Below are 144,179 nucleotides of genomic sequence, written 5' to 3'. Positions count from 1 at the left end.
TTTTCAAATGGTCCCGCCGCCCAAACTTCTTCCCACAGGTCTGGCATGGATAGGGTCTGACACCAGAATGTATCCGCTTGTGTCTGGTCAACTCCTCATTTCTGGTAAACGTTTTTCCGCAGTCCTTCTCGTCGCATTTGAAAGGTCGCTCGCCTGTGTGGATTCTAACGTGCCCTTTCAATTGACCATTGTTGGAAAAACCTACGTTGCAATGTGGGCATTTGTATTTCTTCGGGCGCTGTTTTCTCGCGTTCAGAAGTTTCGCTTCGCTTTCTTGTTGCAGAATTCTGGCGTATTCTAATTCCATTGCGTAACCTTGAGCGAGGGATTCGAGGAGAAGCGGGTCGGTTGGAGGAATACCGAGCGTTTGCGCGATATCTCCAGGAAGATATTCTGGTATGTATCCCGGATAGTGTGCAGTACTTTGTGGTATAGGAGGAGGATATGTTGTCGCGTAATTTTCATGAGTTTCTTTCTGGTTTGATTTGCTATGTTTGATATCGTCTTTTAGTGCGTTAGTTGGTTCCTCTAGTAATCTATCACAGCATAAGCTTAAGTTGTGCATGGGGGAATCGAATGCGTCTGAACTTTCCGAATTTTCATCAACGTTGATTGGCTTTTTGTCTTCGTCATCTTCTGTTGTCGTTGAAACGGTGCAATCTTGATTAACGTCACTTTTCTTAAATGTACCGCGAATTTTTCGTAAACGATTTTCACGCTTATTTGCATCTAATTTACGTTTCTTCGTCGTTGATTGTTCCATATCTGTTTCACTATTAGCATCCATTTGTTGATTTTCACTAACATCCCAAGGTCTGAACAGCTTGGAAAACTTTTGCTGAGACGACAGCATCGTTGATAGAAGATGTCACACACAAGTCAAGTACGAGACTGGACCCTTTTTCATTTCAACAACTTTTATATACATTCCTTTAACAATAAATTTAATAAAAGCCAAAGAAGAGGGATACTATTGAATGGTCGAAAGAGACAAAATATTCAATTGTTGCATACTTCAACCGCTATTGTGTTTTTTTGTCTATGCGCTGGTAGTTTTGGCGCCACATTGAGTCTTGCGTTCGGATACGCTGAGTGGAGTTTGGTTTAGTATTATCTGTGCAGTTACGTCATTTTCTCCGAGTAGGTTGTCATGGTGTTTGAGATAGGGGTGTGTAATGTTATTTATGTTGATTTTTGTGCGTGGTTCGGAGGCGGGCTTGAGGGCAGAGCGTTCTACTCGAGTGGTTGCGGCCCTTGCAGCTGCAAGCTTGTTTGTTTTAATGGTTTTGCCGATTGTTGCGGTTCCGAAAGATATTTTATGTGACATGCACACGCGATGTACATAGACATAAATTGTAAACGGTTTATGGGAGAGTGTGCAATTATATTCTTTTTTTAATTTATTCATTAGTTAATATTCTAATGACAGAATTTTAATAAAGATATGATACATTCATGTAAATTTAAATTCATATAAATATTGGAAATGGGAAAATGGAAAATAGAATTCACTATGAAGATCCTGAAAAGGTTACTTTTTATCGGGATATTTGCAATCACAATAATTATTGGAAGAAAATGATAGTACCTACCTATTTATAATATGTTTTTTAAGTACGTTTTCTGGTGGATACTTACTTGAATAAACTTTGAGTTTATATAATCTTTATATTGTTTTGCCAAACCGCTCAATAGGAGCGGGTAGAATATCTTCATGTAAGACCGTGCATAATAAAAAATATACTACCTACTTTCAAATAGAACATAAATATTATTATGTAGTTAAAATAGCGCTTTTTTATAGAATATTGTCAATAGTTCATCAAAGAAGAGCTATACCAAAAAATCTTACGAAAAACATCACAAAACATTGATTTCCTGGATTACAACAAAACGGGTCTGACACCAAAATAAAATTGATGGAACGGATCAATCTTTAAATAAACAAATCCTCTATCCATTGATATACAATGCTCTTGATTGCGTGTCTTTGGCCGAACGAAATTGTTCATTTTGGCGCGATCTGTCAAATTCTGTGTCGGCCATGATGGATTGATCGCGCGTTCACAATTCAATAAAATAACTTGTTTTTGAACGTTTTGGAGTAAAAACATTATACTTTTTGTAATGTAGGTGTACTTCAATAAAAAATAGTGTGTGAACGACGCGTTTTGCTGATTTGAAGTCGATTTAATTTTTTTATTAGGTAGGTACAATTAAAAATTACTAACATTGCTTTAGTATTAATTGCACATTTTTCTGCCTAATAAAAATTGATAAAAATTGATTGCAAAGAAAAATAAATTTGGAAAATCCAAAAGTGCACGCCTCATAATTTTTTTTTAATAAATATTTATTAATTATTATTTTTGTTTATTTAATAACAATTAAACCACATCGAATCAGACCCTGAAAAATGAAAGGGTTCTTATTCCTGAGCATACTCAAGCGTAAGAGAAAAAAAAAGACTCGATTAGTAAAGTATTTCGGTCGCTATCGTGTTAACAAGAAAAAGGATCCGCACATACAGACACACGGACGTCCAAGACAGAACTTTTTTAAACTGTTTTTTAACTAGTTTAAATAACAAAAACCGGCCAAGTGCGAGTCGGGCTCGCGCACAAAGGGTTCCGTAGCAGCAAATATAATAAATTACAGTTAAATCAACCTATCTCAAAAACTATAAGAGATACTTTGATCAAACCAAAAATCGTTGAAAGAGTTAATTAGCATGCATCACCTCTATTTTTTTTAGAATTTTATACCCCGTAGTTATAAAAATAGAGGGGGGGGGACATACTTTTTACGACTTTGAGAGCTGATATCTCAAAAACCGTTCACTTTAAGAAAAATGTTTTTTAGAAAACTTTATATCATTTTAAAAGACCTTTCCATTGATACCCCACACGGGTATGTACATCGAAAAAAAAAATTTCATCCCTCAGTTACATGTATGGGGGGCCCCACCCCCAATTCTTTTTTTTACTATTTAGTGTCATATTTTTGTAGCGGTTCATACAACACATATTCCCATCAAATTTCATCACTGTAGTACTTATAGTTTCCGAGTAAATCGGCTGTGACAGACGGACAGACGGACAGACGGACAGACGGACATGACGAAACTATAAGGGTTCCGTTTTTGCCATTTTGGCTACGGAACCCTAAAAATGACATCAAAAATATCATGAACGTTAAAAATAGTGTTTTTTCTTAATATGTGTGTGTATGTATTATCTTACAAGTGCAATGTATGATACATAAAGACATTTTAAGTTTGAAAAATCAGATGTTTTGCGCGAAGTGACAGTAGTACCCACCTCAACGCTTCGCTTATGAGGCGTGCAAAATTATCTTGTTTTATTTTCAATTCCCCAAGTTTATGATATACAGTATACTATTGCTTTGCTTTACTTAAATTTATAGATTTTCAAGAAATTCAATCAAATGTGATTCATCAAACATGACACATTTATAAGAGGCTAGAAATTATTTTCAAGATTATAAAATCCCGCCTTTTTGTGTTGGGTTTGTGTGATCGATAGCACACAATCTTTGGATTCAATGGGCTTCTTCATCATACAATTGATGCAAATATCGTTATAAAATATTTTACCGTTACCTATACGGAATATTTTTATTGTAGTGTTATAAAAAAAGTATTTCATATTCAGACAGAGATACTTTCTTTCGCATAGGTATTTTATAAATTTTAATATTAATTACCTACTTAACACAAGTTTATAGTGTGGATTCTTTTTTCATTCAACACGCGGTTTCGATCGCTTTTATAGAACTTTACAAATTATTAAGTCCACTAGAACAACTATGTGTTAAAAAGGAGCCGTATCAAACTCCGGACAGACTGAAAGACAGACAGGTGTGAATCGACTTTATTTTAAACTATAAAGTGAGTATTAATGAAGACAAATACTTAATACAATAAAAAACTTGAATCTTTCTGCTGAAAAACTAGAGGAATATATATCTTATATATAAAATTCTCGTGTCACAATGTTAGTCTGCATACTCCTCCGAAACGGGTGGACCGATTCTCATGAAATTTTCTGTGCATACCTATCGGGTAAGTCTGAGAATCGGCCAACATCTATTTTTCATATGTACCACGGGCGAAGCCGGGGCGGGCCGCTAGTTATGCCTATAAAAATTGTAATCGAAGAACAAATAGATTTAACTTACAATACACAATAGTATAAATTTACAAAAAAAATGCTACAACGACTTTAAAACTGAATACAAAATAAAGAACATAACAAGACATCTGTAAACAAGTATATCCAGATAGAATCCAAGTTTTCTAGAACTTTCAGTAAACATAGAAAAGTTATGTTAAGTAAATAACTTTACAAAGTAGGTCACTAGCTACTATTCTTATAAATAAATGAATCTATACGTTTTGAAAGAACTCAGAAAGTTTCAAAGTTGTATCTATGAAACTATAACAAAACTTATTGCACGCCTCATAAGCGAAGCGTTGAGGTGGGTACTACTGTCACTTCGCGCAAAACATCTGATTTTTCAAACTTAAAATGTCCTTATGTATCATACATTGCACTTGTAAGATAATACATACACACACATATTAAGAAAAAACACTATTTTTAACGTTCATGATATTTTTGATGTCATTTTTGTTATTTAAACTAGTTAAAAAACAGTTTAAAAAAGTTCTGTCTTGGACGTCCGTGTGTCTGTATGTGCGGATCCTTTTTCTTGTTAACACGATAGCGACCGAAATACTTTACTAATCGAGTCTTTTTTTTTCTCTTACGCTTGAGTATGCTCAGGAATAGAACCCTTTCATTTTTCAGGGTCTGATTCGATGTGGTTTAATTGTTATTAAATAAACAAAAATAATAATTAATAAATATTTATTAAAAAAAAATTATGAGGCGTGCACTTTTGGATTTTCCAAATTATTTGTTTACTTTTGTTGGCTCATTAACAGTTGCTTCAAAGTTATCATAAATATTTTTTTGTACTAGCACTTTTTCACGACTAAGTACATGCTGTTATTTAGTATATTAAAAAAGGTAGGTATTAAATCTGGTATTAAATATTATTATCATCACTCTCGTAACTTACATTTATACATATTTTTGAACATACTATGAGTATTCTTTCATTTTTAAATGGATTTCATTAAAGTAATGAGCAGTTTTTATTTAAAGTAACTTTCAACAAGAATGAACCGAAATTTTAATACAATCTCAAGAACAACATTAACAGTCATCTTTAAGCTATCCCTATACATGTCGCAGGCAAATTGTATATAATCTCGCCGTTTACAAACGTTTTGCATAATGCAAATTGCATTTTGTAATATGTCGAGAATTCGTAATCAGACATTTTTGGTTTGGATAAGCGGGTGGGTTAGGTTAGGTTTGTGTTTTTTAAAACTACACAGAAATAGGAGCCTCACGAAGTGGGGCTCCGTCGGCTCGCGACCGTCTTTTTGTAGAATTTTGGAAAAAGTAAATCTTCAGCATAAATTTACAAAATGCCAAGCATTTGTAAACGGCGAGATTATATAACTTGCCTGCGACATACACACCTCATACACGAATAATTTTAATTGCACAATTGATAGATCATAAATAAATAAAACGACATATTAAATAAAACCATAGCATAACCTTTCCTTAGAATTGAATGAAACTTGGCGTCAAGGAGTCTCGCACCGCATGAATGGTGAAACCAGACAATACGTTGTCAGCCATTTTAAATTTATAGCAGTTTTTGTTCTTAGCTTACTTAACCGCGATTATGCCAAACATAGACCACACTAGTTGCTATTTTAGTATAAAGGATGTTTGTATGTAACTGCTTGTTTATTTTAAATACGTTAGGTTATGAAATAAAGATGTTTATTTTGCAATATTTGGTTTGAATTTTTTATGTATATAGTGGTTGTTGATCAGATTAATGCAATTAGCAGACTTTTGTTATAGATAAATAATAAAATATATATTTCATAGTAACTAGGTACTTAGTTATAAGGATGGCATTGAAAAAAATACAAACTTTTTGTTCTTTTTGCTTAGATCAACAATAACGATAGTTTGTAGGTTAAACTGACGAGTGTTAATTTCTGAATATAGTCTTCACTTAAACATATCTTTTTATTCTGCTTTAGAACTAAAACATTCTTGATTTTTGTTACAAAAATTATTAAAGTAAGATTTAGTGAACACGCTGTATAAACACCTACTACGTTCCATTGACTACAAAATAATGACAGGCGTAGTAAACGTACCACAATGTGATATAAAAAGTGAACCAAATTTCATTTTATGAAGTCGTCACGCAATTCTTAAACGATATCCAAAGCTTTCAATATTGGAGATTTATATGATTTTTATAAAGATATCTGTATTAAATAGTATGGCGAGATTTATTGATTACATGTTTCTAAACGGCTGTGAATTGTATAATAATTTAATACTATAACTATACTAAACTAGCGATTTAATATTAATGTTATCTATGCCTTCATATTGAGACCTCCGTGATAATATAATGTTGGGTTAACACGTGGTTAACACGTGGTTAACACACTTATAACTTTGAATTGTCAAAAAGAAGGTTGCATGCAAAAGAGATTCGCCAGTAGATATTTGCCGAAACAAAACATAATAAAAAACATACGTTTGAATTGTGAATGCAAAATAATTTTTTGTGCTTGTTGAACATCCTACTAATTTATAAACGCGAAAGTTTGTAAGCATGGATTGGATGGATGTTTGTTACTCTTTCACGCAAATACTACTGAACCGATTACCCGAAACCGATTACTTTTTATTTAGGAAATCCCACAGGAACGGGAAATATGGAGATTTTTCTTCGAAATGGCAGAAATCTAGTAGATAATAAGTACATAATACTTGTATTCAGGTGAAACCACAGGATGAAGATTGTGTTTCTTGTAAACATGACGACTCCATAAAGTTTCCTCATGATTTTCCTGTTATAAAAATAGTTTCGGGTATCTAATAGAATAAATACTATATTTACAAGCTTTCTTATGGAATTTTACAAATCGATCAAGTGAATATTTTTGCGTATAATAAATTGCGTAGGCAACAAACAAAAAATCGGATATTTCCTATTATATATTTTTTTTTTATGTTTTTAGCTTTTGTTAGGTTAGGATTGTCACCATAGAAAATTCAGTCATATACAAAACTAGCTGCGCTTCGCGGATTCACCCGCGTGGCTCCGCTCCTGTTGATCTTAGCGTAATGATATATAGTCTATAGTCTTCCTCGATAAATGGGCTATCAAACACCGAAAGAAGTTTTCAAATCGGACCAGTAGTTCCTGAGATTAGCGCGTTTAAAGAAACAAACAAACTTTTCAGCTTTATAATACATATTAGTATAAATTTATCTAAATTTATAGATCCTTGTAGTAAAAATAATAAGATTTAGAGAATATACCATTTCGAATATAAACCTTTAAAATGAATAACTATCTTATACGATGAAATAAAACTCTACAAAATATCGGCAAAAGCATTCCCATATAATTGAATTAAAATGAAATATTACAAGTTATTGCGGTCGGGAATCGAACCCCACTGTAGTTGGGGCCATGTGGGGTCAATGGGGAGGGGCGTAGTCCCCTTACTGGGGTTCAAATATTGGGGTTATGGTATCAGAGTCCCGCCATTTTAAATGTAGCGATGAATATTTTAATGAAATTATTTAAACTGGCTGATTAAAAGTTAAAACTAAATAATTATAAATAAATTAGTCTGCTTTAGTAAGGTGAGAATGAATTAAAGTATTAAAGTAATAAACAATTTCTTTTAGTTTTTTTGTACTTACGACTAATTAATTTCAAATTGAACAACGTTAAGAGTAGAAACAATTTAGTAAATTTCATATTAGTAGTCTACATTTTAATAATATTCATATCAAACCGATTTCAAGTAAAAATTTAAACAGAACTAATTGAGTAGGCATTGCATTGATTTACTAAACATCCACCTATTTCATCAAATCAAAAATTTTAACAATAAAAGCAACAAATATGCTACAATATTATGATTTATGACGTAAATAACATAAAGGGTTCATCCATCTTTATTTGTCTTCTATCTAGTCTGTAAACTTTAAAAAATTATGATTGATCGATCAGAAAGCTCTTACTAGAACTAGTTTGAACTATCTCGTGTTTTCGTATAACTTTTACTATGAAGGCGATTTTTGTTTAGGTATATAGCTTTTAAAGGGATAAAATACTTTTTATGCAAAACTTACCAAAGCTTTATGCTCCTGGTGTAAATTTTTAAAAATTGTTTCATAGTCTTTTTTCGTTAATTTAAAACGAATCATGTTGCAAATCAAGGCTGTAGGTACGTTGATATTTCAGGCAGACTGTAATTCCAAAGATACCCACGGCCCCCGGGGAAGGAGCCGTGGGTATCTTTGGAAGATTCCCCACTAAAAAAAAGTCAGACTGTAATTAATTTTGTTTATTGTCCCCCGGCTGGCTTTTGTGTTAATTCAGATACAAAATATCAATAAAGTTGGGAACACCCGTTTTTAGTGAAAGAGTGACTAACATCCATTCATGCTTTCTCGTTTACAATTATTGTAATGTGATAATTAGTTCTCAATTTTTGATGACACCTTAATACAATAACCCTTACGTATGCCTATGGTTTTTATGTCTGAAGATAGGCTAGCGTACATAGCGTACATCACTATGTACCTAGGCCTTTACTGCGATGAAATATCTCTTTCAGATTTCCCATGGGAATTTCCTTTGACCAAGCGCGGCTACGTGGCACATATTATGTAGAATAATAAAAAACGTTCCAATAGTAAATCTAACTAGTATAACACCTTAGACTTAGAAAAGTACGTATTATGTATTACAAGGTACACTGTACAAAAGCTCTTATAATATTATATACTGTGCCTACGAATATATTGTTTACCATATTGGGATTCGAAACCGATCTGCGAATCTTGATATGGTATACAGTGGCCAGTCGCTATCCAACCAACCAAATGTAATCACGTTTCAAAATAATTATTGTAAAATCATTTATGTATAAAAATATATATTACCTTAAATTGCCTTTCATTCCACCAACAACGAGATAGGCAAAGTACAAGAGAAGCTTTGAAAACGATTGTAGGCTATTTATATCACGACTTTAATAAAGCAGTAAATACGGACGTACGTATGCTACGGAATCGCGTAGCGCGATGAACTAAAGTAAAACCCTGTGGTAAAACCCAATACTACTAGTATTCTAGTACAGAATTATAATATTATTATCTGTGCGAATACAAAAAGCGCGTTATATATTAAAATTGAAAATAATAAAGTGTTTCAATTTTTAAGTATAGAATTTATTTAAGTATGAATTTACGTTACACAGGCAATCAAAGTAAACCTACCTACCTCTATAGAATATTTCAATTTTATGTTATACATATCTGCAAATTTAATCTGTACATAATATTGCACATATTCAATACATAAAGCTCAAAAGTCACATAAATACACAATAGGTCTGTCCGTGTGACACAACCCTCACGCATGAGTGGTTTTCGCAAGTGTCAAGCGAATCAAGGTGTGGCGGCTTGTTAACAAATACTTGACGTGAATGTAACCCTTTATATTCTGAAGTTTTGGGTTCGAAGCGGGTGTAAAAATTATTCTCGTCGATTTAAGTATGTAAGGTAGCGATTATTTGTTTATGTAATTAGCTAAGATATTGATTGTGAAAATTACACTACAAATACCTATAATATACGTAGTAGGTACCTAACTATTTAGTAATCTCTGATACGCATTATTTAATTTTAACATTTAACGTATCTAAAATTTCTGATATCTTTTTAATTATGTATATATGGGTATCAGAATTAAGCATAACTTTCAAACACATTTTACGTGTAAGATACTAAAGAAACTACATATTATGAGGACGAAAATATAACAATGAATAGCAGGATTAGGAAAATTACTGGGAGGATAATATTAAAAGAAAGCGTAGGTTTCATATCAGCCCCACTTGTTTACTTGCTTACAAATAATCTCTCGACTTCATACGCCTGAAAAGCTCTATTAGGTATAAACTTAATAAAAGTTTATAATAGTAACTAAAGAAACAACACTATATTTTGATATAGCTACACTAGCGTATTAAAAGTAGCATTTATACTGTTAGTTATTACAGACTTCTATTTCTTTATCAAAATTCAGTTAAATCCATGTTAAATTCGTATTTATTACACGAAAAAACAAACATCTTAACATTTTATGCAGATATTTCTGTTTATAATGTTAATAGAACAAGATTTCACCCCAAAACCTCTTTGAATGTTCCGAATTTTTTGCACAGCATTCAACATTAATACTAATAAAATATTTACGCGACCGTCATGTAGTTATTTCAATACATTGTCGGCACTTTTCAAAACTTTAACGGCGGCCGCTGTCAAAGGACTGTGACAATTACTTTTATGTATGCTCTCAAAGATGCCGCTGGTGATCGGTCAGTCGATTGATGTGGCGAATCTTTGTTTGCAACACATTGTAAGCAGGTAGGCTGTCGTCGCCTACTTTCTGAATTACTTTTGATGTAGATGTCACTTGCGTTGTTTGTTTTTGCTTTTTAAACCTGTATGCGATGAAATTGTAACACAATTTTGTGAATGTGGAGAGGAAAGAAGTATTTTTGTTGTAGATCGTTATAATATTGTTATTATAACGATCTAAAATTAAAATACTATACTGTCACATTTATATAAATAGCAATTACCTAAATGCTAGAAAATCATAACAATTTCTTTAAATTAGATATAATTATGTATAAATATCTTATAGACAGTCAGAGTTATTTCTCATGATCTGTACCAACTCTTTTTTAAAATCCTAACTTTATTACCTTCCTATGGATAATCTCAAAAAGCACTGAACTGAAAGTCATTTTACTAAAAACTACATCAGTAAAATCCTATTTGCTCGTCTAGAGTTACGTAACCTTATTTAAGTCCTAACCTAGTTTATAAATTTTGTTTAGGTTCTAGATATTATAACGGTATTTTAACGTCTACGTTAAATTTATGTCCTGTATAATTATTATCAAAATGATCGTTTAAGAGCTTTCGGTATAAGTCTTGGTATAAGTGCAAATATGACAGATAAATAATAATAATGGCTAAAAATACAGATGTTATATGAACTGATTATATCTCTGTGCTTTACTTAATTAAGTACTTAGTACTTACCTTGGTAATATTTTTCACAGAGTAAATTACTAACCTAATAGAAAACTTCAAGCATTTGCCTTGTTACTGAAGAGATGGGTACGGATGGGTATTTTATACCTAGGCTCATTTATATCAAAAAGTAAAGATTATAAAATGCTTCCACTAAGAGCTAGCGCGCACGAGCAACTTTGTCTCCGCAACTATTTTGTCTCCGCAACTATTTTGTCTCTCCCACCTATGGGCTAGTATGAAAGTGCGCGCACGTAGCGACGCAACTCCCGACAAAGTTGCTCGTGTGCGCCAGCTCTAAATGTACTTATAGACCTTATATTTTTATAGACAATATTTTGTTTTCATGTTTCGTAACGATTGCGATTTGGTAAAGATTGACACACATGACATTCCCGCCAAAATTCATTTGTTTCTTCTTTTTTTTTATCTTAATTTCTTTTTTTTTATTTAGTTGCCAGCTGCTTATATAATATTCCAGCCAGATGTCACACGTGCTTCGCGGTCAGCCGCCGAATTTCCGCGCGAACACACCTATTGTCATTGAATCATTTGTTATCCTTTTCATTTTAAATCGATAGTAGATTTCCCGCCAATCCCATTGTTGCTTTATGATAACACTTAAGTTATTTATTAAGAGTTGGCGTTGATAATATGAATAATGAAACGCAATGCTCTATAGTCTATCCAGTTCAAAAATGTACAATAAAGGAAGGTAGGTATATCGATTAGACATTTAATTTTAATTTTAACGCGTCTTTTGTATTTCATAATTGCACATTGTATTTTAAATCGACCCCATTACATAACAGTAGAATGTAGATAATTGCCTTCCTACTAGAATTTTAATGGATCACTGTGCCTTTTAACTATTTAGACTTGAACCTTATATTTTTGAATAATCGATAATTCACTTGAAAATTAAGAAAGCTCTCGTGATGCCAGTGACAAGGACAATTTACATTGCACTAGTTAAGTTAGCACTAAGTTTAAATTAAGAATACCTACGTTAAAATGTAATGAACTAATAATTTGTTACAAACTAACTTATTTCACTTTTAATAGCCATATAAGACCTGTCGTTAACAAAAATAAATCCAACTTCATAGACAAAACTATGATTCATTGTAAATTGTACCTAACTGTAAAGAAAGTGCTTTCACTGACACAAACACTTCAAAAACTCAATCATTTGTACAAAATCAACACCTGCCAACAATAGTATTATGAATCAAACAATAACAAACACAAGATAATCGTATTTATGAACAAAACGTATAACATTTAAGCCTCTTAAATTGAAGTGTCAAATTCTTAAGCTGACATAATACTCGGATCCTAACCCAATTTAGCGAGCGCAAATAAAAAAAAGTATAAAAAAAGAATGCACTGTCAAACTAGATCACTACAATTTTCAACCATATCCCTAAGGTATAGAGTATAATTTTGAATGAATCATATTTCCTGCCAAATTTAAAACCGTTGACTTATTGAATGTATTGTATGCAACCACAATGGCTAATGCACTCATGATCTTTTCAACAATATCATCTATACTAAGTACTTATTTTTGTTGAACCGCTACAAACTATTGTGTATTCTATACTGAAGGAATAAGGTTCAGTTTTATATGAGTTTTGATGATATAATTGCAATAATGTTGTAACGATGGATAATTGAATATTTGACTTTTCTAAACCGTGTGACGGGGCGAGAGAGCGAAGCGAATCGACTCAATGTGACACTTTACAAATTTTAAATCATAATATTAATTTTGTTCGCACATACATCTTAGTATTGGCATGGTGAGAGGTATAAAAAGTTGACAAAAGTACAAAGTAAATTGAGAATGACTTTATAGTGCCCATTGCCGTAAAATCTAACTTATTATTGGAAATCTGCTGATCGTAGATATATCAGACTGTGCTTAATATGTATTTTGTTACAGAAAACGCGGGCGAAACCGCGGTCGAAAACGTAGTTGAAACTAAAGCTTTTCATTTTTTCTCGTTCTTTCATTATTTTAAATGCTTTTTCCGAGAAAATCAAGGAGGAAAACGTCTATTACTGTGTTAAGCTAGTTACGTCTATTATTATAGTTAGGTATCTATGCTAACAACAAAATAAAATTCAAACAACTGAGGATATTTTATAAAGCATTTGAATGCCATAAAACAAAAAATATTAATTTCAACGAGAACTCTACAAACTAAGATTTAAAAAGATTTAAATATTTTATGCTTATGAGAAATTTGAAATGTCTTCAATATAACCTATCACAAACTTCCAGAATCCAAAAACCATATCATTAATTACGTGTATCTGTGGTCTATACCAAAAGACCCTAAAATCTAAACATAAAAGAACATTAAAATCGACACATCTGTTACGCCACACCCATACATTTACCGACCAAACCATTTAACACCCTTTTCTAAATTCTCAAATGGTTAAATACTATAAATAAAGTTGATCTCGAGGGGATCTCAAAGGGTCCATGTTAATGAAAAATTATTCTAATTGTTCCATTTTATTCATTCATTTCAAAAAAAACACGACAAAATATTTAAAGCGATTTTCCAATCCTTGGATAAAACTTATTCGTCGAATAATGTATAAAACTACCATTTTAAAAACGTATTATAATTGCCCGTATTTGACAGTTTACGTGAAATTTTAATATTGTCGTGTAATACTTTATTAGACGGATAAGTTTTAACCAAGCATTGAAAAATCGGCCCTAAAAGCATTAGCATTTGACACTATAATCCTAAAAAATAAATACTTACCTATTACCTAAGTAATAACTTACTAACAAAATTAGCGCACCAAGGCGAATTGGCAAAGTAAATTTCTTCAGGTTAACAGAACAATTACTTTCGTTTGATTTTACCATATTTTACTAACAAAGAAGAACTATCGCGGCAACAGTGAAATTTTAACATTTTATTAATCGAAGGGTATTTAGAAAATTTTAAACCACCGACTTAATTAATTTTTAGATCTTAAAAAGTTCAATTAACATCTAATCTCTGTAACATAATATAATAATATTTAATTTCGATTTAATAAAATTCCACTGCATCCACTTCATATCAAAATTTTCCTTTATAGTTTATACCATGGTTTATACCCACAGTTTATACCTATATTGGAGTGCCATCTACATTATTGCAATAGGAACGAACAGCGCTATCTAAAAAAAGCGTGAATGACGACAACAGATGGCGCTGAACTTAATGCTTCAGTTAAATACTTAAGGCGTTTGATACACGAGAAAAATTTCAGCACGCTATGTTGAAAAAAATATGTAATATATAACTAACGGTAACCTAACGGTAATGGGGATGTTAACGTGTATATTAAATTCCTTAAATTTATATATTTATATATATAAAATTGCGACGTCTTATTAATTACAATCCTTATTCGATTCCTGATTAATTCATATAAGAATTAAAATAATACGAAATTATCATAATTCTAGTTTTATATAAGAATATATTATATAGGGCAAAAAACTCAAAACAGATCTTCTAATGAAAATATTTATTTTAATTGTTTGTTATTGTCGAGTATATTTCCTGATATTAACACCGTTAGTATAATATTATACAAAGCTGAAGAATTTGTTTGTCTGTTTGTTTGAACGCGCTAATCTCGGGAATTATTGAACGTTACTTACGTTTTGAAAAATTATTTCGGTATTAAATAGCCCCTTTATCGAGGAAGGCTATAGGCCATATTATCATCACGCTAAGACCAACGGAAGCGGAGCAATGCAGGTTAAACCGCGGGGCACAGCAACCACAAACTTTAATGTTGTGTTGCAAATATTTGACTCATGGTTTCGTCACCAATATATTTCCTAAAAGAAGTATATATTCTAATTAGTTTGCGTTCTTATTCTTTCATAACAGCTTCATATATTTTGTTTTCAAGAGAGTAAAACATATTGCGATATGAACTTCTTAGTTCAAATCCACTTTAAGTTAATTAGTTAAAACGTAGTAAGTCTTTTTTAAATTCGTCCAATCATACCTCAAAAATATACTTTTTACCGATTTTTAACGAATGTAAGTATATGAATGAAAAAAATAATATGTAATTCAAACATTATTTTGCAAGTTATATATTTTTGTTGGTGGAAATTTTTAAAACCAGTAATTACTAAAAAGTAAAAACTAACACCGAATTAACACAGTACTATCTCTATCTATTCTCTTCTCTTGATTTTATTTGTGTAGATTGTCTCAAAAAAAAGGCATTTTCGAAAACCTAAAGTCCTAAACCTCTACTTCAACAAATATATATATAAATCCTTGTAAAATTCAATAAAGTCTGCGGATTCTTCCATACACTGCGTTTCAATCATCCAAATTAAGGTCTACGTGACGTTTGATGCTACATGCTACGCGCTACGTGACGCTACGTCGTAGCACGCGTCTACGATTCGTAACGTTCTTCCATTTCATTGCTTTGTAATTTACATTCTAATGTGTTTTTCTTTATTTTCACATATTCTATTTTTAGCTTATAAATAAATGGTCATTGTTTTTTGTTGTATTCTACGAAATTGATAAATAAGTATTTTGCTTAGAATTCTTTAAATACACATTTAATTGACATTATCTTCTTATATATAAAAATGAATCGCAAAATGTGTTGGTAAGCGCATAACTCGAGAACGGCTGAACCGATTTCGATAATTCTTTTTTTATTATATTTCTGGAAGTACGAGGATGGTTCTTATGTAGAGAAAACGTAAACATGTACTACGGGCGAAGCCGGGGCGGACCGCTAGTATGTATTATAAAATAAGTAACCCTGTTGCATAAAAATAAATATAAAGACCTAAATCCTAGGTAAGAAAAAGTTGAAGCAGTATAAGTACTTAGGTACCTTAAATCTAAAAAGAAACTTACCTAATCTAAATCGAATAGAATAATATTTATGTTCGGGTTTGTTTGTGTTATTATATTCGCAGTTTGCTTTTCTTTACAAGTAAAATAACGAAAACAAGTGCTATGTAGCTGTTGTAATATTTCTAATTTAAATTCCTGTTTTCTCCGTATTTGTTCCTAGTTCTTATTTATTGTATCATGTCTGACATCATCGTTCTACATCTCATGGAATCGTTTATAGGTCAGATATCGAATAATAATAAGTAATATATTACTTAAATATACTTTATAAGTAATATAAATAAAAGGTTAAATTCAATAATAGAGCCATATTAATATTACTTAATTGATCGATGATACAATAATTTTTAGTCGAACGCGGACTATTCGATTATCGACTATCGTTACAAGATCGTTACTTAATAGTTAACATACCTATATAAATATGTATTTCTTTATATTTCAAATCATAGAAGGAAAAATGTACCCTCGAAAATTCGAAATGCACAAGAACTTAAATATTTTTAATCCACCACATTTAAACGCCGGCGATCACCTATTTCTAAAAAATCATAATCGTGTGCTTTAATAACAATAGGTATAGTCATTATAACAAAACATGTAATAAAAGCTCATTATCTTAATTACCTACACCGTAGCGTGCCCATAAAACTATTTTAATTATCGTTACATCTGATTATTTCATATCTATACATTTTGTTCACATAGTACAATTACTACGGATAAGTACTGACGTACGAAGCAGTCGCCAGAATGTCTGCCTCTTCGTCAATGCATGAAAAACTGAAACACAGCTTTACAAATAACACTCAGCCATACAAAATTCAACTTTAACAACAAGCAATAAAGCTTTATTTGACGAATTACGACGCGGTTATAACTTCACGAAACGCGCAATCAAATATTACGGTTATTTCATTGTGATAATGTTGGTTTTTCCTTGATTGAATGGCCGGTGTCGAAGTGTGCGTGGAACGCCGCGCAGTCGCCCCCTTTTCACGTTTAGTAGGCTCGGTGGCGCCACTGAGCACGGACGTCTCTACGAAGAGGCTCGCTCCGTAACGCTAGTCAATTGTCGCAAACCCCACAGTCAATTTCTGCCTTCCATTTACATCGCGATACTCGTCCCGTCGAGATAGGAATTTGGGAATTTTTGACATTTTTAACGTATTTAATAACGTAATGTGCAGGGCTGAATGAATGCCGGTAGCGTCGGGGGTACAAAACATTTTCCGGTGGCGTGTGTTAGTTACGTAAGTTATCCGGGGAAAATCAATATCCTAGTCGTATAAATAGCGGCGGTTGAGAACAGCTGGCCGAAAGCCATGCAGCCTACGGTAAGTGCTAATGTGTTTTATTAAAAAAGTTCGTAGATTTAGACGTCAGCCTTTGTCGCAAGAATCCGTTTATATCAATTTAACTTTTTATTGGATTAACGATGCGGCTCGCTTTATCTCTGTTATTTAAATGTCATAATGTAACGAAGAAAGATCCATCATTTTTTTAATCTCGTAGCAACCTTTTAATTGGTTTTGTCTTAGGTAACTAATGGGTATAGATAGGTATTTTATGTTATTTTTAGTTTTGATATTTTTAACAATAGTCATATTTTATTAGTGGTTGTAAGTACATGATATTCTTTTTTCATCTTCGTAGCATATTATCCTACATTCTCACACGTATTTCTAAATGCCATACACACGAAAATAGACTGCTTATTAATGCAAAAACAATCTAAAAGGTAAAAGCCCCTTTGGGGTGAAATTTTGAAGCGAAATGTCAAGAGTCATCGAAACAGAGGTTAAAAAACCGTTACTTATCTTGTTTTTTTTACGTTATAAAATAACAAATCGCTACAAAAGTACACATACTTATTTATATTATTAGTAAGGAAATACAAACAATCGTTCGCTCCAGTTACGCCCAGACTATGAATTATTATGATAAAACTTACTAATATTCAGGAATTTATTCAGGAACAATGAAGCGATCTTTGGTATTTTCACACTAATAGGTATAGGTACATATTTTTATTATTTCTTAAAACTGAAACATAGCTGGAATAGCACAGAGGACTGCCTTATCACTAAGGAGTGATCTCTTCCAGGCAAGTTTTTAGTCGTAATTATGATTTTATAACAATCATCAAAGCCCTCTTTGTAATATAAATGTAGAGGTACCTAAACTTTACATATTAATCGCATACGTTGTGATTAAAATCGGAATTTCCGCTTTCTTTGTAGGTCAAACTCTTTCTATGATGGCATTGGATTACTTAGTTTACCCTGTATTAGTTTTTAATATAATAAATAGTACGTTGTACATAATATTATAGAGGTCAATAAAATTGATTATTTAATCTATACTAATATTATAAAGCTGAAGAGTTTGTTTGTTTGTTTGTTTGTTTGTTTGTTTGTTTGAACGCGCTAATCTCGGGAACTACTGGTCCGATTTGAAAAATTCTTTCAGTGTTAGATAGCTCATTTATCGAGGAAGGCTATAGGCTATATATCATCACGCTACGACCAACAGGAGAGGAGCCACGGGGGTGAAACCGCGCGGAGCAGCTAGTAAAATATGTAATGGTAAAAACATTGCTTAAATAATTTTAATCTGAAGTCAAGTCTTGTCTGGAAGAACCCAATTGCAAAATAAGTGGGTCTTTTCGTATATTGTCAACATACAACATTTCTAATTAAAAAATAATAACAATATTTACTTAGGTACATCTCGATTGCAGCTATTATTTTGACCTCTAATCTTTGTCTGATATGCTCTGACCCTCTTATCTTTTAAATTGGATTAATATTAAAAATAACGTTGCTTCTCGTTATTTAGTCTTATCTTATCTATGTTTGAATAAAAATTTCTTATACAATTAGAAATTTGAGTTTCTCTATTTTTTAATGAAAATTATTAATTTAATGTGTCTTCTGTCGCATTCTCTTACTTATTTGATTTAGGGCCGATTTTTCAATCCTTGCTTAAAATTTATCCGTCCAATAAAGTATTACACGAACATATTAAAATGTCACCTGTAAACTGTCAAATACGGACAATTAGAATACATTTTTTAAATGGTAGTTTAATACGTTATCCAAGGATTGAAAAATTAGCCCTGAAAAGGAATTTCTTACACAATCTGCCAAATGGATACAAGGCAATTCATGTTATAAAAATAAAAATAAAAGTACTTTATGTACCTAAGTACGTTACTTTTATACATAAACGAAGCTGCAATATTAACATCTAAAACAATTTATAATTAGATGCTTGAGAAATTATCAAACTACGTCGAGATATCTTATACAAATAAGTAATTATTATCTTTGTATAATTGTACCTACAATCTAACTATGTTGCTCGATGTTTTAAATAAAACTACGTAAGATATTATACATTATTTGTTATTTTTCTGCAAATACCAACAACAAGGGTCAAGTGGACTGTAAATAATAAAAAATGCAAAAAAGGAAATTACGTGCCGCATTTATAATATAAAAGATAAACCTGCCCTGCCGTTGTAACAGTCATTAATTATATACTGAAAAGGGAGCTAAAAGAAGACTGCGAAATAACTTTTTTTTTCTCTTTCTAAATAAGGACGAAATACTGAAATAATTAATGAAACGCAGACAATAACATTTTGATTGAAAATATTTCTTCAAAACTCGAAATCGAACAGAATTAATCTAGAATACAAACTGGGGAATTGGTAAAAATATCCTATATTTTCATTTCAAATCGGGTCTGTGGCTTAACCGTAAAATCTTAACAGACAGTCAGTAACTTTTTTTTGATCTACCTATTTATGATATTTTTACGGATTAACCTTTAACAATCACGTTTATTTATCTCGGAAATGAAGGGATTGAAAAAGAGGAGGTAAAGGTCACATTCACATTTATATTAGAACTAGAGGTCCGCCCCGGCTTCGCCCGTGGTACATATTTCGCAATAAAAGGTAGCCTATGTCCTTTCTCAGTTATCAAAATATATCCATACCAAATTTCATGCAAATTGGTTCAGTAGTTTAGGCGTGATTGAGTAACAGACAGACAGACAGAGTTACTTTCGCATTTATAATATTAGTATGGACTATCTTTCCGCCCACGGCTACCCCCGCATAGTCAAAGGAAATCCCCATGGAAATGAGATATTTCACCGCGTTATAATGAAGCCTATGCCATTCTCTAGTCTCCTAACTATCTCAAGACATAAAAATCATAACATAAAATTACTCACACACACGTTGCAGCGTAAAAGACGAACAAACGCACATTTATAATATTAGTAGGGTTGAATTAACCTTGAGACACTAATTTTTTAAGGGTTAAAATAACAGATTTAAAGATATGAAAAACTACTAAAAAATAAATTAAAGCAAGCAATTTATGTTAGGTTTCCAAATAGTTCGTTATACAGGGCACGACCTAAATGCGAGTGCACTGAACAGGCCTGTAGGTCAATAGTTATCTAACTTATATAATATAATGTTGGTAACTCGTTATGGCTTCAAATATTTTTCATTTGAGAAGGCCACAATTGCAAACAGATTAAAAAAAGTCAGATTTTGTTATATTACTCGTTTCCCGGAACTGAATTAAAAAACTTTGCTGTTAAAAAACAACAATATTGAATATACGTGAATAATATAGGCTAGGTATATTTTAAATTATTTATTTATCGAGGACAAACCAGAACGTAGCTAAAGCCAGGACGAATATGCTACAAATATAACAATTATGTATTTTAAACAGTTTTTTTTCGTACCAGGGCTTTAATGATAATATGTTGTACATTAATAAAATAATTATCATCATATTATAATATGCCTTTTTGATGACATGACCTATTTTCCAAACCTTGGGCAGAAAGCATGAAATTGAGCTCAAACATGATTACGTCGAGTCATTAGAAGATCCACTTAACACTTGTTAAACTTGACATAAAAATATTTGCTTAGATTAAGGATTGGTCTCCGCGCGCGCGCTACGACTAGATACCGCCGGCGTACTTGAAAAATGCGGCAACTAATAGTACGCCGAATTCGGCGTACCCGAGCCAGTCGTGTCACAGGCATTGTGTGGGGAGGGCGAACCGATAGTTTATAAAGATTTTGAACAAACTCTGAAGTAAAATGCCTATCTTGTGTCATAAAACTATTTAAAAATAATACAACAAAAAATAAGAAAGACACTGGGATCACGTACCATCACTAAGTATCGTATTATTCGAAATTTCTCCTTTACTTCGAAAATTTTTTCTACGAAAATACGACGCCATTCAGTGTTGCCGTACTGCATATCCAAAAAAATACACGTGGTTGAGGAAATCTTTTAGCAATAATTTGAACTTTTTTTTGCACGCCTCATAAGCGAAGCGTTGAGGTGGGTACTACTGTCACTTCGCGCAAAACATCTGATTTTTCAAACTTAAAATGTCTTTATGTATCATACATTGCACTTGTAAGATAATACATACACACACATATTAAGAAAAAACACTATTTTTAACGTTCATGATATTTTTGATGTCATTTTTGTTATTTAAACTAGTTAAAAAACAGTTTAAAAAAGTTCTGTCTTGGACGTCCGTGTGTCTGTATGTGCGGATCCTTTTTCTTGTTAACACGATAGCGACCGAAATACTTTACTAATCGAGTCTTTTTTTTCTCTTACGCTTGAGTATGCTCAGGAATAGAACCCTTTCATTTTTCAGGGTCTGATTCGATGTGGTTTAATTGTTATTAAATAAACAAAAATAATAATTAATTAATATTTATTAAAAAAAAATTATGAGGCGTGCACTTTTGGATTTTCCAAATTATTTCAACACTATTACGAACACATGTATAAAAAAGTATAATAACAATAATTTATTTCTGTTTAACCATGTTTAACTGACTCATATAATGTTTTTTTTTATTTCCGGTTTTTTACTTTTAAACAACCTATAGTACTACTATGAGTGACTATAGTATAGTAGCGTCGCAAGTGGATTTGAGTCGCATGTTCATGGATTCGATTCCCGGCCAGGTCAGGATGAAAAAAAATATTTTCAAACTTCTTTCCAAGATGCCAGATTTCCCATTTATGAGGTAAAATTTATGTAGCTGGCAGCTCAATTCTTCACACACACTAGCGTCTTTACAAATTGCCTAACACACACTACAGAAATGAGTTGCCGCACTCACAGAGCTATTGTTTTTAGGTGGGGCGGTATCTAGTCGTAGCGCGCGCGCGGAGACCAATTCTTAATCTAAGCTAAGATAATTACCCACTTCAAAGTCACTGAAGATGATATAAGGCTTCTAAGTTCTAAAGATCCCATAGATCGAATAAATTTCCAGCATTTGAAAATAATACTTTCAGAAGTACATAAAAATGCATTAAATCTTTCGTATTTGCTATATTAAAATTCCTACTAATAATAACGGGGGTAAATAAAATTCCAATTCAAAAAAAATGTCATCTAATATAATGAAGATTCTATCTCTTTCACTCATGTCATAGCACTTATGAAAGAAGAGTCCAACTAGTGGTTTCTTCATTGGCAAATATTTTTATGGAGCTCTCCGGTATAATACGGCTAAATTAAAGAGCTCTAGCTGTGGCTCTAGTATTTTAATGAATGTCACATTATGCTATAGAAGCTGATGACGTCACACGGGCGTCTCACTGTCGCCGTGTTACGTCACAGATTTTACTAGAATGGAAGATGAACTTTGTAGTATGGTTTATCGGAAGGGCTTCTTTATATTACTATGTTTATTGTTGTCGTTTAATTTAATGGTGTGACATTTATAGGTATATTTTCTGGGCTTGAATTTATTTATTTCTACCTAGTAAGTATAAAAATTCAGTTTGAATTTTTGTTACGGATTACTCTGAAATTTAGTTTTTAGACCGAAGATATTATAAGTCATTATCTAAATTATGCAATGTTTTTATTTTGAGTACTACTTGAGTACAAGTAGATATAAGACTGAGCTTTATCATTTTAATTTACGCATTTCCTAAAATAGAAATGAGATCTTGATTGTAGACGTCTGGTTTATATTTTTATGGCTTATATGACCTAACAATCTATAAAATTAAAAATTTAATTACCTACCTATTTAACTTGATAGTTAATTCGTTAAAAGATTTTAAGAATAAGTCCGTAAATACTATAAAGTAAGTTTATTGACATTGTAAAAAAAATATGATAAACAAACGCAATAAAATAACAGTCTAGTAGGTATAATTTTTCAAGAATAATAATTTTACACTACGAATATTTAAATTCAAGCGTACGACTCAAAACATAACCTAAAAACCAAAATAACGAGGAGATATGGACTATTTCGGGGCAGATTCATAAAGCAATTTGGGAGATAACGCAATGTTGAGTCGGGGAGGCTTATCCTAATCCGATCGCGACTCCAAATCACGCTTCTGTCATCGAAATCTATAGCCCTTTGAACCTTGACAGATAATAAATGCGCCTTTTTTCTTTTTCGCGGGAACTGACGTGAACAGCTGTCAAATGAGGCGAAAGAAATTTTAAGTCTTTATTGTGTGATGAAAATTGTTTTGCATTGTTTGTAATGATATGACAATAATATTTCAAAATAAAACTCACGCGGATATCTAAATTCCTTTTTTTATTTTAAAAAATTACGACTATAATAATAAAAAAAATGAAGCTAGAAAATTTCATACGTTCTATTTTTAAATCTATTTATGTTCATCATGTTTCGAAATTGATCGTAATTTTAATGTGTTTAATTTAAAAATTAATTTTATATGGTGGAAATGTTATGTGAGTGCGTTTTGAAATCTTATAGCCTAAAATATAATAAATATGTACCTATCATCAAGAAGTAACCTTGCAAAGAATGATCTAGAATATGATTATTAAGTATAATAAATCCAAGTGAGTATTTCTCATTTATTTATTTTTCATTTTTCATTGATTGCTTTAATTACATTTATTAAAGTTCAAATTTTTGATAAATAGCGTGTTTTTTGGCAATAAGAAATTGTACAGTAATAATAATAATTATGATGAATTAAAAAGTAAGTACATATTTATTAGTAGTAATTGACTATAATGTTTAAAAAAAACATCTGATTAGCACATGGTGTAATGAGATACGGTATTATATTTATTTAAATCATTAAAATTAACTATGTTGTATTTGGTAAATATATTACTTTATGTAAAAACGCACGCCGTAATGACTTGTAGCTTTTTAATCTTTAAATCAATTAGTTGATAAGCTTCGTGAGCGTTTTCGTATGAAATGCTTCATCAATGTATCAGTAAATCAATGTAAGCATCATATCATGAAAATAATCGACAAAAATATACGAGAATATTGGAAATTAACTTTTTATTATTATATAAAACTAAGTACCTAGTGTGTTTTAGATACCTACCTACTCTACAAAAATTCTATTACTAGACCTAGGTATTTAAAGACCTATATTTTTAAATAGATTTTACCAAACATTAATTTTAAATTGCAGCAATCTACAATATTACAATTTTTTGTAATATTTCAAAATACTTACTTTAATATGAAATTTCCTTCTCTTTGAGATCAAAGACGTGCCTTTCTGAGAATATTTAAGATTTCCTTTTCTAGATATAATGGGGGCTTGTGTAATGTTGATGGTATGACTTATATAAAGTGCAGTATTAATTTTTACCGTGACTTCGTCTGCTTTTTTCGCTTTACAGTGATTGTGTGTTTAATTAATTATTACAGATTTTTTAAGTGAAACTTCTTTAGGCACGTTTTATAGGTCGCGTCATGGCAATACCGTCATGTCATGGAGTAAGGCGACAATTGTGGTATCTTTGGATTTTGCGAAAAAAGTTTCACTTCTGACATATGCGCTCGGCACATACGCTCTTTTTTTAAAGGTCTGTCAAAAATATAAAAATATTCAGCTTCGCGTTGTTAACTATTAAGTTAATTTATTACCAATGTTTAATCCATCAGTCCTCGGAATCACAGACACAATAGAAAATCTATTGTGTCGCGCCCCGATCGGGCCTTACGGTGGTCAATGGGTTAATTCAACCTGTAACGGAATGAAAAAGCTTTGTTTGTATTGTCCGTTTTGTTTGTCAGATTCGTAAATGTAATTCAAGCAAACGTTTCGAGGGTGGAAAGCTAAAGGTACATTATAAATGAGTGTTATAAGCCACTAAGTAAACATTTGTAATGTAACACCGCATGCACACAGTATACAGAATACGAGCAGTAGCGAAAGTCTATACAAAACGTTCCGAACGTTCCACTCACATAAACTCAAACAAACTCCAACTCAAACATTTATTTATTCAATTAGACTTCTTCTAAAAGCACTTTTGAAACGTCATTACATATTTTTTTACATTTACCTATCTACGGGGAAGAACCGGAAAGAAACTCCATAGTCGCTCTTTTAAATCATGTCAGTATTAACACAAACATACGCATCTACGTGACTCCTGCGGTCTCCCACGTTCAAATTCAAATTCAAATGATTTATTGTGATTGTGATTGCCGTTTCGAACGTTTTGTAGGGAGTTTCTATACTGTTCATAATATATGTTTACTGTGACATTAGCTAAGTGACCGAACAGCCCACATAATGCGTCAGCAAATAAACGGTTGTAAAGGTTATATACCTGATACATGAAACCTTTTATCGAATAAAGCCTTGATTTTCACTATGAAAAGCTGATCATCGCTCTAATCGATCAGAGAGAAATTCTTTTGACACAGAATCTAATATTATAAGATAGTTTGTGACTATACTAGTTGTTGACTATTTTATACCAAAAACATTGTTGTTAATACGAATAAGATATAAATATTGAATACGAAGCATCGAGAAGCAATTCAATAAAAAAAAACATATTTATTCAATTTATCTCGCTCGAATTTATTCAATACTAGCTGTGCCCCGCGGGTTCATCCGCTTTGCTCCGCTCATACTGCTCTTAGCGTGATGATGATGCCCATAGCCTACCTCGATAAATGGGCTATCTAACACCGAAAGAATTTTTAAATCGGACCAGTAGTTCCTGAGATTAGCGCATTCAAACAAACAAACTCTTCAGCTTTATAATATTAAATTATAGATTAAACCCCGTAAAATAAATACGTACGTGTATGATCTACTACTGATATAATGGTCGAGTTCCGAGAAAACGAATAAAATATAAATCAAAAACATTATCCACGAACCTCCCAATCTTTCATAATTCCAAAAAAGTCTAAATAATTGTCAACAATCCTTTAGATCTATAAAAGGCGCACAAATAACGCGGAGTCCTCCATTTTTTCTCTAAAAGCTTTAGTGAAGTAACCCGATCACAAAGACTACGGACCCTCGTGGGGAATATTCCAGATTGAGGTCAAAAAGTTCGCTCCAGGGATCACTTACATATTGTATCCTAGACGCAATTTAGGCGGGAAATATTTGTCTATTGTTGTATTTGTAGTCTTTCGCGATACAATTTTATTTCAATTGAAATCGCTAGGCTTTTCATGTTGCTTCTCGTATTTGATATTGTATAAAACCTTTTTTAAATTTAGTATTTGATATTAAAGTTATTTACTTTTTCAAAGTGTTATTTAGACAATACATAACGTACGTAATAGACAGATAATTTCCATTTAACATTCAACAAACACAGTCCATTTCAGTATAAAAAATATATATTTTTACTACCTACTACCAAGGTTGTAAGCACGTTTAAAAGTAAATCTTTCGTAAATGAAAAAGCTTCATAAATCTCATCATCACAATAAAAACTTAATAATAACATAAAAAGTCAATAATATTAGCAATAGATATTAATGGCGTGGACTGTCGACAATTTGTCCCTCAATCAAAAATTTTTACGGCATCCATTCCGCAGTGACATTTACGCGCCTCTCCGCCCGAGGTGAAGTGATCAATAAAAATATATTTCCCGCCATTTTCCCGCATATAAAAGCGCGCAAGGAGGTTTTATATCGCGTTCCATGAAATATGACAGATGTCAATAAAATATAACTTGTTGAATGTGTAAAAATGTGGATATATCATAGAATTGTAAGTGGATTGATGTTATAAATATACTTATATGTAGAATACCTAAATATTATTCGTGCAATTATTTACTCATACGAATGTACTACCACAGACTAATAATAATATACTACGTATGTACTACGTTTAATTTCTCTTGCGTTTTTTAATTGCTTTCAATGTAGAATCTTCTACTTTTCCCTCCTTGGTGTTATGACATTGACATAATCCGTCAATGTCAAGACTAGATTACCGTTAATCGAAGAAATGCAGTTTGTATGTAGAGAAAGAATTTAAAATAAATTATTCAGGTAACAAAAAATAATGCATATACTCAGGTAACAAAAATAATGCATATACTCGAAATACCCAATAGTATCTATAGACGCTCTTAAAATACTTAAATATAAATTTTTAAATACATAAATTTTAAACACAGTTTATCAAAGTATTCTTCTTAAACTCCACATTTAGCTGTAATTTCACTCATTAACGTAATACACGATTCCCTTTGGCAGAATTCCAAGTTATCTTTTAAGCTTTCAAAGCTTAATGCTCAAAGAAAACGTACAAGTTAGTGAAAAGTTGTGAACATTGAAGTAATTAACAATATATTTAGGTAACCATCTTTCTCTTATTTAACAGCCTTAACAGCATGATTATATAGAAATTAAACAGAAGGTATACAAAACTATTACAGATGTAGCATTATAAACTATGTTTCCATCTGTTTACGATATGGATGCCTTCAAAAAAAGAGCCTATGCGTCTCTCAAGGGCCGGCAAAACAATCGCAAGGGTAATGACGTTGCAATTGCTATGGGCGGCGGTGAACACCTTACATCAAGTGTACCGCCCGCTCTTTTGCCGGTTGTAGTAATAAAAAAAAAAAAAAAAACTACAAAAAACTTCAATAAAATATTATAATTCACACGTGAAAGACAACACACACTGCTGAACTTAGCACACCTTTCTTACGTAGAAGAATTTTCATGGAAAAATATGTGCTTTACGCATGCCTCAATTTATTCCCATTTGTCTGGATTTTATTTGATTTTTGTAAGATCTACAGTATTTTAATTCAAAGCGTATTTTTGTAGTAATATGAATTTAATTTTATACCTATTTACTAGCGGTTTTCAATCACAAATTTGGTTTAACTATCTCTCCGCCCGCGGCTTCGACCGCGTTTTCAAAGAAAAACCTGCATAGTTCCCGTTCCCGTGGGATTTCCGGGATAAAACCTATCTTTTGTGTTAATCCAAGTTTAGCCTCTGTATGTGTGCTAAATTTTATTGTAATCGGTTCAGTAGTATTTGCGTGAAAGAGTAGGTAACAAACATATTATATACAAACACATACATCCATCCTCACAAATGTTCGCATTTATAATATTAGTTGGAAGTAGGATATGATTATCATAAACACTATCTTGTAAAATAAAGCAGGTAATATGTTGTGATAAATAATATGTTGGGGTAAGACGAACATAGTTTATTTTGCTACATTTAACCTTACTATATTACTATATTTAACCATAACGCTAAAATCAATACTAACGGCAGTAAAAAAAAACGTTTAGGTTGTGCTAATGTTCGTCTTCCCCTTAATTTAAATTTGAATTTGATATCAAATTTGAATTTTTCCAGAGGATGCGGCGTCCCCGCCGGCACCGCTGGCTGACGGTGTCCATATTCTTCATCGCATATTCCGTGTTCCAAGCCGTTATTGGAAGCCCCTCGGAGCCCGTGAAGGACCTCCCGGAGAACACCCCCGTACCGGCTGCTACTGTTAAACTTGATGATAAAGGTGATTGTATTTATATCGCTTTATTTGTATGGAAGTGTTACGTAAATACATTCAAACAAAAAAAAATGTTGAAACAATTGATTAAAAATATGTAAATGTGTAAGATGTATCTCCTATAATTCCTCCTCAGAGTAGCATCCCTAAATATTTTTTTATCACTGATGGTGATAACGTTTTTTACTTTGATCGTTTCAAAAATTCAGAACGTGAAAGCGTAATAACAGACAGACGGACAAAGGTTTTTTATGATGTATATGTAGGTTCATGTAAATGATCGAAACTATACCTTAAGACACAACAACATTTTTCATTTCCTTTTGTACACATAACACAAAAAATCTTGATACCACGATAACGCATACCTATTAACGATAATATTAATACATAGGTACTTATTCTTATCCACTCTTCTTGAAATCAAATCAAATCAAATCAAATTATTTTTCAGAACCATTGAAAGTGACTCCAAGCGTAGCAACATTCGGAGATAGAGTTACTGATGGCGGGAAAAAAGCTATGAAGGAATTGGATGAGGATGAAGAAGGCGAGAAGAAAAGGCAAAAAGATGCTGGTTATGAGGATGTGAGTTAAAAATTAAAAAAAGAGCATGTGCACACGTGTCAGAAGTGAAACTTCTTTGACAAGATTCAGAGATACCAAAATCGTCGCTTTACTCCACGTAACGGTATTGCCATGACGCGACCTTGAAATTTTACTTTCAACACGCCTAAACAAGTTTCACACATTAAAAAAACAATATGATCTAATAAAATGGCTCGTTTTCATGTCGAAATATATGTATAATATATCTATCTAATTTTAAATGTCTTAACGTTGTTATTTTTTATACTTGTGACAAATTTAGACTCGTTTTTACAAACAAACACACATTACCTTCTATTTTAAATATATAGGTAATATTTATTTGCAGGATAAAGAAACGGCTGATATTCGCAAAGAAGAGGAAATATTAGAGATGTCGATAGCTACAGTACATCCCTTGAGATATAACTGTACTCCACCCGCTATTGAACAGGTATTTAGACTGAAATCTAGACTTGTTTAAAAATCTATGTGAAGACTTCCATATACATATATTATCAATGGAAATGGTTATTTATGTGTTGTGTAACTATCCTTATATACTTGTTGGCAGGTTTGAATTATGATTATGATCACACAAAATTCAGCCGAAACTCCCTAGCCTACTATCACAGTAAACATATATGAACAGTAGCGAAACTCAATACAAACGCGTAAATGAGTCAACTAGTATTGCTACTGTTTATATCTATTTAATCTTATGTACATGGAAGATGATATAAAATCTCATTTATTAGTTTCACTGTCACTTACCTGCCACCTTACATCCACTAGTTAAAGGAAAACCCGCATAGTGTGTCATGTCATCATTTCATGAAAATTGGTACAGCAGTTTTTGCGTGAAGGAGTAACAACTTTCGCATTTATAATATTAGTAGGATTGCAATGATATTAAAAATAAAATACATCTCTCCCCAGTTCCCCCGGCCACTGATGGGCCAAAACGCGCGCAAGCACGGCGGGCTCATCATACACATACTTGTGTGTGTGTTCACTTTTATCGGCCTGGCTATTGTGTGTGATGAATACTTTGTGTGCAGTTTGGATCGGATCTGTGAAGGTAATTATAATTAGGAAATACGACATACATTCTTAGACTTACAATTAACAACTAGACTCAATTCAATATCTATCGAATAAATATATTATTTGTATTGCGTTGTATACTTTTCAAAAAAGTAGTATTAATATGTTCATTAACTTATTAAATTAGTCTTCAAGTTGGGCAAGTTGCCCCATCCTGCAACTCAGCTTATAATAAATCAAAAATTTTTTGATGAAATTGTATTTGTATCAAACGAGTACCTAGTGTGAGTGTGAGTGAGTGTGTTGTACTGCTCCCTTTTACAACATACAAAATGTTTGTAAAAATGTTGGTTTTAATTTAAATTATTGATATTCAAAAATAAAACACATTTTAATAATATTTTGTATTCTTTTTATTTCCTCAAATGTATAAATGTTGGTAAATTTAATTAAAATTATCGATATAAAAAAACACTTTTTAATGTCTTTGTTGTTTTTCAGCATTATAATAATAAAAAATAAAAAATTCTTTTTGAATTTGATACCTCAAATTTTTGACTGGATAAACCGATTTTAATGTTTTAATAATTTTAGATATTAAAAAAACACATTTTAACGTATTGTATTGTTTTTATTACAAAAACAACATATACCTAATTACAGAACTAAAGCTAGCGCCTGATGTTGCCGGTGCGACTTTCATGGCGGCGGGTTCTTCCGCGCCTGAATTAGCTACTGTCGTGATTGGAGTGTTCTGTGCGCAGGATGATATTGGTATGTTATAATGTTTATATATTATAATGGATATATTTATTGGGTACAAAATTATAAGAAATGTTAATGCGAGTAAAAGAGAAGAGCTAAGGTCTAGTCTTCTCGAAATAGACAGTGAATTTAAAACTGGAGTGAGAGTTTAAAATGTTGTGAGGTTCTTTTTTATTTTCGTAAATTCTGGTCTATCATTAAACATATTATGAACACTTTAATTTCACGATACACGAAAGGGTTGTTATATTAGAGAAATGCTTATAAGTTGGTCATGAAATGCTACGCTTTATGTATAATTTCACAAGTTACAAATACAGTGCAATAGAGTAGAGTACAGTGTAGTAGAGTAGGATATGGCTACGACATTATCATTAATTGATAACACACTGTGAATACTAGAGTGATTTTCTTGTCAATTTTATACATTAATAAAATTAAATTATTTTTTGACATTTTAACGGATATAAAACTCGATTTATTCCGATCAAAACTTTACAGCAAGCAAATTTTACAAATTTCCATATTTATTGAATAACATATATTTCAAATTATTATAATTGACACAACAGGTGTATCCGGAGTGATAGGTTCCGCGGTATTCAACATAATGTTCGTGATATCTGTCTGTGCGTTGTGCGCGGGCACAGTGTCTCATCTCAACTGGTGGCCATTGTGTAGAGATTGCTTCTTCTACGCGATCTCTATATTGGTGATGCTGTGCACTATTGCGAATAATTATGTTTCTTGGTGAGTGTGTATTTGTGATGTTTTCTTGTATTTATCTGTCCGGAAAGATAGCTATTGTTAGCTAGTTATTTATTTATAACATTTTAAGATAGCTATTGTTAGCTAGTTATTTATTTATAACATTTTAATTCAGGTAACAGACAATAAATTGTACAGACTCATAGAATAAATACCTCACAGACTAATATACTAACTAATAATATGCACGTTATACTTATAAAGCTCGTACGTTATAGGCCTGAAGCGCTATAGTTACATGTTGATAATGTACGGCGTGTACAGCGTGGCGCGGCAAGAAACTTCATAGTTGCTCTTTTAAAGTCAATATAACAATTTAATTTTTCATAGTAATATAATATAACGCGTGTACGTTACAGGCCTGAAGCGCTATTCATGTTAATAATGTACGTGTACATTAAACTGCATTGTATAATTCTTGTACGTTACAGGCCAGAAGCGCTATTCATGCTAATAATGTACGGCGTGTACTGCGTTGCGTGGCAAGAAACTCCGTAGTTGCTCTTTTAAAGTCAACATTACAATTTAATTTTTCATAGTAATATTATATAACGCGTGTACATTGTTGGCCTGAAGCGCTATTCATGATAATAATGTACGTGTACATTAAACTGCATAGTATACATTGGTTGCTCGGGTTGCTTGGAAGAAATTGCTTCAAGCAATAAAGCCGCCCTTTGCATCAAATGTCCTGTCTGTGTGTGTGAAATTTGTATTTGTTTTGTATGCAATAAAGATTATAAATAAATAAATAAATATAATTCTTGTACGTTACAGGCCTGAGGCGCTGTTCATGCTAATAATGTACGGCGTGTACTGCGTGGCGCTTCGCTTCAACACTACGCTGGAGGCCTGGGTGCTCACGTGGCCGCTGCCCTTCAAGCTGCCCACACGGGAGGAACAGGCCGCGCTTGTTACTTACAAGTGAGTGTAGAGTACACTGGAGTAGAGTGAAGCGGAGTGGAGTAGAGTGTAGTGCAGTAGAGTAGGGTGTTGTTAAAAATAATATAGGACAATAGAAATGGAAGCAGTGCAATAGAGAAGGATGATCTTTAATACATAAACATTAATTAACTAACACTTTAGGTACCAGTATATACGGGGAAGTTTACAAGAAATTTTACACAACAATACAGTGCAGCAAATAGAATACAGTAGATAAGAGCAAAATCCAGTGCAATATTATATTATGACAAGAGACGATTTTGAAAAGATTAAAAAAATAATCCAAACGATGTAATTGCGTTGTTTTATGTTACATTAAGGGCCGATTTTTCAATGCTTGGATAAAACTTATCCGTCCAATAAAGTATTACACGATAATATTAAAATGTCACATAAACTGACAAATACGGGCAATTAGAATACGTTTTTAAAATGGTAGTTTTATACCTACATTATTCGACGAATAAGTTTTATCCAAGCATTGAATAATCGGCCCTAAATAAAAAAAATATAAGTTGACATTGTATACAAATATCTAATTGTACAGAAGCGGCGGCCAACCGCCCGCACCGCCGGCCGCGCCATACAGCAATGTGGACGGACAGACTAAGGACTCGCCTGTTGACCCCGCTCGTGAGTTACTGTTTTATTTGTTTACTATACCTCTATTTACAGTTATGTATCTTTATTATTTACGGCTACACAACGGACCATAATTTATCGGTTTTTTACTATTGAAATATGAAATTAGTGAAAAAACTAAAAAACATGCCCTATCACTAGAAATTATTGTATTGTCATCGATCTTTGATAAGTATACAAAGTTTTTATTAAATCTGTCCGTTTGAAATGGTTCCAAATCGAGTCTAACGGAATCTGTCACATGCAAAAATACAAGTTAAATAATTAAAGTAATTAAAGCTTATTAAAAAGTATCAAGTTAAGTAATTAAAGCTTATTAAAAAGAATGATCACTTCAGTTTTGACACACAACTAAATTCCAAATTGCTCTTTATTCAGTTAAAACAACTGTTTATCACTTCATTTATCACTATTTTTTTTAATCGTCCATTATTTATCACAATGTACAAGTTCAATAACAATGTACAATTTAGCGAAATCATCCATAATTGAAATTGATATTTTTGGTTTTATGGCATTCAAATGCTTTATAAATATAAATTTACTAGCGGTCCGCTCCGGCTTCGCCCGTGGTACATATTTACGTTTTCCTTATATATCTATTTATTATTCCTTATTATCTATTTACGTCATCCTCGTACATCAAGGAATATAATAAAAAAAGAATTATCGAAATCGGTTCAGCCGTTCTCGAGTTATGCGCTTACCAACACATTTTGCGATTCATTTTTATATATAAGATAATTATTTATCACAATGTACAAGTTTAATAACATGTACAATATAGCGTACAACCCGGGTGGTGCGTACGAGAACGCGGCGTACAACGCGGAGCCGGCGCCCGTGTGGGACCCCGCTAGTGCGTGGGACGATACCAACAATGCGTGGAGCCAGGAGACTTCGCTGGTAATATATTACACTACACTACACTGCAATACACTATACTATACTATACTTTACTGCACTACACTACACTACACTACACTATACTATACTGTACTACACTACAGTCTACACTACATTCCACAACTCGCATAAATTATCTGTTACTATCGCTTACAACAATTATACATAGGATCGTAAAATGAAATAGGGCCAGGAGACAGCCCTGTTAATTGTACACAGATCTACACTGCACGGCAATACTCTGCTCTACACTAGAATATACTATACTACACTACACTACACAACACTACAATACTTACACGCTGCATGAGATTCTATCAGCAACCTGTAAAAGTATATTTGTATTGTATTTTTATAACAATAAAGGATTTTCATTCATTCATTCATTCAAGTGTACACTACACATTTCTAAAAACAAATATATAACAGAACCTCACAGCTTCTGTGATCCCAACAATATATGAGATCAAGATACTGCGTTGGTAACTCTCATATACGGCTTTCATACACTTGCATATAGCATGAATGAATCACACTGCACTACACTTACACACACGTAACTCATACCCAAATTTCTAGGAAATGCGTAAGATAATTTAACTTGAAGCTTTACAAACATGTAATTTTATAATATTTCCCAGCAACAACCAGCTAACCAGAGTTGGAATGTAACTCAACAGCCACAACAACAAGACATACAAACGCCACAAACGCCGGGACAAGCGGAACAACAACCTCAACAACCACCACAGGTATATTATAATTACCAAAGAGAATATAATCACTACGTTTTATTTGATAATTACTTCTTATTGAAGTGAAAACTTCTTTAGCGGCGTTGAGCACTTTTTCTGTAATGGGTATAAAATCTTAAACTCGCGTCAGGACACGTGACCTGATCGAAAAAGCGTAAGACGGATACCATTCCAAAATATCAAACATGCTCAACGTTAATAATCAAGTTTTCACTTCTGCCGGAACTCCCCCAGTGCAACCCGTCTTTTTTTTAATAGCATTTCCGTTCAATTTAAAAGATAGGACTGATATCAATGTACTTAGAACTTGTTTTATCTACAACTAGTTAGTAGTACTATAGGCGTTTAAAAGTTTAAACCATATGTTAAGCGTTATATGTATACCATTACGTACCTCAAGTTTAAAACACCGGTCAAGTACGAGTCGGACCCGCGCACGAAGGGTTCCGTACCCTTAATATTTTTTATTTTTTTTATTTTTAGTATTTGTTGTTATAGCGGCAACGGACATACATCATTTGTGAAAATTTCAGCTTTCTAGCTATCACGGTATATGAGATGTAGCCTGGAGACAGACAGATAGACAAAGAAGTCTCAGTAATAGGGTCGTTTTACCCTTTTAAGTTGTTTTCTCAAATAAATAGTCCAATTGTATAATGCACATTGTTTTCTACAGAATTAATAAGTTCTATACTCATGATATATATTTATTTTATTTATTTATACTTACAGCATTTAACAATCTAATTTCAGCCAAATCAACAGCCCTACTACAAGGCGAAAGAATACAATCCTGAGACAGCTGTCGATCCGCTTGTTAAACCCATTGGAGCCAGTAAGTAATAGTAATCCTACTTATATTATAAATACAAAACTTAGTATGTTTGTTTACTTGTTTCACGCAAAAACTGTACAACCAATTTTCACGAAATTTGGCACACACATAGAGGGTATCTTGGATTAGCACATAGAAAAGGAACACACACACACATTTTTATCCCGGAAATCCCACAGGAATGGGAACAATGCGAGTTTTTCGTTGAAAACGCGGGCGAAGCCGCGGGCGAAAAGCTAGTTGTTTTATATGTTTGTTTTGTTATTGGACCTCAGATTACAGATTGTCCTATGTTTGGGTCCAAGAGTTCCAAAAGTGACATATTGTGCGTATCTAATCTATAGGATAGTCCAATAAATTATTTTCTTGAATTTGTTATTTTTGTTTCATGGCATTCAATTGCTATATAAATATAAATATGTATAGTAATAGGCATATAAAAATGAATGAGTAGACTAAATTCGATTGGTCTGGCGGGATCACAGATGGCCGAGGTGTTTAAGCGTTGCCCCGGATTGGGGGTATTTCTGTTCTTTACAAATTTATAAATTATTTTCTTGCTATCCACAATACTTTAAACAATATTTTTACAAATATATCAGACTTCGTGCAACTCGCGTGTTGGTACGTCGCGTTCCCGGTGCACTGGTCGTGTCGCCGCACGATGCCGGACTGCCGCGGGCGATGGTATCCCATCACCTTCATTATATCGATGCTGTGGATCTCCTTCTATTCGTATTTCATGGTCTGGATGATTACTGTTATTGGTGAGTATGAAAAAAAAAAAAGGCTAGGATGCAAATTATTTTTTTCTTTCAGGGTTGAAATTTTTTGTTAATTGATTGAAGTTTCTCTCATTTTAGAAAATATTTTGTTTATCATAAATATGTGTACAAGTTGAAGCTCCTTTATAGAAGTTTCTAGATTTACATTTTTCATTTTTGAAAAAAAACTTTCCGTTTGAACTAAATTTGACGTTCACACTTAAATTAAAAAAAAAATTGTATTCAAATCAATTTTTTTCTCAACTTATGGCTTTCAGCCACAAAGCTACAAAAGGTTCAAAAAAACATGTGCACTCTGTCCAAAAAGTATATATTTATTTCTAGTTTCACTTCTCTCTCTTTACAATGACATATAAATAAATAATATTATATTCCAGGCTACACCCTGGGCATCCCGGACACAGTGATGGGTCTGACGTTTGTTGCGGCCGGCGTGTCCGTGCCTGACGCGCTTTCTTCACTCGCTGTCATCAAGGAGGGGTGAGTGCACACACACTGCTCATACACTAGAGACTTGATAACAACATAAGAAAGGCTTGGTTATAATCACCCAAACCAGCTATATATAACCAACCAAATATATTGCTTACTAACTACTTCTGATCACTTGCACAAAACACACCTACCGCACACTAGCCAAAAAATTATACAACGCATAGTTACTACCAGCCGAGCTTATAACACACACTACCAACCGACTTTACAATACATTCCCAACCGACTTTACAACACAATATTATCAACCGATTTTTCAACATACTATCAACCTACTTTGCAACACACTCTCAAGTCTCAACCGACATTACAACACACTGCCAATCGACCTTACAAGTTACAATACACTTCCAACATAATTAACAAGACACTCTACCGACTTTAAAATGCGAATTCGTTTTTATAACAATATAATAAAATAATATTGTATTAATGCAGTTACGGTGACATGGCGGTATCCAACGCGGTGGGGTCCAACGTGTTCGACATCCTCGTGTGTCTCGGTCTGCCGTGGTTCATACAGACCGCCATCATACACCCCGGAAGCCATGTTAATGTTATTAGCAAAGGTATGCATATAATTTGATGCTTTTTTGCTTTAACTAAGTTCGAAAAAAATCGGTATAGCCGTTTTAAAGCTATTATTTAATGATAAAATAACGATCGAAGTGAAATTTCTTGAGAGTAAAATTTCAACGTCGCATCATGGCAATACCGTCACGTCATGGAGCAAAGCGGGCTATTTTGAATCTTACCAAAAAAGTTTCACTCCTGACACGTGTGCTCGGCTCTCACGCTTTTTTTATTTTTCAAAGTTTTGTCATTACAATTCAAAAGCTTTTTTTAAAATGAAAATAAAACAAACTTTAATCTTTTTACAGGCCTAATCTACTCTACGCTATCCCTATTCTCGACGGTAATATTCCTTGTGCTAGCGACCCACGCGAACGGCTGGAAGCTCGACCGCAAGTTCGGCGCCGTGCTCATGGTTTGGTACTTGCTGTTCATCACGTTGGCCAGTCTGTACGAGCTCAACGTGTTCGGCATATACCACCCGCCCGACTGTGTGTCCACGTATTAGACGTTTGACAGGTGACAGTTGGCGGGTGACAGGTGGCGTGTGGCGGGTGACGGGTGACAGCTGTCAAGTGGAAGCGGTTTTTTTTTTTTTTTCTTTATTGGTTTTGTTCAAGAAGCTTATATCTAATACAATGGAGATTTCAGTATAAAATTCATAAAAAAACATACAGGCGTCATTCAACGTCATTTCAGTGCAATCTCCAGTGTATTAGATATAAGCTTCTTGGTTTTGTTAGTGGCCTGTTCATAAGGGAATTAGGTGAATGACTAGAGTTTTTTTTTTTTGTGATGGATTTTTAATTTGACACTGGCAGTTTGAGCGTGCTCGTTGAAAAAAAAGTTTTGAGTTTTACTTTTTTTTTAATGATTAATTTGACACTGGCAACGACTGTGCCTGAACGTCGCTGAAAGTAATAAAAAAACCGACTTTGATGATGATAGAAGTTTTTTTTTTGCGGCAGTGCTGGTTGGTTATGGTTATATAACAAAAATATTTTTTTATAAATGCCTACAATTATTTACGTTAAAATCACTTAACGTTTTGTTAAAAAAATAAAACCGTTTCCACGATGTTATTTTGCGTCTACTTTCTCTTCTTACACGTTGATAGATGTTGATATTTGTTGAAACTTCTAGAACTATTTAGATTAATGCATCAAGTGATATAGATACGCCGTTACGGCATAAAATTGCTTTAAATGCTTAAAATAAAACGTACCACAATACAAAATGATAATTATTTATTATTAAAATGTAACGACGTACATGTAGATCGAACTATCTTATAAGTTCTGCCCCCCTAGACAAGTGGTTTTCTATTAGCGTAAAGTTCAATAGAATAGATTATGAATGTATGAGATTGACGTAATCAATCGTCGTCGTCGTCGTAATCAAACGTCAATCTCATGACTCATACATTCATAATCTATTCTATTGAACTTTACGCTAATAGAAAGCCACTTGTCTAGGGGGGCTGGTGTCCCAAATAGTGTCATAAAAAATGTGTGAGTAGAATTATAAATAGTATGGGAAAATTAATTTATTCAGATCGAATAATTCGTGTAGTTTTGAAAGTTGCTACAGTTATTCCTAAAGATGTCCAGATGAATATACAAAAAGCCCCCGAGGGAGGGACACAAGCCGGCGGCGGGGGAGGGGAGGAAAGGTCTCTTTTTCAAGGTTTTTGCTTGTAACTCGAAATTTTTTTCATAATATCTCTTTAGTGACTTCTACATTAATTATCTACATTAAATTTCCTATAAATTACGTCTCAACATTTTTACTGTACGATCAATACTTTAGGAGATACAGAGTATTAAAGGTAAGAAAAATAAGAAACAACATAGTTTTACAAATTTTAATTATAAAAAGAAATAACATCTTTTTTTGCACGAGTATGCCGACTTATTAGTCAAATTGTGTTTCATCTTCGTCATCTTTATCACTAACATCGATAGGGGGTCCATTAGTACAAGCTCCTAGGCAGCCGTTACAGATAAGACTACACATAATGCCCGCATTTCGGCAACTGCATTTTCCGGAACATCCACTTTTACATCGGCAAAAAATTGAATTTAACAACGCTTCAGGAGCAGGAGGATCCAAGGTCGTGATTGGTTCTAAGTATCCATCGACTCTTCGCTTCCAACCCCATATTTCAGGAGGCAGTTGGTTCCCAAGCCACTCCTGTACTTGATGGAATACTCTGTAGGCGTGATATTTTGCTGACCCTTTGGTAGGGGGGAGGGAAGAAGTAGTTTCAGTGGGTGTGATACAACCTCAGCTATTTACAGGAAGGGAAAAACATCAATTATCAAGATTTTTGATCAAAAGCCGTCACTAAAGGAAACAGCAACTGTATTTTATGACCCAACGTCAACTCAGGAGGTTATAGCAGAAGCCGGAGAAAAAATGTTTCTTGCAGTATACCGAGCGCCCTGTACTCAGTCTGAGATCAACAGACATCGATTCACAGTTTTTCTGAAATCTTGTACCAAGCCCAAACCGGATCTTTCTTCCCTCCCCCCTACCAAAGGGTCAGCAAAATATCACGCCTACAGAGTATTCCATCAAGTAAGTACAGGAGTGGCTTGGGAACCAACTGCCTCCTGAAATATGGGGTTGGAAGCGAAGAGTCGATGGATACTTAGAACCAATCACGACCTTGGATCCTCCTGCTCCTGAAGCGTTGTTAAATTCAATTTTTTGCCGATGTAAAAGTGGATGTTCCGGAAAATGCAGTTGCCGAAAAGTGGGCATTATGTGTAGTCTTATCTGTAACGGCTGCCTAGGAGCTTGTACTAATGGACCCCCTATCGATGTTAGTGATAAAGATGACGAAGATGAAACACAATTTGACTAATAAGTCGGCATACTCGTGCAAAAAAAGATGTTATTTCTTTTTATAATTAAAATTTGTAAAACTATGTTGTTTCTTATTTTTCTTACCTTTAATACTCTGTATCTCCTAAAGTATTGATCGTACAGTAAAAATGTTGAGACGTAATTTATAGGAAATTTAATGTAGATAATTAATGTAGAAGTCACTAAAGAGATATTATGAAAAAAATTTCGAGTTACAAGCAAAAACCTTGAAAAAGAGGCCTTTCCCCCCCTCCCCCGCCGCCGGCTTGTGTCCCTCCCTCGGGGGCTTTTAGTATATTCATCGGGACACCTTTAGGAATAACTGTAGTAACTTTCAAAACTACACGAATTATTCGATCTGATCGACGATTCTGAATCTAATTTGCTGTGGCTAAAACTATATTATAATATAAGTATTTATGTTATTATCTTACCTACTCCTAATTTAGGTTTGATTTATATAACTAATGCGAGAAATAAATAGAATGCATTTGTGATAGCATAATTTTTCTTAATAAATTGTCATATTATTATCTAAAAAGATATGAAAAATAGATAATTGAAGTATGATTTAATAAGCTATAAATTTTTTATGGGGGAGCGGCAATATTTTGACAGATCTAATGTCTCAGAGGCTATGCTATTCATAATCTGTATAAAAAACATTTATTATCTGTATTATGTAACTCGTTGTTTTCATTGTAAATAAACATATTTTTTTAAGATATTATATTTTAATGTTTTCGTTTGTACAAAAAATATTATAAAATAATTTATTTACATACGTTACTACGAATATTATTTTAATGGAAGAAGTGATTACAGATTAATAAATTTTATTTTATTCTTTGTTATATTCTTCTTATATTATTTAATACAGATCGTAAATTTAAGAGAATTATTACTCTACTTAAATACTTCAATGTTAACTTTGAAGCGAATTCTCTTCAAAGGTTTGTTTATTCCAAAAGTCGGATAAAAATTAAAGACAATAATATGTATAAGGCGATTAACACACGGTGCCGCGTCCCGCCGCGGTTGGTGGTGAAGCGGTTCTCAAGTTTCATTGGCTTCTATTAAATCCGTTGATACCAAACACACATACACCGCCCGAACGCGCGGTCGAACGGTCCGTTCCTCGTAGGGCTTCACTGCCAACCGCCGCGGTGCGCGGTGCCGTGTGTTAATCGCCTTAACTAACATTATGTTTAATTATTCAATAAATGAATAAATAATATAACATAAAAATCCAAGCGTACGACTTTCGTAACACGCACAAATCGACAAAAATGAATTATTTTAAAGTTTAAACGCGTATAAAAAAGTAACTAATAATATTTTTGTTTTATTTACAAATAAATTATCGTAACTTTACATCATTTACGTTTTATTTTTTATTAAATTTAGAAAGGGCTATGATCCTAAAAATAATAAATACAGTATTAAATGAATTCTCGTACAATAATAAAAAATACATCGACAAAATTACGAATTATAGATATACGTCTTAGTATCAATTTTGGAATCTAGTTTTATTTCAAACTTGGATTATTTTGAACAGGGCCTATTGAAATAAGATTGAAAAATAGTTGTTTATAATAACATATTCAGAAAGTACCAATGCTTCCTTAGTAATTTTATATATTTTCTACCTCGTATAATCTTCCCAAATTAATAAATTTATTAATAAAGGTTTGTCGTAGAATCTCATTTTACTTAAAGCTTCACGCGTCCTACGTACATTATTTGCTCGTAACTAAATCAGTATTTCATAGTAGGACGCGTGAGGGGTTAAAACTTTAATCATAATCATGAATGATTAAAATTTATTTTTATAATAAAAAGCACTACTAGCCCTCGTAATTCCAATAATTAAAATCAACAGACAACAAACCAATAATATTTGTCGAAAAATGTAAAAGAAAGACTTTCTTTTTTTTCTCCACTGAGATTCTAGACTAAACTATATTAAATAATAATCATAATATAATTATGCAAATCGCGCACTTTTCATTTATAGCTAAAACCTTCTTCAAAGTTACCATATATTTTTAATCATAATAATATCATGATCATATTAAAATATGCATCATTTATAGCTATCTGTATCCAGCAATAATTATTTATATGTTCGTTATTATTTTCATAATAATTGTTAGAAAATATATTTTATAAATCATAACTATTATCTTAGAATAGGAAATATATTATGTGTTCTCACTAACTTATTGAAAATTCTATTAAATGTAATCTTTGTCTTGTATTAGCTAGCTCAATATTATTTAAGCTGTAGAAATTGTTTAAAAAATATAACTGTGTAAGTATGTAAGAATGATGACAACGCTTATAGGTAAGTCTATTTATCTGCAATCTTCACAATGGGCTGCAGCGTTGGCCCAATAAATGATCGTCGATGTTTGCCGCCATTACGGCGATAATGATCAAACGTCTACAATGACGGCCGATCATAGATATTTAGGCCCTCTCCACTATCGTGATTGCCTCTACTCGCCCAACGCTGCCCATTATGAAGAGGGCCCATAATACTTAAAAATAATAATAATTAGGCCTTTGCTTTCAAATTGTTTTTTAATGATATTAAGCTTTTTTGGAACAAAATTCTCAGGTGAAATTGAGGTAAAATATCTCACAAAGTACGTACCTACTCAGTACTGAAAAAATCGACATAGTTAATAATAAAAAAATAAAAATACATTCAATACCTACACCACATTGCCTACCCAATTCACTATTACTATACCCATATTTGTGTCAATTAATATTATTAGGTGATTCACAATATTTAAAGTAGAGCGTTTTGTGTGTAGTAATAATCGTGTTTTGAAATATCCACTTAAGTGTTGTGGATACTTCTTTTCCATCTTAAAAACTGTTTGACTTATTTCAAGAGTAATAAATAATTGTGTCATTCCAAAATATAACGTGACTTATATGAATAATTCATAAGGTTTAATTTTGATTGTCTCGTAGACTAGACTAAGAGATAATAATTAGTAATAACTAATATGTTGAATCAATTTCTATAAATGCATGTTCGTTATAAAAGCAAATGTAACATAAAGTGTTTAAAATTTAATCCCATTCTAAAACTAAACTCATAATCAATTAAAATGTCAATTTAAAATTGTTCCAAATTAACCCTTAAAAAATGTACCAATGTAACGTTAGTCATAAATGTTTGAAAATGTAGTATATTATTATATCTACCTCATGAAGGCGGGTGATTCGCGATTGGGTGCTTTGGAATAAAACTTATTTATAAATATTGAATACCATCAAATAAAGCATAAAAACGATGCACCTATAAAATTATACACCGCCTTCATGATTTTTTGTACTGTGGTAGCAAAATGCCTTCTCTAGTCACTATTTTCTTTTCTATTTCTAACATTCGAATATTTCGATGCCTAGAGCGAGACAGATAGGCTGTCATATCGCAAAACACGTATAAAAACGAAATAAACATTTAAATATACAAACTTAAAATCGTAGTTTTAACCCAAAACATGTAAATACCAAAGCATTAATCATCCCATTAACCATCCTGTTACAAATGACCCGAAATTTTGTGGGTCACTTGTAACAGGATGGCGGTTCTACAGGGGTCTTAGTACGCAATGACAAAAAGAAAAATGATGGTCAGAACGCTGATACCGGATACCTTAAGATAAAATATTATAGCATCTTCACCGTGTGTGACGCGCTTTACAATGTGTAGATATTTTCACGTAAACATGTAGCAATATACAAAACGCATGAAAACTGTGATTGCTTCAAGCGGTCAAGCCATACTTAACGAGCGGTGTAGCTAAATGTATGCACATTTTAAATCTAGAGTAGCAACCGACACACTGCCTGGCAGATAGTAAACGCTAGTACATAGATAAAAAATACAATTTTAACCTATGTATGGACTCAGGAATGATCGTCTAAAATTGCGTAATACTAGTCAGTTTGAAAGGAATGTTGCGTTGAAAATTGTAAGCGTATAAATATATGATAATAATCTATGCACGAATGTTAGTGTTCAATTATGAATAGACGTTTGTGTCTGTAACTTTATGATGTTAACGAAATAACTTATAGATAAAAAATAAGTCATTTCATCATAAGTGTTTCGTATTTTAATTTCTAGTGTATCTTAGATACCGATCTTCAAAACTATTATAGTCATGCTTATGAACTTCATCGAGTGTTTGAGTGTGTAATAAATAAGCTAGAACTTTTACAATGTACAATCGAAGCCATTAGTAGTTAATTTCCAAAGACTAGTCATGTACCAATTCTCTTTGTTGTATCTCTAAAGTTTATAGTCTTCAATATCTGTACTTCTTATAGCATAAAATAAGTAAAATAGAAATTTGCGGGTTGCGTTAAAGATTTTTGTAGACTATATTAATACACTTCAATTTGTTAAAATTTTATACTGTCATATACCCTTAGCTTTAGCATGTAATCTGTAATAAAAATATATTGTTTATGGTCGACGTTTTGTGGTTAGTGTTAGAGATTCATTCATAGTGTTTATATACTCTTTCTCATTTGTTTATAGCTCCTCAGGCCTGTTTGAAGAAAGTGAAAATTATTGTTAATTATTGTAAGTTATATGATGTTGAATAAACGATAAAATGTAATTTGGTTGTTTTAATCCTCATCCCATAGACAACACCTATGTTTCTCTTTCTTTGGTTTCAATAAAACCTACACTATAATAATCCAATTAGAATATAATCTAATTAGGCAAAAGCTAATGCAAAAATAAAATAAGAATTTATATCTAACAGCATTCAGTACCAGGCGATGACCTAATTTCACGCTAACTGAAATCTATACCAATAATAAGGTATGATGTTTTTATATTCAAATAACCGCTTTTTACTAAATTCTTATGGATGCGATGTTCATGGTACATAAACCAAAATAGTACCTAATTTTGGCAATTTATGTCTCTCTGTCTATTCCGCCTAATCTCTGAAACGGCTGGACTTGCGAGACGTAGGTAGTTCGAAAATAAGTGTTACAAGTTTAAACTTTACCGTTAAAAGTAGGGATGTAACGATACCGATACCGATACCGATATATCGGCCGATTAATCGGCAAGCCGATATATCGGTATCGCCGATAATAAAACAACCGATACCGATATCAAACAATTCAAAAAACCGCGCCCAATGAACGATGCGGAAGGCCGCCCGCGCGTGCGCACTTAGTTTTCTGAAAAAACTACCAATAGTAAACTTTTATTAGGTACTGATTGTATGTGTATTACTTAAAGTTTAACTGACTTTGCAAAATAATAATACTAAAATAAATGGTTTTGTTGTTTTTTGATTTGGCATTTTTATTTAAAAGAATACGATTAATAGTTGAGTCTCTGTTAAATGTTGGTAACTTTTTATGCTTAATTCACAATTTATTTTTCTACCAAGCCATCGATATCGGTATCGGTATCGGTATCGCCGATACATTACTACAAATATCGGTATCGGTATCGTATCGGCAAAATCATGTATCGTTACATCCCTAGTTAAAAGTTTTACCGAACTGCATTTCATATATTACGTTCAAAATAACGTATTTAAGTACTTTATGTATTTCGAACGATCGATTTAACGAAATTCGTTGGAAAATTTTAGGCAGAAGCATCTTCCAGTTTGTCAAATTCAGACATTGATTTATTCAACTAGACTTCTTAAAAATAAACGTTTAAGAATCGTAGAACAATAACCACCGGCTCGGAATGCAGTTTTTGCAGAGCCGGTATTTCTATTCTACACTTTTAAATAGGTAATTCTTCAAACTCACAGCACACGCAGCTGTAAATGCACACTAGCTAGGTGCACACGTGACTACGTGAGCATTGCACCGAGCAGAGCAATCAAGCATCGCAGGAACGATAGAAATGTTTTTGGAAATACAGTTTTTATTTATCGTAGATATTGTATCATTCGTAAAAACGTTGCATTTTAAGAAATGATGTACCTTCTGTAGGTAGGTAAACCCATCCTGAAGCGGAACCTATTTTCTTTCCTACTACCTACTTTCTATATGAACACGTTGGATGAATGTCTTTTTCTAACAAATCCATACTAATATTATAAATGCGAAAGTAACTCTGTCTGTCTGTGTGTTACTCAATCACGCCTAAACTACTGAACCAATTTTCATGAAATTTGGTATGGAGATATTTTGATACCCGAGAAAGGACATAGGCTACTTTTTATCCCGGGAAAATGACGCAATCCCGGAAATCCTACGGGAACGGGAACTATGCGGGTTTTTCTTTGACTGCGCGGGCGAAGCCGCGGGAGGAAAGCTAGTAATTCATAAAATGAACTGCGTCGTAAATAAAAAATAAAAGACATAGATGCATGCATGTGCTCGGGACCTGCTAAAATTCGTTACGCGGTGCCGATATTTTAGCACGCATTCTACTTATAGAATTTCAAAAATATAGAAGTAGCAGTAACGAAAAGTTTGTCTTCTAGTGAAATTGTGAAAGTCCTGTTTACATATACATGTTTACATAAACATATACATTTTTATAGTTTATACGCTAGCCGCAAAAAGCACGCAAAAGCAAAGTACTTACATGAAATTTTGTTAGCACCTACCCACGGCTGGCAGCCGAAACAAACCCTTTCAATTTTGATGAACAAATGAATGAACATTTTGATGCATCAAAATGTTTTATGCATCATTTCTTTAAAATCAGACATTTTTATGCTTTTTATTTGTATACAGTCAAATATTATGTAGTTTAATAAATGGATCACAACGTACTAAAGGACCGTTGTAACTTGTAAGATTTGAACGCGTACTAGGTATAGCATTACATTATAGTTAGCTGCAGGTGGTGGGACTATGGATATGAATACAAAATACTTAGGTACTAAGATAATATCAATCTATTCGTATAGAAATTAGAATTGACTCATAGTTACTGACAGAGACTGTATGATTATTTGAATTTGTATCAACTGCATTGGATGATATTGGAACTGAGACACGGTTTAATTGTGAATTTAGGAAAATACTCTACAGTTATTAGTTTATTACATTTTTCATATTGAGCAATCTGTAAGTAGACCTTCGTAATTTTGGACCGAGACGGATTCTAACAAATGTACTCGAGTAGTAAAAGTTTCGAGGCTTGAAGGAAATGGAAAAAAACATTTTTTTGAGTTAGGGAGGTTTTCGAGGTTGAACTTTAAGGTATTTGGTGTTTTTTAAATCAAATAAATGGCCTAATACATTTATTTATTTCTCAATAAATAAGCTCTGAATGAGTTTGGCGTATATTGCCAAAAAATTTTTTATGAACAAATTGCAAAAAACCTACAAGTGATTTTCCATGTATCCATTGCGTGTACTCTAGTGTCTGTGTGGGTATAATTATTAATCAGTGTAAGAAAAAACATGTACGATCGATTTCCCATTCGAAAAAATTATATGTATAATTTTCTTAAGTTCTGATAGACCCAAACATTTTTTCGCTAGGCCACCGGGAATCGAACCCAGGTTATACATACGTTTAGTTAACCCTTATTAAAACGCTGGGAGCTATACTTCCCACGTCTCAGATTGAAGTAAATCGTGTTTTATTTTTATATGCTTAAACCTAATGCAGTGTAATATTTATCTACGCAACCTTAACATTTCAGAGAACTTTTTTTCATGGAAACACTTTTCAGAGAATTATTACATGTCATGGTAAACACACGTCAAAGTCAGGTGACGTGATTTTGCAGCCGAAAACGACCGTTATTTTTTAGTTTCTGGTGTAGTGCTCAAAAAAAATTAGATAAGTAGATTTGAGTTCTAGCTATGTAAACTAGACTATATTACGGTTGCGTGAAACGTAAAAATATGCCCAGAATCTTTCGTTTATACCTTGGTAGAGTCGATTGAAATTAAGTCTTTAAGTGGGAAGATATCATCCCAGTGTTCGTCACTGCACACGATATTCGGAAATTCTATATATAAAATCTGTGTGTCTAAAAAATATTTTTTAGTTGGTATTAGCAACTTATTTATTGTTATTCGTTATTTCCTGATCAGATAATTAGAAATCTTAACTCAATACATTAGTATTTACCTATTGTTTTCATTTTGTTTTAGAAAAATGCCATTTTTATGTTGAAGTCATTCATTTTTCAATTCCCGAATTCTTCCCTCAGTAAAATAAACTTGCATTGATGAGTACTTTCACCTCCTTTATTAAAAAACTTGATCTTCATAATTTTTTACGATAACATTAAATTCACAAGTGGAGTCAGGGCAACTAACTAGTATTTTAAAATATTGATGTCTGGAGTGGACACTGGGAGCTATAGTTCCCACCTATCCAAACTTTTTACAAGAGAGAACAGATGACGGGATATATACTTCCCACCGAAAAAAGGGTACTTCCCCCCCACTAACCCCTTTTTTGTGTGTATTTTTGAAATCTACGACCCAAAATTACCCAGGAACGTATCTTACTTTTTTGGTAGCTCCTCCACAGGCTCGCGTTTGAATAAGGGTTAATATATTTACAACCCAGCCCACTACCAATCTTTGAGATAATTTTATATGTAGTGTGTAAAATAGTATTTATGGGTAAAAAAAAGAAAACAACAATCATGTTTAAAATTATTTATTAATTTATAGTTAAGTGCAGTACAATGAACATTAATGGAGACAAAACAGACTGTTTCGAATTCAGCATGAACTTATTTTCAATAAACAGGAATTAGTGAGATCCATACTATCACAAGATGAAATGAAATTGGTCACAGATTCCAGTCATAATATTTTCGGCATACTTTTGTCTCCGTTTCAACCATACACAATATATTTACCACTATTGTTATTCGTTACGTTTCGCGCGTAATCAAATTTGATTAAGTTCATTAATTTCCACGTATATTCAAGCCAATCAATTAATAGTACATTTTCAAATTACATCAAGTCAAAATCCTTCATCGGACAAAGCTTGATAAAAATCAAAATATGGTTCATTTAGTAAACGCACGCGCGAAACCCGGCATCTGTGTATAACACTGATATTTGTGGAAGCTTTACATTAGTGACTGTTAACTCTTACAAAAATATCCCCTGACAAATATCGAAGCCGACCAGTGTTACACTCAGACATCGCCTACAAAATGGTGTATCTTAAAAAATAATAGTTATAATGAACACTCTTGTATTTACAAAATTCCTGCAGTATTTTAAAATATACGATACATATGTACCAATTCAACTTTGACTCGCGCCCCTTGCATATATATTTACAATTTCCATAGAGTACAAACCAAAGTATTAATCGTGTAAAAAAAAAGCCTATATCTATTGCTACACGGGACGCGAGTCGAAGCAACTGATTATATAATTTTCTTAAGTCCTATGACAGATTTTTTTTATACTTTTTTTTTACATTTTTTTCGCATTTTAATATAAGAAACCTATTATATTATTAATCAGTTAATAATAAACTTTCGATAACCGCCTCTAGTTCAGATTGCAACACATCGCAGACACAATCAATTTCATCTCAAATCAATGTGTTGATTGTAATGTGTTCATTGATAATTACTTAAACAATCCTAAAACTGGTTTTGACTGCAAATCTGAATAAGAAAATCGCAAACATTTTCACCTTAAAGAGCTATACTTTAAACATATGACAAAGCAACACTTTGTTAAATGCAGTAAATTACTTAAATCTTGAATCAAATCATATTCGAAACATAAATTACAAACTGAAGATTTAATATTAAACATTACTTAGCTTCATTTACAAGCAATACCAACATTTGAAAAATAAAATTTGATATTAATAATTATTTTCAGTGAAAGGTTTCTTTTTTATAAGAAAAATAACATACAAAAATTAGTTAAGTTGTTTTTTTTTTTTTGAAAACATATACTTAGTTCGCCTTTAAAACGTCAGAATTAGACCCAAATTAAATGGGACCACAGGAGGCAGGCAATCATCAAAATTGGTTCAAAATTGGTTAACAACCCAAGAAAAATCAGTTTTATTAAAATAATGGACACATTATACAACCAAATGCTTCTGATTAAATTCGCAGCCAACACCAGAACATTATGTAGCTAATTAAATTCAATAAACACTAACTAATGAGGATAAAAACTAACATCAAAGAACTAAGTATTCAACTAACGTTTATTTTGAAACTGATAATCCACAGACATGTCACTGATCAAATTACATTTTTTTCACTATTAATAATTTATACAATAAATCGAAATTGATGGTTGAGTTTCTATATAAAATAAATGTTACCAAAAAATATATAACACAAGACAAAAGTAAGGGGGATTACTTTTGCATGTGTACAAGAAAAAATTGTCACCGAGCTTTTTTAAATACAACCTGTGGCTGTAATATCACTATACTGACATTTAAATTAAAAGGCCTCAATAGAAAAAAATACATGTGTCCATATCTGACGTGGCACAAACCGCACAGTCACATCGCACACACACAAAATTGTCAATGCACAACTAACGAGAGCTCGCTAGCGTGAGTTGTCACGCTGGGCCACGCTGGCGTGACGCAGAGTTACTTTTGCGTCACAAAAAGTAACATTAGCATCACGTAAAGAAACGTCACGTCACGCAATGTAACTTTACCATCAGAAAAAGTGACTTTAACTCACGCATAGTAACTTTAGCGTTAGTTAAGGTAACTCTAACGCCACAAAGCAACACGCTTAGTAACTTTTACGTCACGGAGTAACTGCGTCACGCAGTTACTTTTACGTCACGCAAACGCAAACCAAACGTCACGTTAACGCGACCCAAACGCAACGCAAACGCAACGCAAACGTCACGTCAACGCAACCCAAACGCGCACAACGCACAAGTCCCGCACACAATCCGACGCACACTGCACACACAACACTCGACACTGCACTTCGTCTTGACACACACCGCGGTAACTCGACCGCAGTTACGACCGTATCGTGGTCACATTACACCGCGGAGACACGACCGCGTGTTTACAACCGCATCGTGGTCGTATCGAGGCCACACTTCACTGCAGAGACACGACCGTCTTGTAACAACCGTTTCGTGGTCGTATCGTGGTTGATTCTTGGCTGTAGCTTGGTCGTATCGCGGTCGTATCTTGGTCGTATCTTGGTCATATCGCGGTCGTGTCGGTCGGAACGCGCTCGGCCGCACAGGCTCACACAGCGACGCTATCGCGCTCGCTTCCTCGTCGGTGCGCCCGTGGCTGCCGAACGTTGTAATCTCTTTCACTGTAAAATCGATAAAAAAATATGTTAAAATGTGTTTTTTTTTTTATGTTAAAGTTGTGAAATCAACAGATATAAGTGATGCTATTTGAATTTGTACTTCTATCGAGTTGGATACTGGGCTATTTAAGTCTAAAGTAGCAAAACTATGCATCCAAAAATGTTTAATGATTTTTGCTAAATAACAAATTCTTGTACAACACAATAATTTTCTTTAATTTCTGAGAACATGTCCTCTTATTACTGTAATAAATATTGATGGTAATAAATAACCACAGAAATATTTTACATTACTCAATTTTTAAACTACTTCAAAATGGTAAATAACATTACCCCGTAATAGCTTCTTTTTCGTCTTCTTAGATTTATTAATAAAAATTATTCGTATATTTATTATGTTTAATCAATTTATACAAAATTCACATTTCAATAGTCCTTCACACATTACTATGTTTTTGTGCGACTCTCTCTTTTACAATTTATTCAATTTTTCTTGTTCCAATGTTAACAAAAATACAAAATTACGACTGAATTTATGGAACAGTAACTTTTGTTTGAAAAATTAAAAATGACCATCAAAATTGATATTTTTATATTAAGAAAAACAATAGCACTAAAATATTTGCTATTTTAATCTTTTTCGTTAATAAACATTCATTTGGTACGAAATATTTATTTTAAAAACTTAAATAAATAAAATTTTACAGACAGCACACAACACACACATACGAAATAGATAAAAATCACTATAAATTTGTAATTAACGCCAATCAATTGCGTATTGTTATAAGAAAATCTTATTTGAAAATGCACTATTTTTACAAAATAAATATTTCAGAAGTTCCTTTTTAATCCAAATAAATATGTATTGAAACAATATATTAATACATTGTGGGACGGAAAAATGTAAGAGAAATATAAAAAAATGCATGAATAGATATAAAATTTTATAGAAATTGAGTGCATTTTCCAAGATTGTGAATTAGGAACATTAGAACATAGTGTTGATCTTCTTTTTGAGTTGGCCGACAGACTGTTGTCCCTTCACTTGTTTCATCGCCGACGTGTCGTGGACGGATTTCATCTAGAAATGCATTGCGGGAGTCAGGAAAGGAAAGTAGGTCAACGATATAGAAAGTAAATATACATAATAATTTTATGTTACTTTTTAAAGAGTATTTGTGAGAAATTTATAATAATTACTTGGAAAATGTGTCAGTAATGTACTATTGGGTTGTGTTAGTGTAAAGTATGGGATGTGGGACGTAGGACGCGACATATAATGTCTTTGTTGCTGTGAATAACATACACGTACCTTGTGGCGTTGATCTGTAGCGTATAGGCGGTGCGTTGCGGCTGCGGTGCGGTAGCGGTGCGGTGTCGCTGCGTTGTTTTACGAAACCGCCGAGAGAAGGCGGGGAAGGTTGGTGCGTTTCGACACCGGAGTGGTACAGTTTGATTCAAACTCATTGGCGGTTCAGAAGTTGGTATATATACACATGACACTCACCTCGTTGGGCGGCGGCTGCGGCGGGTTGGCGGCGCGGCGCTGCACGGAGGGCGAGCGGCGGTCGGCGGGCGGCGCGGGGTATATATACACATGACACTCACCTCGTTGGGCGGCGGCTGCGGCGGGTTGGCGGCGCGGCGCTGCACGGAGGGCGAGCGGCGGTCGGCGGGCGGCGCGGGGTATATATACACATGACACTCACCTCGTTGGGCGGCGGCTGCGGCGGGTTGGCGGCGCGGCGCTGCACGGAGGGCGAGCGGCGGTCGGCGGGCGGCGCGGGGTATATATACACATGACACTCACCTCGTTGGGCGGCGGCTGCGGCGGGTTGGCGGCGCGGCGCTGCACGGAGGGCGAGCGGCGGTCGGCGGGCGGCGCGGGGTATATATACACATGACACTCACCTCGTTGGGCGGCGGCTGCGGCGGGTTGGCGGCGCGGCGCTGCACGGAGGGCGAGCGGCGGTCGGCGGGCGGCGCGGGGTATATATACACATGACACTCACCTCGTTGGGCGGCGGCTGCGGCGGGTTGGCGGCGCGGCGCTGCACGGAGGGCGAGCGGCGGTCGGCGGGCGGCGCGGGGTATATATACACATGACACTCACCTCGTTGGGCGGCGGCTGCGGCGGGTTGGCGGCGCGGCGCTGCACGGAGGGCGAGCGGCGGTCGGCGGGCGGCGCGGGGTATATATACACATGACACTCACCTCGTTGGGCGGCGGCTGCGGCGGGTTGGCGGCGCGGCGCTGCACGGAGGGCGAGCGGCGGTCGGCGGGCGGCGCGGGGTATATATACACATGACACTCACCTCGTTGGGCGGCGGCTGCGGCGGGTTGGCGGCGCGGCGCTGCACGGAGGGCGAGCGGCGGTCGGCGGGCGGCGCGGGGTATATATACACATGACACTCACCTCGTTGGGCGGCGGCTGCGGCGGGTTGGCGGCGCGGCGCTGCACGGAGGGCGAGCGGCGGTCGGCGGGCGGCGCGGCGGCGGCCCCGCCCGCCTCCGTGATGGCGTGCTTGCGCTGCCGCAGGATCGTCCAGTCGAACGTGTAGTCGTACTGGTAGTTCATCGTGCGGAACAGGATGCGGAACAGCTGCACGCGACAAATAAACGTTCGTTATTCGACCGCTTTCATCCGTAATTTTTGCACACGACACATTTATCAATCTATAAAGTCTATAAAAACTTATAAATTCTATTAACCATTAAAAATTATGGGCGTATTTTCACACATTTAGATTATGGGCTACGCCCATACTTTTTCACACATTTAGATTATGGGCTACGCCCATACTTTTTCACACATTTAAATTATGGGCTACGCCCATAATTTTTCTATTGGCTTGCAATAAAAATTTTAAAAATATAAACTTTTTTTATGTCAGAGCAAGCAGAGGGACAGGTGAACCAGCCACCTGATATAAACTATATTTTTACTACTACACCAAAAAATTTTTCTGTTGACTTAAACTCGCCATCAAACTTTCAAAATATGGGCTACGCCCATATTTTTTCTATTAACTTATACTTAAAATAAAAAAAAGACGGATTGCACTCCGGGAGTGCCGGCAGAAGTGAAAACTTGATTATTAACGTTGAGCATGTTTGATATTTTGGAATAGTATCCGCCTTACGCTTTTTCGATCAGGTCACGTGTCCTGACGCGAGTTTAAGATTTTATACCCATTACAGAAAAAGTGCTCAACGCCGCTAAAGAAGTTTTCACTTCATAAAATCACTGTTACCGAAATCACTTTTTACAATTTATGTTCAACATTGCTAAAATTACAATTTTTTCCCCAGTAATACATCTACAATCAATCATAAACCACGAAAACGTTACGTAAAAATGATATAAAACACAAACCTGTCTGAGGTACATGTAGTCGGGCGACTCGTCGAACGTGAGGCCGCGGCAGTAGTTCAGATACATCGCGAACTCGGCGGGGAAACCCTACAATAATTCATTCATGAAAAACATGAGTCATTCTACATCTAGTAGTATAATGTTTGTACTGAGTCAAAATTAAAAAAAAATTCATACCACATAATATATGAACATACGAATTGGGAACCGAATGGATATTTTAAGTATCTAATAATAATAAAATATAATAAATGTCTATGAGCTTGTAGTATAATTTCAACTACAGATATTTTTGCCAATAATTACTGTTTTTCTTTATTTATTTTAGATTGTAAAGATTTTTTTTTTTGCAAATAAAAAGTATTTCATTTCAAATTACAAAAGTAATTTTGAAAAAATTACTTCATCAAAAGAGAGCTACATTATTTCTATTGGCATTATTTTCAACCGACTAGTTATTATCTATAAGTATATTATTAACAAAACCAATAGTTGTAAATATGTACATACATATATGTATATTATTAACAAAAACCAAAGGTCCGTCGCAACACCATACTTACCTTGCACAAAACCTCAACGGGCGTGGACATCTTCTTTTCGCTGATACGCTCGTACTTTTGCTTCTTTGTGATCGCTTTGAGACCTTGCCATGGCAGCGACCCTCTGAAAATTAAATTATTTGTATTATTTGTGGTATTTTTCTTAAAGCACTACATATAATAGGCAAAATAAAGCAAATAGAAATAATCTGTTTAATGGGAAAACTAAGGATAAAACAAAAAACCATCTTAAAACCATTTATAATATACAAGGCGAATTTTAAAGTTCAATAAAATTTTGTATTTATGTACATAATTTTTTCATTTATTTATACAAATAATTTACATATTTATTGCAAATTATTAACTTATGCACCAAATCAATGACAAACACTCCTATTTCAAAGTCCGTGGTTTTTTTTCATACCTGTTAAAGTACATGAGCACATAACCAAGCGACTCCATATCGTCACGGCGCGACTGCTCGATGCCGAGGTGAGCGTTTATCGACGCGTATCGAGCCGTACCTGGTAAATACACATTATTATTTTTACTAGTGGTTTTATACTATGTTTTACCGTTATTCTGATAATAAAAGCGGAGATTATTGTATTGAACCAGCAATCATCTGGATCTGTTCAGCCATTCTTGAGTTATAAGTGTTGTAACTAACAGTTCTTGCATATGAGGAATTTCATTCAGTTGTCACCAATCACTTATCAGTATTAAATTGTCAGCAGTCAGTTGTCAGTATTAAATTGTCAGCAGTCAGTTCTCAGTATTAAATTGTCAGCAGTTAGTTGTGAGTATTAAATTGTCAGCAGTCATTTGTCAGTATTAAATTTTCTGCACTCAGTTGTCAGTATTAAATTGCCTGCAGTCAATTGTCAGTATCAATTTATATCCCATAGTCAGTTGTCATTTGTCAGTTTTAACTTGTCAATTGTCAGTTGTCAGCAGTCATTCGTCAGCAAATAGTCGTCACTAGTCACTCGTCAGCAACTCACCGGTCAGGTTCTTGTCCTCGCGGTACGAGATGTGAGCTCGCGTGCGCAGATCCCTGTACTTCTTGGCGAGACCAAAGTCGATCATGTACAGCTTGTTGCAATGGCGGCCGATGCCCATCAAAAAGTTGTCCGGCTTGATGTCGCGGTGGATGAAACACTTGCAGTGTATGAACTCGACGCGACCGAGCATTTGGTCTGCAAAAAAAATATTAATAATAAATGCTAGAGGCACATTATGTCATGTTCAAGAAGCTTATATCTAATACACTGGAGATTTCATTATGAACATTAACTTGTAACAAGAAAATATGACCTTGAATGACGCCTGTATGTTTTTTTATCCCTTTCACACCTAAGCGTCATTCAAGGTCATATTTTCTTGTTACAAGTTAATGTTCATACTGAAATCTCCAGTGTATTAGATATAAGCTTCTTGGTCATGTTTATAATACTACAGATAAATAAATATGCTCTTAGGTTATAGACTACAGGCCCATGTTGAAAAATTTATGGGTCATTTGAACCACCAGGTGACCTATCTAGAACGATAAGAGCATAAAAGTAATTCAGCACTATGCTGTCACTTGTAAGTTGTCCACCTGAGTGCAGATGAGAATTCGAAAGTACCGGTAGAGATTTTTTCCCCTTGTCTCCATGATTTTTGTACGGCGTTGCGGAATAATGGATTAAAAGCGGTATAGAACACAGATGCCGTTAGGTTTCATTGTAACATTCTCAGAGCGATAAAGAATTTATAAATAAATCATTCGATTGAGCTTTTGGTACGGAAACAGAAACACAAACAAAATGGTGAACAATATTGCAATGTTATGGAATTAGACACTTATTAACGTGTGGACGTCGAACGAAGTTGCAATATTTTGTGTTGTAATTAATTTCTACCGTAAATGTTTGCAATAAGGTTAAGTTTTGGTTAATTGTTTCGATTGATTCGTGTGAAATGCTTGGTATTCTTTTGTAAAGCAATGTATTTATCTCGTTATCCGTGGCACGATGGGGCAATACTTATTGTAGATTGATATTTTAGTTTGACCGTTGACTAACAGATATTAAAATATTATCTTTATCACCTCTAGATTAAACATTAAATAATAAAAAATAGAAAAAAAAAAGACAAAAGCTTATAAAAGCCGAGACAAAACCAGGCATTTATTAAATCTGAACGTAAAATCCCAACTTAAACCTATCATAAGTATATGTACTGCATCATTATTGAAAATGCAATACGTTAGGTACAGCAGAACAAGTACACACACATAAATATGAAGAACTTAAAAACCTTTGTTTAAGTGAAATTATATTTCGTGTCATATTAGAAATAAACGAACTTAAAAACATGCATGTTATTCTTTAACCAAAGCCATAGTTTACAAAAGCTTTGATATTCTACATTGGCATATTATAAAATGTTGTGAAATCAAGACACAGTTAGTGTGACCAAACTTAAACGAAAGCACAAAAAAAAACGTCAAAAGGAAATGACTCAGCGCGATGGCTTGCATTCACTGTTCACAAATACCGATAAAATTATTTGTGATGCATCTCTAGTGAACAAAATTAAATGACCAAAAATACAGAAGGCACCTCATTTAAATACATTAATGTTTGACTTGTGGTAGTTACTTCAAATGGTAAAAAGATACAAGCAATTTTATAATTTTTACTAAATAAACTATGCTAAGTTTCTAAGCAAGAACTTTTCAACTTATGCGCCTTTTTTTTTAAAGAGCGTGTTTACCGAGAACACGTGTCAGAAGTGAAACATCTTTGGCAAGATTCAGAGATACCAAAAGTCGTAGCCTTATTCCATGACGTGACGGTATAGCCATGACGCGACCATGAAATTTTACTCTCAACGCGTTTAAAGTTTCACTTCAAAAATCTTCATCTTGACCTACAATTTATTTACGATAGCACCTACAACAGAACTTATAAGTTGAAGAATCTTATTATTTGCGGTTCGTTTGTTTCATAAGCAAAAAAAAACAAACAAACAAAAACAAATATCCCAAGGCATGCAAATGTGCTTCAAAATAACATTGGGCTCGGATTAGGCGACTCACCTTGAATGTCCGATTTGTGCGATGACAAGCAAAAAGAAAATTTGTGAATAAAATGGTCAATTAAACATTTTAAACCCTTGGTAAATGGTAAAACTACGTTATGACTATTCAAAAGTGCTTCTAGAAAGTCTAATTAAATAAATGTTTGAGTTTTAAAAGCTGCTTAGATCCATGAGAATTTTGATCATGTTTATCAGAACCCTCGTTTATGCATTGGTATAGATTTTACTTCAAGTACCATTTGGATCTTGAACCTATGTAACTACATTAAATAAAATAACCTATGTAAATACATTAAATATTCAAATGAACTATATTTGAATTTGATTTCTTAATTTTATAAATTTAACTAGCTGTGCCACGCGGTTTCACCCGCATTGCTCCGCTCCTGTTGGTCTTAGCATAATGATATATAACCTATAGCCTTCCTCGATAAATGAGCTGTCTAACACTGAGAGAATTTTTCAAATCGGACCTATAGTTCCTGAGATTAGCGCGTTCAAACAAACAAACTCTTCAGCTTTAATAATATATAGTATAGTATAGAAGATAGTACATATATTATTATTTATGTTATTTTATATGTTGTGAGTAGTTTTCTATGGTAAGATTTTACCCAAATTACTCCAATTACCAAAATTAAGAACATCAAAGCCCACAACGACAGGCAGCAGCTAGCTAAATAATTAAAAAAAAAATCACGCAAACGCAAATTCCGTTGCCGACCGGTGTCCTTACTAGTTACTACGTCACTTCCGGTGACATTGCGCTTGCGCAGGTGAACGCGTGTGGGAGACATCTTAGTGCTTAATGCACGACTATGGTTAACTAATTTCCGTTTAAATCTATATACTAACAAGCTTTTCGACCGCATAGTCAAAGGAAATCCTGCATAGTTCCCTTTCCCGTGTTTTCTGAATAAAAACTATACGATGTTACCCTCTATGTGTGTATGTTTGTTACTTTTTCAGGTAAATTCTACTGAATCGATTACAATGAAATTTAGCACACACATATAGAGGATAACTTGGATTAACACATAGTATAGGTTTTATCCCGGAAATCCCACGGGAACGGGAACTATGCGGGATTTTCTTTGAAAACGCGGACGAAGCCGCGGGCGGAAAGCTAGTGCGATACGTTGAATATTTACAAGGCTAGTTTATAACAATAGTCTTATGGGTTAAGTTGTGATTTAGATTTAGATTAAGTTCTCTGCTGAATGTAAATATAAATTAAACAGGCTCATTAATTTATTACGATAATTAATGCACTTATACAGATTTATGTGTTAGCATTTAGCACAAAGTCAGATGACCCAATTCAAATACAACATAAGTTATCACGTAGACAATCATTTGGTTGCCAAGCAACACCCCTGTTTACGAAAATAATCCATAATCGAAAAAAACTTACTACTCCCCTGAATAAGTTTCATAACATGTCACTTTCCTAATTATTTTATTGGGAAACAATAATATGGGGATTATTGTAAAAGCCTAAAACCTGTTTCTTTTATAATGTAGAATTTACATTACATTGTTATTTATACATTTAAATGTTTCCTACCTCCAATTAAAACGCATGCAAAACTAAACTACAGATTTATTTTTATAAAATTGGAGAAAATAAAAATAATTAAATTATTATTTTCTCCGTTTTGACGGTTCAATATCCCTTTAACATAGTTTATATAAAGATCTTTAACTGTAACCACATTTGTTGCCTGAAATAAATAAATAAATAAACGTTTGTGTGAAATCCAACTGACCTGCCAGCATCAGCACCGTCTTGATGGTAAACTGTCTGGAGCAGAAGTTGAACAGATCCTCGAGGGACGGGCCGAGGAGGTCCATCACGAGGATGTTGTGGTCACGCTCGAAGCCGTACCATCTGTTACCATTTAAATCGTGAACCAATTGATTTTTTCATTAAGCTAATTATTTTTTAACAAATAATCAAATCGCCTATAACTAAACCAATTAGGGCCGATTTTTCAATGCTTGGATAAAACTTATCCGTCCAATAAAGTATTACACGATAATATTAAATTGTCACGTAAACTGTCAAATACGGGCAATTAGAATACGTTTTGAAAATTGTAGTTTTATACATTACCTATTCGACGAATAAGTTTTAACCAAGGATTGAAATATCAGCCCTTAAATGGTAAGAAATTGAAGACACACAGACAGCTTACGAATAAAAAATAATTATCAAAATTGGTTCACCCAGTCTATGGATGAAACAAAAGAAATGTAAGGAGGAAAAAAAATGACACTAAGGACATATTAAGGTAAATTATAATTTAGAAATAATTTAAATATAATATGTAGATGAATCATTTTGAAAGTGCAGTGAAATCAGCTATCTAAATTAGTTATGTAACAAATGTAATTTTTTAAAGATTAGCAAATGCAAATATGTAGGTATATAACTATTTTTTATGAAAATAGCTAGTTCTTGATTGTATAATAAAAAAAAATTGGTTGTCTGTAAAATCGGTTTACTGACGATAGTTGAACGTGACAACGTCTTAAGGCCGATTGTGCTTCTTTATCGCTCGTTCCGCGCTCTCGCTTGCACTTAAAGCCACATGGAACGCCTCAGAGCGAGGTAACGCCGCATGAGTCATGTTTTTTCGTGCGTGCAGCCGGCTCTATCGAATTATAAGACGTTGTCACGTCAAAATCAATTATTTGTTATGTACATTAATAATTTGATATAATTCGACACAATAATTAACTTACAATGCTATTTTTATGAATATCAAATGTATTTATAGTTACGAAAAAAAAATATATAGTACTAGTACCTTATATGAGGTATGCCTATGCCCCCTTGGAGCATTTTATACACACGGCTCTCATATAGAAGTTGTGGGTGGCGCGCTTTCATAGACTCCACCTTAACTGCGACTTCCTGCGACAAAAATAAATAACCTTAGAAACACATCTTCAAGGAAAAAACAAAGACATCACTATCACTAAATAGTATAAAACAAAGTCGCTTTCTCTGTCCTTATGTCCCTTTGTATGCTTAAATCTTTAACACTACGCAACGGATTTTGATGCGGTTTTTTTTAATAGATACAGTGATTCAAGAGAAAGGTTTTAGTATATAATTTATTAGGTTTTAGACAAAGCGGGCGAAGCCGCGGGCTGTAAGCTAGTATTCAAATAAACCAGTCAAAATTTGTTAAGTAATGAAGGGAGTATGAGTATTATATGAATTAAGCAGTTTTTTTCCTTGTTTACAAAATCTTTCTGCTAAAATTCACTGGATTCAAAAATTCTTAGTTTGTTGGACATGCATCTATTGTTATAATGTTAAATTGTTATTATGTTTCTATAGCATTGGTACAAATGTATTAGATTAGTGTTATATTTAAAATATTCATGCAATGTTCACAAATATGTTGTTATGTTAGTTCATTGAATAAATATCAATGATGTAAAGTAGATATTGTTTTTATTACTATAAAATAGAAGGAAAAATAACCAAAACAAAAAATTAAACCATGTTGATAAACAACATTATCAAATAGTTTTATCAATGAGTTAAAACTCTCAACTATCACTACATAATATAAAACAAAGTTGCTTTTTCTGTCCCTATGTACCTTTGTATGCTTAATCTTTAAAACTACGCAACGGATTTTGATGTGGTTTTTTTTTAATAGATAGAGTGATTCAAGAGGAAGGTTTTAGTATTTAATTTATTAGGTTTTTGGACAAAGCGGGCGAAGCCGCGGGCGGTATGCTGGTTACATATAAAATAGTAAATATCAAGTACTCAAGTATCAACTTATTTCGTATTATTGATAATTTTATAAAAAAGAACCTGTAGTAAGATTAAAAATGTTTTAAGTTCAATAATTTTGGGCTATAAGTGTCCAGAAACCAGTGTTCTTTTACATTTAAAATAAATTATCACTTTATAGTTAAATGTAAAAAAATTCAAACAGCTTTTAAGAGAAACATAATGAATGGAAATATGTATATTAATACCGATATATATCAAAATACACTTGAATTATAGTATAAACTAGCTGTGCCCTGCGGTTTTACCCGCAGTGCTCCGCTCCCGTTGGTCTTAGCGTGATGATATATAGCCTATAGCCTTATAAATGGGCTAATTTAACACTGTAAGTATTTTTCAAATCCGAACAGTTGTTCCTGAGATTAGTGCGTTCAAACAAACAAACTCTTCAGCTTTTTAATATTAGTATAGATTAAATAAAACTCCTAGGCATAATTATTAGAGGCTATAGGCATATGTATGAGGGACCTTGAGGACCTTAGAATTCAGAACACTAACCACATAATGATACTTATTTTAATATCATTACATATTATTACTGAATAACGTTTTCATTTCTCTATTAAAATTTAGCTGCCGATTTCAACAAAATTCTGTGGTATTACACCATTTTAAACGTAAATTATAAGGACTATGGATACTTTCCTACAAGCATTACGTTAACAATAGTATTTTGGAATTGTTTATCAGTGTTTCATTCTTTCACTTTAAATTTCACAGGTTTGAAGTTAAATTTACATCAAATTATTGCATTTAAAACATAATAATAGCATAGAATGAATTTCAATACATACTAGGTTGATCCAAAAGTAATGATAATTGGGTATTTCCTGTGCACATAAAAATATAAAATAAATGGTTTTTGCTTGCTCATGTACTCACTAAGTTATCACAAAAAAATCATATCAACAGGCCACGTTTCCAAGTATTTACATTAATTTGAATGTGAACCGTGCGTGCCAGAATGTTTCCCGACGAAAAGAAGAAACAACGATTCGACATTTAGAGGGTGAATTTCTAAAATTTTAATGAGATCAGGATAATTTTTTGTCACGATTTGTGATCATGGACGTTACCCGGGTTCACCATGTTTATGCTGAAACCAAGAAACAATCAATGGCCTGCGATGGGAGCTTCCAAAGTGACGATGAAGAAATTCAAAGTGAAAATTAGTGGGATAGATTAAAGCGGTAGTTTTTTTGGGACGCTGAAGGAATAATTATTGTGGAATTTTTTAAGAAGGTAGCCACTATATTGGGCTCTTACTACACAGACCAAATTAAAAGATTTCGGTAGGTTAGTAAGGAAAAGAGACATGGTAAAATGCGGGCTTGAACGCTGTTTCACCCAGACAACGCACCAGATCACAAAGCGTCAGTTGCAATGGCTGCCATTCAAAAATCGGCATTACAAATGCTTGAACACCCACCCTGTTTGTTAGATCTAGCTCCTAGTTATTTCTATCCCTTTCCTCGGCACAAAAAACACCGTCTTAGCAAGAAATTTTAAGACGACAGCGAAGTGATCGCCGCAGAAGAGGGGTTTTTGTGGATGAAGTCAAAGTTTTTTTTTTTAAGTTTAGAAAAAAAAAATATCGAAGTATATTATCTAGTTAGAAGACTATCTAGAGAAATACATAATTATTTTAACTGTAATGACCTTGTTTAATATTGATTATCATTACTTTTGGATCAACCCATGTATAGCTGAAGTGTCAATGGATCAAATTGTAAAATTCACAAAGCAAAACAGTCAGAATCTATAAGTACATTCATAGGCATTTGAAAAGCCTTGCCACTCTATTGTTACAGCATAAGATGATGAAATGATTGCAAAAGTGGTCCTAGCATATCCTTCATCTTTTAAAAAGACATCAAAATAAAATAAAAAGTCAGATGCTATTATTCATCCATACATTTACAACGGATATTAACTAGCATCAAAGATGTGTAGAGAAAACCTATAGCAATCCATTCATTATAATCTATTTTGATAATTTCAATTCCTTTTTGGATATTTTATAAATTAATGAAAAACATCATACTGTAAACACTACAATATTTAGTAAGATTCATATACAGGAGATTGCACAATACCAAGTCCTTGAGCTCAAACTTTTTCTCAATTCAATTGTTCCACATATTTAATACATGCAAAACCATTGCAATGTGAAAGTTTTTTTAATGAATCATATTACCAGCTTATAGAATAGATACAAAAAACCCGTTTCGGGGCAGTTATGTAGCTTGTAAACATATAATTATCGCCAAGTAAACGAAAACGCAATATACCTACGTCTAGTATAAACGATCGATAAGTATGAAAAATGTAAATTAGTGCTGACCTACTAATTGCTTGATGTATTTATACAAACTTTGCCTGTAACATAGTTTTTATAATAATTATGAGTTTTCATGGGCTGAACACTTGATACAAGATGCTGTGCGTTAATAAATGGGCATATGTATGAATAGACAATAAAATCGAACGCGTTTTATGTACGAAGGTTTCGAATTACGACAAAGCTGTAGCCTTACGCAGTAGGTATTACTAATAAAATATAGAAACAGATTTAGTAGAGAACAATTACTGGAATATTACTATGATCATATCAATTCTTCGCCCAGAAAACCATAGTGAGACAATAATTCAATGGACGACTGATTTTTAAAAACGTGATGGTGTCTTCAAGTGTATACGAAAATATGACATTTAGAACATCGATTACCTCTCCATCTGATGTGCTTATTGCTAAGAAGATATCTCCGAAGCTTCCACCGCCGATTTTGCGGACAATTTTGTATCTTTCAGCTATTAAAATAGATTTCCTGGTTATCAACAGGCGTTCGAACGTCGCCATTTTCTCTTGTCTTCATCACTTGCTGTCACTACAATTGTTAAAACTTTTCGCACGGGCACGAAAATACACTGAGACACGGTAAAAATTTGTCTTTATAATTGTCTTAAACACAAAACACTGCAGATAAACTACGATATGCCTATGAAATCCATTTTGAGGCGATTACTAAAAAGGTGTCGTCAGCTTATTCTCGTGACGTCACAATGGCAGTGATACCAGTCTCCAGTCAGCGAACGCGAAAATGCCAAAACAAAATCTACCATAAACTACCAAGTTTATTAATGATCTAAGATTAGAATTTATAATACTAATTTATTTTGTAGTAGTAGGTATATAAATAATCGTAGCATTGATTCCAATATGTATTACATTTGCCTCGTGTTTATCAGAAAATTGTAAGAAAATAATTCGAAAGACAATATTCTATAATAAATGCAAAAATAGGTACGCTACGAATTGAGATACCACGTCGTTTTTGGGATGGTCGTTTAAAAGTAAAACATAAAGACGTAAGAGGAATATTTAAACAAGATTTAAACAAATATTTTATTTCTAACAATTTATTCCTTAATTTATGTTAAATCTTCTAAAACTTAATAAATGCTGTAACAATAGGAATATCAGGATAATGTTTCTTGGAAAGTACATATCATATTAATAAACACCATTGACGAAGTGTTGTATTTAATGTTGCCATATTGTGTGCTTTCTTCCACCGTTTAACAATAATATAGAAATAATCGTGCATTACGCATATATTCTTTTATTTTCATTTGTAAATAAAATAAAACTTTTATTACATTTTACGCAAGTATTATACATTTACAAATTAAAGACTTTTTCACGGATTTTAAGCGCGTCTCCCCGTGACCACGCTCACTGTAAAGTGTTCGAAACGTCGCGTCTGGAAAATTAATGAATAAATCGCGTTTAAAATCCGTTAAAAGGTTTGAATTTTTATTAAATGACTAAAAAACAGATTTATTTTATATTTATTTTACTCTTTAGTACTACAAACTAAACAGAATAGATACTAAAATATACAAAAATACAGATTGTATGTTCTGCTGTGTAAGTATTATTTTTTTGTATGATCTTGTCGTCAACTTGAAACCGATTTTCATATTTTTTTAATTCAGAAGAGTATACTTCCATGGTCATTGTACCCTGCACCCTGGCTTGGAGATGCACCAACTGGAAGCGACGCTCTCTGCTCCACGTCATCACAATATGCAGGTATGTAACTGGTAACACAAACTTAAAAAAAGCGGTAAATCTTTACAGCCCTGTGGTTTTGCAAATACTACCCCAATTTGGATGTAAAATTAAAGTAATATAATTGCTACGCGCTGTAATGTCTTTGTGTTTCTCAATATGAAATTATATTATTTTTTAAATTTTAATATTGTCACTTGTCAGCTAGGGCTGCCACTTACTTATAAATATCGTGCATGCAATAATTGTAGTAAACGATAAAGAAAAATAATATAGTACAGACAGACATATTTAAAGTGTTTTTTCAACTGTCTATCTTTCTAACTGTGAGTAAAAAGCGTCCGCAACGCAACATTGGCAGTAAGAAACAGAATATAGGACATGGCAACCCATTCCCTTATGGCAGCAAAACTTCCTGTGCACTAAAAATGGAAACAAACAATAAAAAATTGTTTGAAAATTAAATATTGTTAAAAAGACTAACTTTTAACACAGACTTATAATAATATACTACGTATACACTTTTAATAAAGCAGACCAACCTTTAATAATAATTTTTATTTTTTCACACAATCAAAATTTTTAAATAATAGAAAAATTCGTTGACGAAGCAGGTATTCGAATCCGGCCTTGTGTTCAAATTTTACTATTGTCGAAAAAAATTCTCGTATAAAAAACTAAAGATTAAATAAGTACCCACATAATTTTTATTTGTTGACATTTTTTTTTAATAGGTGATAAAAGGTGAATAAGGAAACCAGTAATTAAACAAAACATAATTGGAAATTCTTTCGGTGTTGGATAGCCCATTTATGGAGGAAGGATTTATGGAGGAAGGCTATAGGCTATAATATATCATCACGCTAAGACCAACAGAAGCGGAGCCACGCAGGTGAAACCGCGGGGTGCAGCTAGTAATAAATAAGACATGTAATAAAAAAGTAAAAACATTTGTCACATACAAGCATTATTCATTAATTTATTATTGTAATGAGTTAAATTATGTCAAGTGGAAAATCATCAAAATACAAAAAAAATAACCAGTCTTGATTATACTTTTTATAAGTTAGCTTTTCTTTAAAGCAATCCACCAAAAATTATTCAAATAATAAAGTCTGAAGTATTGAATACATTTAAGATTATAAGAATTTATTATAATACTAGCTTAAAGAAATTTTGTGTACCTATTGGGAGGTCTGAGAATCGGCCAACATCTATTTTTCATACCTCTTAATAAGAAGAGTAAGGCAGAAGAATGTTTGCCGGGACAGCTAGTATTGTATAAAATCTCCTTTGAATCCTTAATCATAAGAACTTCCATTTTATAACCTTGTGATAAATTAACCCATTGACCACCGAGCGGCCCGATCGGGCCGAGACACAATAGATTTTCTATTGTGTCTGTGATCCGAGGACTGACGGATTAATTAAAATTCATTGTGACTAATAGATGTTGTAAAAATAGTCAGAGGTAATGCCATAAAGTCAGTGAAATTCTTAAAATAAACAAAATTTCCAAATACATAATTTTTTTATTTATATTTAAAAAAACACGACCTGATCCTTACCTTCGAAAGTCAAGATACGTCATATAGACAGAACAGAAGTGCGCTAATTTTGTAAATATTATGAACTCACCTCTCCATTTCCTACGTTTATAGCCAAATAAATATCACCAAATGATCCACCACCAATTTTTTGTGTAATTTTGTATTTTCTAGACACTGTTTGGTCAGCTGTGCCCAGTCCAGACATAAAATATGACATTTTTAATATTTTGTTTATTTTCTTCAAAAATAAATAATACAACAGCACTGAGGCGATACATATAAACACTAATAAAATATTTGATTTTGACGGGTAAACATTTCTGTGGTTATTTTAATTCAGTTTGTATTATGTTTGTTTATAAATGGAAAAATAAATAAAATATTACTACTCCGTGTAAATAGTGCTTTTCAAATCCATTCATATTTGAAGTATTTGAATGTTGAATGTTATGGTTGTCACTTGTCATGTGTTGTCACTTGTCAGTCTGACAATATTTTGATAAGGGTATTTTATCCGTGTGTTAACCACTTTAAAAAAAAATTAACGAAACATTTATTTTATTCCAAAATTAAGAATAAATAAAATTAAAACAAAATAATACAATTAAGACAATACAACACGAGACAGGCAGGCCTACATTCCAAAGAAATTGCAACACTAGTGGCCCCGACCACAGGCCCCGACTGTATTTCGAACTAGTGAAGCGGTCGCGACAATACCACAATATTAGTTACGTTCATAAATTGAATATCAAAGTTTATTTAAAAAAAAGACCAAGTGCCCACGTGTCAGAAGTGAAACTTCTTTGTCAAAGATACCAAAATCGTCGCCATGACGTGATATGACTTCATTCTACTTCATTTATATATTGTTAATTGAATGAATTGCAGATACATTTTTACTTAGCATTTTTACAATTAACTTATTGCTATGATCAATATTTTTAAGTTCTTATCTAAATAATAACACTGGTCTACAAAATAAAGTATTGTGCTTCACATACCTATAAATAGTTTTTTATTGATCTATGCACAATCTATGTTAGGAGAAAATTAAACAGAAGGAATATTATCACTTGGCGTTAGTGTAAGTAAGGCCGCGTTTCCATCTGCAAGAAATGTCCGTCAGTCTATCTGACAGCAGCTTGCAAGTCTACTTGCAGGTACAACGCAGCCCTAGACTTGCAAGCTGCTGTCAGACAGACTGTCGGACTTGTGGAAGTATTCTTGCAGATGGAAACGCGGCCTAAGACTAATAAATGATTGAAAAAATTTCGCTTTTGATCAAAATACCTGATTAAAAAAATGAATGGGAAGGATTTAAATAAAACAAACAGATTAATCTATAATATTCATATATTACATTATAATAGGTTTGACTTTGATCTTACAGAAACAATACAAGGCCTTTTATAATAAAGACTTACTTACACTTAACAAAAAATAACGTACATAAAATAATAATAAAAAAGTCAAATGCATAGATATGGAATTTTGTATAACGGTTTTTTCAAGCTGCTAAAATTTTACCAATTCGCTTGAAAGTTTCTGATTTAATCTAGTATATAAATAAAAATTAAATTCGTAATTTTACATCATACGCCAGTGGTAACAGTTGTAAATTTAACTAATAAGTAATATTAACAGCAAAAAAGCGCTTGCACGGTATCAAAAATTTTTAAATACACAAAAAACGTATAACATTATAAAATGAAATTAAGAAGTTAAAAAATTATTATTATATTTAAATGTAATATTGCATATAATATGTTCTATTCGCGCCTTGTAAAAATGGGCAGTGAAATTGCAATATTGTCTACTGGCAACATTCGTTCAACAAATGACGTTTGACTTTGACATTTCAACAGATAACCTAAACTTTTGAAAATAGAATACGGTACGTTCTATGTTCTATGTTGGTTCTATGAATACGATGACAGTTTTTTATAGTGAAACTTCTTTAGGCGCGTTCAGAGTAAAATTTCAAGGTCGCGTCATGGCAATACCGTCACGTCATGGAGTAAAACGACGATTTTGGCTTTGGATCTTGCCAAAGAAGTTTCACTTGACAGTTTTTATTACTTTTTTCTTTATTTAAGGCGCAGGCATGCACTGAAGACGTTCGAAGGCTGCTTTCTCTAAGGCTTCGCGGTGGTCCGGGTGAGCGATCTTGATGAGTTCATATGCTCTTTGGCGTAATGTTTTGCCGAATAAGTAGGCTATACCCTGCTCGGTGACCACGTAGTGTACGTGGGCTCGGGTTGTCACCACTCCGGCACCTGGTTTGAAAATATTTTGTTAAATTGTTTATAGCAAAATTATTAAGTTATAAGATGAATGTCTTAGCATGATGTTATAACAGTTGGTTATTACCACAGACATGTATATTTAAGTAGACAACGCAAGTACCGCGATCTGTATGAAAACCAAGCGTGTCATATTTTTTGTACTGACCTTGACGCGTTATGACGTCACGAGCGCTTTTTAGTGATGTTAATTTCATTTTACGCTAAATCGATTAGGCCGCCACTCGCGGGGCGATTCTAGTATCGTCCTATCCCATCGAAGTAAATCGAAAGAAATCAGATCAAACTAGATCTATGTCTAAGAGGTAGTCAAATAAATGAATCGTAATCGATTACTAAATCGATTCAAGACAGAAAAATGATAATTACCATAGACAGAGGGATGATAAAATAAAGTTATAAACCTTTTAATATTCTAACAAGTAAACTAATGTGTTTTAGCTTTTTCTTACATATGCCCATTGAGTTACCATGTACTACGTACTAGAGAGGCCATCGAAATAAAGTAATGAAACTGTCAATCAATCAATCTTTATGTCCCGTTGCATCGATCCATTTTCCTTTTATGTTCGGGTTACTTGGAAAACTGAAAAAACAAACATAGTCTAAGCAATAAGGAGTTTTCTTAAAAAACTCCCAAGATGACACTTTAACTAATGGCGACCATGTCATAATATTTATTTTTAGTACCTTTGTAAATAGGTACGCATTTCAAATGCCTAAGATTATGTTTTTAACAAAGAGCACACTAACCTCTTCATCAACTATCGTTTTCAGTATATCAATTGTCGGATAGGCTGTTTTTGTCAATAGTCGAAGCTTTTTTCCTTCAACAAAGCTGGCTTTATTAAAATGTTTAGAGCAAATTGTGCTATATTTTGTTGGAAACCAATCTTTATGTCCCGTTGCATCGATCCATTTTTCTTTTATGTTCGGGTTACTTGGAAAACTGAAAAAACAAACATAGTCTAAGCAATAAGGAGTTTTCTTAAAAAACTCCCAAGATGACACTTTAACTAATGGCGTCCATGTCATAATATTTATTTTTAGTACCTTTGTATTAAAATACTTAAAAGTTCTAGGTCAAGTCGTATTAAATGACAAAAAAATCTATGCCTTTTTTTTCTGAAAAATTGCTCCTTCAAATTATCATTTTTCTGTCCGATTATAAAATCGATTAGAATCGAGAACTGTTGCATCAAATGAACATCACTAACCACAAAATTTGACAGAAAAATGAGAACAGAAAAATGAGAAGACGCTATTCATTGCTTGTTATCATACGACGCGATCTTTACCGTGCCAAGTAAAAGCCGCAATGTATTCCGAATCATTTCGTATGATTTGGTATCCGTGTTTGTCACGATCGTTTTCCACAGATATTCTTTATTTGATTTTAAAATAAATAGTGCATATTCTGATTAGAAAATTACTTACCGGTGGAAGGAAACATCTCTGCTAACTCGGCCACTCACAGCTGTGGAGTTTCTACAGTTTATAACGGCGCAATTCGGCATTTTACTTTATTCAGCTTCACGTCTTTCCTTGGCGAACTGTAAGCGCGGACTGAGTGTAGGCCAGCGTCAAGTAAGTTTCATAAACGTAGTTTGGACACGGGAAGTACGTACACTCGCTTAGTCTATTAATATACATGTCTGTGGTTATTACTTATCAAGCATTTTCTATGGTGAAAAAAGAAAGAAATATTATCATCTTTTGTTTATGAAATTATTAGTAAAAACTAAAAAGGTGTGTAGTAGATTATGAATATATGTAGTATATTCTTTAAGCGCGTTGAGAGTAAAATTTCAAGGTCACATCATGGAGTAAAGCGACGATTTTGGTATCTTTGAATCTTGCCAATATAGTTTCACTTCTGAGACGTGTGCTCGGCACACACGCTCTTTCATTAAACTTATATTTATAAAACCATAAAACACGCAATATCAAATTCAGTATCTTATTGGCGAATATTGGCAAAATGGGCAGAAAATGATATTTTTTTTATTTGCTAAATTTATGTTGTTGTTTATTTAACGAGTTTTTCACTCACCAACTTTAAGCGTAGGCACAATCTTACTCTCCCCCTTCTTAGTAGCGGACACAATCGCTATGATCGGCTTCCCGCGTCCGTCCAGCGACTCGGCCGCGCCGCGAATGAAGTCCACTTGCCCACCGAAACCAGAGTACATGCGGGTACCTGGCAAAAACAAGATAGATAGAATTCTTTTATTCGTGGTTATAAAAGTTTTTTTTGACGTGACAACGTCTTATAATTCGATAGAGCCTGCACGCACGAAAAAACATGACTCATGCGGCGTTACCTCGCTCTGAGGCGTTCCATGTAAGGCTTGAAGTGCAAGCGAGAGCGCGGAACGAGCGACAAAGAAGCACAAGCGGACGTTGTCACGTTCAATCGTCAGTAAACCGACTTTACAGACAACCAATTTTTTTTTACCGATAATAATGAACCTAACTAGTATCATTATTGAAAATTACGATCTAGCCATGCTATTATGGTATGTAATATAGTAGGCTAATTTGTAATCTATACTAATATTATAAAGCTGAAGAGTTTGTTTGTTTGAACGCGCTAATCTCAGGAACTATTGGTCCGATTTGAAAAATTAAGAATTATTTTTTCAACATATTTTTTCAGGATAAAAACTATCCCATTTTATGCCCAGGATAATAAGGTATAATTATACCAAGTTTCATCGAAATCGAACCGTAAGTTTTCACGTGATACCTGAACATACAGACAGACAGACAAAAATTGTTAATCACATATTTGGGTTTGGTATCGATCCTGCTATTTATTTTTTCAATATTTTCAATGTACAGAATTGACCCTTTTACAGATTTATTATATGTATAGATTATGTAAGTATGCAAAATAAATAAGCAAGTCTTACCAATAGAGTCGGCACACACTTGGCCGGTGATGTCAACTTCGATACACGAGTTGATAGCAGTCATGGTGGGCAGTTGAGACACTATGTGCGTGTTGTTCACGTAGTCTATTTCTAACATTTCTGCAAAAAAGGATAAACATAAGTTAAGTTTTTTCGATTTTTTGAAGTGAAAACTTCTTTATCGGCGTTGAGCACTTTTTCTGTAATGGGTATAAAATCTTAAACTCGCGTCAGGACACGTGACCTGATCGAAAAAGCGTAAGACGGATACCATTCCAAAATATCAAACATGCTCAACGTTAATAATCAAGTTTTCACTTCTGCCGGCACTCCCGGAGTGCAACCCGTCTTTTTTTACTTTTTACACTAAATCTATACTAATATTATAAAGCTTGAAGAGTTTGTTTGTACGCGCTAATCTCAGGAACTATTGGTCCGATTTGAAAAATTTTTTCGGTGTTAGATAGCCCATTTATCGAGGAATGCTATAGGCTACATATCATCACGCTAAGATCAACAGGAGTGGAGCACTGCGGGTAAAACCGCAGGGCACAGCTAGTATTAGATATGCAACGAATACGAATATTCGTATTTGCTGAATAAGAGCTTTTCGTAAAAATTATTTATGCAAAACGGAACGCAACTTTTATTCATATAGTGAACTATTTTTTTAGAAAATTCGGTTAAAAATAAAAAAATATCTCACCAATGAAGGGGTTGTTATCAACAAAGTCGTACAGCTCCCTGTTGCCAACCAAGAAACTTCCAACAATACGGCCTCTGTGGGTTTTCTTCCTGCAAATACATAAAAATATAATCTATACTAATATTATAAAGTGGAAGTAATTATGTATGTGTGTATGTATGGTTTTCACGCATAAAATACTTTTTGATATGGACTGATTTTGATGAAATTTGGCACAGACAATCTTTAGACCCTGAGAAAGAACATAGGCTACCTTTTATTGCGAAACATGTACCACGGGCGAAGCCGGGGCGGACCGCTAGTTTTTAATATAGGTTTACAAACATACACACAATCACAATGTAAAAAGTTGTATGAATTAAAATTAAAAAATAATTCGACATTTTTTAAAGCTTGATCCGTGTTTTTTCAATCCGAAAATTTTAATTTTTCTCTAAAACTAATTTAAAAGTAGTATATTTTTCTCTTAAATTAAGATTATTATTTACTGCAAATTATTATTAACCTTTGTGTGGTAAATACATATTAAAAATGTGTAATGACGATTCGAAAGTGCTTCTAAAAGAAGTCTAATTGAATAAATACATGTTTGAGTTTGTGTTTAAATAGGCCGACAATTTTTTGGATTTTTTTCTTTAAATATACATTTTTTTTGTCAAAAAACCTGATCTAAAATAAATCAATTAAATAAAGGAATCAATGACGTCACTAACTTGTTATTGGTGACGCAGCCCCTTTTCACAAGATCGACGACGCCAACACTGAACATCTCCGAGTGAATACCCAAGTCTTTGTGGTTCTTGAGAGATGATAACACAGCATCCGGGATGTTGCCGATACCTATAAATATATTATTAACCAATTGAATTAAAATTGTATTAAGTTGCAAAATAAATAAATAATTAAGTAACATTTTAATTGTCTACAGTCTCCATTGATTCACCATTGATGCCAGAATACCGCTTTTGACAAATTATTAACATAAAGCATGGGAAAATAAATAAAAAAATCGCTGAATATTAACAAATTGAATAATATTTTTACTACCAAACCAGTTTCAGAAGTAGCTGTTATAAATCTGAAAACTGTTTGGGAATATTTTGCGACTTTCTCAAGGCATTTGACTGTGTAGAACATTCCACATTATTGCGTAAACTTAATAAATATGGAATTAAAGGTTTAGCTCGTATCCGGATAGCTTCATGCTTTCAGAATTGAATATAAAATATTGTTGTTAATAAAGAAAGATTTTACAGGACGTCGATTAACATTGGTGTTCCACAGGGATGTATGAATAGAATATTTTCTCTGTCATTTTTGATTAAAAAAAAATATTTTCGTTTTTGACAGTCAGGTATGCCAACATAACGGCAGGGGAACTCTTTCGTGAAACGCACTCTAGTGGCCCTGCCTTCCAAGCCAGAGATCGTCAGTTCGATTCCCACCCAGGGCAAATAATAAAAAAATAGATGTTTGCTCTGTGTCTGTGTTAATTATCTAAATTAGTGTTTATTTAATATTATATATGTATTTTTATCAGCCATTTGCTTTCCATAACACAAGCGAAAGCTCAGTATGGGATCAGATCGTGCCATGTTTGAAAAATGTCTTGAAATATTTATTTATTTATTTATCTCCTCACTAGTAACAATATATTGTTATAGCACAAGTATATAACTAAGTATGAATTACTTATTCATATTCTTGTTATTTATTTTGTGCCATCGCGTTCACGTTCAACATTCAGCCAACAGGGTTGCCTGGAATAGATTGCTTTTAAGCAATAAGGCCGAACTTTTGTATGTATGTGCTTTCGTGTCTTTTTTTTAATTATTGTATTTCGTTTTTGTATGCCTGGTATATATCCATACTAATATTATAAATGCGAAAGTAACTCTGTCTGTCTGTTACTCAATCACGCCTTAACTACTGAACCAATTTGCATGAAATTTGGTATAGAGATATTTTGATACCCGAGAAAGGACATAGGCTACTTTTTATCCCGGGAAATAGGATAGGTTTTATCCCGGAAATCCCGCGGGAACGGGAACTATGCGGGTTTTCCTTTGAAAACGCGGGCGAAGCCGCGGGTGGAAATCTAGTGTACAATAAAGTATCCAATACTACTCACCCATCTGCAGCGTAGCCCCATCTTCCACCAGGTTATCCCCAATAAGCTGTCCGATCTTGGTCTCTTCAGCACTTGGTGGCTTTCCGCCATGTTCTGGTAGAGGAGTGTTATCCACTACAGCATAGTCCACGTGCGATACATGGATGATTGCATCACCGAATGTACGAGGCATGTGTGTATTGATTTGTGCTAGTGGGATAGAAATAATAAATATCCATTTATAAAGAATAGAAAAAATTCGATCACGAGGCGGGACTCGAACCCGCATCCTTTCGCGCCATTCCGGGGCGGATGCCTGACCAACTCAGTCAGTCTTGACCCGCCAGAGCGATCGAATTTATTCTATTCTCGGTTTAATGTGTCTAAGGGACACACCGCGCGCCATCTATTATTATATATTATATATTAACAACCATCTCAACCAATATGAAACACTTTTCAGTGAATACAATATTGTAACGATGGAACACGACCTTTTTTGTTGAAATTGATATTTTTGGTTTTATGGCATTCAAAATGATTTAACTAAGTATAAATATAAATTTATAAAGAATAGAAAAATAAATTTATATTTATAAAGCATTTTGAATGCCATAAAACCAAAATTATCAATTTCAATAAATATCTAATTTATTAAACTTCTCATGATGTCTTTGAACTTTTGATATTTCTCGTTCAATTAGTTTACGACCAAATATCAGTCACAATCTATAAGACTTTGGATTAATAATTTTAACCAGCTATAAATGAATAAGATCAGTATATTTATAACAAAACTGGTTCCATGTAACTAAATTCTCCCAATCAGCTTGTCCTAGTTATCAGAATTTAAGGTTTTACAATTCTAGCACATCTTGGTACAACTATATTTTTTTTTAAATCACACACTGAAAAACTATAAGCCAACATTAAAAGTTGTGTTTTGACTTACCAATAATAGTTTTGGAATTAACGAGAGCGGATCTAACGCAGTCGACAGAGGTACCCAAGCTGCAGTAGCCGTGCTGGTCTGGGGGTGATACCTAACACAAAATACATATCATAATAAAAAAAATTGGTTGTTTGTAAAGTAGGTTTACGATCGAGATGTTTACGTGATAACGTCTTATTGGTGGCAGCGCTCGAGATGAGACGGGAGATCGGTCCGTGTCTCTCGTTATACCTGCGATCGCGCTCGTGAGGTTTTGGTGTGACACAAGTTTTTGAACATGTCACCCGACTAAAACGATTTTAAAAACGTTATCACGTCAAAAATAATATCATCATCATGTCACAAATGTATACATTAATAGTTCTTCTCGGTATCGTATTCTACCCTATTTGCTTAGTGTCTAATCTGTCTATTTAACTGATGTAACCTAATAGAAACGAGGAGTATATTACGTTACTACACGGCCTTCATTACAATTTAAGAATGGAGAGATAGAAAGCATTTATTGTAGTACCACACTGTTCAGTTGAAAAAGAAAACAAACAACTGTTGAACGAAAAATAAAAACAAAGTAACTAAATAACTTAAAACTAAAATGTAACAAAAACGCGTGGTACAGAAAGAGAGATCTCTCAGCATATGCTGCATTTATGCTGCTGCTTCTACTAACATTAAAACCACAGAATACGTAATATGTAGTAGCTAAACGCTAAATAAAACGCTACTACCGAGAATGACACAACACAATAATTTCTACAAAAAAGAAAACGACAAAAGAGTATCTCATTAATTACCTGGATAACAGCAATGTCAGGCTGAATGATCTTCCTGTGGAACAGCTTGGGGATATCTTGCAGGAAGATGGGGATAGCATCAGATCTGCCTTCCGCGACTGACTTTCTTACGTTAGCCGCCATGAATAGCGATACCGATCTGTGAGATACAGAAGTAAATATGTAAAGTATCTCATGTAAGTGACATATATTATGATGAGAAGCTACTTCTAGAAGTAATCTTATTGAATAAATAAATGTTTAAGTTGGATAGTAACTAAGTGGGTGTATAGCATTGATAAATATTATGTAGAACTATGCTTCCCAAGCCAAAATTCCCATCTCATGTTTTACTAGATGAAATAAGCTATGTTTTGGTATAAAACTAACATACTTGTTAAAACATTTATTAGTTAAGTATTTTTTGCAAGCATTTTGATATACAACATCTTCGTTTCGTTCGAATTCCAATTCGAGAACTAGCATTGACTCAATATTATAGATATCATCGCTTAAATTCTGGTATATACCAGTTACATCGTGAGCATTTCCATTAAAGCCCCAACACTAGCAAGAATCGCGATGTAGATCTTTTACAGTAACTAGGTACGTCGATATGTGAGCTATTTTTAAGCGTCCTGGGTCCTTTTAAGCATACATAATATAATATAGACATGGTAATTTCCCAAATGAACCAGTAAGCTTCTCAATTCCCAACACATCTATCAATTCAGAGATCTTCCATAATTCCCTTGCTGATTGCACAATAATACAAGAATTGGCATATTTGAGATCGAGTGGAATGTCAAATGGACGTTATCAATTATCAGATATTCCTTATCAATTATCACTTTACCACTGTTGGCACGCGATATTGGTAATCCCCTATAAAGTTATGTAAAGCAGGTTTATTGAAACTTTGACATTCCCTGGCGAGAAGGTCGATGCCGTTGGTCAATGCAATGTAAAAAAGAACGAATTGCATACAATTTTGAGGTGACGTTCTATACGTAAATATTGCTCTGAAAATTGTTACTCTTATTGAAAAGCGTTCATATTTTTGTATGTTCGTTGTTCATTCTACCACGTTCTACACATCTAATTTCAAATGTAAAGTCTCATTTGATTGTTAGTATCAGCTCAACTCGATGATTTTTAAGCCTAAGTTTTTGGACAAGTTAGATAGTAACAAACCTTGGAAGTTAATGCTTCTACACATCTTTAAGCTTACTATCGTCTTACTGTAGGATAAAAGTGATAACTGGCTCCTATGAGGTTAAGCTAATTTTATGTATAGGCTTCACACAGACAGTTACGCAAAGATATTTTTTTTGTGTCTGGACAATACACGAATTCCTTACGTGTAAGGAATTTAACAGGTACATTAGCTGTGCCATATGATTTCTAAATCAAGTATTCCTATAGCTTATGTGTTATTCGACTGATGTATAATAACCTATAATATATAATATTATAATTACCACTTACATACAAATCTTTCCTCTTTATAATATTAGATATAGATGGGGTTTGGACTGTACAAACCTGAAGATATCTTTGCACTCCGGAGCCACGTATTTCGCCTCCATCTCCGTGTGCATGTGGACCACCTTAATGTCCTTCATGGAGCCAGCTTTACCCACGTCTGTCATTGCGTTGAGCAGGGGAACGGGGGTCGCCGCTGCGCCTTGCGCAAATACTGTTTGGCCTGTAAATAAGTCATGAAAAGTTAATTTTTGCAAGTATGTATGGTTGCTTTTTAACTAGCATTGATTCAAAATGTCTTTTCCGAGAAGAACCTACAAGAAACTCGATTGTATTAACATTAAGTATTCGTGCAATATTTAAACTTTCAATAATCCATAGGATTTTCTTCTTTTCTCCTTCTATTAAAATTTGACGTTTGTAAAGATACTATAATAGTAGCTTGTTGCTCTTACACACAAACGGCTAAACATAATTATATGAACCTAGATGAAATTACAGAATTAAATGCTGTTTGTAGGTAATAATGATCTATTATTATCCGATTTCATTGCATCGAAACATGAAGTAGTTAGAAGGTTGTTTACAAGTTTAATGACGTAAAGATTTCGATATAAAAATAATTTTTTAATATAGTGAGTACTTTTTTAAACAAGATACCTATACCGATATCGCAGCTTATTCTTTTATTAATAATCAAATACTAGCTGAAGAACTTTCCAGTTTCCACTTTCGCGAATTGCGATGCAAAATTGATAGCATCATCTTCATCTAAAATCAGATTCGGATTTAGAGCACATGGCATTCTATCGATGACTTATATATTCTGAGTCTGCAACATAGTAGCGCTTATAAACAAGTCGGGTTTTAAAATAGGTGAATGTAGCGGCTACGGGCTAGGTCATAGCCGACTTGTGAACTTTGTACCGCCCGGCGCCCTATGATTATGAATATTATTTACGAGACTTTTGAATGATTTTAAGCACAATTTAAATATTTTTTATCTTGAGTTTTTATATATTATATATAAGGCGAACTGTACATTGCGTTGCATATTCATTATTTTAAAACCCAAAAAACCTTTAGATTTAACCATTCTTGAGTTATAAGTGGTATAAGTTGGTTGATTATAATACAATATGCGAGCAAATTGGCCCAAATTATGCTGAGTGGCTACCTGACTTGGCTCCACTTTTCGGCTTCATTTTATTTTATTTTACTCTTTCATTTATTATAATTGTATTGTTTTGTTTCATGTTGTGTTGTTTTAATTTTAATTAAGTATTGTATTCTGTGTCAATTGTGTTTGTTATTATTGTGGAGTCAAATAAATGATCTTTCTTTCTTTCTTTCAAATTATAAGTGTTCAAATGATAACAGAAGCCGCATGTGAATCCTAGTGACGCCAATAACATCGACACAAACATTATTTAATTACATCACTTGCGTCAAACGAGATAACAGAATAAACTGATTTCAAAGGCCAATATACTTTATATTTTTACTCTATCGCGAATGACCTATGGGTGTGTCGGCTCTTAACCTTATTATTATTGCAATTACATTGCTGTAATGAACCATTACTTATTTTTTTCCTCGAAGTAATAACGTTTATTCTTATATCTTTTTATGGTGCTTGGATATTACGATAATTTTTACGATGCCTTGTTTTATTTAATCTTTAGTATGCACTATGCATTCGGCATCTTATAAAATATATTAATTGATTTAATTAAAAAACAATATTAATTAGGTAGATAGTGAAGTCTTCAAATAACTTAGTCTAACTGGTGTTTTCTGGTAAGACTATTTAGATAGAGCCTAGAGGTATTAAAAGATAACGTATTTAAATTTAACGTTGATCATTATTATCGTGTACGTAATTGGTATTGTTTTAAGACGATAAACGTAATAGTCTAGGTATTTTTCGCATTCAGATCAAATCATCTGTTTATTAAAACGTATTTAAATATCCAAATGCATTATAATGCAAATTTATGTATTCACAAAATTCAGAGGTTAATGAACGCCGGCCGTGTCGTAACTCGTACAAACAAGTATGTGGGTAGGTAGGTATATAAATTACTTTTTATTTGCGATACGTAGGTATAGAGTTTATTTTGAATTTGCATTATAAAAGCCGGTTGTGGCTTCGTTTTGGTTTTTAAAATATAATATATTATATAGGTACCTATACCATTATATTTGTCTATGGGTATACTTAGATACCAACCTATTTAAGAAATGTAAAAAAAAGGTTGATTTCATGAGTATATTTGAATATCCGTTGGTTGATATAATTTTATCACGCATCTCAAGTGATAATACTCTCGATCTAAATATAAACCTCGTAAACACACTCCGGACTAGCAACATAATCTTATCTCCAATGAATGTACAAAACATAATTTAGTTGCCAATAATACCTAAGATGAATATTATCAACGACTCAATATAATTTATATGTACCTACGTTCCGTATATACGCAAAAAGCAGAAGCCAGAACTGATAAACTTTTATAAAATAAATAAATATTTAAAGCAAATAATTTTATGTACATCACAGAGAAGGATGGAATTCGGGTGTGGAAGAAAATTTTAGTTGATTTTTATTTTTTTATTAATAAAGTTAAGTCTCCAACATATTATCACTTCAAGTATTTTTGGCAAGTTTTCGGTTAAGTAGGTATTTCACAATATTACATTATGTTGTTATTCACAAACAAAACAATCCTAAAGTTTTTATTGAACTACCTGCCGTAAATATTTTTACCTTATGTATATGTATGCACATGAACTGTAGTAACAATAATGGCTGGCGTCCACTAGGCGGATCGGGCCGGGCCGCATCGCAACGCAAAAATACGCCGGCCTATGTTTTGTATGAAACATCGTCCATTAGCGACGGATCGGGTCGGGGCGGGCGCATTGGCGGATATCGCTTCGCAGGCGGATTTCTGCCGGCCGCGGCGGTGCGCTGCGGCCGGCTGGACGCAGGCAGGCGGATGTAAGCGGCGAGCGTCTGTTAGATAAAATCCGCCTAGGCGGTCCGCCGCGCCCCGTACAGGTGGACGCAGGAGCAAACAGCGCGTCCATTAGAGACGGCCCGTTGCGATGCGGCCCGGCCCGATCCGCCTCTAATGGACGCCTAGCATAATACATCTATAGACCCCAGTGTAATAAGTACCTATACTGCTATTAATACGATTTCCGTTAAGGTCACGAGGGATAGCCTCAACGATAAGTACCTATTACAAGTCTTGTGGTCACATTGTTTGGCTATAATGTATCATCAATATACCTACTAAGTTATTTTTGTCAAAAAAACTTGGAACCCAAAATATTTTGCGAAAAAACATTTAACTGCTTAGTGCAACTATGAACTATGGAGCAACTATGGAGTTTCTGTTGCTTCCGAATCGGTGGTAATTGTTAAAAATATGTATTGACGATTCGAAAGTGCTTCTAAAAGAAGTCTAATTGAATAAATAAATGTTTGAGTTTGAGTGCTTAGTTAGGTAGGTACCTATAACTATGCAATTAAATGTATTAGGAACCATCATATGGATGCTAAAATTATTGTGAAAATATTATTTTATTCTTATTGAATGTCGCGATTGGTGACAAATTCAATTAGAGAATCTTTATATTACATTTAGGATTATTATCTACTTGTTTGTACCCAGTCAACAGCTTGAGTAAACATCCTGTTTATTCAGCCAGAAAATTCAATGTTTTATTCTTTACAAATAATAAAGTATGTTACATATTGAGAAAATTCTCTATGCATTATAAATGATGTATGATCTATGAATATTATACATTATTTTTTTTGTTGTAACATCACTAAAATATTAGTAACGTTTATATCTGTATGTTCATACAAAAACTCTTTGAATTTTCAGCCTTTAACGGTGAAGTAACAATGGTGTATTGGAAAGATTTTCTACAGATAATGATTAATGACTAGCTTTTTTCAGTTATTTCATATGAAGAAAGCCGGAGGCATAAATAGATATTCTATTCAGTATTCACAATTGATAATATTTACAACTGCAATGTGAACAAAACGCTAAATTTGACCCTATTCTCTGACAATCACAAGGTTGGCCAATTTATTCTTTGAACAAGGCAAACTGTTAAGCCACAGTATTACCATTATTTCCTACAGTAGTGCGACGAATGTACTTGTGCAGAGAAACGGAGGGGAACTGGCGGGGGTCGGGCGACGCGGGCCGCGTAAAGCAAACACGCTTAGTTTGCTTTACCTAGCGCGAAAGGATGACGCAGTCGTATTTTTTGTGTAATAATTTTATTATACATAGGTACTTACATATTCTATTATGGCGCGCACAAACTGTTCGGTTTACGGATGTAAATCTACATTGAAATCCCAGAAGGAAACAATATTTCAGAAAGATTGTATTAATTGTATCTGTTGAATTAAAATCAAAGCTATGTATATGTTGTCCTCATTATTTTCTTATCAGATTGTACATCCCAATGCGAATGCATTACTTAGTTAAATGGTATAATATACAATTAAGAACATCCAAAAATAAAGTGTCCACGTAAATAATATTTAGCAGTGCAATATCTGTAATTATATATTTATGAACAAATAATTACATCAGATTTAATAATCGCAATTATTTTGAATGTACATATGAATAAAGATTTCATCATAATATTAATAATCACAATTGTTTTATTTCCCATTTGTTGCAACCCTAGCGTATTTTCGTGTGGCAGCGTAAGTACCTACGCTGGCGGCGGCATCGCGCGACATCAAAGGCGATTCCTTACTGTAGGAAATAATATTGTAATACTGTGGTTAAGCTATCTCATTGCATTATCACTGTGGTTGTAAACCTGTTGAGCTGTACACAAGTTTTTTTAGGTATATAATTATCGTGAAAATCCTTTGAAAAAGTGTCAATTTTTCATCAGTTTTAATTTTTATTTGTTTCTCATCCTACAACCAAGAACACTAAAAAAGCACAAATATCATATTTCTAATGCATAGAAAGAGAGATAGTGGCAACCGACTTTGTTTTATACTATGTAGGGATCTACAATAATTTTAATCAAAAGAGAAGAATATAAACGAAATCACTTGTTATCTGTTTGTATAAAAACTTGCATGATCAGGTCAGTAGGTACTTAAATAAATGCTAACAAACTTAGACTATAGCATATAACCTGTACGAATTAACTTGAGACCTGAGCCAATGACGTTATTTTCAATCTAATATTATAAATATTAAATACCTTTCCAAAATGAATAAAATAATGGAATGTAATTAAACTTAGTAAAAACCAGTTTTAGTTACTTCGGGTAGTAATATTTTTGAGGAAAAACTAATGTTATAATATTGCATTCCAGCCGAGTCTCAAGTTAACTTGTACAGGTTATAGATTTATACATGAACAATAATCGTCTAAAATACTATTAAAATTTAATATGAATTACAACTAAATTAAACCAAAATATTAGCTTATAAAGTCCAGTAAATAAATCCTTGATAGAGAATATAAAGATGTTTTATTTTGTGCAATACTGTCAATTTTAATTTGCATTCTAATTAATAATTCATTCTTATAGGTAGCTATTGATGTGTATTACAAGGTCCAAGGTTCAATACAGCACAATTAACAACCCATATTAAACTGTACTTAGATTCCTAATAGATTAATTGTCCAGCAAGGCAAACTAAAATAGCATTTGTTGTTCATTTATGGTTCTTACTTATATAAAAGGAAAGAAAAAGTCAAGAAATCAAAGAATTAAATAATCAGCTTGTAAATTGAATAACGAATAATAAAAGAAAATTACATCATGAGGAAAACAGCATTTAAATTTAAGGATATTGTAATTTTATTTCTTTTAAACTTAGAGACGTGGCGTTTACCTCCTTAAATATGAGAAATTAATAACGTAGATTAGAGACATTAGAGTTATATGAATTAATAAGAAATTAAGGATTAAAATATCTATATTCAACGCCTTCACGCAATTTATTTTCTAAAACTGCTACGAATATAATTAATGACCGGATATGTTAACAAATTAAATAAGACAGAAGAAGGGAAACTGTATAAAAAAAAACAAAAGAATAATACCAAGGTCGATTCTGCTGTTATTTAAATTTATACAACTTAACTTTATTATTAGCCGGTATACGTGTTACGTGTATGCGATAAAAATAATTCTTACCAGATTTTAAACATTTTTCGAACGCCTCCTTTGCGGTCACAAATTCAGGTTTCCTATCCAAAGGCTGGGACAATTCTTGTGTATACGTAAAATAACTACGATTATACTTCACAGATAACAATGACGTGCTTATTTTTCCAAATTTTATAGCCGATACATTAGGCACAAGCACTTTTCCTATCACAGACATTTTCACGTTTGAAAATTAGGATAACAATCGATGTGTTTGTAAAGTTATAAAGTAAATTAATTTTTAATTTTTATTTTGTTTCGGCACTTTACGATACGCGCGAGCGGACGCAACGCGCACAGACGTTTTTAAAATTAAAATTGACGCGACGGGCATTGGGCAAGCCGCCGCGCAGGGGGCACCGGCCCCGCGGCCCGCTGCTACGCCCCGCGCGCCTTGCCCTTTTGTTCGTGTTGCCACATATTATAATATTCCAAACGTAGAGGGAGAATGTACTAGAGACGACATCGGCGTATACCCGAACGAGATGGCGAATCCTTACGTCAATGTTGCCAACTATTACAAAAACTTTTTATCCGAAAAACTGGCAAAATATCTATAAATGTTTGGGTATTTTTTTGTAAGATAGGTTTATGAAGAAAAAGACAGATTTGAAAAGATTTTGTTATTTATTAACTTAACTAGCGACCCGCCCCGGCTTCGCACGGGTGCAATGCTGATACTAAATAGTAAATACACTACAGAAAAACTGTGAACGTTGTATATAAAAACATAGCGGCCCGCTCCGGCTTCGCACGGGTATAAAATATATAGCCGGGCGGCCGGCCGGTACAAGCGCGGATCCAGGGGGGGGGGTCATGGGGGTCATGGGCCATGCCCCCCCCTGGGCCATGTGCACGACCTAAGTGGACCACTAATTTAATATTAACTTTTGAAATTAACAAAGTAATATTGTTCAACATGATTTTTTATTAACTTTTGAAACATAAAAGTAATATTATAGAACAATGAAATCAATTTCAAACGGAAGAGAATATAGGTAACAAAAATTAGAGGAAAAGTTATTTACGATCGATCTGAGATCGGGATTAAAAAAACTATAACTGCGGAATAAAGTTTAATGGTAAAGTTGTAGGTATTTAAAATATTTATTACAACTTTTGCTTTTACACTTCTCGCAATTAACCACAAATATCGAAATATCCCAGTTCATATATTTTTTATAAAAAAACAAGGCTAAAGTTTAGATATCATTTCAATCAATGGTAAATAATAATAGAAAATACAGTAAAATTAGGACAAAAAAGGTCAAGTGCGAGTCGGACTCGCGCACCGAGGGCTTCGAACAAACCTAATTGTTTTATTATGTTGTATCTTTAAATGTTGCTTGTAGCAATTTTTTCTTTGTCTGTGCTATAGGACGTGGGGAGTACCTTGTAGGTTGTGATTCCCTTGCAAGTAGTTGCTAGTTTCAGAATATGCGGTTTTAATTGCTATTTCTTCTGATTCAGATTCAAATTGAATTTGAATCAGAAGACAGAATAATATCTTATAAAACAGATACGGGAATAATTACGAAAAACATGAATTTTTTATTACATTATATAAAAAAAAAAATTAATCTTATAACCCCTTTACTCATGAACGCAAATGTAATGTAGGTATTCAATAATTGATATTCACATCAAAAACTTAGGTCTATTATACCTTTAAGCAGTAATAAAATCAAATTTCTATGTCAACGCAATTAGAAGATACAGCCGTAAATGTAGTCTAATAAAAACGTACTGGAAATAGTTCAAATTAAAAGTAAATTAAACGAAATACATTTATTTGAAAATGAACAGCAAAATGACGGTAGAAATAAATGGGCAGAGGGTCCGCGATAATGTGCGCGCGAGTAGCAGACGAAAATGGACGACTCCGCCGCTCGTTCGTTCTTATAAAGGCGCGCCGCACCTCGGTGAGGAAGGCGCGGGGGGTGGCCTTCCGGATTTTACTCCAACACCGCCTCTCCTGACGGGGCAGGGTCCTCGCTGCCTTCAGTGGCAGCTGCAGCTCGTGTGGAAGGGCCAGCTTCGCAGTCTTCAGCGTTATGATGTGCATCGTAACCTGGAATATACAAAAAAACCGACATTGAAAAAAAAAATACTTAAACCAATGCAAATGAGGAAAGCTGAACCGGAAAACCGAACCGTGTAACAAACTTTACACAAACATTAACATTTAATATTAAAAAAACATTTCACGATTTTGGGGAAAATTTTACCCTGTACTGGTATCCCTAATGTTAATCACATGATTATACCATAAATTTGAAACTACGTAAAAACAAATGGCGTCCTGAACAACAAGAACACTTCGTAATTTAGTCGGATAACACAAAAAAATGTTTACGTCTATTTCGATGAAAATATTATATATTTGTAGATAATTTCACATTAGAGTTAATGAAAATGTATCAACTATATCCAGTTCTATAAAACAATATACTTCAAATAAGTTTACTTACGTGTGAAAGGTAATATTTGGTAATCTTCGTTCCGGCCGATTTTTACAACCAATCACACTACAACGCACCATATTTTCACTTAAAGTCGGATTAAAACAGATCACTGTCAACGTTTATTAAACTTTGAAGTCACTTAACAGCGAGAAAAAACAGAAAACTAGCAAAACAATGGACTGTAGCCGCTTGTTTGGGACAAACTGCCTTTGTCCCCAACAAAAGAAATCGCATAACATGAGAGAAACAAAAAACAATGTTTCTGTCTCTCTTGCTCTTAGCTTTATAGTCATAAGTGTATTTCTCTCACGCATTCCTTGTCATTTTAGTGCCTCCTCTATGGTTCATTCTCACTCTACGATTCCAAAATATTCTATACATTTTGACAGTGAAGAATTTTTAATTTTTTAGTATTTAAATTATTACACAGCTCAACAAAAAAACAATTTTTTTTTGTTGCCCTGGATATTTCTACAGATTTATATATTTCAAGTACCCAGTTTGCGAATGTAATCATTAAAATTATTTAATTGGCTCTAGTTTCTTTTAATTTGGATTTTCATATATTAAATTTTCTTACGGCCCTTCAGAATACGGGTTACTAATAATGCTAGGCGTCCATTAGAGGCGGATCGGGCCGGGCCGCATCGCAACGGGCCGTCTCTAATGGACGCGCTGTTTGCTCCTGCGTCCACCTGTACGGGGCGCGGCGGACCGCCTAGGCGGATTTTATCTAACAGACGCTCGCCGCTTACATCCGCCTGCCTGCGTCCACTAGACGGGTCGGGGCGGGCCGGGCCGCAGCGCACCGCCGGCAGAAATCCGCCTGCGAAGCGATATCCGCCAATGCATTGCGGCCCGCCCCGACCCGATCCGTCGCTAATGGACGATGTTTCATACAAAACATAGGCCGGCGTATTTTTGCGTTGCGATGCGGCCCGGCCCGATCCGCCTAGTGGACGCCAGCCATAAGTAATAAGCGGTAATAAGTGTTTATTTTTTCGGTGAATAGGCATGACGACAGTATCCATAAATGATCGTATTAGTGTTTTTAAGGGAAAATGTATAATAGATAAATTACATATAGTGACTTAGAAATCTTAAAAACATTAAGATTAATGAGATTATCAATAAAATAAAACATTGAAATACTGCAGTTGGCCATTTTGACTAAAACACGCGTGACGTCACGCTTAAGTAAACAACAGTTAACGCCGTCGCGCCTTACGGTCCACACGTCGCGTACAGTCTTTTTTCACGTAACTTACTTTTTACTTGCAAGTTTATAATTATCCCACATAGACTCAGTTATCACTCATCACAACCGTGAAAGTGCTACAACAATCCTCAAAATCAGTGCAGTATAACTAAAGTAATATCAGATAAGTGCAGTTAAACGTTATTATTTAAACGCGTTGCTAAGCAGATCACTCGCTGAGTCGCTCCGCTTATGACTCACCGCTCCGCTTGTGCGCATGACCTCACCGCGTGACTGTGCTTACACACTGTGCGGCATACTGACTGTACTGAACGTGCAAAACAAATTAATAAGTGATTTTTATAAAATAACTAGACTATAATATAATAACCGATTAATAAATAAACCATCCATTTATACGTGATCAAATAGTGTATAATTAATAAAACTAAAATAATGTCTTCTCAAAAAAACTGCTCAGCCTGCCTCCTCGCAATCAGAGATAAAAACTATTTAACCTGCGCTTCAGAGAATTGTGATAAATTATTTCATCTCCTCTGCGTCAGCCCTACGGCTTTGACAACAGAACAAAAGACGCGTTTTATATGTCCTAATTGTCAAGCTACATTAAAAAAAGGCGGGGATAACTCAACAACTCCGGTGCGCACTTCTGCAGTGGAGGACAATATAACCAAACGTAAGAAAATCAGCAAATTTAGTAGCCCGCAGTCTGGTTCTATGGCTGCCGTTCAACCAGCTGGGTCTCATGACATGCAAACTCTTGCCGAAGAAATGAGACTGCTCCGTCAGTCTATGTCTAGTTTTAAAGTTGACTTGGAAAGGGTTGTTACAACACTGAACAATTACCAGGCCCAACTAGAAGGAATTTCTGCAAAAATTGAGAGCCAAGACGTGAAAATTAAACTTATTGAAGAAAAGTATCGTGAAAACGAAGATCTCCAAATAACTATATCCCAACTAAAACAACAACTCGATAATAAATCACAATCCATGCTTACAAAATCTATAGAAGTGATTGGAATTGAAGAAATGCCTAACGAAAATCCCGTGCATATTGCTCTAACCTTAGCTAATAAAATTGGTCTAAACATGTCAGAGGCGGACCTTGACAATGTTTCTAGATCCGGAACACGCAGACGACTAGAGAAGACCGATAGCAATATCCAGGATCTTACTGCTCCTCGACCGCTTACGATCCACTTTACAAGAAAATTAAAGCGTGACGAGTTTTTAAAATCCGGTAAATCAAGGAGAAATCTCGTGAGCAAGGATATAATTGGTCAAGGCCAAGAAAGAAGGGTATACATTAACGAAAGGCTCACAAGGGATAGAAGACTGTTGTTTCGTGAAGCGCGTAAATCAGCCATTACCCACTCATTCAAATATTGCTGGATCAAAAACGGAACTATTTATTTTCGAAAATACACTGGGAGCCCTGCAATTCCAATTCAATCCTATGATGACCTCCATCGGATCTGCCCTCCCAAGTCAGACTAAAAATATAAATTTAAATAATAAGATAACCATTCCAAGGATAATTTTAAGGAAACCATTCCATGCGTACATTCCTGTTTTTATTTTAAATTTGATATTCTTCTTTTTTGTTTATTTTATTAATAATTCAATGGTTTATTCTAAACTACTACAGATTATTCTTAAAAGTAAAAATTTATTATTTACAGTTTTACTAGATCTAAATTTTTATTGTTTTTTATTGTATAGATACTTTTGTCTCAATTTTTATAATGCCGATGAAGATATAAATCGGAGCTTGTTTACTGTACTAATCTTTTGTTGGTTGATTATTGAATCTGTTCTAAGCTTAAAAGTTGACACTTTATTTACACTTCCTTGGTTATGTGAATATGCTATATTTGTTGTTGTTATTTGTACACTGTTGCTTGTCAAGCCCTGTATTAGTTTTAATTGTTTCGTGGTGTTTATGGGTTTTAAATGGTTGGTGGTCTTGAATCTGTCTCTGTTTGCATCACACTTTGGAACTATCTCATTCTTAGTTATTTATTATCTCTTTATGGTTTGCTGGAACTTTATTCTCTTTTCAAATTCATCTAAATATAAAAAAACATAATAATGATTGACTTACGAGTTATACAGGACATAGATAGTTCCAATAATAAAATATGTCAAATTAAAGATTCACCAGAATTCTGCACAGATATTCTTTCTCATTCTGACCTCAATGTTATTGCAACCAACATAAGAAGTCTTAATAAGAATTTTGACAACTTTTTAATAACTATGGCTCGTACCAAAATTGAATTTGACGTTATAATTCTAACCGAGTGCTGGCTGACTCCTCATTCTACCATCAACCAAATGTATAACTACAACTCGTTCCACACGTCAAAGCATAGTAATAGAGCTAGCGGAATAGTGATCTACGTAAAAAATAATTTAACAGCAATAGCAAAGGAACTCGAAATTACCGATTGTGTAAACCTATACATTGAAATAGCTGATTTCTTTTCAATCCTTGCGGTTTACAGATCACCCTCTTTAAATCCAAACCTTTTCCTTCAATCTTTATCTCAAACCTTACGTTGTCAAAAAAACTTTCCTTGTCACATCTTCACCGGAGACATAAATATAGATATACTCCCCACATCACAAACACAAGATACTTCTTCTGAATATCTTTGTATCATGGCTGAACTAGGTTATGAAAGTGATATCAACGTCCCTACTCACAATAAAACATGTCTCGACCATATATTCACTAAAACTCAACTCGATAAAATTCCAATAGTTTGTAAATCAGATGTTACCGACCACGATCTTGTTATGCTGGGGATTAGCAACAGTAAACATAAAATCTCGAACTCGAAACGCATTCATAAAAAAATAAATATAGACGCCGTGAAGCAAGATCTTCTTCAGGTGGATTGGAGTCAGGTCCTTAATTGCAATTCAGCATCAGTTGCAGCCGAAACTTTCATGACGAATATTACCGACATCATAGGAAAACACTCTAGTATGAACATAATCAGCCGTTCTAAAAACACTCTAAAGCCTTGGATGACTCCAGGTTTAATCCGATGTGGTAGGCACAAAGACAAATTACATTCCGAATTGCGAAAGGACCCTGAAAACCCGATAAAAAAGCGAATTTTCTCACGCTACAGAAACTTTTACATCTCTCTCTTGCGACGTCTCAAAGATGAATTCGACAGCAAAACACTTTCTGAAAATAAAAATAACCCCCGACCTTACTGGGAAGCCATAAAACGCATAGCACATTTAAATAGCTCAAAAACTTGTTCCTCTGGCCTTTTAAATATCAAGACCGATCCTCTTGAATCGGTAAACATTTGCAACAATTATTTCTCAAATATCGGTCAAAATCTTGCTACGTCAAAGTTAAATCAATTAAATACCACAGAAGAATCTCTTGCTTCAAACTTCATTCCATCGAATTCTCCGGTTGACTCGTTCTTTTTGAATCCTACGGACGAAAAAGAAGTCCTGGACATCATTAATGGTCTATGTAGAAATAGTGCACCAGGATACGACAATATAAATAATGATTTTATAAAAAAGATAGCGAGCTGCATATTGTTACCCTTGACATCAATCATTAATCTCAGCATGTCATCAGGTGTTTTCCCGGAGGTATGGAAATCTTCAATTATTACCCCGATACATAAATCTGGTCCCGCTTCTGAACCTAGTAATTTTAGACCAATCTCTCTACTTCCCAGTTTTTCCAAAATTTTGGAAAGATGCGTGAACAAAAGATTGGTCTCTTTTCTGGAATCACATAACCTCCTAGCTGGGCATCAGTATGGCTTCCGGAAAGGAAAGTCTACTGAAAATGCCGTCTCTGAGTTAGTGAACACAATAAGCTCTTCCCTAGACAGCGGGCAGGTATGTGTCGGAGTATTTCTTGATCTGAGTAAGGCCTTCGACACCGTCTCAGTTCCAATCTTGATTAGGAAATTGGAAGGTGTCGGTATAAGAGGATGTGCACTGGATTGGTTCAGAAGCTACCTTCAGGGAAGAACGCAGCGTGTGAGAATTAACTCGTACGTTAGTTCGCCAGATCGCGTCACGTTTGGTGTTCCCCAAGGAAGCATTCTCGGACCGATCCTCTTTCTAATATATTTAAACGATCTCATTTCTCTCCCTCCTACCGATGCAAATATTATATGTTATGCAGATGATACTGCGATTTTATTTCATGGCCCGAGCTGGGCTGAAGTTTTTCATAAAAGCCAAAAAGGTATGTCCCAAATTATGTTGTGGCTTAATAATAATCTCCTCTCCCTCAATGCTACCAAGACGAAATTTCTATGCTTTCATAAAACCAGGGCAACAGCTCCTAAATCTCTCCCAAAGTTTTTCATTCACATGGGTGAATTTCAACAAATGCCATTTTTCTTATCATATCGGTGAACTTTTTCATTTATATATATTTTTTATTTTTTTCATGTTTAATGTAATATTTAGGATACTAAATACTCCCTTATTGGTAACCATCAACGTATCTTTTAAGACTATGGAGAAAATTCAGTTTGAATTCTGGTTTCCACCGATGTGACAATCCGGCACCGATTATCTTTTCTGTACACCGATATGATAAATTTATTCACCGATGTGATATACATATACAGCGATATGATAATCTATCCACCTTTGAACATCAAAAAAGAAATAGTAGGCTTATACATTTTTGAAGGAGTGACTAAGAACTGAATACCTGAACTAAGGGTATTATTTTCTTAGAATAAAAAATAATGTTTTTTTTAATTATCATTGTGTTTATTTAAAAGAAGTATAAAAAACAAAAATTTCTTGTACGTTATTGTACAATACACATTTATTAATGTGGCGATCAAGCTAATTGTTTTGCCATGTGTAGGTACACTTAAAACATTGTGGCGTTCTAGGTTCAACAATACTAAGAATAGAAACTTTATATAAGAAAACTTTATATACCTAATTAATCAGCCTTTTAAGTTTAACCTTAATCATAACAACACTACAATAATCACAGCTTTAATTATCACTTAATTTAATATTTTTAAAATCTTTGTTCTCAGTGCGTAAGTATCATAGATTACATAGAGATCGCTTATATCTTACATCTAGCAAATAATCTTTACCCTTAAAAAAAAAACTTAAATTAAATCTGTCAGTATAATTTGGTTATTATGTTAATCAGCCTTTAAGTTCAACATAAATCACTACAGAACTTGAACCGTCTTCGTACTCCACTTTTATTAAATTGCACCATAATTAGACTTTTAAGTCATAGAAGACTATGTAGTATACCTATAGTTAATCACAGCACTTAATTACGTACTTTTATAATTATTATCTGTTACAACAATTAAACCTCTTTTTTTCAATTAAAACTAAAAACAATAAAAATAAAAATTTTAAAAACAAATCAGCCCAGATCAAAATAAGTCATCATCAGTGTCACTGCAACCAAATATATAATTAAATCTCTGTTTGATGTCAGGAGTTGGTTTACGTGGCTCATTTTTTTCTTTTTTAAAGTTAATTTTAGATTTTATTCTAAATATTTCCTCATCGGTGTCACTGTCTTCCACGGTAGGACTTGAAAATCTATTAGATGCTTTTACCGTATCCTCTTTATTTACGAATTGAGTTGATTCCTCTAAACCAACTAAAATGTTCGTGTCAATTTTCTCTAAAAATGAACAGGCAGGAGTACTTTGATCAAGATCTACATAGTTCAATAGCAAATTTTCAGACATTTTTGTCGAAGAGGATGATCTGGGTGCCGCATTTTCCGAGATTTTTAATGTATTTGATGGTGTAAAATACTTTGAATGTGATGGCTGTGGGAACAAAATTAATTTGTCAGTTAACTTTACTGGTCGCATTTTAGTGATATCTATTTTGGATTTAGTTCTGGATTTTTTATTACTCGAAGTAGAAAGTTGAGGTTTAGACTTAATTTCGTGTTCGGTTGACAAATTGTGGAAGTCTAGATGTTTGCCATGTGGACATTTAACAACATATTTCATACATTCATCTTCTATACAAGAAAGTCGACGTAAAACTATACGATTTTTAGCTTCTTTAGTCCAAATGACTTGTTTGACTTGCAATGTTCCACGAAATGTGTTCAAATTTGTAGGGAGAAGCCAGTCCTTTTCTTCAACTTCATATTCTTCTACAGTACTAATTTTCACGCCTTGGACAGCAGATTTTAAATAGTTTACAAAAGAGTCTATATTATTCATATCACCATCGTGTGCAACAAATCGATCCGCCGTTCGCTTCAGTAGCCCACCTACTCCATCTGGCGCACCTTTTCCATGACCACATTCACTATAGTTCCATATTATGTTAGTCAGAGAAGAGCAGTAAATACTGAGTTGGGACATAATATAAAAAATTTTCTTATTCCGATACTGGCCTGATGGAGAATCAGAAATAATAATAAGATTCTGAACAATTGGAGCTTCCTGTTTAATTTCTTCTAATATTGGAACAAGGTGAGCCCAAACGGCGGCAGCATCATGGCGCAGTGAAGAACTAATAGTGCAGAAACATTGAGTTGTTATATTCTCTTCCTTATTTTTATAGTAAATTACAGCAGTGTGTAATGTGAATTGTTGACGACAGCCACCAAAGTGCATAGATTGTATTTCGGACCCGTACTTGGAGCTATAGTTCTCACTAAAGTCAATGTGAACGACACAATCCTTTTCAGTCATGTTTTGTTTGTAGTGCTTAAAAGCTTGACTTTGATTTCGTATATTACTACAATGTGTTAAGAACGGTTTCAGATTGTTTTCAAATATTTTGATTAGTTGTAATGGTTTAACGGTTATTTTTACTTTTTCTACATTAACGGCTATTTTATCGACTCCATTTTTTTTGTAATTCTTTTTTATCTTCTTCCAATTCCAATAAATAACATCTTTGGAGTTATCAAATTCTTGATAATTTAAATGACGATTCTTACAGACAGGACATGTTCTTTGCAGGCATTCTACCTTAAAAATATCACAGCAAATACTACTTAGAATTTCAGTCGTGGTGTTTTCTTTTATGATACGATTTCTTTTTAAAGATGATATAACAAGATCCATGTTCTCATGTTTCTCACATAGGCATGTATTTCTCAAGTTTAATTTTGGCTGCGTGACCCAAAACGGCCTCATTCTTGTAAAAGTGACGTAACTGATTGGAGGGTAGCCCGAAGTCAAATACTTTTTGTGTAAATTTTTAATTGTGTCTTTCATCAGCCTTTTCTGTTTTTTTACTCCATTTTGTGTGACAGTATCCTTTTTACCTGGGCAAAGATTTGAATTTTCATCATCCTCAAAAAACTGAACAACAATCTTACGGATACGTTTTTGCAGGTCTATATTTTTTGGCTTCGTTGGGATTCGTCTCACTTCTAAATTACTCTGTTTTAATTTCTTAAATTCTTGATGTAGTCTCATGTATCTCTTTTTGTACATTAGTTTCTCTTTATTAGCCTTTGCCAATTGTTTTCTTAAATCGTGTATTTGCTGAGTTTTAACGTTTTGATATTTACGAAATTTCATTTTAATGTCTTGTTTGAATTTAACAGTATTAAAGGATGTGTCTAAGTTAGGACTATTTGGGCGTAATGTTGATTCTTCTGAATTTATAGAACTAATACTTGGCGTTCGTAAAGGAGATGCTATTGATAAATCTAGGGGACTGCTTGTACGTAAATAGTGGGAACTACTCGCTACTATGGCATCAATACGCAAATTAGGACTATTACATCGAACATTCTGTCGCAATAGCCGTGGGCTATGAGGTCCTATTAGTTCTTGAGAAATACCGGGCTCATTATCTTGATTTTTCGGTAGCGATTCTGCGTCATTGGTCTCTGAAACACTTGTTGGGTTGTTGCGGGCACCATTTGCCTTATTTTTTTTCCGCTGATAATATGCACGGGCACTGATTCGGTTTTTCTTTTGTGCATTGCGACGTGCATGTGCAGTCATTTGGCTTCGGGTTAGGATAAGTCCAGCTGCCTTTCTTTTAGCTAAGCGTTCTCTGTCTTTTCTTAAATGCTGCTCGTTTAACACAGGATCACTTTTGATTTTAGCTTTTCTTATTCTTTCCATCAACCTCTTTCTCTCTTTTTTCTCCTCCTCGTTTAGTTTTGATTTCAGCATTCTTAAACAAAATTAATCTTAAACAAAATTACTCGAACGAATTGTGTGCGGCACGAGCTGCACACAAGTTAATATTTATGAAAGTTAAAAAATATAATATGTGTATATGTATGTATATAATGTATGGTTGTAGGTATGCTCCATTGTTTTTTTGTTTACTTTAATGAAATGACACTATGTCTACCAATATGATAAAATTACACCGAGGTGATAATATGATCTACCGATGTGATAAAACAATCCACCGATGTGACAAAACTATGCGTCGATCATGAATCAAAACACCGATATGATATTTAAGACACCGATTGATTTTTCTTATCACATCGGTGTAAATTATCACATCGGTGGTAAAAAAGACCACCGATTACAGCGATATGAGAACAGCGACGTGAGAAATTATCGACTTTTTTGAAAATTATGAAAAATGTATAATATTTAGGCTAAATTCAAGTACCTATAATGATGCTAATTTACTTACTATGTCTGTTAGAACCAAACAATCGTAATAAAACTTCACATTACACTAGAAAAATGCAACCACCGATAATATAAAATAATTGCTTGGAAGTAACTGAAATGTCGTACTTACGTAATTGGCGGGAATATGCAGCGATTTGACACACGTCCGTCCTGACTGCGCACTAGCACACACTAACGAGGGAAATAAAATTGGGGTGGGGACACTGTCGGACTCATCGATGCAAAGTTAGGTTTAAATTACTTTTGTGCAGCGATATGACAAAATTTTGCGAGACAAGTACATTTATGCCTCTCAGTAATAAATATTATGAATTACGTAATAAAATATGCTACATATTAATAATAAAACTAATATTCTATGAAATAGAATAAGTTCTATTCTTAAGTTACTTATTTTTATAACGATATAAGCGTTTTTGCTTGTAAAAAAAGTAGAGGGACAGCACCGATGTGACAAAAATAGAGGTTTATGTATTTATTTCTACCTTTGTAAATAGACTTAGACAAATAATATTTTATGCCACAACCCAATAAATACCTAATGAATACAAAAAAAAATAGTACAGAACAATATTCCTTTTTTCAAATACTAATTTCAATGAAGACAAAAAAAAAAGTCGTTTGGGAAATTCACCCACATGTGCGGTAAATCTACTCACCACGATAGCATTGGCAGCGGCTGTAATTGTGATCAAATTACCAGGTCAGATTCTATAAAATACCTTGGTGTTATACTGGACGAAAAACTCACCTTTAATGAGCATATTAACGCTATGTCAACTCGAACAAGACGCCTGATATATGTAATGAAAACTCTCAGAACCAAAGTTGATAAGCACCAACTTATGACCATATATAAGGTATTATGCCAATCATTAATAACCTACTGCATTTCTGTATGGGGAGCCGCCTCAGCCTCGGTTATTATCAAACTAGAGAGAGCTCACCGTTCCATTTTAAAAGTTATGCTGCGAAAGCCCCCATTCTATCCCACAGTGTCTCTCTACAGGGATGCTAATGTTTTAAATGTTAGAGGACTTTATATTTTACATGCAATCATCTCAATGCACAAAAAACTCTTAAAATCTAATTTTTACACAAATAACTCGAAACGGCTATTAAGAGCACCAACCCCATTGACCAAATGTTTCTTTTCCAAACGTTTTCAAAATTTTATGTTCCCATTCTTGTATAACAAATTCAGTAAACTTGTTAACTTCCGGCAATTCACATTACTCAATATTAAATCTAAATTGATAAGCATTCTAGTGTCCAAAGACTATAAGCAGACAGAACAGATCCTAAGAATACTTTAACTGTACAATTGTATAAATAAGCATATAACTTTTATTATTATTACTATTACTTTAAGTGACCATACCGTACTATGTTCAAAGTTGCATTGTATTATACCGTATACGTGTTGGACCCTATGTGAACCTCCATTTTTATTGTATAATCGTTTTATGGCCCCGCGAGACAGGCTGTGCCTAGTGCGGGGTCCGCTGTCATAATCTGTATATATTTTAATAACCTTCTTTTGGCAAATAAATATTATTTATTTATTTTTATTTTATTAACTCACGTCAGATGGTTTTTGTTGTTATGAATATTTTGAGAATACGCATTTTTATTTATTTTCTATTGTTTCACGTATGCTTTATCGACTCAGAACAGAAATATAATTGCGAATTCACGAATACATGGTTCGGGGTTCTCCGCGCCAACTTCATACAATCATTTCTTATTATTTTCTCGCTTAAAACTACACTAACACATTTTTGAGCATTATTTTTATGTGGATTCACACTGCAATACTGCACACCACTTATAAACTTTGAAATTCGTTTCTATAACACATATTAAATAAATATTTTTTTAATTTTCTTCGCAATGCGTACAAATAATTACGTATTTACCAAAGTGTGACGTCACGCCTACGCCATGACACCTGCGAGCTGTTTTGGCACAGTTAATAAATATTTTTTGGAAAATGGCTTTTATCTTCGTTAAATTTAAGTATATTACCGAAATATAGAGTTTTTCTTGTATAGTAAACGTATACACACATTATGGAAGAGGATTTCAAAATCTTTCGTCATGCCTATTACTTTTTCTGCACATTTCTTCGCTCAGACATAACCCTATTCTATAAAACTGACTGTAGAATATCAGAATAATAAATGGTTTCTGTAAAAAAATCATTTTTATGAACAACAATGTTCGGTTTGTATTGAGTTGAAGAAACCCAGTAGCACTTGGTCAGCAAAGTGTGCTGGATAATATTTTATGCGAACAAGATTGTGGTAAGGGAACGCTTTTGGTCCTTTTAGACTTTTCACGTGCTTTTGACACCATAGATGCTAACCTACTTTTGTCAAAATTGGTCTATTATGGCTTTAGCCCAGAATCTGTTGCTTGGTTTAAGAGTTATCTAGGTGAACGTAGGCAGACTGTAGTGGTCCCTAATAGTGATGGTACTACTTCTCTTTCTCACTGTAGCCCAGTGAAAAGAGGAGTACCTCAGGGTTCTATTTTGGGACCTGTATTGTTTGTCTTGTACACTGCTGATATAATTTCTGAAATTAAGTACAGCCATTACCATATTTACGCTGATGATGTCCAATTATATACCTCCTTTAAACCTGACAAAACTCACGACTTCATACAAAAATTGAACGACGATCTCGACAGTATTTCAAAATGGTCAGCGAATAATGCATTAGTACTTAATGCAGAAAAAACAAAATTTATGATACTGGGTACTCCTCAAGTTATTAAAAAGGTTGAGCAACAAACGTTGCTGTTGCATATAAACGGAGTCCCGTTAGAACGTGTGCGTGAAGCTCGGAATCTAGGTGTTATTTTCGATGAAGCACTAAGATTCGAAAAATTCATAAATACAACAATCGCAAACTGCTTCTACCGATTAAAACTATTATACCGAATAAGAAGCTATCTTAATCCTCGTCTGCGTCTGAGACTGTGTGAGTCTTTGGTTCTGTCAAAGCTTAACTATGCGGATGTAATGTACGGTCCTCGTCTCCTGTCTCGTACAAAAAGAGCCATACAACGAGTGCAAAACGCCTGCGCTAGGTTCTGTTGGGATATTCCTGCTCGAACACACATTTCACCTTACTTGAAAAATGCAAATATCCTCAACATGGACCACCGTAGGCGTTTACATCTTGCATCTCTTCTCTTTGATGTGATCAGTACCAAAGCCCCAGCGTATCTTTATAGTAAGCTGACATGGATGGGAAGTTCGAAGGGCATGACTACTAGGGCAACCCTCGTCAAACTGGCAGTACCGAAACACCATTCATCCCTTTTTAAAGGTAGTTTTAAATATAATGCGACTAAGTGCTGGAATAATTTACCACCTCCATTACGAAACTCGAGGACCTTATCGAGTTTTAAATATGGTTTCAAAAAACAGTTACTTACCGAGTTTCGTAACCAGCCTTAGTCGCATTGTTATTACAGCCGTACCGTAATTGTTGTATTTATTGTTTACTTACTGTCTATTCTATATGGTATTTTTAATTTTTAATTTTTTTCTTTTTCTTATATATGTATAATTGTGTTATTATAATATTGCATTTAAATTATTATTATTATTAATTCCTATGTATTGTATTTATTAGTAGATATATTTATATATTATACAATATATATTTAAGTACACAAAAATTATAGTATACCTACTGTATTATATTATATTTAAGTATTATTGATTCACATCTTTTGACTGGCACTCCAACAAGGGACTACTGAAAATCAGCGCTTCACAACATAACGTGTAGCACATGCTGAGTAGCTACCCTTTTTGGCACCACACTGATCAGCCGTAAGTACCTACCTTTTTAATGTATTTTCTTTCTTTTTTTCCGTTTATTTTTGTTATTTTTTTTTCTGTTTGTACTTTGTGGTGCTAAATAAACATTATTTCTTTCTTTCTTTCTTTCTTTCTTTCAAAGTGGATAGGTATACGAAATTCCCTTGATGTTTTCATTAATAGAATTAGACAAAGCAAATTCATTAGGAATAATTAATAAATATGAGAATTTAGGCCTTTGAGGGAATCTAGAAGTATAAGAAGAATATCCGACGGCCCTACAGGACGGGCGTGTCGAAAATTCATAAAAGATGAAAATTTAACAAAATTTTATACTTAACTGATGCTGAATGTAAATTATGTAGAGATATAATATAGTATTGGTTAATTTAAGGTAAATTTAAAACACCATATTATGAAGAAATTGCACAACAGTTGTTAAAAAACTTCATTATTTTATGAGCAAATACGAACATAAAGCTACACTTTCCCCAGAGTCTCCTGGATAGATGTCCAGTAAATCTGCGAAATTTCTGTGAGAAACAGGAAGAACGCATCGAAAAAGAAGTAAAAATTATGGAATAAAGGTATATGCGACCGTCACATGATGGCAGATTACTGATGGTCCATAACAAAACTTTTGTCCCAAAATTAACTAAGAAGAGAAGCTTATAAAATCTATTTCCTTATACTATTTCATAAGTTTTAATGATTTTTCTCTATTTTTATATCCATTTGAATTAATTAAATACTAAAACAAAACAATAAGTAAAACTTTGTAATAAATAAATGATGTTAAACAAATATAGTACCTTCTATTTCATGCTGCGTTTTAGTCTAATAAGAAAATTAGGATAAAAAAAAATCTAGAGCCAATCTACCAAAACCATTAATAGTTTTATATATAATATGCATTAAATTATTCGAAACCACTTTCACATCCAGGGCAACAAAATCATTGTTGACCAGTGTTATACATTGGTACTTTATAGAAAATATATTAGGGAGATGAATATAATATGGCAACATACTTACCGCTCGTGAGCCCCGAGCGTGAGCCAATATATGCTATCATATTATCATAGCTAAAAAAAAGACGTGTGGCAATCGGGGACTGCCGCGGTAAAGCTATTGCATAGCTTGCCTTCAAGCCACACCGAGCCCGTCGGAGTGGGTAGCGTGAGGTTTTTTCGTAACGGAATTTCTCGATTCGGTCCCCGCGCTCAAGGCCCGCGATAGAAGCTATGCAATAGCTTATATAAAAAATATTTACGGTCGAATTTGACAACATTTCAAAATTTTAACCTACTTATTTTTTTTATTTTAATCAAAACTAGATCAAAAATTATTGTTCCTACATGTATTTTTTCCTTTTTCAAAATATTAAAGTTTTCATTCATCTTTTTGAGTTTGAAAATCATCTCATTCTAAAATGTCGTAAGCGCCAAATGACGTCATACATACGGAGGAATCACATTCTGTGGGAGGAATAGATTTTTTCCACAATGTTTTCCTTTGCGACGTAAGTTATATGTTTTTTATTACTGGTATTGTACAATAAAGTGTAAAAATAAAAAATAAATAAATAATAAATAATTTAGAATAAAAAAAAAAACTCGACGGTGACACTTGACATTTAACATTTTATCACTCTTGTCGCTCTTGACTTGACAGTTTGACATGGTTTGACACCATAGAGGAATAATGTATAGTTCGTAGAGTGAGAATGAACCATTCTCACTCTACGGTATAGTTTGACACTAAAATAATAATAAACCGCAATTCGCCGAGCTTTGTAATTTTAATAAACACCGTTATTTGCAAGTATTTTCGAGTATCTTAAATTTCGATAGGTAACATAGATTGTTGTAATTTTCTACTACACAATGAAAGTTACCGAAGGATTTCAGTCTGCTGATAATAGAAACCTACCTTCAGTTAGTTATCTGATGATAATGGAATATATGTATGAAAATGATTGCTACAATGCTGCGGAAACTCGTAGTGCTAAGGCATTACTTGCATCTCGTGAATCTTACGTCGAAACAGCAGTAGGATATGTCGAAGTAAAGCGGGAAGGAAATTTGTGTATAATTAAATGCCGTGTAACACCAGAACACAACGTTAAAGGGAAACTATACGTCGTGTCTGCTACAATAGATGAGACTGCAGAAAAAATCATAAAAGTTGAATGTAACGACTGCGCAGCAGCAGCAGGCGGGTGCAAACACGCCATTTGTTTTGTAATTTGGCTTGTTAAACGATCAGATGAGCCATCGGTTACATCAACTGTTTGCTATTGGACTAAACCCAGACTTGCCGCAGATAAACAGTTTGTTTTGGCCAAAAATTTGGGAAGAAAAAGGAAAGTTCCTGAAGATATAAATGTGAATGTAACATTATCCACATTTATTAATGAGTGTAATCTGCGCAATATATCTGAAGGAATGATTTTAAAATATTGCCAAGAACAGCAGCCTGCACTGATTGATTTAAATCATGGTATGCAAACATCATTACAGACAACCTCAAAAACCAAATAGCTGAAAAAACTAAAAAACAGGCTGACTCTAAATTGTGGCATGCAATGCGTGTAGTGACTGGTTCCAAAATTTATGAGGCAGTGAAATGTAAAACTACAGATGGTGCATTAGTCAACAGTATTTTAGGAGGATATAAAGTGCCAGAGACGCAAGCTATTAAAAGAGGCAAAACATTGGAAAATCTAGTTATACAGGAGCTTGAAATACAATTAAATATCCACATTGAGAAACAGGGCTTAATTTTACTATCCCCTATAATTGGAGTATCCCCAGATGGCATTTGCAAGGACTTTGTCATTGAAGTTAACAGTCCAATGAGTCGAAAAGCAATGAAGAGGTACATAAACGAAAATGAAATAAAAGAAAAATTTAAAGCACAAATTATGCTCCAGATGTTTGCTGCTAAAAAGAAAAAAGGATTATTTTGTGTAGCTGATCCACATTTTGAACAAAACAAAATCATTCACAAATACTGGATCCTTTATGATGATGAATATATTATGCAACATTTGTTATGGGGTGCTGAAAATTTCTGGGAAACATATATTTTCCCAAAAATGTTGGAAAGTGTTAAATAAATAGAACTTTAAAAACAAACAGTCTTTATTTATAGGAAATTATGAAAATCATAGGCATATTTAAGATTAAATAAAATAAGCATTTTACAAAACTACATACATATAGATAAGTTTAAGTTTGAACTGGTTTGAACTTAATAATTTCTTAGTAAATTTAACCTGAATGTTCTTACATACAGAAATGACATATACCTGACCTATTCATTATTTACACAGATCTAATTATTTATATTTACTATAGAACTTTATAAATTAATCAAACCACATACTATGGTCACCACTTCATCTATCTGTTGAATTTAACTTATTATTAATAATAGAATGTTTTTTTAACAATTTTTTACTATGGAACTTTGTAAATTAATCAAACTACATGCTATTGTTACCACTTCATCGATGTATTGAATTAACTTATTATTAATAACAGAATGTGGTTTTAACAATTTAAATAATCTTTATACATAATTAATATGTAGGTAATTTAAATTTTTTCTCTATTAAATTTTTTATTATTTTTTGTTCTGGCAAAGTTCACCTTGTGATAGATCACGTGACGGCACGTGAAACTGCATAGACAATTCCTCCATTCGTCAGTTTTCGGGTGAAGAGGCAGCGCAGTTTAGTGTTTTATTGAGCGGCCTGCCTTTAGAAAACAGAATCATGGCCAAAACCATCTCCCTAACCCAGGCAAACAAGGAGCATGCCCTTGTTGTATCCAGGGATTTCATTTCCCAGCCCCGTCTGAGTAAGTAACTAATTTATATGGCTTCTAATTTTGTACATTCGCCTAGTTGGGGCGACATAATATAATGTCAGATTATTGATTTTTCCATTATTACTTTGATTTATTTTTATTTAAGGTCATAAATTTAATTATATTAGGTAATTTAAAGCCTTTTAAACTAAGTAAATAATGTCAAGGATGTCGTAATTTATTACAAGGGATCCATTTTACGTATCGTCATCATAATCTTATAAGATTACAATCGTAGGCTTTGAAGACGTAATATAGGTGTTTCTCCAATGATTTGGTTAGAAGTTACTCTTTGGTTTATTTCAATAATATTCATGGTTTTCAACTCTGTAATAGTCAAAACTCGTGATGTTCACACGCCCTTCGACTTATGTTTTTTTTCTATATGACTTCCTAATTATCTATAATGCTCTATAATTGCCCATTTGTACATGAAATCATTAATTCCATATAGGAATAGCTCACTATTATTTATTTTAAATATAATAATTCTGTATTTTGCATAATAATGACAATGAGTACCATAGTCATGTGATGTTTTTCAAGTGATGCTTATTGGAGTACTAACTACTAAATACTAAATGGCTTCATTCGTTTTAGTGAAATATTATTATTTTAACGTCAAAATCCATATCTCCACATTCTCATTAGTATTTTTTTAAATATTCAAATGACAATCAGCTGATTGTCACATGACATATTATAACAAACAGACACACATACATGGCAAATAAGTTAAATATCTAGCTACTAAATTCATAAAAAATGTCCTATTTGATTATGAATAATAGCAACATAATCTCAAATTTATGTACTAATTTAACAATAACTTGCAAAAATTACTTTTTGGGTCATACTTACATACTGTCTTTACTTTTAACTCTGTTCAAAATATAATGAAGAATCATTAACCCATTGAGCCCCGAACGGCCCGATCGGTCCACGACACAATAGATTTTCTATTGTTTCTGTGATTCCGGGGCCTGAGTTATTAATAGTTTAATTTTGAATAGTGAAATAAAATAATATTACAACATAATTGAATCAATAAATGAATGAATGAAGTTTAAATAACTTGAATAATAAAAGCATTTTTCTCTCCTTTGTCCCTTTTTCATTTAGATAAGGTATATACAAAGAAGTATTTAAAATTGTTACAAAAAAATTCGTGTACATTTTATCTGAATAGGTCTTATCATACACCATCTGTGTACTACTGATAAAATATCACTACTTTTGTACAAATTAATATGCTTTCATAAACTTCATGTTGGTATGCAACAATCTTCGTAAAACTTGATTTGACCCCTTTAAATGGACAGATTTCATTCAAACTTTGGTCACTTTTGACAATACAATAATTTTATGAGTTTACTAGCTTTCATACTCAAAGAAAAACTTGCATAGTGCCCATTCCCGTGGGATTTCTGTGATAAAACCTATCTTATGTCCTTCCTCAGGTCTCAAGCTATCTCTGTACCAAAAAGTAAATCCATGCTGTACTTTTTGAGATTAGCCTGGACATATTATATACAGACAAAAATTCTAAAAACTATATTTTTGGTTCGGTATCCATTGTAGATCACGCCTCAAGAATCCTTTATAAAAAAAGTTTCAGTTTTGACTTTCCTACAATTTTATTATATGTATAGATAATAAAAAAAAATTTACTATAAATCATTTATTTGCAACATTATTTGTCCACAGCATACAAAACAGTGTCAGGTGTAAACGGGCCCCTCGTAATCCTCGATGAGGTGAAATTCCCCAAATTCTCCGAGATTGTACAACTGAAGCTCGCTGATGGCACCCTACGATCTGGACAGGTAATTTTGAATAACTGGTCTTACCACAACACAATTTAAACACAGTCTAACTTTAAACCAGGGATCTGTCACTTTAATAGTTGTCTATGTGAAATACGACAAAACCAGATTAAAGAGAACACATGCTTAAAGTTAAACCCTGTCTAAAGTTTTTTGTGGTAAGACAGAACCATTCTAATTTTATATTTTTTATGTGATTTTACAATTATATTTAAAGATAATTATTTGTTACTTTATCGCAATACTATAACTATAATATGTTATATAATAATTATATTTAAGAATCATTGTAAACAAATGTTTGTTGACCAAATAAATTAATAAATAAGGTACAACTACATAAGGATGTCTTGTGTAGCCTGTTTTCTTGGTTGTTTAATCAAAGTAGTTGTTTCCAAAATGTGTCTTGAGTTTTTCTAAATATAACTCACATTTGCACGCACATATATTCAAATATACAATTTCAAAAAAATTCCTTCAATATACAAATATTTGCGATGAAGACAGTTTTATTGTCATTTTAAAAAGTATTTTCCCCATAGGTATTGGAAGTCAGCGGCTCGAAAGCCGTTGTGCAGGTGTTCGAGGGTACTTCAGGTATTGACGCGAAAAACACACTCTGTGAGTTCACCGGCGACATCCTGCGTACGCCCGTGTCTGAAGATATGTTGGGTTAGTATTTATGTCTTTGTGTTATTTCTTGATTAATAAATGTGGATAAAAGTACAGTGGAATCCGTTTATAATGACGTGGGAACACGTCATACAAAGCATTTTGTAGAAAATAAACAATCTGTTTTTGTTAGTATGTATTTATTTCAATACAGAGAAAAATAATAGAGATAACTACACATTGAGACAAATAACAAAAAAGAAGTGAATGCCTTACATCGTTGGATATAAAATAATTATCCCAAACACTGCCGAAAGTGTTAGAAATCATTTTGGTTACTATAACCGGACAATTTATTAAAAATTGGTCACAATAAACGACGTGTCACTATAAACAAAATCATTTTATCCGAATTTTTGTAGGGATTTTTATATGAAAACCAAAATTTGCTGTGTAATATGTCATAATAAGCGGTTGGTCAATATAAGCGGAGTCATAATAAAAGGATTCTACTGTATGTTGTGTTAGTTGCACTACATAAATAAATAAAGATCAAATATTGTTATTTGATATTTTTAAATCTTTTTCTGGTTTGATCAATTTGTCTGCTTTTCTATTAGAAAAAAATTACAATATATAAAAATAGTTTAATTTGGTTTTGGTATATTTATATAGTTATGGTAGAATTTATCTTTGTTTTAACAGCAAAATACTTCTATAAGTGAAACAAAATTGCTTGAATCTCACTTCTTGTTTCTCTGTGTTTATTTAGAAAACAATACTTGTAAAACTAAATAATTAAGGATATAGTTTTGTAATTAATATGTTATTTCTAATTTATTGCGTGTTAAATAGTTATTCTTAACTCATTTAAATTTATTTATAACATATACAATATTCACACACAGGCCGTGTGTTCAACGGCTCCGGCAAGCCCATCGACAAGGGTCCCCCAATCCTTGCCGAGGCCTACCTCGACATCCAGGGCCAACCCATTAACCCCTGGTCCCGTATCTACCCAGAGGAAATGATCCAGACTGGTATGTGCATTTCATTATTATAAATAACTAGCGGTCCGCCCCGGCTTCGCCCGTGGTACCTACATGTTTAAACTATCCTATCTCTCAAGTTGGATCGAACTGCACATGATCTGCGAATTTTATTATAATCGGTTAAATGGTTTAGGAGTCCATTGAGGACAAACATTGTGACACGAGATTTATATATATTAAGTTTTATTCACATAATTCATTTAATATGTATTTTTTATCGATTAAAAAGTTTGTTTCATACCTATAGTAGTCATTTTAATAGGCAACATTTGACAGTTCAACAAAATTCAACAACGTAACCTTGTAACAACATATAATAATATATTTTTTCGTTTTGTAAGAACTGCATGTTTGCTTAACTTTTTTCAATTACCATTATTATTTTTAATTAATCATGATATTGAATTGATATTTTTGGTTTTATGGCATTCAAATGCTTTATAAATATAAACTTATAAATAATAGAAAAATGTATGTCCCTACATAAAACTGAAAGAATAGAATAAATTCGAGTGCTCTGGCGGGTCACGAGTGGCTGAGTTGGTCAGGCATCCGCCCCGGAATGGCGCGAAAGGATGCGGGTTCGAGTCCCGCCTCGTGATCGAATTTTTTCTATTCTTTATAAATTTATATTTAATCATGATATTGTTATTCAGGTATCTCCGCTATCGACGTGATGAACTCCATCGCCCGTGGTCAGAAGATCCCCATCTTCTCGGCAGCTGGTCTGCCCCACAACGAAATTGCCGCCCAGATCTGTAGGCAGGCTGGTCTTGTTAAGGTTAGTTTTTTATTATGTATATTTGTAATATAATTATTTGATAAAATTATTATTTTTTATATGGGAATATCTGATTTTTATTTGTAACTAGCTTTCCGTTAGGTTAATGTTTAGTAACTATATAACTAAACATTATTTTATATAGGTCGTAAACCTTCCACAAGAACCATTTATTGAATTATTTATGAAAACAATATATTATATAGCTACCTGTTTGAGTTTATTTCAATAAGCAGCCATTTTACTAGTAAAAAAGATAATAATAAAAGATACTCTACTGCTTATAAAAACATTTTACCATTCTAGGACTACATTATTAGTTATTACCATTTACCAGTAAAATTCGTCTATAATTACATTATCATTTTATTAAAATTATCGTATTATCTTTTCTTCAGGTGCCCGGCAAATCCGTGCTCGACGACCACGAGGACAACTTCGCCATTGTCTTCGCAGCCATGGGTGTGAACATGGAAACAGCCAGATTCTTCAAGCAGGACTTCGAGGAGAACGGTTCCATGGAGAACGTCTGCCTCTTCCTTAACCTGGCCAACGATCCGACCATCGAGAGGATCATCACACCACGTCTGGCTCTCACTGCCGCTGAGTTCTTGGCTTATCAGTGCGAGGTGGGTTTTGTGTTTGGCTATAAATTTGGTAGGGTAGTTGGACAAAATGTTTGAGAGGGTAGATTGATAAAGCATTTGGTAGGGTAGTTGGATAAAATATTTGGTAGGGTAGATTGATAAAGCATTTGGTAGGGTAGGTGGACTAAACATTTTGTAGGGTAGATTGATAAAGCATTTGGTAGGGTAGTTGGACAAAATGTTTGAGAGGGTAGTTGGACAAAACATTTGGATGGGTAGTTGTTCAAAACATTTGAACATACATTGGTTCATTAGTCTATAGTAGTTGGAATAGGGTGGTTTATTTTTTGTGTTTTAAAAAAATGAATGACAAACTTATTTCATATCTTTTGTTTTTTTTGTAATGTAAGTTAAATCAATAAAATTTCGATTTATTTTTCAAAAACTATTTGTTTGTACCGTTCAGTGGTTATCATGACTAACAGACAAACAGGCTTATCTTTGTGTTATAATTTATATAGATTGTTGTGTCCTCGCTGCTTTTTACCGAATATAAAATTAAAAACATTGTATTATATTTTTATTTGCACAGAAACACGTGCTGGTAATCTTGACGGACATGTCTTCGTACGCGGAGGCTCTGCGTGAAGTGTCCGCTGCCCGTGAGGAGGTGCCCGGACGTCGTGGTTTCCCCGGTACGTAGATACATACAAACATACAAGCATACTAGTACATATACATACAAATAAGTACACATATAAGCATACATAAAGAAAAAGAAGAGCGTGTGCTCAGCACACGTGATAGAAGTAAAACTTCTTTGGCAAGATTTAAAGATACCAAAATCGTCGACTTACTCCATGACGTGACAGTATTGCCATGACGCGAACTTGAAATTTTACTCTCAATGCCCCTAAAGAAGTATCACTTCAAATGAGAAAATATAAAAGAGTGCATAAATTCAGGTGTGCGTAGACTCTGTTGATCGTGCACACATGCAGATACATTAACGATATAAAAGTTTATTTATTTAATTAATATAATGACTTTATTCTCAAGTATAATTACATATATGTAATGCATACAGGCATACATGCACATGCAATATGCATAGCATGTAAACATACTTATGTTGTATTGTTTTTCAGTTTTAAAAATAAATAAATTTACCAAGGCCATTATTTCACTATCATCATATTTTACCAACGTCTTCAAGTTGCATGTTTTATTGCAAGTAACCATATTATGTACTAGCTGTGTCCTGCAGTTTCACCCGCAGTGCTCCGCTCTTGTTGGTCGTAGCGTGATGATATATTGCCTATAAACCTTCCTCGATAAATGGGCTATCTAACACCGAAAGAATTTTTCAAATCGGACCAGTAGTTCCTGAGATTAGCACGTTCAAACAAACAAATTCTTCAGCTTCATAATATTAGTACAGATTTGTAAGTTACCAAATGTATAAAAAAAAAGACGGGTTGCACTGGGGGAGTGCCGGCAGAAGTGAAAACTTGATTATTAACGTTGAGCATGTTTGATATTTTGGAATGGTATCCGTCTTACGCTTTTTCGATCAGGTCACGTGTCCTGACGCGAGTTTAAGATTTTATACCCATTACAGAAAAAGTGCTCAACGCCGCTAAAGAAATTTCACTTCAATAAATGAATTTACATTTATTTATATACATTAATTTCGCAGGTTACATGTACACGGATTTGGCCACAATCTACGAGCGCGCGGGTCGTGTTGAAGGACGCAACGGTTCGATCACACAGATCCCCATCCTCACTATGCCTAACGACGATATCACGCATCCCATCCCCGATTTAACGGGTTATATTACTGAGGGACAGGTGAGTGTGTGACGTTTGATGAATAGCCTAGGCAGATAATTATTGCTATGGACTTTTGGAAATCAAGATACTTCCCTAGACTTTTGATCCCCATCCTCACTATGCCTAACGACGATATTATTCATTCTGAATCTAACGGGATGTATTACTGAGGGACAGGTGAGTGAACAAACGGCCTAGGCGGGTAATTAAACAGCTTATTTAGATTGGACTTGATGGAAAGCAAAAGACTCCTATAGATTGCTGATCGCCATCCTCACAATGCATAACAACTATATCACGCATCCCATCCCCGATTTAACGGGTTATATTACTGAGGGACAGGTGAGTGTACGAACGGCCTAGGCGGGTAATTAAACAGCTGATTTAGATTGGCAAAGCGAGGAAGTGTGATTTGATCCCCATCTTCACTATGCCCAACGACGATATCACGCATCACACCACAGATAAGTGTGCGAACGGGCTAGGCAGATGGCTGATGGTATAGATGGTCTTTTAATCCCCATTCCCACGATGCGATGCCTGATGATGACATGTCTATGATCTACGAGCGTGCCGGACGGGCAAAAAAGTATACACTATTAAAATTTAAAACCATTTAATTATCTACTTGCATAATTAAATTAATTTTTGAAGAACATTATCACGTTTTTAAGTGTCTAATAAATATTTTATTTATACCAATTATCTACCAATTAAATAACCATTATTTTATTATAATATTATTGCCTACGGTCGGGGTGATAATAAGCTATGCAAAAACGCATACAATATTACATTATAAAAATGTATTTGTTTACATTATTACTTACTAGCTTTCCGACCGCGACTTTGACTTAAACCTAATAAATTATAATATTCTAAAACCTTCCTCTTGAATCACTCTATCTATTTAAAAAGCCCGCATTCAAGTAAGTAAGTGCGTAGTTTTAAAGATTTAGGCGTACATAGGGACCGAGAAAACGACTTTGTTTTATACTATGTAGTGATTTTACCCATTTTTCCATACACTAAACAATAATTGTGTGATATATAATATTGTTTATTGTAATTTATAATATTATTTGCACACTCAAATACGAGCCAGAATGTTTAAGAATCTATGTAATCTGCTCCTACCTAACATCTTTGTTATTCTACATTCTACAAATAATGAAATTTGAATTTGAATGTATCTCCCTCAGATCTACGTAGATCGTCAGCTCCACAACCGTCAGATCTACCCTCCAGTGAATGTATTGCCATCTCTGTCTCGTCTCATGAAGTCCGCCATTGGTGAAGGCATGACGCGCAAGGACCACTCGGACGTGTCCAACCAGCTGGTGAGTGGGGACAGACAGACGAACACACACAAATACATACGCAAATATTAAAAACAAATACACACACGCGCTTGTGACGTATACAAACATTCACAAATACGTATTATCATAACGCGCACGTACACACCTACACGTACGCATATATTCGAATGTGTTAAAACGAGAAGAAGCGCTTTATTTTTTTATTAAAACAACAGCCAATTTATTTATAATAATAATAATAATAATAATAAAGCCCTTTATTCTGAAATCAGTAAACAATTCAACGTAATCTAACACTATACATAAATAAATTTTAGTTTATTTTACAATATGTCTCTAATTTCAGTGTGCCTGTTGGCATAGGCCTCCTCCAAAAACTTCCACTGGCTTCTGTCATTTGCCACCCTTCTCCACTTTGCACCTGCCGTCAGTTTCAGATCGTCTTCCCATTTTACTTTTTGCCTTCCTCTATTTCGTTTTCCATCTCTTGGGTACCACTCAGTTGTAGCCTTGCTCCATTTCTCATTTTTGTCACGCATCATGTGCCCTGCCCATCGCCATTTTTGTTTGTCTATTCTTTTGAGTATATCTGTCAATTTCGTTTTCGATCTTAGAATGGTGTTTCTAATCCGATCTTGTCTTCGTGCACCTGTCATACTTCGCTCCATTGCCCTTTGGCATATTGCTAGTTTTTCCCTGAGCGATTTGGTCAATGACCAGGTTTCGCAGCCATAAGTCAGACACGGCAGTATGCATGTGTTAAAAGTTTTTGTTTTTATCGCCATTCCAAGGTCTTTAGACTTCATTATTTCTTTTAGGGCCCAGTACTTTTTCCACCCTATAGCTATTCTCAGATTTATCTCTCTTATATTTTGTTCCGTGGTAGAAATAATCTGTCCCAGGTATGTGTATTGTTCGACATATTCGAGATGTTTATATCCAATTTTTATGTTCGTTTTTTGGTCATTTGTCATAAGTTTAGTTTTTTCGGCGTTCATTTTTAATCCGACTTTCAGACTTTCAATGTTTAGGCCTTGAATCATGACTTCTAAATTTTTGGGGTTTTCCTCGAGAAGGACTAAGTCGTCCGCAAACCTGAGGTGGTTCAATTTTTTTCCGTTTATATTTAGACCGAAATTTTCCCAGTCTAATTTTCTGAAAATATTTTCAAGAACTGCGGAAAATAGTTTGGGTGAGAGCGGGTCCCCCTGTCTCACCCCTTTCTCTATGTTGAATTCTCTACCTAGAGACTCTAATTGGATTCTGGCTTTACTGTTTGAGTAGATTTTTGTTATGATGTTAATGTATACTGCCGGTACTCCTTGTTGTTTTAATGTCTCCCATATGTACTCGTGTTTTATGCTATCGAAGGCCTTGGCATAATCTATAAAGGCTATATATAAGGTTTTGTTGTATTCATTGTATTTTTCCAACACCTGCTTGACTGTGTGGATATGATCTAAAGTTGAAAAACCTTTTCTGAAGCCCGCCTGTTCAATCGGTTGCTGTTCGTCAAGCAATGGGGTGATTCTATTTAGTATAACTTTTGCAAAAACCTTGTATACATTTGACATTAGGCTTATGGGCCTATAATTACCAATGTCTTCCTTATCTCCTTTTTTGTATAATAATATTATATGGGATTTGGTCCATTGTTCTGGGATATAGCCACTTGTCAAGATCTCGTTGAATATTTTGGTCAGAACTGGTACTAACTCTTCCATTGTTCCTTTTATTAGTTCGTTAGTTATTTTATCTGGTCCTGGTGCTTTGCCCATCTTTTGGCTTGTAATGGCCTGCTCCACTTCATTCTGTAAGATGCTAGGAATGGTTTCTTCGTCATCTGTATTGCAACATTTACTAATTATGGATGGTTCTTGTTCTGCGTATAACTGTTGGTAGAAATCTGTTGCTGCATCCTTAATAGTTTTTCGCTTCGAGGTGGTCTTCGATCTCTTTTTCAGTTTTGGTATCCACTCTTTCCCAGTCTCTTTTAATTCACTTAATGCTTTTTTAACGCCTCCTGTTCTTGATATGTGGAATTCTAAGGTTTGTAATCTTTTCATCTTTCGGTCTTTCCTTATGTTCTCTCTTATTTTCTTGCTTAGTTCTGTTATAAATTTTATATTTTCTTTCCCTATTTGGTTGGATATTAGTTCTTTTCTTTCATTGATTAGTTCTAGAGTTTTGTCACTAAGTTGGTATTTGTTGTGGTTTTGGTTTCTGTTTGTGGTCACATATTTCTGTAGCTGTTTCTCAAGGCGACTATATTTTTCTCTCGCGTTATTTGCACCACTCATTATAACGTTCTCCATGTCTTCTAGGTAATTTGTGTTATAGCTGCTGTAATCAGCTTTTAGCTGTTCTGTCACATAATTTTTAATATGCGTCCGGGAAGTTTTATTTGGGTGTTTTTTGAGAGAGCTTCTTACCATTCGATGATTTGTGTTGAAATTGAGCTTAGATATAACTGTGGTATCTGTAAATGCCTTTGGGTAGCTGCTTATTACGTAGTCAATCTCGTTTTTGTACGATCCATCCGGAGAGATCCAAGTCCACTTATTTTTTATCTTTTTCTTAAAAATTGAGTTAATCACAGTTAAGTTGTGTTCCATTAAAAAGTTGATTAGCTTCTCTCCGTTTTGACTTCTCTTTCCTTGTCCAAACTTTCCAAGAACATGTTCTTCGCTGTTTTGCCTTCCACCCACCTGAGCGTTGAAATCTCCCATTAAGATTATGTGTTTGTCAGAGTTGGTTTTTACTGCTAGTGAAATTTCCTCGTAGAAGGCATCTATTGCTGATTTTTCCGCTTGTTCTGTAGGTGCGTATACTTGCATTATTGCCCATTGCTTCCTGTATCCTGGGAATTTGATGATCAGCAATGCCAGCCTTTCGGAGATACCATTAAGTTCTTGTATATATTGTTTTAGAGATTTCTTGATTATGAAGCCCACTCCTCTTTGGCCTGGCGTTTCTCCCTTTTGAAATAGGATGTAATCTTTATGCTCTTCAATTTTTTCGCCTAGTCTCCTCATTTCGCTTATACCTAATATGTCTAGTCTTATGTCTTCTAGTGCTTTTTCCAGCTCTATCAAGCTTTCCTGTGTCCTGAGGGTTCTCACATTTAGGGTTGCTACATTGAATACTTCGCATCTTTTGGTTTGTCGGGCTGGTGACGCTACAGGTCCATTTCGGATTGTATTCTGTTGTGTTTGTGTCTTTAAGTTGTATAATAATATGCTGTTGTTTCTATTTATATTTGGAGGGTTTTGGTCTGCTTCTCCCACGGTGACCGGCCGGATTGGGATGCGATTTTTGTTTGTTTGTTTTGACATGTTTGTACATTTTGACATATTTTGGTTCCGGTTGCCTATGCCCATCATTAGTTTTTTGGAGTTTCTGCAGGTGAAGCTGTTCTTCCATTCTTAATGTATTTGAGTATGCTAGGTTTTATCATTTCCCTTGCTGAGCTTCCCGCTTGTGATAATACTGGTTCACTTTCCAGGGTCACTTTTTTCTGAATTGGTGTGTTTGGGGAGGCTGACTCACCTCGCTTTCTTTTTTCTCTGTTTTTGTCTGAAGGTTTCTTCACTACCAGTTTGTCATAGTTAATGTAGGCAATATTTCCTTTTTGTTTCTCTTCCTTTACTTGTTCCTTCAGTTGCTTCCTTATTTCTAGTATCTCCTTAGGAAAGTCTTCATTTACATAAATTCCTGGCGGGAGTTTCGACTTATTCTTAAGTATTGTATGTTTCTTCCAAATAGTTGTGACTGTAGCAACGACAGGGCGGTTTTTGTTCTTAGTCTTTTGGCCTATTCTATATATATTACTAATCTCTTGACTGTCCATAGGTATTCCAGATTCGATTATAATTTCCTTTAAGTAATCTACTAACTCGTTTTCTGTTTTGCCTGGTTCGTCTATTCCATAGAATACTAGATTGTTTTTCCTCTTATCTTTTTCAAGCGAGTTAATTTTTTGTTCCATAGATGCTACTTTACTTTTCAGGGCTTCGTTCTCTTCTGTTAGGGATTTAAATTTTATATCTATCCCTTCCATAACGCTTTTCGTCACTGCTGTTGTTATTTCTAAAGTTTGTTGTTTCATCTTTTCCTCCATTTTCAATAATAATAGTTCTATATTTGCATCCATTTTTGAGGTAATTTTAATTCTTGATGTGGCAACACTACTTTTAGTAGCTTTTGGAATTTGTTACTGGCCACTCCACAAGTGACGGTGACGTTTGACAGTTTGCTGACAGATGGTCTCTTGTCTATGATAATATGATCGTGATTCTCACTTTTTAAGTTGTGTTGTCAAATGAAATTTGATATTTTCTTGCCCAAACTTGTAACTTTGCACTATTTTCACTTGCGGATATTGCTTATTTGTGTTTCTGTGATACTTCTGTGACTCGGCACAACTGTTCGATCACTCTTTACCACTGGTTTATATATTTAATTACGGAGCTTCGTGACGCACTTGTTTACAGTATGACCGCCGGAACCGGAACCAATTTATTTACAAAAGGTATATGCTTTTATCTGCTAAAAATAACAATGAAAATTTATCCCAATTATAAATTTAAATTTTGTTATCACTTGTAACTGAACAGCAGCCTGAGATAAATTGCAGACTAATAGAATAACGCTAAGGAATAGAAATTGCTATCGCTAATTTTATTGACATAAGCTCATGGCATTTTGGTAATGGTTCGGTCACACTACCAACGATGACGACGACAACGACCAAAATTCCCATCCAGCCGAAATTTGTTCAAAAATAGGTTAAATATAGGTCAATTAATTAAAAAATAGGTTTTTTTGCGATTTCCGCTGAGGCGGTTAGTTTTTCATATAATCACGTGAGACCAAAATTGTAGACCATAAAATTATCTATAAAAAAATGTTAAATACATTTTTTTCTAGGAGCCACCGTTTCTACGAAAATCCTATTTTTTCATTAATTCATCTCAAAAAATAATTGCCAATCACCAGAACGACAGGAAATTTTATTTTAAAGTAATTGTGTTTAGCACAATAATTTTGTTAAATTTCGACTGGATGAAAATTTTGTTCGTGGTCGTCGTCGTCGTTGGTAGGGTGACCAAACCCTTAGCAATACATCATAATATGCTTATGTCAATAATAAATAGCGGATTCTATTCCTTTGCGTTTTGACGTTTGTCCCGACCCTCTGTATTGAAGTGAAACTTCTTTATCGGGGTTGGAAAAAAATTTACTGTAACATTTTTTCGTTACGCGTGACATTTTTCCGTTACGCGCCATCTTTTTTTTATCCCTACCACGCGTGATTCGACGTATTTCTGTAAAGTTGCATATATAGTAAATTATTTTTTTAAATATAAGGTCATAAAGAAGTTTCACTTCTTACGTGTGTACACTAGTACACGCACACATTTTTTGTTAACTAAAAAGCTGTTGGACGTGCCAAGAAATATAAACAAACTCGAAAAACATTATTTCGCAGTCGGGTAAAAATTATCAATAATAATTAATTTATATACAAATACTAATATAATGTAACACTTGCAGTACGCCTGCTACGCCATCGGCAAGGACGTGCAAGCGATGAAGGCCGTGGTCGGTGAAGAGGCCCTCACACCAGACGACTTGCTGTACTTGGAGTTCCTCACCAAGTTCGAGAAGAACTTCATCACGCAGGTCAGTTGGTGATGAGTGATTTTTATTTATTTTATTTATGACACTTTATTGTACATATTATAACAGGAATTTAATATTTAAAATAAGTGAATACATAAAATATAGGCGGCCTTATTGCTTAAAAGCAATCTCTTCCAGGCAACCATAAAAATAAAGGACATGTAAGACATTGGTAAAAAGCGAGGGCGCATCAAAAAGATTTAAAAAAAAAGAATAGAGTGATGATGTGGTGGTGATGAAAGTTTTGATAGACGTTGATTTTTTTTTATTCAAGAGGCAAATGTGGTGGGAAAAGATTTAGTAGAATGTTTGGGATGTTTAGAAAATGTCATAGTTAAAAAAAAGGGAGGGATAGAATGTGAGGGTAAATGAAGATGAACAGAAAGAAGTATTGTCAAAACATTAACAAGAACATAAACCGAAGTTTATAGTTTTAAAAAGCTAATAGAGAATACCTGATAATTTTTTACGAATAGAAAAAAATTATAATTTGATTGATCAAATCCTGCTTTGTGATAGAATTTTTTCTAATCATAAAATGTTTCTACTGTAGTTTCTTCACTCTTGTAAATATATTGTTAAGTTTGTAACTAATATCAATTCGGAACATAGGTATCATTTTCAAACAATTCAATAGTTGGTTATCATCAAATAAAAAATCATTTGGACAAATCAATGAATCAAATGACAAATAATATCCTATTTTTATAATCAGTGAGTTCCTTGAAAATAAACTAATTTAAATGAATTTAAATTAATTTTTCTCTCTTTCAGAGTAACTACGAGAACCGCACAGTGTTCGAGTCCCTGGACATCGGCTGGCAGCTGCTGCGTATCTTCCCCAAGGAGATGCTCAAGCGTATCCCCGCGGCCACGCTTGCGGAGTTCTACCCGAGAGATTCCCGCCATTAATCCTCCCCATCCCCAATTACCCCCTCTATCCTCCCCTTTACCCCCCGGATGCGATGTTCTAACCCCCTTCAAGTTGTTTTACCAAGAAGGGCCGATGACTGCATTTTAAATGAATTGTATATTAAATATTATTTATGTTTTAATCTGTGTGCAATGTCTATTTATTGTTTCAATAAAATAATTGTTTATACTCGATTTGTTTCTTGATAACCGAAGGTTGGAACGTCGCGTCCATCCTTGTAAGATATTATCGTATTAGTAAGTTGTTAATAGTTAATGTCGTGTATATCGATTACAAAATTTAACGTGTTGATATTTAAAGCCATATTGTTAGAAGATTATGAAATACATAATAAATAAAAGTATTTTTCGCTCGTTTTTTTGCACAAATCATTATATGGAACGCTGTGCGGTAAAATTTATCAAATAGAGAAATATGTGATGTCGTTCGACAGTGTAAATAATATGCAGTAACAAAATGTTACATTCCATGTTCTATGTTCACTCCAAAGCTTCATATTCTATTTAAAGTGAATTAGGATACTGTTGTTTGAAGAAATAAACTATAGAAGTTTTAATGGTGTTTTTATTTCAACCTTATACCTATAATACCTTGCTTAGAATTTATCACACAATTATAATAAAGTTACATCAGTACCATAGGCCGGGAGTTACTGACACAAAATATTGAATATTTTGTGTCAGTGTCTCCCGGTCTATCAAAGAAATTAACAGTTTTTCTTCATCATAATCATACAAGTCAATAACTTCGATTAATCTCTTTGTAATTGAACTAAAATTCAAGCATTATTGTCACAACTACGTGATTATTAATTACCACGTCACAATAAAAGCTATAGTTATCACACAATAGAAAATCTATTGTGTCGTGGACCGATCGGGCTGTTCGGGGCTCAATGGGTTAATATATTATGTAGCAGTAGGGAAAAAGTAGTAGGAGTCATTTTAATTTAGGTTTAAAATCGGACTCGAGGAATTCGCGACATGCAGTCACTTCACTCTATTACCATTTGTACCTACATAAATAAATATTATCCTTAAAAAATTGGGGTTAGACAAAACATGAATAGAACACTGTTGGAATCTCCCTCGATTTAGATGAGGTTATCGGTTTCACTGGAAGCCGACATATTACTGTATGTATTATAGTTTTCGATCGCAAGCTCACTCAAAATATTCTGTATTCTTGTTTGAGCAATCATACTTCTCTCAAAGGATAATTCTCTTAACTGTACTGCAACGCTCTTTGCAAAAATATCAAATCTGTCTTCTACAGGTAGATCTCTATTGACAGCTTCTTGTAAGTATTTGTGCTCTCCACTCGAACGGAATTTTTTCCGCCGTGACTCGTTTTTAACTGGAGGCTGTGTACTTTCACTTCGTTCCTCCTTTGGTATTGAGATATATTCAATCTCTAAAGAAGAAGGTACAATGTTATCTTGTCCGCTGCTTGTTGATTCCCTATCATCCTTATCCTGAAAAATAAAAATAAACAAAAATCATTGGCTCTCCAGTTTTTTCCATCTCCTGTACTAAAATGAAGACCCTCGAATTCAATGTACAGTCACGTATGAAATTGTATAGCTACTCTTTTTACAACCCACAATTATTTTCTATTCCCTATAAAACATGACAACGCTCTTCTAAATAACAAAATCTATTAATTTCAATTAATAATAATTAAATATCAATAACTACTAAACATTTATAAATTACCTAATTAATTAAATAAATCAAACACTTAAAAACATAATAGTTAGGTATATACTTATTCGTAAGTAACTACTTTAAAATATACTCCCATTATATGTGAGTATAATACCTATTTAAATTTTAACTCACAATTATATTTTGTGCTAGAGTACTAAACTTAACAATCTCATTAAATTTATTTAGCCATTATCTAAATACCCTTTTATGTACCTAGGTACATAACTATTTTATTATGAGCGCGACAGTACCCATGCGCAACTATCCCCTGACCCCTCCACATGACACATTTCGCTCTGCTCTACTACTAGTTTTTCGCCGGCCGTCTCTACACTGATACTTACATTTTCTATAGATCTGCGACTTTCATTTATATCACTCAACAAACTATCCATTTCCATGTACCAATTCAAATTTGGTATATAAATAGCATCACGTCCTAGACCTGACCGCATTGAATTTTGAATCTTTTTCTTTTCCTGATAATAGGTTGACCTAAGTGTTCGCATTTTCTTTCTCGCCTCAGGCACTCCGAATCCAGAAATGTTCATCTCTGTGACTATTTTCTTATATGCGGCATTTCTAGTGAGTTTATGTTTAAACAAAACCGTTTTTGGGTTCCACAAACATTCGTAGGATTTAAATACCTTGATGAACTTCATAGTTGTTTCCGAATCCCACTTTCCCGCAGCCATAATTACGTAAATTACTGTGTAAATTACCAACTACGTACTAGGCATGGGCGTTGAATCAACGGACTAGTTAAATTAACCGTCTATGTTCACTCAACGATTCGACTAGTCCATCGTTCATCAACGGACTAGTTGAATTCAACGACTAAACAAAAGAGTCGAAACGCTCGTCAACGCGTCCGCGACGGTTAACTCTTCGACGTGGCCGTATAATAGTCCACCGTAGACGGTTAAACGACTCGTCGTAGACAGCTCGTCAGTCGACACGTTTGTATCAACTACCAACTTGCGTCGCGAGTTGATAGTTCAATATTTTTACCGTTAATTCCGTTTGACTTTTAATGAGATTACTATGATCAATGCTCGAAATATTGAAAAAAATATTTTATATAATTTGATATTATTGAATTGTCTTAAAAATCTAAGATATTTTTTTATTCAGTTAATTTATTACATATCATAAGGATTACCTACCTATAATAATATATTGAATAATGTTAAAATATCGACTATAACTAACGACTTAAAACGACAAGTTAAAACATAAACAAAAACTTGTTAGATTGTGATAGGTGATAAATATATAATTGTTAAAAAACAGCTCTGACTTTTTCTTTACTAGAGACAACCCTGACATTGAATTCTTTGAAAATGTATAATTCGTAATAACTTCGTGGTAAGAATGTGGAATTTTACATGTATAGTGTAGAACCTCAGTTCAAGGTAACGAACGTTCGATTACCAATACCGTCGCGCGTCGGTCGACCGTGTCAATTCGTTTCAGTTTACACATCGACTAGTCGAAGATTTTAACTAGTTGATCGACTAGTTGATGAACGACATTTAACGGTCTAGTCTCGTTGATGAAAAATGCGTCGACGACCCATTCCTACTACGTACCTTCACTTGCCAGTACAACTTGTCACTAACATTAGGCCAAAGAATATACTACTCACCTTCGGCGAGCATTAGGCTGTATTTGTATTCTCTTTGTAAGTCCAACTTGTCATTTGCCAGGCTGTCAGGTTGACTTGTCGCTTAGTAAAATATAGTAGCGATTTCTATTCACTTGCCTCATTAAGTAATGATCTAAGTGAAAGTCACTTGCACTATTCATCAACTATACTACAGATTATATTACATATATTGTTAGACGTTAACTTTTGATTTAATATTTTTGTGGATGAGTAGTTGTCAATATAGTTGTCACTGTTTCCTCTGGTTTCCTCCCTCTCCAAGGCATTTGACTGCGTTGAACATTGTACTTTATTGTGTAAACTTAGTCACTATGGGATTATAGGACAAGCTCAGAACCTCATAGCCTCATACCTGTATGATAGGATACAAACTGTAGTTGTTATGCTGGGGCCACACTAACGGGAAATGCCATTAATTAACGCGATAATGGACGTTAACTTTAGGTGTAGCCAGTATTATTTAACAACGGCATTAACATTGCCGTTTGGCGAGGCGATAGCTTTATCGCGACAATTAACGCAATGAAGCGGTCACACTACGTCCATCTTGCTAGAATTTTAGTAAAATTAACGCCGTTTTTATCGCCAACAATCGGCATTCACGTTGACCGTTCAAGTGTAGCCACCCACTTAACGCCTTAAAAATTATCGGAATAATTATCGCCATAAAGGGCATTAGACGTTAGACGTTAGTGTGGCCCCAGCATTAATGGAGAACGTTCTAGCGATGCGTCAATTAACATTGGTGTTCCACAGGGATCTATTTTAGGACCCTTCTTGTGCTTAGTATATTATATCAATGATCTCCCTTATTATTTACTGGCCGATTAAGGAAAGCTGGCATCTTCACAGTACTCACACATATGCAATTTTACTAAACAGTATGTTCAAAAATAAATGCGACTCTAGTTTAATTATTGTAGACTTGAATTGTTAAATGAGTGCGTTGTAGATAAATATAATTATGAAAGCTCTCATAATTTACATGTAAAATTACAATTTAAAAGTAACTCAATCGATGAACTTAATTATTTATTCTCATAATCAATTGTAATATTGATAATCATTCAATTATCAAATACATAATAATTAAATTTCATGTCATATTCAAAATAACGATATAAACAATACAAATAACACGTGCGCTCACTCACAAGAAACAATACAAGCGAAACCCTAGCACGTAAGAGATAAGGCTACATTACAATAAAAGCTGTATTGTTCAGCTATGTATGAAAATTTTAACTTACGGCATTTTGTTTACAAAACTTATTAAAATGATTACATAATTAATTAACCTAGATAAAGTAAAAAAATATTCTTATCCGCGTGCCGCGAAGTATCTCGTCGAATATAGTTAGTAGTAGATATACCGAACGTCTTTGTTTAAATTACATCACCCTGTATTTATAAACAATTGCAACATAAAAACAATAATTGTCCCCTTCACCCTCATAAGCTAGTCTGCGCGCGAGAGAGACAGACAGACTTTTCATGATGCGTATGCACTATGACGTCACGCCGCGCGCGTCTTCACAGACACTAGTGCAATGTTTAAATTGTATATATTAAATATTATTTATGTTTTAATCTGTGTGCAATGTGTATTTATTGTTTCAATAAAATAATTGTTTATACTCGATTTGTTTCTTGATAACCGAAGGTTGGAACGTCGCGTCCATCCTTGTAAGATATTATTGTATTATTAAATAGAAAAATAAATGTTCTTTTACTCTGTATTTTTCAAACAAAAAATCCTCAAGTAATAATCGAACTCACGTCCTGTTTTCCTATAGTCAGATAACCACTTATCTAATACAAATAAAAAACTAAAAAAGTTATATTAACATAATTTCAGGCTCATGTCGCGCACTTTGTATGACAAAAAGCAGTGAGTGAACGTGGTGAACACCATGAAATAATTGTCCAAAATTGATGTTGTTTTGTATTTTATCAATTTTGAGTATAACGTGATGTGTCTTGTTGCGTGGCCCTAAAATTTTTTAGCGGTTGTTTTTTTTAGTATTTTCTCATTTTATACTAACATTGTGAACAATTTAACATCAGTTTGTTAAATGTTTTATTTCTTGTTTTATCAGCTTGATATTTCAAACAAACATTACATAACACGCCATTTAAAAAAGTAAATTTCAGTTATTACATATTAAATTACTCCCTATAAAGGTTATTGCGATTGTTTCTCAATGATTATTTGAATCCCAATGTGAATTTGAATATCCTAAATTATATCTAACTAGCTTTCCGCCCGCGACTTAACCCGCGTTTTCAAAGGAAAACCCGCATAGTTCCCGTTCCTGTGGGATTTCCGGGATAAAACCTATGTGTTAATCTAAGTTACCATCTATATGTGTGCTAAATTTCATTGTAATCGGTTCAGTAGTATCTGCATGAAAGAGTAACAAACATGTGTAACACACATCCATCCTCACAAACTTTCGCATATTTATAATATTAGTAGGATGCGAATATTTATTTTTACATGAGCTTGATTCCCAATTCGACTTTGACGAATCCATAAAAATTCGACTCCATAAAAATAAATAAATAAATAAAAATAATTTGAGTTTCAATCTCCCCACAGAGTATCCGACTCAGAAACGTCACCGTCCCGTCGCACACTTGTCCGCAACCAATCCGAAGGGTCACCAAAAACGGGTGACACTTCTGTTCAATGATAGATATTCTAAGCAAGGTATTATAGGTATAAGGTTGAAATAAAAACACCATTAAAACTTCTATAGTTTATTTCTTCAAACAACAGTATCCTAATTCACTTTAAATAGAATATGAAGCTTTGGAGTGAACATAGAACATGGAATGTAACATTTTGTTACTGCATATTATTTACACTGTCGAACGACATCACATATTTCTCTATTTGATAAATTTTACCGCACAGCGTTCCATATAATGATTTGTGCAAAAAAACGAGCGAAAAATACTTTTATTTATTATGTATTTCATAATCTTCTAACAATATGGCTTTAAATTTCAACACGTTAAATTTTGTAATCGATATACACGACATTAACTATTAACAACTTAATATATTATGTAGTAGTAGGGAAAAAGTAGTAGGAGTCATTTTAATTTAGGTTTAAAATCGGACTCGAGGAATTCACGACATGCAGTCACTTCAGTCTATTGCCATTGGTACCTACATAAATAAATATTATCCTTAAAAAATTGGGGTCAGACAAAACATGAATAGAACACTGTTGGAATCTCGCTCGATTTAGATGATGAGGTTATCGGTTTCACTGGAAGCCGACATATTATTACTGTATGCATAGTTTTCAATCGCAAGCTCACTCAAAATATTCTGTATTCTTGTTTGAGCAATCATACTTCTCTCAAAGGATAATTCTCTTAACTGTACTGCAACGCTCTTTGCAAAAATATCAAATCTGTCTTCTACAGGTAGATCTCTATTGACAGCTTCTTGTAAGTATTTGTGCTCTCCACTCGAACGGATTTTTTTCCGCCGTGACTCGTCTTTAACGGGAGGCTGTGTACTTTCACTTGGTTCCTCCCTTGGTACTGAGATATATTCAATCTCTAAAGAAGAAGGCACAATGTTATCTTGCTCACTGCTTGTTGATTCCCTATCATCCTTATCCTGAAAAATAAAAATAAACAAAATCAAAAACACGATTGGCTCTCCAGTTTTTTTCCGTCTCCTGTACTAAAATGAAGACCCGCGAATTTCAATATACAGTAACGTTTGAAATTGTATAGCTACTCTTTTTACAACCCACAATTATTTTCAATTCCCTTTAAATACATGACAACGCTCTTCTAAATAACAAAATCTATTAATTTCAATTAATAATAATTAAATATCAATAATTTATTAAACATTTATAAATTACATAATTAATTTAATAATTCAAACACTTAAAAACATATACTTATTCGTACTTTAAAAATATATACTCACATTAATATGTGAGTATAATACCTATTTAAATTTTAACGATCGACGATTTAAATTTTAACGAGATACAAGATTATCCAAAGTTATTTTTACTGCCCCCCCCACACCATCTTGGGTTGTTGAGGAAGTGATTATGAGGAAGAGGAGGAGGAAGAGGAATTTTCACACGCAAATTTAGGGGATGCGGATGAGGATGAGGATATTTTTTTGAGGAAGAGGATGAGGATGAGGAAGCGGAAGAGGAAGCGGATGAGGATGATAGGAAATTAAAATCAAGTCGAGTTTTAGATAGATTAGGTTTTGTCGAGTTATATGCTCGTGACTCCAAAAGTATACATAGGTATAGGCTTTGTATATTCACCGCCCGATCGAACTGGCCTGGCATAGCGCTGCGCGTAGCGAGTGCGTTGCCATAGATACGGCATCCTCATGACTTTCCTCAAAATTTTGAGGAAGCGATAGCGGAAGAGGAATTTTTTATTTTTATTTTTGAGGATGCGGTAACGGTTGAGGAACCCAAAATATTGCGGAACTTCCGCATTATGAGGAAGCGGAAGAGGAATCCTCAACAACCCTAAGTCACCATCTGCCGCCCCTTTCCCATTGGATGCTTCGAAAAAGGACCAGGAAGCATAATCCAAATCTTCAAATTTTTTACTAAAAAGATAAAAGTTCTTTTTCTGTTTGTATTGTGTGGCGGGGCCATCAGAATACATGTGTACAGCTTTTAAGGAAGGAACTATACGACTTAAAATGGTCTATACCGAGTAAATGTAGTCTTTTCCACCTTCCGATTTATATTTGGCGTGCAGGTTTTTCATGGAATCTAAAAGAAAACGTTTCTGTTGTTTATCTTTTTTAAGCGTTTTACATTCTTTTCGGCCTGCTGTGGCACGGCTGACGTCGTCGCGTATATAGAACTCCTGAATTTTTTTTATATTGTCTTTTTCTGTGGCCTCTTTCTTTGTAACATCATTTCTAATTCGTCCCTTTTATCCTAAAGTTGTTGTTAGTTTGGAAGTAAAACTATATTTCTTTACAAGATCGTTATCAACCACCTTTTTGAGTATTCTTTTTTCGTTGTTTGTGTCTGCAGTGGTATCTTTATCCTCTTCTCTAACAAAAATCTCTTCGACAAAACTGCTAGCTTTTGACATTGGAGTTGCTTTATCTTTTTCTTCAGGAATATTGCTTTGTGCAGGCTAGGCTAGGCTGGTTATCTGTGGCTGTGACTAGATTTCGATTTTTAGTTTTTACCTTTGAGTTCTTCAATACATATTTTGTTGTTGAAATTGATATTTTGGTTTTATGGCATTAAAATGCTTTATAAATATAAAGCATTTTTATAAATATAAAGCATTCATAAAGCCAAAATATCAATTTCAACAAAATAAAGGTCGTGTTCCATCGTCACAATATTGTATTCACTGAAAAGTGTTTCATATTGGTTGAGATGGTTGTTAATCATTTCAATAGATGGCGCGCGGTGTGTCCCTGGGACACAAAACTGAAAGAACAGAATAAATTCGATTGTTTTGGCGGGTCACGAGTGGCTGAGTTGGTCAGGCATCCGCCCCGGAATGGCGCGAAAGGATGCGGGTTCGAGTCCCGCCTCGTGATCGAATTTTTTCTATTCTTTATAAATTTATACATATTTTGTTTCTATAAATACGTTTTTTCATTACAACCATTCTTTTCATCATTCTGTTTACCTTTTCGTGAAGTTTTTCATTTTCCTGCCTAAGTTTCCTATTTTCTGCTTTCAGGTATAGTACTCGTTTAGCTGCATAGATTTCTCTTTTTCGCCTTATATCTTCTTCCTTTTTTAGCTTTTCTGTTTGCTTTTTCTTTTCTTTTCTTCTGTGATTGGCTTCTTTCCATTTTTGTCTTCGAGCTTCTTTTTCACGATCATTTAGTTCTGTTATTTTTCTTTGTCGTTGTTTTACTTTTTCAAGATGTTTTATCCTTTTCTCTTCATATTTTTCTGGGTTATTCTTTTTTAGTTCCTCAATGTATTTTTTTTGCCGTTCGGCACCGGTTAGCGGCATTCTGAAACTAAAAGAAGCTGTTAGATATATTTTTAATAAAAATAAAAATAAAAGTAAGGATCGCAAGGCAAGAAGAAGGCAAGCGTTGTCCCATCAGAAACCACATGTAAAATTGGAGGCCAAAACTCACTGCTCCGCTTTCACTGTAAAAAAGCGCTGTAATCAGATCCCCGGAAAAGTCAAGTCCCTAAGCCCTGACTTTACTAACTCTACATCATTGTTTAAAAAGTATGGCCTGTCCATTTCATACATTTGCATGTCGTAACATTGAATTCTACCTTCCTGTAACGTAATTTTACCCAAATAAGTCCATCGGACCGTCTGGCTGATATGGTAAGGAAAGAAGATTAAACCCCAACCGTGCAGTCAGTCACCCCGCAGGGCACCTTGTGGCGAGGTGTCGGGGAGAAGCGACCCCGCGGGAACCGAGCGCTCCCTGGGGAGGCCCTTGTCCTCACCTTCGGACTGTCCCATTGGCAGTTCGGAGTGAACAATGACAAGGTTCAGGATCCCCCACCTCTGGCTTGCCTTTGTTGGCCGTCCAGAGTGGAGCCGCCAGAGCTATATGCTCGGGGGTGGAAGTGTCTAATGGCGTAATAGAGGGGAAACCCGCTCCGGGCCCGCGGGCCCGCGATGGTGAAACCGGTGCCGCACCTCTCTACACCCCTAGCCGTTCAGCTGATGTTGCCCCCTTGTTGCCATTCTAGGTAACCTTTTTGAGAGCCCATCGACCGAACTGGCGAGTCACCGTCTGCCATTATTTCCAATTTTTAATATTGAAAAGGCAGACGTCCATAGTCCCCATAGAACCAATGTACCAGTCCATCTAACACCCCCTTCCCCCAGTTTTGTTCATTCCATTTTTCTGCAATAGTCCTACATTGGCCGTGGACTGCCCAGGGCTGTATCTCTATAGTGCAGACATGGGCAGGCTGCGGCTGGTGTCCCACAACACATTAAATTCTCTAAAGGGCCTCTGCGTGTTGGACCTGTGTCCCCACGTAAGCCTTCCAAAGGACCGGGTATCTTCCTTCTGGTGGTACCCGTGTATTATGGAGAGAGACATAATAATATAATATATGGGGACATTTCACACACGGCCATCTGATCCCAAATTAAGCTTGTAGTAAGCTTGTGCTATGGGTATCAATCAGCTGATATATTTACATATATAAATAGGTACATACATAGATAAATAACACTCAGACACAAGGCAAACACAAATGCTCATCACATAAATGTTTGCTCTGGGTGGAAATCGAACCCACAACCCCGAGGTTCGCAGGCAGATGCACTACCCACTACTGAGCCGCCACTAGAATAAGGAAGATGAAATCAAAACAAATAGTACTTAATGAATAAATATTTAGACTTTTTGTGTAGCATTAAATAAAAAAAATAAAGCATTTTGTACCATGACAAATATTTTTTTATTCATCTAATTTTGCGCGCGGTAACCTATTAATAGCTATTAATAAAGATATTCAGTTTTCTTTAAAATTATCTGGAGTATGTGTATATATTACAAAAAATAATCTGTAAGGATTTATTGTTTTTCTCCTTTATTTTTATTCGTTACATTTTAACACACATTTTAATATCTTATTTTCATACTTTACACATGAGACCACAGCTTTACCGTCTACAATTACCTGACGTCAGTAAATGTCAAGAAATTGTTCGTCAGTAACATGTAAAAAATAACCTAAAAAAATACTTTTGCACAAAACATAATCACATTTACCATTAGATTGAAAGCGTAATCTATTACTGTAGTCATAATTTAAGTATATTACAATTACGGTAGGTTAATTCTTGAAAATGTACTAAATGTACTTACTTTTGTTGAGAATATGTCGTTAGGAAAATGTAAATAAAGTTTTAGCACAACACACCAGACTTTTTCCGTGTCTGGACGACGAACGAAATGGCGGCGTGTCAATGTGACCTTACTTTTCGTACCATGACCAGTGTTGCCAGTGATTAAAGTTAGATTCCTACTCTTTGTGATACAAAAAGTTGGTAAATTATGTCAATAAATGAGTGTCACGAAATAATAACGTTTGATAGGGACATTTTTTAATATTTCATTCTTAGTTTATTTAAGGTAATTTAAATAGTTTAATCTATCAGATATAACACTTCAAACATTGCTTTTTAATTATGATACAAAAAAATAGGAAGTTTCGTACAAAAATTCTGATAAAAATATTGGTTTTCTTTGTCGTCCACATACTATAAAAAATATATGGTGTTTTTTTTGTTACTTTATTTTCACATTAAATTTATGTAAGAATTTGAACCGCAATTCAGAAATGATATGCAGTATGCTTAAGTTTAGTCTGTAAAAAGTTAACAATGATTTATTTCAGTCGTAACCATATTTTTTTCGAAGATTTTTTATGGGGACAAACATTTAGTAGTAATGTACACTTATTTTGAAAACGACTTAGGTATATAATAAAGCATCACGTCCTAGACCTATTTATCAACTATACTACAGATAATATTGCTTTATTTAACAAACACTAATCTCACTAGCCATTACTTTGATTACGGAAAGTATGCCTTACACCTTTGCTGTACACTGTGAAGCTTAGTTAGTTATAATATTTTTTATACATAAATATTTCTTGTTTATACTTAATTCAAACATTAGCATAGCGTGTATTAAACACGATATATAAGAAAAAAATAAATAAATGGAATATGTAGATTGTACATAGTTACTTATAGACCGGGAGATACTGACACAAAATTTCGAGTCATTTGTAACAGGATGCCGGTTCTACAGGGGTCTTAGTACGCAATGACAAAAAGGAAAATGATGGTGTGAACGCTGGTACCGGTGGCTTAGTCGCGTGGGCGTTAGTCGAACTCGTCGGAAAAATAGAGAAAGTCAAACGATTTGTAACACAAAAATTTTAGAATTTACCGATAGCCCATAAAAAAGAAGTAGGCGGTAGTGTCATGCCATACTTTTCCGGTGTGACTTACAGCCCGCCATACCGACGCGAATGTGTTGATTTAAATAAAACAATTATTCAACCATTTGTACCAGGCTAACTTTTGCACAGGTAACCATCGTCGTGCAGCCATTTACGAAAATCGCCATGCCATACTTTTCGGACGATTCCAAATGGTCGCCATACCACCGAAAATCTGCAAAAAAAATTATTTTGCCAAATTTTTTGTACCAGTATTGCATTTGGATTTTTGGAGAGTATTTGATAAAATGTGACCATTGTTATATTTGCCATACTTCTAGTAGGGGGAAAAAGTGCTGTTAAACTTAAAAAAATAATTTATTATTAATTTATATAAGTGAAAATTTCCAACACCTAGATCTTTGAAATTTTGTATTTATATTCGTTGAACCTCAAACTTACAGGAAAAATAAGTGCCATACTGTTACAAATCGTTTGACTTTCGCTATTTTCCGACGAGTTCGACTAACGCCCACGCGACTAAGCCACCGGTACCAGAGTTCACACCATCATTTTCCTTTTTGTCATTGCGTACTAAGACCCCAGTAGAACCGGCATCCTGTTACAAATGACTCAAAATTTTGTGTCAGTATCTCCCGGTCTATTAAGTATATTGCACGCCTCATAAGCGAAGCGTTGAAGTGGGTACTACTGTCACTTCGCGCAAAACATCTGATTTTTCAAACTTAAAATGTCTTTATGTATCATACATTGCACTTGTAAGATAATACATACACACACATATTAAGAAAAAACACTATTTTTAACATTCATGATATTTTTGATGTCATTTTTGTTATTTAAACTAGTTAAAAAACAGTTTAAAAAAGTTCTGTCTTGAACGTCCGTGTGTCTGTATGTGCGGAGGATTTTCTTGTTAACACGATAGCGACCGGAATACTTTACTAATCGAGTCCTTTTTTTTCTCTTACGCTTGAGTATGCTCAGGAATAGAACCCTTTCATTTTTCAGGGTCTGATTCGATGTGGTTTAATTGTTATTAAATAAACAAAAATAATAATTATTAAAAAAAATTATGAGGCGTGCACTTTTGGATTTTCCAAACTATTTAATTAATTTATTGTCTCTAATGAAAATGGAAAATGATCAGCTGCTGTTAATAGCTCAATTAACATTTTTAAATAGCGCCATTTTTGAAGTGAAACTTCTTTATCGGGGTTGGAAAAAAATTAAGTGTAACATTTTTCCGTTACGCTCCATCTTGTTTTTATCCCTACCACGCGTGATTGACATATTTCTGTAAAGTTGCATATAGTAAATTATTTTTTGAAAAATAAATAAATAAATAAGGTCAGAAAGAAGTTTCACTTCTTACGTGTGTACACTAGTACACGCACATATTTTTTTTATTTGGATATTGAATTGTGTGTCACAATTAGTACATATATATATATATTAACTCAAAGGTTACAATTATTTATAGTTTCTCACTAAGAGATCCTACATATTTTCTATGTTGACTCTTTCTTCTTTCCATTTGTTGAACTCTCGCTTACCTATTTGAACTATTTATAATGAACCTATTTGAACTGTTTTGGGTTGCTTGGAAGAATTTAGTCGACTTAGAATACGCATATAAACTGAGGTAGAAGCGGCATACGCGTAAACATAAATTATCAACAAGTGGCAACTGGCAACACGTTTCGTCTGAAGTAAGCTAATTAGCCGGGTTGCGTTTAGTCAGTTACGTTGCTCTTTTCGGCTAATGGTTTAAATGTATATTCTATCTTTGTCTACAGAGTACGCGAATGTGTACGTTACTTTGTTACTGTGTCTAGAATGCTTATGTAGATAACGATAACGGCTTCAAATGCTAGTTTGTTCGCATATACAGCTTCTACGTCGGTTTATATATATTGTATTCTATGCTCACAAGCGATAAAGCTGCTCATTGTATATCTCTAGTATAACTGCAAGTATAGATAGATATAGTTGTCGGCACGTAACTTGACCACTTTTTAACGTAGTGGGGGAAGCTTGTGCATATAAAAATGTACTAAAACTTGATGCGCAAACTTCCCTCACCACGCTACTTTTTGACCAAGAAGTTTGCCGGGCGCTAGAAATGTAATAAAACCTATCAACCTAAGCTCTCAACCATGTAAATAAACTATGGTTCTATGTATGATAAAGAATATTCATGCATTTAGGTGGAAATATTAGGAATAAAATAAAACAACAATTGTCATTTAAATTTATTTATTTTTATTACAATGTTACGTGTGCAATAAATGCGACATCTATGTGGATCTCAACACTGGAATGAAATAACCACGATCACCAGATTATTGGAATAAATACTAGAAAACACTTAATTAGCCGGCGATACCAACAATGGCTTCGGAAGCGAAATATTTGACATCTACATCAGGATCGACGTTTAATTTCTCCAAAACCGGTTTCACTTGTGGCTGAATGACAGCTGGGTCTAAAAATGGCGCCATCTTTTGCAATGTTTTTGCCACGTTGAATCTAACGTTGGCAACATTGTCATCTGCCATAGCGAGTACTGAAGGCAAGAGTACTCTAGTTGTTATATCTTTATCGCAGACCTCTGCGAGCACATTAATACAAAACAGGTAAGTCATTCGGTGCAAATAGTTCTGTTCACGGGACATGGCCAGTACTTTGGGAATAACATTATTATCAGCCCATTCTGAACCATATTGCTCGACTAGTTTCTTCAAATTCAAAGTGGCTGCTTCACGAATAGCGTATACATGATCAAATAACCAGGATAGGCATATTCCTGTGAGTCTTTCATCGAAGAACTCTTGGCCTAACTGTCCAGCCAATAAAGGCATGTGTTCTATTATAGCAAGGCGAACCCTCCATTTTGTGTCTTCAGACAGCTCGACTATGGCCGGTAGAAGGGATTGGACCAACTGCTGTATTCCGATCACTTCATTGACACATTCCAAGTTGGAAATTATGTTTAATCTGACTTCTGGGCATTCGTCTTTAAGTTGTGTGAGGAATAAGGGTAGAAGATGTTCGATGGTGTTCTGCCGTCCTACAATAGGGCTCAATCCCATGATAACGGAGGCTAGAGCTGATTTAACATGCTGATTTGGGTCGCAAACTAAATCCTTGATCTGGGGCAGAATCATGTTCATGATGATGTGCTCTTGGTGCGCTTTGTCGAGGTTCATGCAGAAATCCTTTACCTGTTAATGGAATGATTTTCATTATTAGTTTGCCTTGACCAAATTATGTAAATGATTGATACAAACATATAATTAATAAATGATGTTTACAGTCTAGAGAACACTTTCTCTGTCTTTGACTTCTAGAGAACAAAGAATTTCAATACATATTAACTTTAATTTTTCTGTAACTACTAATATGTAATTTTTATTCAAAAGTCACAATAATTATTCATTTCATCCTTTTATGAAGCGTTGATTTTATAGCATTTCTTATTTTTTTTCAAAAATTTCACTAACAGTTCATTTCAGTATTTAATATTGCACTAATTATTTGTTTTAGGGCCAATTTTTCAATGCTTGGATAAAACTTATCCGTCCAATAAAGTACTACACGATAATATTAAAATGTCACGTAAACTGTCAAATACGGGCAATTAGAATACGTTTTTTAAATGGTAGTTTTATACGATATTCGACGAATAAGTTTTATCCAAGCATTGAAAAATCGGCCCTTAGAAAAAGTAAATAATTCCAGTAGAAACCTTGCCAGCGGCCGCAGCCCTAACTTCTGCTTCTGTATCCTTGAGCAAGGCCTGGAAGATCTGCGCCAAGTCGAGACGAGCTAGCTCGGGGCCTACAGCTTGTTGTAGTTCCACAAACCTGCAGAAAAAATAATTATTAGAAAAAATAGCTATTAAATTAACCCATTGAGCCCCAAGCGGCCCGATCGGGCCCAGACACAATAGATTTTCTATTGTGTCTGTGGTTCCGGGGCCTGAGTTATTAATATTGGACCAAATGATATTGACTTTTCGCGAGTGTGGCGTAATTTGGATTTACTAAGATCCATTCAACAACTGACGCTAAAGTAGCTCTGCTAATGATAAGCTGTGTTAAAGCATTGAAATGTTTTAACAATGCAGTAGGTATTTTTTGTGATTTTTCTAAAGCCTCTGATAGTGTCAATCACGAGGTTTTTATGAAAACTAAGTTTTAAAGGAATTCAAAACAATTGCATAATATTTCATAGCTTATTATCTATCTAACTGTTTAATAAAAAGCTACTATTGGAAGGCAAAGCTAATCTGCCATAGTTATTAGTTATGTAATCGGGTGTGCCCCAAGGTTCCACGTTAGGTCCGTTTTTACTTTTTATTAATATTGTACATTAATGATTCCATATTATGTATTATTAGTTGTGCCCCGCGGTTTTACCCACAGTGCTCCGCTCCTGTTGGTCTTAGCGTGATGATAAATGGGCTATCAAACACCGAAAGAATTTTTCAAATCGGACCCGTAGTTCCTGAGATTAGCGCGTTCAAACAAACAAACTCTTCAGCTTTATGAGTATAGATTTGTCGGTGGGTGCATACCCTCGCGTGTATGTGTGCGTGTGCTTGTATGTGCGAGCGTGTGTGTGTGTGGGCATCACCAGCTGCTCCATGTGTGTGTGTGTGTGTGTGTGTGCACTCACTTGTCGGCCACCATGTACCGCACCCGCCACGAGGTGTCCCCGGCACGAGCCCGCACGGTGGGCATCACCAGCTGCTCCATGTCCTCGGGGGGAAGGAGACCCGCTACAACTGCACACGCTTCCGCTGCCAGTAGACGGACAGAGTCTTGTTCGTCCTGGAACGATTAATCAATTGTGTGATTATTATGTAGTTGAATAACCGCTAAGTTTGGGTAATTTTGACATAGTTCTAGTAGACTCTAATTTAATTTCTCTCTGTATGTCCGGTTGTCTGGAAGAAATCGTTGCATAGCGATAAGACCGCCAATTGTTGTAATGTATCCTTAGATTAAGTATTATTGTAATGATTCTAAGAGCAATAAAGTATTAATAAATAAATTGAAAATTGACCACATAATAAATTGACCACTGAGCGGCCCGATCAGGCCGAGACACAATAGATTTTCTATTGTGTCTGTGATCCGAGGACTGACGGAATAAATAAATAGTTCACGGAGTAATAAAAAATAATTTAACAAATCTACACATTAATCTGAGCCACATCATAAAAATCTGTATCAAGATAGATCTTCTTTAGCCAAAAATCTATGAGTATCATACAATTCACATGCATTACTTAAGTATAGAAAAACATTTACCATCTCTATATATTAAAATGAATCCCTATTTCCTTTGGTCACAGCATCACGCATGAACGGGTGGACCAATTTCGATAATTTTTTTTATAATATTCTATGAAGTACGGGGATGGTTCTTACAGAGAGAAAACGGAAACACGTACCACTAGTTAATTATATTTCTAAATAGGTAAAACTGAACAAATTTTTCAATATTATTTCTATTCTTAGTACTAGCTCTAAATCACACAGTCACTAACCTGCGCCAAATTGACGAACATCGGTATCAGGTCGCTCTTTACATACTCGACTTCCACGACTCTTGCAAACTCGCCGAGCTTGTAGGCAGCCGCACGCCGCACCATCGGCGTGTCGTCTTGGCATAGCGTGCGGAAATGTTCACGTAGTTCCGCCTTTACAGGGACCGATACTCGCGGGTAGCATACACTATAAGTGGAAAATTAAAGAATACTATCATATTACAGTTCTTTAATAAGTTTGGTGGTAGCGTAAGAATTTATAGCATACTAGGTTTCCGCCCGCGGCTTCGCCCGCGCAGTCAAAGAAAAACCCTCATAGTTCCCGTTCCCGTGGGATTTCCGGGATTGCGTCATTTTCCCGGGATAAAAAGTAGCCTATGTCCTTTCTCGTGTATCAAAATATCTCCATACCAAATTTCATGAAAATTGGTTCAGTAGTTTATTTATTTTATTTATTTATTTATTTAAACAATTAGATTACAGAGATCCATTAATGTTAGTACGAGACTTATTAACTAATGTTAGTAAATATTAAAAATATACTAATTATTATCAGATGGTGAGGCACCTTATGCATAAACCTGTCGCTTTGAATGGACAAGTTCACGCACAAAGTGTCCCATGAAAGATGACATATATCTCTCTGAAATGATCATCATGAGACTGTTGCGACTGCGCCGCACTCTATCTAGAGTAGACGCTGTTTTTCTGCGTATAATTGCCCAGAAATCGTCAGTATGCGCATTTGCGAACATTCCAGACGCACTGCAGTAGCGAGGCAGTCCCAACAGCATTCTAAACGCATTATTATACATGACACGTAAGGCATTAAGCGATCTATCAGTATAGTTAAACCATAGACTACCCGTGTAGAAATTTTGACAGTAGGCTTTAAAAAGCGTGATTTTCACTGGATTACTACAACGGGCAAATCTACGGGCCAACATATTACATCTGATCGCCAATGCCCTACGCTCACGCTCTATATCTACATTATCCTTGAGGTCATCAGTAAGCATGTGTCCGAGATACTTAAACTCTTTAACTCTTTCAACTGTTAAAGCGTAAATGTTTAGGCGTGATTGAGTAACAGACAGACAGACAGACAGAGTTACTTTCGCATTTATAATATTAAGTATGGATAACAAGCATGTATGCGGCCGCGCACCGTACCATCGGCGTGTCGTATTGGCATAGTATAGAAATATAATTATGTAAAGACACATTTATTCGGTAGAATATTATGACAGTTTACAGTTTACACATTAGACAGTTATGGGGTGTTTTGTGTATGTAACATGTTTGTTTATGTAACATGTTTCTTAAATAAAGCGATAAAATATTTTCCGTGGTCACAATAGCAAAATGAAGAAATTTCTTCTATCATTGTCTTATAAAAATGAAGTATTAATAAATTTGTTACATTTATCAAACTAAAAGCTGTTCAGTATTTGAACTATATTGTTACTTACAAGCATACTATACAGTTTAATATTTTCTATGTGTACATTTGTGAATGTTATTGCTATTTTCCTATTTCCTTGGTGCAATTATAAGCAAGATAAGAGAACAAGGAAGCCATGAGTAACTTTATCTGGAGAATATTGACAATATCTACAGCAAAATAATAATGATTTAAACTGTTAGAAATATTTTTAAATTGTACAAATTATAATATTTATTATAAACTAGCGGTCCGCCCCGGCTTCGCCCGTGGTACATGTTTACGTTTTCTCTACATAAAAACCATCCTCGTACTTCAAGGAATATAATAAAAAAAGAATTATCGAAATCGGTTCAGCCGTTCTCGAGTTATGCGCTTACCAACACATTTTGCGATTCATTTTTATATATAAAGAAGATAAGATTGACTTTAACTATAATTTCTTTACCATTAAATAGTAAAATCCATACTAATATTATTATGTATTATAAATGCGAAAGTAACTCTGTCTGTCTGTCTGTCTGTTACTCAATCACGCATAAACTACTGAACCAATTTGCATGAAATTTGGTATGGAGATATTTTGATACCCGAGAAAGGACATAGGCTACTTTTTACCCCGGGACATAGGATAGGTTTTATCCCGAAAAATCCCACGGGAACGGGAACTATGCGGGTTTTTCTTTGACTGCACGGACGAAGCCGCGGGTGTAAAGCTAGTATTTATTATAAATTGACTTTAACTATCATTTCTTTACATAAATAGTGAAATATTCCATCAATCATTTACATACATAAACAACATCAACACTTATACTATCTCACCTAAACAGTCCACACGCCGAGGCCCTCGACGTGAACCAGTCCCCCCCAGCCAATCTCTGCACCAGCGGCACGAAATGCTGTTCCAACGCTTGCGGCGAGTGATGAGCTGCCACCGCGCGGAGAGATGCTACAGACTTATCGCGTACCACTGTCTCTTCTACAGTAGCGAGCGACTCTAGAGGCGGGAGCAGGCAGTGGGCGAATTCACCTCCGCCGACAAGGCTTATGAAGTTGCCTGTAATTTTTGTTTTGGTTAGAGTCGAGGTGTGGATTGTGAAAGTTTTTTTTTTATTTCAATTTCTTCTCAGTTCTCTTTATTTAAATTAGTGTCCGACCGAACTTTCGGTTTCGGTTTCGGTTTCGGCCAAAAACCAAGTTTCGGCCGCAGTTTCGGTTTCGGCCAAAATCGGCCGAAACTTTTGCCGAAACCGAAACTTATTTCGCAAGTTCAGTGAACTTAGTTCACACACGTTCACGCTCGCCTAACTTCGTTTTCCTCGGCAACGCTTTGACGGACGCTGTCAAAGCGTTGGTTGACCCACGCTGGTGGAAACAATTTTTGATTATCTATGTTGAGATTGGAACTGGTTGTAATAGTAATTAATAATAATTATATTTATATACGAGGGTCATGCCAAAAGTTGTTAGATGCTCTTTACTTAATAATTTGATACTGGCAAGTTATACACCATCGTAAACACTAGTTATTTAGTGTCAAATTTAAATATGGAACATATTTGAATTTAAATATTTTTTGCTCATAAAGGCTTATTTTTGTGACAATCTGGCGGGAATTTGCTTGCAACAATGGAACTCAATCGACGAGATTTTCGCGCTATGATTTATTATGATTATAAAAAAGGTTTAAAGCCGCAAGAATGTTTTAAACTTTTGGTTACTACTTTTGGTGAATCTGCTTGTTCACGAGCAACAGTTTTTAATTGGTTTGCTGAATTCAAAAGAGGACGGGGAAGCTTTGAAGATGAAGCGAGGACAGGTCGGCCGCCAACCGCAGTCACTAAAGAAAATATTCAAGCAACTGAAAAATTTATTCGCGAAAACCGACGAATTACATATGTAGAGCTTGAGCGAGAACTGGGTATTGGATCAGCAGCGTTGCAAACCATTATTCATGATCACCTTTCTCTCCGTAAGCGTTGTTCAAGATGGGTGCCGCACAAACTGACCGATGAGCAGAAAGACCGCCGGGTAGATTGGTGCCGATTTATGATAGAGAAATTCGACGGAGGCGAGAAGAAAAACGTATACGATATACTTACAGGTGACGAAACATGGCTGTATAACTACGATCCCGAAACAAAACGACAATCGACTGTATGGTGCTTCGATAATGAACCAACACCAACGAAATGTCGTCGTGCACGCAGCACGCAAAAACAAATGATTGCCTCGTTTTTTTGTAAGACCGGTCATATCGCTACTGTAGTGCTAGAGGATCAAAAAACAGTTAATTCTGAGTGGTATGTGTCAATTTGTGCCCCCTCAGTATTGTCAGGAATCCGGCACCTTCTTTGGCACCACGACAACGCCTCGGCGCACACGTCCGCCAGAACACTTGATTTTTTTTATTCAAAAAATGTGTCTATCCTGCCTCACCCGCCATACTCTCCTGACTTGGCACCTTGTGATTTTTACTTGTTTCCCAAAATTAAAGAAAATTTGAAAGGAAATAGATTTGAGAGCAAGGAAGATGCATTGGCTGCCTATAATTTCGAAATTTCCGAGGTATCTGGAAAAGAGTGGTCAGAGGTGTTTTCCAAGTGTAAACCACTTGGAAAACACCTCTGACCACTCTTTTAAACTTTTAACGCATGGAAAAGTGTATACATGCTCGGGGTGAATACTTTGAAAAGATAGATATAAGTAACAAATAATAAATATTATGGTTTTCGAGTATCTAGTTTTTTTTGGCATGCCCCTCGTAAGAGGTACCTAAAAGAGACTGATTATATTCTTCTAAGTACAAATACCAATCCAAAGTATTAAAGTATTTAAAGTAACAGTAACAATTACTGATTTGATTTAGATGACTGATTTTACTGAGAACTTAATTTAAAAAAATAATAAAAATTAAAATTGTTAGTTATTATTAATATTTTAAAAATATTATTTTTTATTTTATATTAAATAAATGATAACAACAAATTTAATATACTGTTTTTTCATTTCATGCCCTAATTAAGGCAAAATAATAGGTAAAATGCACCAAAGTTCAGTATTTTTAGAAATTTCATACTTGACCACGTGAGTTTCGGTTTCGGTTTCGGTTTCGGCCGAAACTGAAGCCACGGCCGAACATTCGGTTTCGGTTTCGGTTTCGGCCTGGAAACCAGTTTCGGTCGGACACTAATTTAAATTCATAGAACCAATGCCTTATCTTGTGATAACAGACATTTAGAAATTAAAGATTTTTTAACGGATTTTAAACACGATTTATTCATTATATTATTTTCCCAACATTTCGAACACTTTACAGTTTACAGTGAGCGTGGTCACAGGGAGGCTGAGATGTTATTCATCTTGATGGTCATTCAAAAATTGCTATTTCTAAACTACCTCCACCTATTTCTCAGTAGTTAATATGTAGAGTATTTGTTGGATAACAGATATTACAACTTGTAATGTAACACTAGCTAGTGTCCACCTCCTTAGTCTAAAATTTAATAATTATTATATCTTCCTCTTGTACCAGATGGTTAACAGATTAAAATGCATTTTTAAATAGATACCTATCTAATCTGTTGCATAGTTATATAGATACATAGGGACAGACAGACATGTGCAGGCAACTTTGTCTTGTACTAGGTATGTAATTATGATTAAAATAGACTAATGTAAACATCAATAACACAGAACTTTCCCTAAACAAATTTTTCATTTTTGGTTAATGTTATAATGTAGAAGTGCAAGTTATTTTAATTGAGTAGTTACTAGTTTATAAAATCAAGAACATTTTTAATTTATACATTGCATATCTTGGTTCTATTATTTTAATTAGTTCATTTTTAAATTGATTTTCAAAATCTATATTAGATAAGACAGTCAAAAACTGAACTTTGTTTAC

At 34.1% G+C, this 144,179-nt stretch overlaps 8 protein-coding genes, 1 long non-coding RNA gene and 1 pseudogene across 11 annotated transcripts in view; 3 read left to right on the top strand and 7 right to left on the bottom strand.

Moving 5' to 3' along the window:
- hkb (zinc finger transcription factor huckebein) overlaps positions 1-2,114 on the bottom strand; it is a 2,221-nt gene extending 107 nt beyond the window's left edge. The window contains exons 1-2 of one of the 2 annotated variants that reach the window (XM_089709694.1): positions 2,097-2,114; positions 1-832 (exon numbers count right to left, since the gene is read on the bottom strand). The exon at positions 1-832 is cut by the window's left edge and continues 107 nt beyond it. In XM_089709694.1, coding sequence (XP_089565820.1) covers positions 1-832; positions 2,097-2,114 — 850 coding nt within the window. Of the gene's footprint in view, positions 854-2,096 lie in introns of those variants that run through there. The other variant, XM_089709693.1, reaches the window with a different exon arrangement.
- A 15,105-nt stretch (positions 2,115-17,219) lies between these two features.
- LOC149477846 (putative sodium/potassium/calcium exchanger CG1090) lies at positions 17,220-38,740 on the top strand. Its single transcript, XM_089709765.1, has 16 exons — positions 17,220-17,529; positions 28,905-29,064; positions 29,513-29,646; positions 29,996-30,100; positions 30,586-30,727; positions 31,357-31,467; positions 32,031-32,208; positions 33,004-33,150; positions 33,719-33,804; positions 34,601-34,719; positions 35,361-35,471; positions 36,228-36,309; positions 36,912-37,076; positions 37,472-37,574; positions 38,028-38,158; positions 38,471-38,740. The coding sequence occupies exons 1-16, from the start codon at positions 17,518-17,520 to the stop codon at positions 38,668-38,670; spliced, it is 1,986 nt and encodes a 661-aa protein (XP_089565891.1). The 5' UTR covers positions 17,220-17,517; the 3' UTR covers positions 38,671-38,740.
- A 13,569-nt stretch (positions 38,741-52,309) lies between these two features.
- Positions 52,310-69,158, bottom strand: LOC149477845 (casein kinase I-like). Of its 2 annotated transcripts, none has more exons than XM_089709791.1 (9): positions 68,872-69,158; positions 62,152-62,258; positions 61,108-61,229; positions 57,253-57,447; positions 56,673-56,772; positions 56,267-56,369; positions 55,704-55,790; positions 54,744-54,929; positions 52,310-52,327 (listed from the first exon to the last, which is right to left on the bottom strand). In XM_089709791.1, exons 1-9 carry the CDS (start codon positions 68,998-69,000, stop codon positions 52,325-52,327), a joined length of 1,032 nt encoding a protein of 343 aa, XP_089565917.1. In that variant the 5' UTR covers positions 69,001-69,158; the 3' UTR covers positions 52,310-52,324. The 2 variants fall into 2 exon arrangements, with proteins under 2 accessions (XP_089565917.1, XP_089565916.1); XM_089709790.1 differs by lacking the exon at positions 68,872-69,158 and adding an exon at positions 65,887-66,233.
- Positions 69,159-70,127: 969 nt separating this feature from the next.
- On the top strand, positions 70,128-70,461 carry LOC149477844 (uncharacterized). Its single transcript, XR_016317482.1, has 2 exons — positions 70,128-70,287; positions 70,329-70,461. It is a non-coding gene; the product is annotated as an uncharacterized LOC149477844 (long non-coding RNA).
- Positions 70,462-70,815: 354 nt separating this feature from the next.
- On the bottom strand, positions 70,816-86,559 carry LOC149477843 (succinyl-CoA:acetate/propanoyl-CoA:succinate CoA transferase). The gene is made up of 10 exons (XM_089709777.1): positions 86,248-86,559; positions 80,091-80,253; positions 78,567-78,705; positions 77,773-77,863; positions 76,842-77,030; positions 75,424-75,550; positions 74,711-74,799; positions 74,005-74,124; positions 73,143-73,289; positions 70,816-71,062 (listed from the first exon to the last, which is right to left on the bottom strand). Exons 1-10 carry the CDS (start codon positions 86,435-86,437, stop codon positions 70,878-70,880), a joined length of 1,440 nt encoding a protein of 479 aa, XP_089565903.1. The 5' UTR covers positions 86,438-86,559; the 3' UTR covers positions 70,816-70,877.
- Positions 86,560-94,321: 7,762 nt separating this feature from the next.
- LOC149477842 (uncharacterized) lies at positions 94,322-99,195 on the bottom strand (annotated as a pseudogene).
- A 6,925-nt stretch (positions 99,196-106,120) lies between these two features.
- Vha55 (V-type proton ATPase subunit Vha55) lies at positions 106,121-121,489 on the top strand. Its single transcript, XM_089709793.1, has 11 exons — positions 106,121-106,289; positions 108,006-108,124; positions 108,667-108,796; positions 109,645-109,776; positions 110,445-110,569; positions 110,968-111,198; positions 111,749-111,851; positions 112,856-113,010; positions 114,195-114,332; positions 119,871-119,999; positions 120,774-121,489. Exons 1-11 carry the CDS (start codon positions 106,205-106,207, stop codon positions 120,909-120,911), a joined length of 1,485 nt encoding a protein of 494 aa, XP_089565919.1. The 5' UTR covers positions 106,121-106,204; the 3' UTR covers positions 120,912-121,489.
- LOC149477840 (uncharacterized) lies at positions 121,481-123,369 on the bottom strand. The gene is made up of 2 exons (XM_089709796.1): positions 122,987-123,369; positions 121,481-122,407 (listed from the first exon to the last, which is right to left on the bottom strand). Exons 1-2 carry the CDS (start codon positions 123,335-123,337, stop codon positions 122,027-122,029), a joined length of 732 nt encoding a protein of 243 aa, XP_089565922.1. The 5' UTR covers positions 123,338-123,369; the 3' UTR covers positions 121,481-122,026.
- A 3,689-nt stretch (positions 123,370-127,058) lies between these two features.
- LOC149477839 (uncharacterized) lies at positions 127,059-132,232 on the bottom strand. The gene is made up of 3 exons (XM_089709750.1): positions 132,158-132,232; positions 129,982-130,324; positions 127,059-127,951 (listed from the first exon to the last, which is right to left on the bottom strand). Exons 2-3 carry the CDS (start codon positions 130,315-130,317, stop codon positions 127,568-127,570), a joined length of 720 nt encoding a protein of 239 aa, XP_089565876.1. The 5' UTR covers positions 130,318-130,324; positions 132,158-132,232; the 3' UTR covers positions 127,059-127,567.
- A 3,275-nt stretch (positions 132,233-135,507) lies between these two features.
- Positions 135,508-144,179, bottom strand: part of Pp2A-29B (Protein phosphatase PP2A regulatory subunit A) — a 9,281-nt gene continuing 609 nt past the window's right edge. The window contains exons 2-6 of the mRNA XM_089710067.1: positions 141,095-141,329; positions 138,826-139,012; positions 137,949-138,103; positions 137,017-137,134; positions 135,508-136,492 (exon numbers count right to left, since the gene is read on the bottom strand). Coding sequence (XP_089566193.1) covers positions 135,641-136,492; positions 137,017-137,134; positions 137,949-138,103; positions 138,826-139,012; positions 141,095-141,329 — 1,547 coding nt within the window. The 3' untranslated portion in view covers positions 135,508-135,640. The remainder of the gene's footprint in view (positions 136,493-137,016; positions 137,135-137,948; positions 138,104-138,825; positions 139,013-141,094; positions 141,330-144,179) is intronic.

The sequence above is a fragment of the Colias philodice genome, chromosome 23 (assembly GCF_061535455.1).
Source record: "Colias philodice isolate Cphi_HAF_F1 chromosome 23, ilColPhil1 Martin Lab GWU primary, whole genome shotgun sequence".
Lineage (NCBI taxonomy): Eukaryota > Metazoa > Arthropoda > Insecta > Lepidoptera > Pieridae > Colias > Colias philodice.
This window is presented reverse-complemented; position numbering and strand designations above follow the sequence as displayed.

Excerpts from the sequence above, each read along its gene's own strand:
- LOC149477846 (XM_089709765.1), top strand. Across the intron at positions 29,647-29,995 it reads AAGATGCTGGTTATGAGGAT|GATAAAGAAACGGCTGATAT; the intron begins GTGAGTTAAAAA and ends ATTTATTTGCAG. Across the intron at positions 33,805-34,600 it reads CTCGCCTGTTGACCCCGCTC|CGTACAACCCGGGTGGTGCG; the intron begins GTGAGTTACTGT and ends TGTACAATATAG.
- LOC149477845 (XM_089709790.1), bottom strand. The coding sequence starts at position 66,018 with ATGGCGACGTTCGAACGCCTGTTGATAACCAGGAAATCTATTTTAATA. Across the intron at positions 62,259-65,886 it reads TAAGCACATCAGATGGAGAG|GAAGTCGCAGTTAAGGTGGA; the intron begins GTAATCGATGTT and ends TTTTTGTCGCAG. Across the intron at positions 54,930-55,703 it reads ACTACATGTACCTCAGACAG|CTGTTCCGCATCCTGTTCCG; the intron begins GTTTGTGTTTTA and ends TGTCGCGTGCAG.
- LOC149477843 (XM_089709777.1), bottom strand. The coding sequence starts at position 86,437 with ATGTCTGTGATAGGAAAAGTGCTTGTGCCTAATGTATCGGCTATAAAA. Across the intron at positions 77,864-78,566 it reads CTGACATTGCTGTTATCCAG|GTATCACCCCCAGACCAGCA; the intron begins GTAATTAATGAG and ends ATTTTGTGTTAG. Across the intron at positions 75,551-76,841 it reads TGGGGCTACGCTGCAGATGG|GTATCGGCAACATCCCGGAT; the intron begins GTGAGTAGTATT and ends ATATATTTATAG.
- Vha55 (XM_089709793.1), top strand. The coding sequence starts at position 106,205 with ATGGCCAAAACCATCTCCCTAACCCAGGCAAACAAGGAGCATGCCCTT. Across the intron at positions 109,777-110,444 it reads AGAGGAAATGATCCAGACTG|GTATCTCCGCTATCGACGTG; the intron begins GTATGTGCATTT and ends ATTGTTATTCAG. Across the intron at positions 114,333-119,870 it reads CGGACGTGTCCAACCAGCTG|TACGCCTGCTACGCCATCGG; the intron begins GTGAGTGGGGAC and ends TAACACTTGCAG.
- LOC149477840 (XM_089709796.1), bottom strand. The coding sequence starts at position 123,337 with ATGGCTGCGGGAAAGTGGGATTCGGAAACAACTATGAAGTTCATCAAG. Across the intron at positions 122,408-122,986 it reads GTCGCAGATCTATAGAAAAT|GATAAGGATGATAGGGAATC; the intron begins GTAAGTATCAGT and ends TTTATTTTTCAG.
- LOC149477839 (XM_089709750.1), bottom strand. The coding sequence starts at position 130,317 with ATGCCGCTAACCGGTGCCGAACGGCAAAAAAAATACATTGAGGAACTA. Across the intron at positions 127,952-129,981 it reads ATGAAAAACTTCACGAAAAG|GATAAGGATGATAGGGAATC; the intron begins GTAAACAGAATG and ends TTTATTTTTCAG.